Genomic DNA, 144,179 nt, shown 5'->3' with positions numbered 1-144,179 from the left:
ATGAACACATCTGCGCATGTCTCTAAGCTGTATTTTCGGACTTACTTACTTAATGATGAGTACTGCTCAACTCGGGACTAAGGGACTCGGGTGGTAGCATGTATTTCCGCTACAACCCATGAACAGGCTTAAGTAAATCGAGTCTGCTACATTTTTCATTTTGTCGTGTTGACGACCTGCGGGGTGCACTTTTGCTATTTTGTTATCAATTACAATTTAATAAGCTATATAAGGAACGGATGTTTGTAGAAGAAGACTTTCTCCTAGGTCCCGAAGCATTCCAGGCATGGCAATAAATATCTACGTTTAATTGCACTTGGTTCTGAAATTTGTTGAACTAGTCTGATACTAATATTTGAATTGATAAAAATTTACAAAGATAATATTGTGTGTAAGTCACTGAGCCGTGGCATACGCAAAAAGTAACCCTGAAATTAAAAATAACAAATAGATGCAACTTGGTGCTGGACTCTATGCTGCAAGTATTGCCAACTGCGGGAATAAATCATTTTGCGGCCATCATAACACGCTTCAAAGTATAGAAAATGCTTTGATGCTGACATCGGATACTATTCTGCAAGTTTGCATAATTAGGTTGTCAGATTTGTGTCGAAAGATATGTAAGAGTTCTATTGCAGATAAAAGCGGCATGAACGGTGCATCATTGATCCCCGAAAAACGAGGACATATTTCTTATTGATAAGCGCTTTAAATAGCGTAAAAGCAGCCACTTTGAGGACGCCAAATTCACCCTCTACTAGTACAGACACAGAGCGCTCTTACTAGAGGGACATAGTGAGACAAAACCCCTAGAACAGAACGAGAGAACTCCTTTTACATACAGGCCTACATGCGTTACTTTGTATCTGTACTTTGTGTTTATACTCTGTAAGTTGTCAAAATCCACTGTTTTCCTGAACAGACAACCATATTCGAGGAGTTGGACGCGCGGACAATCTTCTGCGCAATGATCTCCCTTACCTGAAAATAGATATTTCTGAAGTAAAAGGGAAGCAACTCTTGCAGTTTGACGTTTTTTTTTAAAAGACTGCCCCAGTCAAATGAAGAAAAGTCATGTTTGGAAACTTATTATTTCGTACTGGTAACAGGAAGAGTTTGGTATGTTGGGTTAAAAGCAATAATTTCCTCCACCCTTTCTACATACACATTTATTTAAGCTTGATTTTATCTTGAAAAATGCATATAATTCCACTTTAACATTGATAGTATGCTTTACCCCTGAGTTAATTTGTAATTGGTACCGAAACTAGAAATATTTAGATTTTAGCAAGTTAGAAAAATGTTGAATCCATATGTTCCATTTTAATCTATTTGTAGTAATATTTGCAAAACCAAGTTATCGTTGGGGCATAGTAGTTTTTTCATGAGGAAAATGTCGGACTGTTTATTGAGAAATGAAAATTATCTATTTGGGATACTGATAAACAAGTAATAAATTATTTAAAAAGATCCTTTTGAATCATCGGATGCGAAAAAAGCAAAATAAAACCGGTTTGATGGGAAAGGAATTGTACTACAACGGTCACGTCCTACTGTATCAGTTTGGGCAGAATTCTATTATAATACCGAAATTGAAAGAACTAGACGATCCGAAAGGAACAGAACATCTGTTTATACCCAGACCAGTACTAAGAGACATTTGGACCCGTCAAACATCATACTTTTTTTGTAATTGAACCTGTAGAAGATCCTTTGTAGCACTGAACAAACGCAAGCAAGATAAAAGTAGACTCGGTTTGAATGAATCCGTTAATGAGAGGTAATAAACTGTGCAAAACTCTTGACGTTCCTTCGGCTTAAACGGCATTCTTGGTTGCGTTCTAGGCTTCCAAAGGATCTTCATAAAGATTGTATTAATGACAACACGGACAGTAATTAACTAAAAATATTAAGTGGAACTATTTACCTTTATCAACGCAATTACAACATTTGATTTCTTACAGATTTTATTTAATGATTGTATTATTCAGCGAACGGTAACTTTGGAAATTGTTAAAATAACAAATGTTTTACTCCTTACCGGAAACAATTTTTACGCAGATATTTGCTACATGTCAGTTTGTAAGCAAATACCAAGATCAAATAGGAAAGAAATTGAAATGAATGACACACAATTTCCCAAAGGAGTAAGTGTAAACATGCTTTTTGAGATTTGAGATTTATTTTACTGGATGTTTCCGGCAAATATAAGCTTGTGTTGAAAAACAGTTTTGCTATTGAAAAGGAAAACAATTTAAAGGCCAAGATATATGAAAGGAAACAAAACTTTAACAGAAAACTAGGGTAATATACCTGTTTATAATTTGATTTCACCGAAAAAGAAACTTACATGATGCTGTTCATAAAAGAATTGAGATTTTTTTCAAAGACATTTACATTACCTTGTTTACAATAAACAAAAGATATAAGGGACAAAATGGAACATTTATAGAGACATTCACACTTCCCACAGTAATATCACGCGCTGCCGTTTGTATTTCTTCTCAAGTTTTGCACCGTCAATTGGACAATGCTGAAAGCACTCACTATTTAAATGTCACAGCATTATTGATAAAGCAATAAAGCGCTTTCAGATAGATAGCACATTAAATATCAATTACGGTATGTTGTTTGTGATTACTATGACGGAATATCTGTATTAATTTTGATATTCTCTGTTATCGGTAAAATTAAACTTAGTTTTAGTCATGGAACACCTATCATATTTCCTTTTACAGTACAGCCCAGAAACAACGGCAGTGGGTAATATTTGGGGAAGTCGTTCATCAAATTTGAACTAAGATGTTCCGTAATAAGTTTCTTTATCTAAACTGAAAAAGTAAGAATGCGAAAAACATTTTTTTTTTCTTTTCACAATATGCAAAAACAAAATCTTATTTATAAGAAATGTGAAAAACAATATGCTTCGTTAAAAAATCTTTTAGACTCGTAAGATATTTTCCTTATACTGCCCATGACAATAGATATATTTTTGACAAAAAGAAGAGTAACTGATATAATATGTTTCCGAACAGTACGGCATTTTAAGGCAGGCAGCTTTCTTTAAATATTACAAGTGAAAAATAGAGAACATTGTCAATAAATGCTAATTGTTACATGTACTTGACGATACCATTTGAAAGAAAAACAACTCGCCGACTTCTATAAGAGTGTGTGTGATAAAAAAGGATGTCTCAGCTACAGAATTGCTGACAAAACTATTCGGAGCCACCTCATAACTCTCTATAAATTGCTGATAAAACTATTCGGAGCCACCTCATAACTCTCTATAAATTTGAACATTACAGACGAAGGTGAAGTTACTGTACTCACCATTGTGATCACATTCAAAGAAAAGCTAAATATTTCTTATACGTTATGGCTTACGATTGATTCCTCGTGTTGCCTGAAGCTGGTATCGCTCCGATGTCAATAAATATTTATACTGGCAGAAACATAAAGACAACAAAGTTTCATTTTTAAATCTAACAACCAGAGGGCTACATTAAAAAGAGGAATTCATATATAAACATTTATAGCGTTTGGTAAGATTTTTCCAGTGTTTTGATTTTGAATATTGTACGATGAAGGGTACGTTACGCGTTTTCGTGAAATTACTAGGATTAATCATTTAAACAAAAATTCTAATTTTACTGTTTCAATAACTTATATTTTTTATTTATACAGAACTACACTTGATAATAAGAGAATAAGAATTATAAAACACTGGACAATGTTTGCGAAATGGGTACTTCAGTAAAGATACAGATGTATACAAATACCTACAAAATACCTACAAAAACATTAAGATGCACGTTCCACCGTAATGAAATACAAGTATGTAAAAGAAATCTTGAATGTAACAATTTTTCAATATATGTATATTTGACGTCACAACAGTGTGACCTCATGACAAAATGCAAGTGACGTCGAGAGGGTACAATGAGTACTATTTGGTCAAAACCAATTGAAAATAATTTAATAACAAGATAATGTGTTTCTTTTAGTGTACGATCGAAATATGATTAACTTGTGAACTCCAAAATGTACGTGATTACTGTGTTCACACGGGGAAATATATTTTGGATCTGACACCGAGACAAATAATTATCCTCTATTTCATTAATAATATAATCGTGTTTAGACCATTGGAATGGGGTATAAATAAAGAATTAATAATAATACTAATGAAATTAAGTGAACGTTCTGTAATCATCGATTCTTTAAAAACACGACTTCGTAGAAAGGTGTAACGCTGGTGAAGGAATCAATTTATGTAAACATGGATGCCTGAAGTCATCTGTATGCAAAACTCACCAACATTTTTCAATATCAATTAGACGTTATATGTCTCAATTACTATCATGATAGATTTGAACAAAGCAGTACATTCAGAAATAACTTTAACTAGCATAGACATATTTTGTTTGTGATAAAAGTATTTGTCAATATAAAAGGATATTAATATTTTAAGTGTTCTGTTTGCTTCTTTAAAAGATTTTAAACATTTAAACATTACAATAAAATATGACGTCGCTATAAGCTAAAATATTTAGCTTTGCAAGCAACCCTGTTTCCTTCTACCAACCAGGCAGTTTTCGAACTTTTGGGATGGAATCCACTGACAAAAGTGGGTCCTCGGTGGCCGAGTGGTTAAGGTCACTGACTTCAAATCATGTGATCTTAAGTATATAAACGTTTCAAAGATTTCCAAATATTTTACAGTACGAATGTCATGAATCTAAATTGCAATATTTTAGAAATTAAAAAATATGCATCTTTGTTAAAATATATCTTCCACAGGTTTTAAGTAGATTATGCTGGTAGTATTTATACGAAATGTTTGAAAACTGTCGACAGCGATATGTCTTATCGAAAAATCATATTTATATTGTTTAATGCTATAAATTCGGCTAGAATGTGAGGATGCATTAACTTAATTAAATTGTAATTGTATTATTATGGAACTTATTGCTAGTATTATACCTGCTGCTATATCAATGCATCATTATCGTTATGTTTAAGTACTGTGTAGGAACAATAGTGCTAAATAGGTAATCAAGCAGCACTTCCGGGCTTATCGGGTAATGGCGGAAAGAAAATAAATCATCCTCATTTTGTTCCAGTTAAAGTAGCATTTCATGTTTTATGTAAGCCACTTCCTATTTTTATTTCATTGTAAACCTATACTTGACAATTTAGTAACATTTTAAAGAGATTTCTTACATTTGTAGAAATGTAAACAAACATTATTACTCATGTGTTCATACCCACACTTTATCTGTCAGTTTGGAAGTTATTCCATAGTGCTGACATATCCCTTAGAAGATACATAATTCCTACTTTTCTTGGTGTTTATTTGGTGGTTTATAAGTCATTTAAGAACATTAAGCTAGTAATTCTTTATTAAAATGGGCCTGGTTATGAGTTACAGCTCTCAGAAGATTTTGAACTCTATGTAGTACACCTAGAATAGATATTTTGATTTGTCTCTTTCATAGAAACTTGAAAACTGTAATGAACAACAGTCTGTGATTTGATGAAAAAAAAAAAAGATAAACAATCAATATTTTGGCAAAACTTGCAATGAAATCTTGATATTTCTAGTTTATTATAATAGTTACGTTAGTAAGCACTATGCCCCAGTCTCTGTAAGCAAAAGTCGCGAATAGAGGAAATAAACGATGTATACAATACACTGAAACATTATCAAAAAGTATTAAAGATTCGCGCTTTTTGTTTGAGAAAGTTTCCAGATAAAGCTTAATATGATAATTATAGGCTTGTGTTGAAGAAATGTGCTTTTGATAGTTTTCAAACGATAAAGGTAGTTAAAAACAAAGTAGTCTGGAAGTAAATGAAGCTGTATTGCTTTTTTCTATCATACAAAGATAGGAGAGACTGTTATATATGCGTTATCTTTAATTTGAATCTCCCTTTCTAGAATATATCATTGCCATTTGCAAAGTTTGGTTTCTCGCGGATATGTGTGCAACACATAAAGATGATCAGTTAGATCTTAAGAAAGTTTTCTTCCGACAAATGTACAGTAAACATAATGAATGTAAACACGTACCAATAAACTCAGTCTTTAAATGTTTTTTAAATCTTTGGAGTCAAGTCATTTGCTGAATTTGTCTTATACGTATATATAACTAATTACTCCAACATAAATCTTGTCTTGTATTTTTATAAATATTTAACCATTGAAAAGCATCTGTCGTCTTAATTCTAATTACTACACTTGCCAGAAACGTGTCTGCTCTAATTGACATGATTACTGATTTACCATTTGCACACAATATTTAAACTTTTAGGCAACGGAAGTTTTTACGCAGTGTAATTAAAGATGTAGAATACACTGCCACCAGGGTAGATTCAAATTGATTCAGCCGTAGCAATTTATTGTATTTCATGTAATATAATATTATTTTTATAATCTCATGTTCGTTTATCTCTGTCTGTCATGTTAGCTTCTGCCATTAAAATGTTATGGTATACAACTTCCTTAAGGTAACGTAAAACAAGTCATTTAAAACAAAATGATGTCCAACATTTGAAAGAGTTATGTTACCCTGGAATTTTGTGGGAAAAGCTGAAGGCATTGAATGTCAATCATACTACAGCAGCTGTATAAAATATATGTCACATTGAAACTGAATTACTGTTATTATATTTGTCAAAGAGAACAATCAACGATAAAATTAAGTTTCTAGATATACGTCATACATGTACAATAGATCTTCATATTTCTGAGCAACCTATGGGATACTGACGCTGTATTTATCATTATTCTCATGTGAGAACGTCGTCAAAAACCTTAGTGACCTAATTATGCCATTAACGTTGGTAGATAACTTGTTACTTTTATATAAAGTTTTTGCCTTCGGAAATTTACCACTCACCAAACACGACAAAATATATGTGTCATTGCTCATTGCGAGTATTTATGTGGCTCCATTCGCGAGCGCTCAAGTGATATCGTAATTATCTGATTATATTGACAATTGGTCATTATTAATGTGTGATTACTGATTATTTAGTCAATTGAAGAGACTGATAATTACTAAATTACTGTCGTCTGAGTTATGAAAATTACTTAAGGTCATCATTGGTAGGCTTGAAACGGCAGTAAGATCTATTATAATGTTCAACGTCTAAAGGCATTATTTAGTGGGCTCTTGAACACAAGATATATCATGTCTAGATAACTTGATTTCTATTTTAAAATAAGCTTTGGTTGATGTATTGTTTTCATGAATGTGAACTCATTTATTTTTTCTTAAGGTTAATAATTGTGTTAATATGACTGTAAATACTATTCTTTTAGTGATTTTAATACATTTGCTGACGCCACCGCTGCTGGAGGGCATAAGCTAGAGTTGCATGTTGAAAATTTTTTCGAAGTCTACAGTTCTGCCAATTGCTGGTGCTAATTACGAACACATCCTTCCAGATTTGAAATAGAATATATCCACAGTAAATTATGACATGAATAAAACATTAAAACTTTTGTTTTTGAGAATATCTTTTTATGAAAATGTGTCATGGTCATTTGAGCTCTAAACAGTTATTTACAACAGCATTGAGCATCTTTAAACCCCCTTCTTTTTACTTATTTACTGAACGGAAATATAACTGTTGATAGTAAATATCAGTTCCTAAAGAAAATGGCTACAGTTGTTTATTTATAACGTTGTTGGAATCCGGATGCGCAGCTGGTCTGGATCCATACTGGTCGCAAACGCACTATGTTGGTTTTCTCATGGTGCGGCTCATTTTTCTTTATTAGCTTATACTCATATATTTATTAATACGGTACCTGGAGTCAATATTGTACAAACATGATGTCTGTGTTTGTAATATGTGAGTTGGCATTGCTGCAGGGATTGAAAATATGCGCTGTGTAAAATAGCTTTCCTCCTTCATGTGAATCCCAATGAGGTTATTAATGTGGAGTATTACTAAAATCTTTCCTTAAACCTTTCTATGTATTTTTTCTACTGAGAATGAATATATACCTCTATATATTTAGAACTGTATTTTAAATTTCTAAGTCGGTGAAACACAACTGATCAATGACATAGAGCTTACAACTACAAAATGATATCGGTAACCAAAGGGTAAACAGTGCCTAACTCGTCATCAGTTTTTGAACATAGCTTACAGATAGTGGAAATCCCTCTTCGTCCAATTGTTTTACTGCATTCTATGATGCTATTCCCTTCAGGAGGGAACTGTGCTGCTTAGTGTATAGGTGGTAATCCAAAACATATATAAATCTTGGTCAAAAATAAATTATTGATTGTTTTAAACTTATATTCTATTTAGTCGCCTACATGTATATCTTTCTGCAGTCATAAGTTTGGATTTACATATTGACAAATTGAAGGGTCCTCTTTAAAATGTATGGGTTGATATACTTTCTAAATATATAAAAACATACTGATCTTTGGAGATATTAGCGAATAAAAGTTCATAAAGCGTTATCGACACCTTAAGTTTGCTTTATGTAATCATGGTAAAGTATAAATCAATAAAATAATTTCTCAAAAGTCCTCATGAAAGTTTTGTCATCAAGTTAATATAAATAGCTGTCAATTTATTTGTGTTATAGTTCTGGAAATTTACGTCAAAGTCTGTCTCCTTTCGAAGACACTGTCCAATTTCTTGTATCTCTAACTAACGGTCACGGAATTTGAAAAACAAGTGCATTAATGGATCGTATGACTCATTTATTTGACATCCTCGATAGAACAATAATTGACTCTAAGAATACCAGCAGGCTTCCTTTTTTTTGAGAAATTCTGATATTTAAGATTTTTTGGTTTAATGCATTATTTACACTTTAAAGTATTACACTATATTTGAAAGGAGTGAAAAACTGAAGTATTAATACTCGTTTGTTTCAAATATTTTCAACATATTTTGTTTACATTGATTTTGAACTTTCCAAAACTTATGTCATTTATTCTCGATCACTGTTTTCTGTTTGTCTATTCAATATAATTAAGCGCCTGAGTCCAAATCCGCTCTAACCGGGATTAGAACTTTTGACATCAGGATTAAGCAGGCAACCCGCGATTTATTACTGAAATACTGATCTCTCAGTTGATTCACTTAGAGCAGTACATATGACAGCACAAAAGTGTCACTTTGTAGATGTCTCAAGAAAACCTTACTTAAATATTTTAAGGTAGTATACATAACGGTCTAACCAGTCTTAATTAAATATTAGAGCGACAAATGTCAGAACATTGTCTCTCTTACTTTACATAATTACAGAGGTACCGAATACATGTTTGACGTAAACCAATAATATTACAGCTTCAGAAAGAAAACTTTTCAGTTTGATATTCTTGCAAATCTTATCCAATCAATCATGTCAAAGTATATCAGAAAGAAAAATGAAATCTCCCTTGCAACAAATGTAATTGATTCCAGACAATATTTCTATACATTTCATGACAGTATTGCTTTTTTGTATATCAGCGTCTCTGTAATTTCTGAGTTTTAAAGCTTTCTACATTTTATACAAATTAAAAGTCTGAAACGTTTACTATTCTTATGGTCTTTTCTAGAAACCAAATTTAAAATATAAATTACTCATAAAATACCAGTTACTTTAATTTTGTTAGACAGTAAAAAGGTAAAAGATAACTTTTTCAAATGCAATAAAAGTATCATGTTTTCATAGAAACCACTGAAAATGTAAACCATTATTTCAATTCCATTTATTATGTTCTGTAAATTGCACAAACAAGACGGGATACAGTCTGGTCTTAAGTTTAGATCAGATGATCCTATTATTGTATCACTATGTACTAGTATAAATAAAAAAAGGTTAAGAATCAACAGCAGATGGAGAGACAAAAAGAAAAACACAACAACAATTAACAGTTTTACTTCAGTGTAGTAGAGCGAAATGTTCAGAAATGTTCACGAACATTAGCCATTTGACCAAAACCCGTGCTTCGATTTCTATATTCCTTTGTAATTTCTAACATCAGAGAGTAAAAGAAGAACTTAAAGCTGCAGACGAGAGAATGCCTTTGCCTCCTTGGGACATGTGTTTTCTGTATGAAATAAATTTAGTATTGACAAGCTCAGCATACTAACACAATTAACTTGTAAATAGATTTGAAATTCAAATTCTTGGTGGTAAATTATTTGTCAGTACTGAATTATTATATAGTTAAAGCCTTGAATGTGAAAATTCATTTACAGTTGTTCTTTTTTCTTCTGAATAGGGTATTTATCTAAAACAAATAATTTAGACTGGAAGAGCATAATCTGACAATATCTAATAGTTAAAATATTGTATTAATTATGTTCCCTTTTTACTCAGACTTTATGTGTTACTTTACTGAAAGGATATTATTTAAACTTAAAATTTTGTTCCACATCATTACCCACAGCATATGACACAAACTCCATAACTTCGAAATCAATATTTCATGAATTGCAGTTCTTTTATTTTTAGATTTCCAGGTTAAAGCACTTTGACTGTTTCTCTGTTGTTAGTAAATGAATTCTAATCTAAGTTGCATTCCCCTTTGATGTGCGATACATTCATAAATACAGCTTTTTCAGAAACCTATTTCACTTGCAACAACAACATTACAGCTACGGAGAAACGATTTCGTGCAATATTGTTGCAAACCTCATCCAATAAATTACATATCACATTCCCAACTCTCAAATTGCACAATAAAGAATGGAAATACAGAAAGCTTTAATGGCAAATGTATTGTTCATACGGTTATGTGCAATAATTGAATTTATGAATAACACTTAATATATCAATACCCACGCACCAGAAAAACGGACCTTAGTTCAATAATTATGTTGGCTTTTACAAATACAGTATAAAATGAAATTTCCATGAAAATTGCCGTTCCTTTTCTCTTGATTAGATCGCGCACTGAAATAGGAAATAAGATCAAGTTTCATAGGTCAACACGAAAAGCATGTCCCTAATGCAGTAACGTAATATCTATGAAGTAAAGTAAAAACGACTTAAAGCACTAAAAGCAAAAAAAAAAAAAAAAAAAAAAAAAAAAAAAATTAATGACAAGCCGTTTCAAATGATAATATCATAAATATTGTGAAGAATGTACATTTGTTATCGAACTGTTTTTAGAGATTAACAACATTGGATAAAGAGTATAGACCTAAAATATTAGCGCATTTGCAGGACTTTAAACCTTTATAGTTTTGTCGCATAAAATAGAGATAAAACTGACTATGTTGTAATCGATTTCCCAATTGATAAAGTACGGCCGATTTTACAGTTTGTCACCAAAATCACATGGAAATATTGTAATACATTTCATGATATGATTTTAACTTATTACACGCTGACTTCTTGTCAAGGATGATCAGAAAAAGAAAAATTCGATTTAGTGATATCAGAGAAGTACTTTTGTATCTCTGTGCAGATCTAGTGTAGATCTTTTCGAGGAAGCATTTTTCTGCCTTCAGAACTGTTCTGTTAAACATAGTAAGATTCATACCCCTCATTTGAATTGAGCCAGTTGGACAGGACATTACTTAAATGTTTAACATATTCTCAACAAATAACAATAGGCAATTACTAACAATGGCTGCAAGGAGTATGTTAATTTGCTTTGGATGCAGTAAAACAGAGTAATACAATGAGTGAAAACTGCCATTTTTAATTTCTTTAAAGGACGTGCATTAACATCAGACAACAAAAGAAGCTGTTTTTCAAATTTTCACAGTTAAATGATGTCTATCTAATACAAATCAGTTGAAAGCAAAGGTGGGAAAATAAAAACCGCCACCATTTTAATCCAAATTAGTTTCCAATCATTTTAATATCTTACACATTTGAAATGATACGTATTCAAAGGTAATTAGAAATTAAACGGTTAAATTTGTAAAATGTACATTTTATATGTAAACGGAAGTAGAAAAGATGCAAATATATGAATTAAGTGACAAGCAACCAGATTATTCTCGAAATAATACGTTTAATACAAAGTGATGTATATGTTTTCCCCTAATTTTATTTTGTATGCAGTAACGTATTTTATAGTACCGACATGCACGCGAATGTTTCAATTATTTGTTAATAAGCTGTTGCTGAAGTATAATATTGACTGAAGCAGTCACAAGCAATTCTAATTTAGGGTCGTAAATTCGTTATGGAATTGCATACATTATATTGAATTAACTTTCCTAGTACAAAATTTCAGTTCTTCATTAAACGAAATTGATACATAAGAAAATTGTAATAAAAATGAGGATTAAATGTGCTTTTGTTTACGGATAATAGGGACGTGTTAACATGGGGTAGAGAGTGTGAGCTCATTTGGTATAAATACTAAGAAGTAATATTGAGTAACATAAGAAAGGAAGTGATAAAAGTTGACTTTAGTGATATTAATTGCCCTTGGGTCCTAAGGAACAAAAAGCGAGTTTAAATAATTCCAACAGATTTAAATAGGAAGTAGCATGAGAAAAATATGGCAGTGTAATGGAGAACGAGTAGAGAACAGGGTTATAAATCGGGGACACTGATGAACATTTAAACAGTTTGCAGTAAAGACAAACTCGGTAGATAAAATGGAAATTACAGAAAAAAGTGTTTTGCATTTCGCGGTAAACTTGATTATGGAATGTGATGACGCATGAGGAGGGATTAGAAAGATAAACATTTACGGATTAATTTTTGAAGCTCCAAATCCGAATTAATATATAATACTCTCTCACTAAAACCACACCCTATGCAAGGGTTACTAAATTAGGGGGTTGTTAATTAGAAGATTCTATGGAAATATAACCATGGCATAGATTTTAAGATAAATTACACTTAATGATGACCTCAGTAAGATTAAGGTAGTTCTGCATGTTTTGATAGAATTCTTTTCTACAATGTAGAAATTGATTAAACTCTTATTTTTCTAAACTTCAGATTATACCTAGAAAATTCAACAAATAAAAAGGATAGGGTCGTGTGTTTGCTAGACTGATTTGAAACATTTGGGCCTCAGGCAATATTTCATAATGGGAGCATGGGAAAATCATAACTTTCATAAGATTTTCTCAAATAGAATTTTTTCTACAATGTAGATTTTGATAAAACTTCTCAGTTGTAAATAAACACAAGGCTTATAATTTGGTGAAATAAAATGTATAGATGCATGTGCTTATTTATGAGATATTTGACCATAATTAAAGGGAACCGGACATTTCACGTTAATTTTAACATTAATTTGAATTTTTTAACGTCCCATATGTTTTAATATCATGTTTTGAATTTAGAAATATAGAAACAGTGCCATTGTAATAAATTTACTCTCAGGTTTCGATTAATTCCTAAACTGATTTTCATTTCCGTACGCCGAATCCAGGCTTTATTGTACGTTTTCCGGATAAATAACGTTACGCCATCACTTCCGGTTTTTCAAACGTGCAGAACTACATGTACCTTAAGCCTTTGTATACCTGAACCTAACTAAAATATATCTTTCCCTTTACCAAGGATTTGGCTGCTTATCTTTCCGGGCTCAAACGGCCAATCTAATGTTTAAAGGTTTTCTTTGGTTAATAAAACTAACTAAAGGAAACATGAGTTTTCTCTGAATTTCAAAAATATGTTTGTAAATTGTGACGCTACCTTTACTTTTATATTAACGTTATAAATCTTGAAAAGTGCATCCTTTTAAAGCTTTTTGACCACTTTAAATGTCATTACTTTTCGGCTACCAAATTTAAATTTATGCAAAAGTAGTATTATTATGCAGTTCCACAAATCATTTAACGACGTTACACGTTTTACGACCGTCACGGTATCCTGGTGGTAGATCGTCCGCTTCGGGCGTGGGAGGTCGTTCGTTCGCTCCCTGGTTGAGTCGCACGAAAGACGGGAAAAATGGTACTAGAAACTTCCTCGTTTAGCACTCAGCATATTAAGAGGATAGTTCTTCGATTGATCAGCCAGGTGTCAGCATAATGTGACTGGTTAGGGTATCACATCAATATAGAATTTGTGCTCACTGCTACAATTACACACACTCGCACGCACGCACGCACGCACGCACGCACGAACGCACTCATTTTGTACAATATTCAAGACAAAAAATGCGTCTGCTTATCTCTGCAGATCATACCTTCCACAAAAGTCGTAAATAAGACCATTATTTACGAATATTGTCAGTAAATCATTGCAAAACACTTTCTATAATTTTCGTTTTATTTTAATACTCTTTGTTATTATATTAGACTTATCTATAGGCTGTTTGCTAGAGAAAAGACGTTTTATGAACTTTATGTAAATTAAGTTCAATGCTATTTTGAGTCCATATGACATATTCCATTACAGATAAGGAAAATATATATAGACCAATATCGTTAATAGGAAAAGTAATTGATAATAAATAAAAGCTGTCAGATCCTTTGGAAGCATGCATAGAACGCAGTCAAGCAGTATAACAGTAAACTCGGTTTAATCGAGTCATTCTTTAAAAGAGAAAATCTGTATTTTTTACATCATTTCAATTTGTGTCAGTCGCATATAAAAGGAGGAAATGCATACAGACACATAACCGGATACAAATGTGTCCTTACTTGTAACCCTAATTCAAACGTTTTGGATTTTGTAGATAACCCATTATACATGTTATACATATGGAATCATTTCTAAGTTTACGTATTGCTGCAGACATCATGAAACTTTTAAATGATTGTTTAACCCTCAATGATCATCATTCACTTTTTGTTTAAGCTTTGTCAGGTTGTACGAACATTACATAAAAATTAACGTTGCAAATGCAAACTATTTTTTGCATTCGTATCATATGTCTGTTTATTTTTGTTAATAATTTGTTGTTTAAATACTTTTAACGTTATATTACACAATTCTATTATGTACTGCACAAATTGTAACTAAACAGTCGTTTCTGTTATGACACCAAATGTACATGAAACATGTCAAGACAAGACCTTTGCCTTTTTTTTCAGTTTTTTACTAATTTCCGTCCCGACAGAAATCAAGCCTGGTAAACAACAGAGCTACCTCTTTCAGATGAATACGGTAAATTGCTCTGTCGCAACTTCCGAACTAGTACATGTCGCGATAAAAGATATGCGTTTATAGTCTTGGAGAACCAATCCGGACATATATATAACAAGAGCACCGCCTTGCGGGTGCTGACGCTCATCTGATTTTTTTTGTATAATAGAAATATTGTCCTACCCATGATTTTCTAAGTCTAAAAAGGGCCATCATTCTTGCAAAAAGCAGGATAGAGTTATGTTTCTTGATGTACAGTGTCCACTTATGATTGTGAAAAACTGTTGCAAGTTTTAAAGCAATAGCTTTGATAGTTTATGAGAAAAATTGCCTTAAACATAATACTCAACCAAGAAAATGATTTCTAAGTCCAAAAGGGGCAATAATTTTTGCAAAAAGCAGGATGGAGTTATGTTGCTTGCTGTACAGGGTCAGCTTATGATGGTGAACAAGTGTTGCAAGTTTCAAAGCAATAGCTTTGACAGTTTAAGAGAAAAAGTTGACCTAAACATAAAACTTAACCAAGAAATCTGATATTTTCTAAGTCCAAAAGGGGCCATAAATCTTGCAAAAAGCAGGATGGAGTTATGTTTCTTGCTGTACAGGGTCAGCTTATGATGGTGAACAAGTGTTGCAAGTTTTAAAGCAATAGCTTTGATAGTTTAGCATTAAAGCTGACCTAAACATAAAACTTAACCAAGAAAACTGATTTTCTAAGTCCAAAAGGGGCAATAATTCTTGCAAAAAGCAAGATGGAGTTATGTTTCTTGATGTACAGGGTCTGCTTATGATGGTGAACAAGTATTCCAAGTTTCAAAGCAATAGCTTTGATAGTTTAGGAGAAAAGTTGACCTAAACATAAAACTTAACCAAGAAATCTGATATTTTCTAAGTACAAAAGGGGCCATAAATCTTGATAAAAGCAAGATGGAGTTATGTTTCTTGCTATACAGGGTCAGCTTATGATGGTGAACAAGTCTTCCAAGTTTCAAAGCAATAGCTTTGATAGTTTAGGAGAAAAGCTGACCTAAACATAAAACTTAACCAGGCAACGCCGACGCAGACGCCGACGCCGACGCCGACGCCGACAACCGCTCAAGTGATGACAATAACTCATCATTTTTTTTCAAAAAATCAGATGAGCTAAAAATCAAAAATGTCCGTTCTTCTAGGAGGAGAGAAAAGACAACAAATAGATTATGTTAAATAGATTAACTCTCTGATAAATGTGGAATTCTTGTTATTTGATCTTTCAACATTCGTTTTATAGTAATGCAACCATTGGTCAATTTTCATTGTCTTTATTAAATATAGTAAATGACCTATGTCTGGAAAACATCTCTCTCCGTTCTCTTAATTACGAACGTATGGAATGCTTTATGATATTTACTTACGATATTTAGGCTTTTAGGATAGTTTTAGTGCTATAATATTGCAGATATTGTCTCTTTAACACAATTATGTCTACCATTTGAGAGGGGAAAATAGTCCTGGCAACAGAGATAATGGAAGTTAAGATTGATTCACACTACACACAGTGCTATCATATTTACTTTTACTCTATTATCACACGGCTGAATGGAGAAATCTAAACGTAACTATGGTGCATTAAATCTAAAGTTCATATATCATTTCTACAAATTTATCCAAGTTTTATTCTTATGATGGAAATTGCCCATTAGATATCAATTACTGTATTAACCGATATTAACTGATACTGTTTTGTTAACAAAATCTGGTATTTTATGCAGCTATCATGAAGCTCATTGTGTTAAAAACGCAAATCTCCTACTAATAAGTATCTTTAGAAAGTTCTAAACGTTCCGTTGTATTAAAAAATATCAGAGTCAGTCATGGCGATATTATTTCGGTTTCATTCTCCCGAACAACTGAAAGGTGTCTCATATCTCCTATGAAGTCACATTAATACGCATGAAATGTTATAATCTGTCAAGTTAATTACATAATTAAGATGTACCAAAGCACAAACTATATACCGGGTTCTACGGACCGAGTCTTTGGATATAATATAATTACAAATGAGTCCTATACATGATTATGCTCAACAGTAAAGTGCAGTTATATCATATTATTCATCTGTAAGTTTTGCACACGGAAAATGCAGGCTACTTTTTTGTACTATCCGTACAACTCTAGTTAATGGTTCTCTAATATGAATTACACATCAAATACTATTTATTTCCTTTAGGAAATCTTTTGAGACAAAATTTGCAGATTGGAATTTTTATTTTTATGAGCAATATATGTTCGTTATTAACTATATGTCACATTTGTTTCTAACAATATCTAGTTATTAAGTCAAACTTACCAAGTAATTTGACAAGGGTCATAATTATGGAAGGCCTCGGGCGTTGTAATCGGTAATGCTAACTGCTCTATTTGCTCCAGAACGTAGAGCTGTATCATATAGCGTGCACAGATATTATCTGAGATTTAGTTTACTGACAGATATTGATCATTGGCCGAAAATATTCTCTCGTGATGTCCTGTTTGTTGCGTAACTGATAAATTTTCAGATTTCCTATATGAAAAGTGACACAAACAATATGTTTTTACTTCGATAAGTGTAGTCAGAGACTAATGTATGTCTCAACATCAATAAGAAAATATTACAAGCATAAGTTTAATTGAGTCCTAGTTATAAACCTTTGAAAACCACTGAGAGTAACCAAGCAATTTCATCCACTTAGCTTCAGACAAGTACAGTTCACCTGTAATTAATATAAACCTTCCTTTTTTCTCATTGAGCTGCACTTCAAAATAACTTAAATTGCCGTATAGCTATAAGCCTTGAACTTGGAGCTTTCAAGGTTGCCACCATCCAGTACTTGAGCAGAAAACGTTGTTCCTTTTTCATATTTAAACTTGTTATTTTCTCTACGCCTGTAAACATGTTTACACGTTGCCCTTACATTTGTTTTATGTGATCACTTGTGCAGTTTGGACCAGTAAGCCTATAGGAGAGATCGTGTTTGTATACAAATTCGGTGTATTTTCTATTTTTAGAACTGATAAGACAGTGATCGGGTGGGCAGAAGCCGAATCGCCGATGTTTTGTTTGTAAACAGTGATGTTTTTCTAACGGTCTAAACCTGCTTAAAACACAAATTACATCAATATTGTTTTGATCAATGGAAAGGTTATAAAACATGCAATTTAATGATTACTTTTAATTGTTTTTTCGAAAGGAAATGGATTAATTATGAACTCTTAATAACTTACACTGTTTTTTTAAAGTTTTGAACATCACTTTGCCGCTTTTAAAATTATGTGTCATTTAAAACTGTTATTCATTGAAAAAAGATATTTGGACACAAAAATATGAAAACTGTTAGTATTTCAAATCTTTTTGAATTTTGAAAATCCATCAATGAGTAAAAAAGTTATTAAAAATTAAAAATTCTGATTCCATACGCAAACGGTGTAAAAAAACATTAATTTTGTTTTGCCAACCACCAGATAAACAGATGTTAACGCGTGACGTCACGGCGATCTCTCCTATTAGATTCTTTTCTTTACCTTACTTTATCTAACAAGTCGGCGTGCATCCTATGTCTATAACACTCAAAAGAGGCGCTTAGTTAGGATAGTGTGTCAGTAGGATAGTCGATAGGTATGTAAAAGGCAACAGTGAGTCCTTATTAGGTTTTTGCTACCTTAAGTGTATTTGTGAAGTGCACTTCAATTTATGTCAATTGTCGCCCCTAGCAGGAAAGCTGCATTACGTAAATACAGGTAAAACCAAGTCTACAAAAGTTTAAATGTTAGTCTTCCAAAAATGACAGTCTGACTGTAATGATTTTCTTAGTATTATTGAAGATTCCATGTCAACCGCCACATAAAAACATATGCGCAAGTCCCGAAGCTGTATTTTCGTACTTATGCAAATGATGAGTTCTGCTTAACTATGGTCTAAGGGACTCGGGTGGTATTATGTATTTCCGCTACAATCCATTAACAGGCTTAAGAAAATCGAGTCTGCAGCATTTTTCATTTTGTCGTGTTGACGACCTGTGGGTTGCAGTTATACAATTTTGTTAGCAGCTATATAAGGAACTGATGTATGTAGAAGAAGACTTTCTCCTAGGTCTCGAAGGATTTCCATGCATGGCAATAAATATCTACGTTTAATTGCACTTGGTTCTGAGGTGCATTTGTTGAACTAGTCAGATACTAATAATTGATGTGATAAAAATTTACAACGATAATATTGTGTTTAAGTCATTGAGCCTTGGCATTTGCAATAAAGTAACCCAGAAATTAAAAATAACAAATAGATGAACTTGGTGCTTGTCTCCTCTAAAGCTACAGTCACACATACGGATATGTCCGTGCGTTGAGGTACGGTGCGGATAGGATTAGTCTGTGGGTGTATAACTACGGAGCAGTACGTCTTTGTACGGGAAAAATGGTGAGAAACCAGAAACAAACAAAACAATACAGGACGCGAATAAGTACGGATAGGTACGAAGTACTACGTTGAATTACGTTTTACTGCGCCTTGCAACTGGCCCAGCGCACGGACGGGTCTGCGGTAAACTACGTTGAACTATGCTTAAGTACGAGCAGCCTCGGATAACTACGTTCGGCTACGGCGAGGTACGTAACAGCATGGATAACTACGTTTCAGTACGTTTAACTACGGACGAATAAGTTTAAGCCAAGTTGGACAAAAGTCACGCTCAAATGGCTACTGTTCGCTCAAACTTTTGTGCATGTTCGAAAGTTGGAGAATTTGCAAGTTTGGAATAAGTTTTGAATACGTTTTGACTACGTTTTGGTACTGATTAATACGAATGACTACTCTGAGGTACGGCTCAGGTACGGATCGATACGGATTACTACGTTTCTGTCCGTAGCTAGACGTAGCTATCCGCGCCGTATGTGTGACTGGGGTATTAGCAGCAAGTATTGCCAACTTCGGGAATAAACCATTTTGAGGCCATCATAACACGCCTCAAAGGATAGAATTTTCAAAATGCTTTTATGCTGACATCGGACACTGTTCTGCAAGTTTGCATAGTGAGGTTATCAGATTTGTATCGAAAGAAATGTAAGAGTTCTGTTGCAGATAAAAGCGACATTAACGGTGCATCATTGATCCCCGAAAAACGAGGGCATATTTCTTAATGCAAAGCTACTAATTTTTTGGTTGATTCTTCGTTTTTACTTATAAAATGATTTTATATATAAAATTGGCTGAGTAAGTTTGAAAATTGTTGACGTTATTGTACTTTTTAAACGCCACGACATCCATAAATGTGATACATGGAATATCTGATATAAAATCTATACTTTGATATTAAAAAATATTAACGTTGACGGATGCTCCATATCGAGTAAACGGCGTTGAAAAATCAGTAACATAAAATTTGAATGTAATCAAGTCAACACGTTTGAAGTGTTCTGCTCTCATTTGAGATTTAATGATTATGAGACCTTTTATTTAAGCGCTGTCTTCTTGTAAACACTATGGTTAAATGAGTATACGTCCGGTTGTATATCTGTTGTTTTTGTCATAAAATGAGCATTAAACATTGTTTCTAATTTTCATTCCAATCATTCACAATTTGGCAGAGCAGAGATAAAAACAAAATAAAAAACATGACTTTTTTGCGTTAACCTAAAAAGGTGTTGTGCAATTATAATTATTATTATATCATACCAGTTTTATATAGCGCCAAAGCAGTCACTCTGAGGGCGCCAAATTCATCCTCTATTAGTACAGACACAGAGCGAACTGACCAGACAGACATAGTTAGACAAAGGCCCCAGAACAGAGAGAGAGAGAGAGAACACCTTTTTTACATAAGGCCTTCATGCGTTACATTGTATCTGTACTTTATGTGTTTACACTTTTTCCTGTAATCCTTCATAAGAAACAGTAAGAGATACGTAGGAGTTAGTTCAATCTTATGTAGGCGTTACTATGTCATACTTAGGAGTTACACAATTCCATTTTGTTCAAGCCTAAAAGTTGAATAACGAAGAACAAAGACAGAATTTATCATAATTTAATGGTTGCATCTTATGCTTCTAAAAGCTTTCCTTTAGGTCAGTATGACGGCCGTAAAAGTCTCCCCGTACTCTGACTCATTTTTCTGAAATTTTCCATTCCTTTGATACCACATTGCCGTTTTAAACTCTGTACAAATGACGTGGGTCGTTGCTGGGGGTGGGGATGGGTAGGGCAGCTGTGCGTGAGCTGTGTCGACCATTTTATTACCTCTTAAGAATTGTCTGCTATGCCCCTTATGGATATTCTCTAAACATTTATTACTGATGTCAACTCGAAGACATACAAGCTAACGGAAACGTGTATAATCATCTCATCTGTTCAGTAATGTATTAGGGCGGCATTCGAACATTTGCAGATGTACCATGTCCCAGCAGTATTACAGCGTTTGGAAACGTTTTGTTTTGTGTTATATTGTAACTTGTCTAAGCAAATACGTCAATAAAATTCGCTTAAGCTTTAGTATCATTCCGCACTCTTGCATCTACTGTTACATGTATGCGAATTAAAGAAGCCGTTTTCCAAACATACATACCAAAAACACAAAATAAAAAACACGTAAAACCCAACTGAACTGAACCTCCTTCTGTAGAAATAGTTCGTGGCCTATGAAAAGAACTGGATATAAGATAAGATAAGGTGCAGGTGCATTTCTCCACCTTAGCGCAAAATCTTAATAACTGCATTGGCAGAAAGAAGCACGCCTACAATTATTTGTTTGCGCCAATGTGACGATTTGAATTATTTCATCATGAACAAATAAACCGTTCCAATATATTCCTATTCGCTTCCATTGAGGGACGACGGAGCGGTTTCCATAAAAATAAGAATAAATCAGACATAAGACACTTCTTAAATATTTTATGCCATTTGAAAATGTTAAACTGTCTACTATGTACCTAGCAATTATCTCAATTTTACTGTAAATACGATGTCAACTATAAACAAAATAAATATATAGTAGATAACAATATCATGCAATTAAAAAGCGATAAGTGATGGTACATTGCGATACATACTGATAAATAAAAGGTCATAAGCATTGTTTGATTTCCAACTACAGCTGTCAAATATGAGAATCGAGAAATGAGGGATGAGAAAATTATAGAAATGTTCCACTGGGGTTTAGATTGACAGTCTACAGAACAAAGAGAGCTGGAGGGACAGCGCGTCCAACTCCTCGAATATGGTTGTGAGTATAGGAAAACAGTGGATTTTGACAACTGGCAGATTTTGTTTATATTTCAGGAAGAAATTGTGTTTAATAACTGGGTCACTGAGAAACAATATTTAGAAAAACAAGTGTGTATGGGGTGAAATACTTATGAATTATCGATTAACATAAAGAATTGATACAAGGAAACCTGAGAAAATACTGTAGGTGTATTTAATGTCCCGGGGATAGTACGAGCCAAAAACAAGTTTAAACTTAATAGATCGAAATATTAATCCTCAATGATAACCTGATTCCCGCCGAAACGCGAGGACGAGTCCATTTTCTGATAACTGATAAAATAACAATTCATAATGCTTGTACATTACTTGACAAGTAAATATTCGTATTTGTTTCATTTTAAGTATACAGTTTGTATACTGCAACATAGCTCAGTCAGTAAAATGTAGATAACACTCGTCTGGATATAAATAAATCGTTTTTTTTAGTTCGAATCCTCATGAGGATTTTTTCAAACTTTTTGTTTGTTTTTCCTATTCGTTTTCATTTTTGTTCCAGTATTTTCGTTTCTTTCTTTGATGGTTTGTATTTGCATATATGTCTTTAAATAACATAATATTATGTTCATTATTCACTTAAGTGCATGCATTTAATTAATTTCATCTTTGATATGATGCTAAACCTTCCTCATCTGCCATATCGGCTTTAGATATGTCTCTGTCGTATTGTCACAGAGCACATAAAGGAATATAATACTTTTATGCACAAATGAAATAAAAATCAAAATCGACGCTGCGTTTCGAACCCACACGGCAAAAGATCTGTTCAACATTGATTGTATGCTTTACCCCTGAGCTAATTTGTAATTGGCACTAAAACTAGAAATATTTTAACAAGTTAGAAAAATGTTGAATTCCCTATGTTCCATTTTAATCTATTTATAGTCATGTTATAAACATCAACTTATCGTTGGGGCATAGTAGTTTTTTTTTTCATGATTGTTTACTGAGAAATGAAGGTTATCTATTTGGGATACTGATAAAGAAATAATAAATCTTTAAGAAGATCCTTTTGAATCATCGAACGCGAAAAAGCAAAATAAAACCGGTTTGATGGGAAAGGAATTGTACTATAACGGTCACGTCCAACTGCATCAGCTTGGGCAGAATTCTATTATACTAAACTTGAAAGAACTCGACGATCCGAAAGGAACAGAACATATGTTTATACCAAGTCCAGTACTAATAGACATTTGGACCGGTCAAACATCAATTTTTTTGTAATAGAATCTAAAGAAGATCCTTTTGTATCACTGAGCAAACGCAAGCAAAATAAAAGTAGAATCGGTTTGAATGAGTTTGTTCATGAGAGGTAATAAATTGTGCAAAACTCTTGACGCATCTACGGCTTAACAGGAATTCTTGGTTGCATTCTATGCTTCCAAATACTTGGGGAAGTCATTCATCAAGTTTGAATTAAGATGTTCCTTAACGTATGCCCGGCTAAATTTCTATAATGAACTTGTCCATTTTTCAATTTGGACAGTACCATTAACTGTTAAAAGACGCACTTACCAAAAAGATATTCTGGTAGCATTTTCAAAGAGCTTTTTTGCATTTATATAAATGTAAACAAACCTTATTACTCATGTGTTCATGTCCACATTTCATCTGTACGTTTGAAAAATATTCCACAGTGTTGACCTGTCAGACAAGAAATTTCATTTACATTTCTTGGTGTTTTCTTTTTGGCGGTTTATATGTCATTTAAGAAAACAAGATTAGTAATACTATCATCAAAATGGGCCTGGCTGTGAGTTACAGCTCTCTGAATATTTTACATTTTATATAGAACATATAGCAAATTTATTTTCTACTATACAGCCTTTAGTATGTATTTTACCTCAGTAAGACATATTATCATGAATTGAGAGAATTAACGAATTGAATCGAAATTCGATTACATATAAACTTTATTAAATACTCGTACAAATGTGGTAAGAATGCTGGCGATCTATTACATATGCTCAAGGTACCCTGAAACAAAGTCGGCATGTGTCGTTTGTATGTGCGATAGCAACGTAGCGCTATATGAGAATATTGAGCCAATATCTGCCTGCAGAGTCCCAGTAGAATAATTATTTTGATTTGTCTCTTTCATAGCAACTCGAAAAAGGCAATGAACAACAGTCTGTGATTTGATGAAATAAAATGATAAACAATCAATATTTCGGAAAAACTTACAATGAAATCTTTGTATCTTTAGTTTGTTATAATAGTTACTCTGCTATGCACTATGCCCCAGTATCTGCAAGCAACGGTCATGAATAGAAGGGAAAATGATGTATACAATACACTGAACATTATCAAAAGATTCGCGCTTTTTTGTTTTAGAAAGTTTTCAATAAATGTGTATGTCAGTTATAGGCTTGTATTGAAGAAATGTGTATTCGATAGTTTTCAAACGATAAAGGTAATTACAAACAAAGTACTGTTCTATCATAACAAAATACGAGAAACTCTTATATATGCGTCAGCTATAATTTGAACATCCCTTTATAGAACATTATCATTGCCTTTTGCAAAGTTTGGTTTATTGTGGATATGTGTGCAATACATAAAGGGGATCAGTTAGATTTTAAGAAAGTTTTCTTCCTACAATTGTACAACAAGCACAATGAATGTAAACACGTACCAATAAACTTATTTTAAATCTTTGCAGTCAAGTGATTTGTCTTATACGTATGTATATCTAATTAATCCGGCATACATCCTGTATTTTTTACAATTAAGCAACCATAGAGAAACCTCTGTCGATTCTATTTAATATCATTACTACACTTGGCAAGAACGCATCTCCTCTAATTGACATGATTACCAATTTACCATGTGCATACGATATTTAAGGTGTTAGGCAACGTAAATTTGTGGCGCAATTTAATTAAGGATGTAGAATACCTTGTTACCAGAGCAGATACAAGTTAATTGAGGAGTAGCAATTTATTGTATTTCGTGTAATCTAACATTTTTAGCTGCTATAATCTCATGAGATTCTGCCATTAAAATGTTATGCAATACTATCTTCTTACGGTAATTTATTGTAAAACAAAATAATGTCCAACATTTGAAAGAGTTATGTTATCCCGGAAACAGAAACTAAGGTAATTCACACTATACACAGCAATCCAATATCAAGTTTCTTAATTACTGTTATTATGTTTGTCAACGAGAACAATCAACGATAAAATTAAGTTTCTAGATATATGTCATTCATGTACAATAGATCTTCATGTTTCTGTACAAACTATGAGATACTAACGCTGTATGTAGATGATTTCATGATCCTTTTTTCTCATGTGAAAACTTCCTCCGAAACTTTAGTGACCTAATTTTGACACTAATGTTGGCAGATTACTTGTAATTTTCAAATCAAGTTTTGCCTACTGAAATGCGCCATGCACCAAACACGACAAAAAATATTGTGTCATTACTCATTGCCAGTATTTATGTGGCACAATTCGCGAGCGCTCAAGTGATCTCGTAATTATCTAATTACATGCATATTGACAATTGGTTATCATTAATGTGTGATTACTGATTATTTAGTCAATTGAAGAGACTGATAATTACTAAATTACTGTCGTCTGAGTTATGAAAATTACATTTAAAGCTTAATACGGCTGTAAGATGTGTTATGATGTTCAACGTCTAAAGGCATTATTTAGTGGGCTCTTGAGCACAAAATATATAAGAGCCGTGCCTATGTAAAATGGACTATTAATCTAGGGCTATTTGGGAACTGAAAGGATGACCAGTGGCTTTTACGTGCAGTGCCAGGTTGGGAGGGCTGCATGTGTTGCGAACTTTTTCCAAAGCCTAAGTTCTACAAACGCGGGAGCATACGAATAAAAGCCATGGATTTGCGCGGATGCGCAGGCTGGTCTGGATCCATGCTGGTCGCAAAGCCACTATGTTGATTTTCTTATGGCACGGCTCATATAATGTCTAGATAACTACTATACTTTTATCTTATGATAAGCTTTCGCTGATGTATTGTTTTCATAAATGTGATCTCATTTAATTTTTCTTAGGGCTAATAATTGTGTTAATATGATTGTAAAGATGATTCTTTCAGTGATATTATTGCATTTGCAGATGCCAGTGTTGTGGGAGGGCTTTAGCTTGATGTGCTTGCTGAACTTCTTTTCCCAAGTCTACAGTTCTACCAACTGCTGGTGCTATTTACGAATACAACCTTCCAGAGTTGAAATAAATAAAATATCTTAACTTGTTTCTTGAGAATAATTTTATAAAAATGTATCAAGGTCATTTGAGCTCTGTACAGTAGTTTACAACAACCTTGAGCATCCTTAGCCCCCTCTTTTAATAATTTACTAGAAAGCAATTAACTAAGTTAATAAGTAATCAGTGCTACAGTAATTCATTTATCACGTTGTTGGAATCTACATTTGTCTTTAATACTATATAATTATTAATACGGAACCATGAGTCAATATTGTACAAAAATTATGTCTGTGTTTGTCATAGGTGAGGTAGCATTGCAGCAATGACTGAAAAGATGCGCTGTGTAAAATAGCTGCTCTCCTACATGTGATTCCCAATGAGGTTATTAATGTGGCGTATAGCGCTTTATGAAACATCATTCATCACTAACTAACGATCTCGGAATTTGAAAAACATATAGCATTAATGGATCGTATGACACATTAATTTGACATCCTCGATAGAACAATAAGACTTTAAGAATACCAGCAGGCTTCATTTTTTTGAGAAATTCATATATTTAAGATGTTCTGGTTTGATGCGTTATATTACACTTTAAAGTATTTATACACTATATTTGAAAGGAGTGAAAAACTGAGGTATTAATACTTTGTTTTTTTTCAGATATTTTCAACATATTTTGTTTACATTGATTTTGAAGTTTTCAAAACTTATGTCATTTATGCTCGATTACTGTTTTCTGTTTGTCTATTCAATATAAGCGAGAAAGCGACAGAGTCCAAATCCGCTCTAAACGGGATTCGAACTTACGACCCCAGGATTATGCAGGCAACCCGCGATCTATAACTGAATTACTGACCTCTCAGTTGATTCACTGAGAGCAGTACAGTGAATCACTTTGTAGATGTCTCAAGAAAACCTTCCTTGAATATTTTAAGGTAGTATACTATTAGTTACACTGCTTGTTGGTGACAGGATACGGGATATACGCTGTCAAGGAAATCTATGTCGCTCGAGCCTGATATGGATTTTCGAGACAGCCTATATCCCGTATCCTGTCACCAACAAGCAGTGTAACGATTTTATCTTGCCGACTACCTTTTACATTCCTCGCTGTAATTGACATAATTTTATATTAATAAAGCTACTTAGTTACAGTGTAGACTGGAATCCTGCGATCTTCTGTGGTTATCATGCTTTGATTATAGTTGATTAACACCAGCCATAAAATGCAAAATTAACTGTATTTTGACTGAATCACGAAACACATGCTTTACGATGATTTAACTAAAACAACATTTCAACCTGGCAATCGCGGTCGTCCCTACAGAGTTACTGTTCTTCCATTTCCACTAACTTCACGAACCTAATTTAGATAGGAAAGAATTGAACGGCAAGAAAACACTGAATGTTTTATCTCGGAAACGATATCTCTTGCTTGAGCTTATAATATGACATGATTCAATCATGCTAGCGATGCGGCAGCCATTTTCTTTTTAATCAAAATTCATATCTAAAATGTACGTACAGGATATGAAATATATCATGTCTCCACGTGACGTCTATTGACCAATAGAAATGCAAGAATCTTGTAGGAGGCATGATAAATAATGGTCTAACCAGTCTTTATTAAATATCAGAGCGACAAATGTCAGGACATTGTCTCTCTTACTTTACATAATTACAGAGGTACCGAATACATGTTTGACGTAACCAATAATATTACAGCTTCAGGGAGAAACCTGTTCAGTTTGATACTCTTTCAGATCTTATCCAATCAATCATGTCAAAGTGTTTCAAAAAGAAAAATGAAATCGCTCCTGCAACAAATAATATTGATTCTAGACAATATTTCTATACATTGTTACATGACAGTATTGTTTTGTTTTTCTTTTGTATATCAAAGTCTCTGTAATTTCTCAGTTTCAAAGCTTTCTATAATTGATATAAATTAAATGTCTGAAACGTTTCATTATTCTTATGGTCTTTTCTAGAAAACAAATTTAAAATATAAATAACACATAAAATACCAATTTCTTTAATTCTGTTAGAACAGAAAACGGTAAAAAAAACTTTTTTAACAAATGCAATAAAATTATCATGTTTTCATACAAACTACCGAAAATGTAAACCGTTATTTCAATTTCATTCATTATGTTCTGTAAATTGCAAAAATGGAAATAAGACGGGGTGTGTTCTGGTCTTACGTTTAGATAAGATGATCCTATCATTGTATCATTATGTACTAGTATATAGCAAAAACATGTTAAAAATCAACAGCAGATAGAGAGACAAAAACAACAACAACAAAACTTAACAATTTTCCTTCAATTTAAAAGAGCGAAATGTTCAGACATTTTCACGAATACTTAGTCATTTGACCAAAATCCGTGCTTCCATTTCTATATTTCTTTGTAATTTCTAACTTCAGAGAGTAAAAGAAGAACTTAGAGCTGCAGACGAGCGAATGCCTTTGCCTCCTTGGGACATGTGTTTTCTGCATGAAATAAATTTAGTATTGACAAGCTCACTAATACAATTGACTCGTAAATAGGTTTAAAATGCAAATGCTTGGTGGTAAATTATCTGTCAGTACCGAATTATTATATAGTTAAAGCGTTTATTGTAAAAAGTCATTTAGTGTTTTTTTCTTCTGAATGAGGTATTTATCTAAAACATTCTAATTAATTTAGACTGGAAGAGCATAATCTGACAATAACTTATAGTTAATATATTCTATTAATTATGTCCCCTTTTTACTCAGACTTTCTGTGTTATTTTACTGAAAGGATATTATTTAAACTTTGTTCCACATTATCACCCACACCATATGACACAAAACTCCATAACTTCGGAATCAATATTTCATGAATTGTACTTCCTTTTTTTAGATTTTCAGGTTAAAGCACCTTGACTGTTTCATTGTTGTTACTAAATGAATTTTAATTTAAAATGCATTCCCTTTTGCATATTCATCCTTGTTCCACTTTCCCTTTCAACCCCAACCATACTTTCTATCACCTACCCCTTCCTCTCCCCTCTTTCTATATTTTGCATAAAATCAAAATGTACTTGTTGGATTTTTGAACCAACCGTATGTAATATTTTTCCGTTACAGCTTCTTTTTGTTGAGGGCCTACTTTGCAAAAGCGTGGCTCTAAGGCTGTGTTTGTGTTGCTCTGTGCTTCCGAGAAATCTACCATTACCTATCCTATTATCTTTTTTAAGATTGTTACAATTCATTACCAAAATCATATGATACAAGGTCCACAACTATAGCAGAAATTATTCATGAACTATGCTCCCATTTAACTAAGAATCTAAAGCTAAAATGTTGAAGCACTTTCACTCTATCTCTTTTATTACTAACAGATTTATTAATGATTGTTAATATAATAAGGTCAAACATATCAACTTTTTTCAAGGTACCAGAGACCATTATCTATCAAAATGACGACGAAAGTATTTGTCTTTTGAAAGTATTCAAGCAGCACTAATTGATGGCTATGTAACTCTACATGCCAATCATCAGCAAGATGATTAGTTCTATTTATCGTAACTGCGGCGCCTCTCCTTTGTCGGTTCACACAATAGGAACGTCATAATTTTCAATGGAGAGAATGTAAATATTAGAAAGTGTAACTCCTACATGTACATCGTTTCTAACATGTCTATATACATATTAATCAAAATCTTTCAAACAGCCTGTTAATATTTCCCCCGATATTTGTTAAAGTTGTTTTCAGTATTACAGTAACAATACCGAGTATACGAATTAATTGCGTTTTATGAAAGTCAAATTGATATTATAATCTTGGTGGAGAGGTTACTGACTTACCAAATCATTCCAATATTCTAGGGTTCTTTAGATTGATACATTATTCTTAATGTAAGATAGGTCATACTTTATAAGTATAACATGGTATTGAAAGGTGTTCATTAAAAACAAGCATAGTGTTAGTATGTCGCCATCAAAGAAATACGTACAATAGTAATACAATTCTCTCGGCAAAATGCTCAGACATGAAGAACGCAAGGAATGGCCTAAGTTGTCCTTATGAATTTTAAGTGCGATGCATTCCTCAATTTCTTCACATAAATACAGTTTTTTCAGAAACCTATTTCACTTGCAACAACAATATTACAGCTACGAAGAAACTATTTCGTGCAATATTGTTGCAAACCTCATCCAATAAACTATATATCACATTTTCATCTCTCAAATTTCCCATCAACGAAAGGAAAAGCAGGAAGCTTGCGTATTGTTCATACGGTTATGTGCAATAATTGAATTTATGAATAACACTTAATATATCAATATATCAGACAACAGAATAACGGACTTTAGTTCAATTATGTTGGCTTTTACAAATAAAATATTAAATGAAATTTCCATAAAAACTCTCGTTCCTTTTCTGTTGATTAGATCGCGCACTGAAATAGGAAACAAGATCAAGTTTCATACGTCAACACGAAAAGCATGTCCCTAATGCAGTAACATAATATATATGAAGTAATTTTTAACAATTAAAGCTAAGAGCAAAAAATGTATTAAAATTAATGACATGCCGTTTCAAATGATAACGTTTTAAATATTGTGAAGAATCTAATTAAGAATTAATTTTGTCATCGCACTGCTTTATGAGATTAAGAACACCATTAAGCAGCGATTGGGTAAGGAGTATAGACCTAAAATATTAAGACACTTGCAGGCTTTTTAGCCTTTTTATTTTTATCACATAAAAAGAGATAAAAAATGAATATTTTTCCCCATTTTTGGTACATTTCGCCCGATTTTACACTTTGTCGCCAAAATCTTATGGTTATATTGTAATATATTTCTTGGTATGATGTTAACTGAATTTTTGGCTGATTTCTTATCAAGGATGATCAGAAAAATAAACATTCGGTTTGGTCATATCAGAGATGTACTTTTGTATCTCAGTGCGTAATGTAGATCTCTCTGGGGAAGCATGTTTTTCGCCTTCAAAACTACTGTACTGTTAAACATTGTAATTTTAATAGTACTTTCTGCACTCTTACACATCTGGAATTAATCGTATTCAAAGGTAATAAGAAATTAAACGATTGAATTTGTAAACGGAATTAGAATAGAATGATGCAAATACATGAATTAGATGTCAAGCAACCTGATTATTCTCGACATAATATATATTTAAGGCAAAGTGATGTATATGTTTTCCCCTAATTGAATCTTGTATGCAGTAACGTATTTCGTAGTACCGACATGTACACAAATGTTTCAACTATTTGGTGATTAGCTGTAGCCAAAGTATAGTATTAACTGATGCAGTCACAATCAATTCTAATTTAGACTCGTAAATACGTTATGGCATTGCGTACATTATTATTAACTTTCCTGGTACAGAACTTCATCTCTTTATTAAACGAAATTGATAGATAAGAAAATTGTAACAGAATGAGGATTAAATTAATGTGCTATTATTGTTAATAGGGATGGGTTAAAATAGGACATAGTGTGTGAGATTATATGGTATGGAATACTAAGAAATAATATTAACATAACAAAGAAAGTGAAAAAGGAAACTTTAGTGATATTAATTGCCCTTGTGTCCTAAGAAACAAAACACGAGTTCAGATAGTAACAACAAACTGAAATAGGAAGAAGCATGAGAAAAATATGGATGTGTAATGGAGAATGAGTAGAAAAGAGGTTTATATATTCAGGATACCGATGAACATTTAAACAATTTGCAGTAACAAACAAACTCGGTAGATGGAAGTAGCCACAGCAAATGTGTTTTGAATTTCGCGTTGAACTTGGTTGATTAGAATGATAAACATATACGGATTAATTTTGGAGATTCCAAATTATACCTTCTCACTAAAACCACAGCTCATGCAAGGATTATTGAAATTAGGGATTGTTAATTAGAAAATTTAATGGAAATATTAACCATGGCATAGAATTTACGACGTCAAAAGACATATTACAATTTATGATAAATTCAGTAAGAGTAAGCCTTTATGTACCTGAACTTAACTGAAATATGTCTTTCCCTGTACCAAGACCAGGATTTGGCTGCTTATCGTTTCGGGATCATATGGCCAGTCTAATGTTTTACGGGTTTTCTTTGGTTAATAAAACTAACAAAAGGAAAAACGAGTTTTCATTGAATTTCAATATATGTTTGCAAATTATGACGCTACGTCCACAAGATAAAACCTCTGTGTACCTTTATACTTTATTTAATATTATAAGTCTTTTGGCCACTTTATAAGTCATTATGATTCAGCTACCAAATTTGATTTATGTGAAAATAATATTGTCATAGAGTTCCACAAATTACTTAACGACGTTTCACGTTTTTTGGCCGCCTCGGTAGCCTTGTGGTAGAGCGTCCACTTTGAGTGTGGGAGGTCGTTCGTTCGCTCCCTGGCCAAGTCATACCAAAGACGGAAAATCTGGTATTAGAAAATTCCTAGCTTGGCACCAAGCATAAAAGGATAGTTCTTTGACTGAAAGGCCCGGTGTCAGCATAACATGACTGGTTGGGTATTGCATCACGTGTCCTTGCTGTAATATTCCAGGGAAATTGAGACAGAATATAAAGTTGGACACTGTGCTCACTGCTACAAGTACACACACACTCACACGCATGCACACATTTTGTAGAATATTAAGTTGGACAAACACACAAATTGCGTCCGCTATTCTCTACAGATCATACCATCTACAAACGTTGTAAATAATACTATTATTCATCAATATTGTCAGTAAATCATTGCAAAATACTTTCTATAATTTTAGTTTTACTTTAACACCCTTTGTTGTTACATAAGACTTTTGTAAATGCTGTTTGCTTGAGAAAAGGCATTTTATGAACTTTAAGCAAAGTAAGTTCAATGCCATTTTGAGTCCAATTGGCATATTCCGTTACAAATTATAAATACATAAATAGATAGTTATCTTTTAATAAGAAATTAATTAATTGATTACTAATAAAATCTGTCAGATTCTTTGGAAGCATGCATAAAACGCAGTCAAGCAATATAACAGTAAACTCGGTTTAATCGACTCATCCTTTAAAGAGAAAATCTGTATTCTTTACATCATTTCAATTTGTGCCAGTTGCTTATAAAAGAAAAAAAAATGCATACACGCACATAATCGAATACAAAATTAATGTTTCCAAAAAAGTAACCCTAATTCAAACAGATAACCCATAACCCGTTATTTTTATACATATGAAATCATTTCTAAATTTACGTATTGCTGCAGATATCATGAAACTTTTAAATGATTGTTTAACTGTCGGTGATCATCATTCACTTTTGGTTTAAGCTTTGTCAGATTGTACGAACATTACACAAAAATTAACATTGCACATGTACACGTTTTTCGCATTCGTATCGAAAGTCTGTTTTTTCGCAAATAATTTGTTGTTTATTATATACGTATAACTTTATATTACACAATTCTATTACTTACTACACAAATTGCAACTAAACAGTCATTTCTGTTATGACACAAAATTACACGAGACATGAAAAAAAATATCTCTAATAATTATAAGTTCCATGTCAAGACCTTTTAGCTTTTTACCGATTTCCGTTCCAAATTACAAATTTATACAAGTTATATAGTTATGATAAAAATTGCCTATCAGATATCAATTACTGCATTCACTGATGATAATTGATACTGCTTTGTTAACAAAATCAAAGGTTTTTTTATGCCGCTATCCTGAAGCTCATTGTGTTTCAAACGCAAAATGGATAGTTCCCTACTAATACGTATCTTTAGAAAGTTCTAAACGTTCGGTTATATTAAAAAATATCAGAGTCCGTGATGGCGATATTCATTCGGTTTCCTTCTCCTAAACAACTGAAAAATCTCATATGTCTTTATGTAGTCACATTTATACGCATGAAATGTTAATCTGTCAATTTAATTACATCATTAAAATGTACCAGACACAAACTATATAACGGGTCCTAAGGACCGAGTGTTTGGATATGATATCATTATAAATGAGTCCTATACATAATTATGCTCAAAGGTAAAGGGCATTGACACCATATTACGTATCTATAAGTTTTGCACACGCACAATGCAGGCTACATTTGCAACAAACATTGCAGATGGAATTTTCATTTTTATGTGCCATATAGATTCGTTATTAACTATATGTCATATTCGTTTCTAACAATATCTAGTTATTAAGTCAAACTTACCAAGTAATTTGAAAAGGGACATAATTATGAAAGGCCTCGGGCGTTGTAATCGGAAATGCTAACCGCTCTATTTGCTCCAGAACGTAGAGCTGTATCATATAGAGTACACAGATATTATCTGAGATTTAGTTTAGTGACAGATATTGATCACTGGCCGAAAATATTCTCTGGTGATGTCCTGTTTGTTGCGTTTCCTATATGAAAAGTAATACAAACAATATGTTTTACTTCGATAATTGTAGTCAGAGATTTATATATCTCAACAGTAATTCGAACATAGAACAGAACAGAAGAGAACATATAGTTTATTAAGACTTAAGCCTAACAGCCCATCGTCATAAATAATACAATTTTACAAACATGCAAACACAAAGAAATGGTAATACATGTCAATACTGTCAAAACTTGTCAAAACGTGTGACAGTGTTCATTTACATCGCCCAATAAATGTATAACAATCGTGGCAAATGTACATCAACTTTAAACTACAGTCGGTACCTTGACATTATAGATAAAAATATCAACAACAAACTTTAATTTATGTTTACCTGGTTTCTAACCTCAAATGCTTGGATACAAGATTTAGCTAGTTTTATTAATACTGATTTCCTATACGAGTTTATAAGAGATATACATATTTCAAGTACAAGTTTAATTTAGTGCTAGTTATAAACCTAAGCCACTGAGATTAACCAAGCAAATTTATCTTCAGACAAGTACAGTTCACCGCTAATTAACATAAACTTTTATTCCTTCTTTAGTTCAAAATAACTTAAATGGCCGTATAGTTATAAGCCTTGATCTTGGAGCTTTTATAGAGAAATTATTGTGTTTTATATTTTAACATTTTATTTTCTCCTCGCCTGTAAACATGTTAATTTAATTGTCTTTAACTTTATTCATGTGATCATTTGAGCAGTTTGGACCAATAAGCCTATTAGATTCATTTTTACCTTATCTTGTCTAAGCAGTCGGCGTACACTCGAAAGAGCGTATAGTTAGTTTATACTGATTTGTTTTAGCTCGATTGTGATGAAAGCTTCAAGCTCACTCTCGAGTCCGCTTCCTGGAAAAACAGTACTGGTGTCATTCGAGAAATCATGGTCGTGACCCCTGTGGGGCTCGTATACCACGAGCCCTGGATTGAGCGGCCGACACCTTATCACTAGGCTACTGCTCCCCTTGAGCTTGTAGTTAGTTGAGTAAGTCAGAAGGATAGTTGTTAGGTATGTAAAATGACAAAACAATATGAGTCACAGTCAGGTTCTTGCTACATAAAGTGTATTTATGAAGCGTACTTCCATTTATGTCAAATGTTGACCCCAACAGGAAAACTGTATTACAGGTAAAACAAGTTTACAAAATTAGGTTTCAATGCTAGCTAAAAATGATGATTTTCTCAACATGAACAAAAGTGGTTAAGTATATTACAACGTTTGCGTGACTAGTGCTTATCTGGTATGTTTAATAACAATAAACTTGTCTGCGGGCGGGTCGATGGCTTCTTAATTAAATGGCTTGGGAGTCATTGGCCGCTTTTCATCGAATTATATTCCAAGTATTATAAAAGATTCTATGTTGCTGTATTTTTGTACTTCTTACTAATGAAAATGTTCAGTTCTGCTCAACAAGACACTAAAGGACTCGGGTGGTAGCATGTATTTCTGCTACCATCCATGAACAGGCTAAAGTAAATCGAGCCTGAATTATTTTCATCTTGTCGTGTTGACGGCTGTTGCACTTTTTTCTATTTTGTTATCGATTACAATAAAAGCAGTTATATGAGGAACTGATGTATAAAAGACCCTCTCTAAGGCCGAAAGATTTTCATGTATGCTATAAAAATCTACATTTGTTGAACTTGTCTGATAGAATTATACAATATTCACATCTGTTCTGTTTTGTTTTTGCTTGTTTTTACTTTCACCAATTTCTGACAGATTTAGATGAACATTGGACGCTTTTTAATGATTATTTAGTTCGATGAAAATTTGAAAAATGTAGACGTTAATGTACTTCTTAACGCCACGACATCCATTAATGTGATACGCCGAATATCTGATATAAAATTTACACTTTGATATCTAAACTATTGACGGTTGTTCCATTTCCAACGGTGTTGGAAAATAAGTATTATATAAAATTTGAATATTATCAAGTCAACACGTTAGAAGCTATACTGCTGTCATTTGAGATTTACTGATTATGCGATTTTTCGTTTAAGGGCTATTTTATTGTAAATAAAAATATGGCTAAATAGGTTGAACGTCCGACTGTTATCGCTGTTGTGTTTTCTTGTCGCAAAATGAGCATTAAGCATTTTTTCCAATTTTCATTCCAATCATTCATAATTTGGCAAAGATAATAAATTACATGTGTGGAGATAGAAAAGCTGTTGGGTAATTATGCGGTGCATTATATCTGTACTTTAATATGTGTTTATACTATTACCTGTAGTCCTTCAACAGTAAGAAATACCTAGGAGTTAGATAAATCTTATGTAGGCGTTACTAGCAGTTAAACAATTCCATTTTGTTCAACCCTAAATTTTGAAACACGAAGCATTGAAAATGAGTGTAAAATAATTAAATGCTTCTAAAAATTTCGCAATAGCTGTCTTTTAGGTCGGTATGGCGGCCGTACTCGGACTCATTTTTCTTAGTAATACATTTTGTATTACTTTGAGATCATACTGACTATTCAATCCCTGTACAAAGGTCGAAGGTCGTTGCTGGGGCGTGAGCTGTGTTGACCATTTCATTACCTATTATGAACAGTCTGCTACGCACCTTAAGGCATGTTATAAAATTTATTACATTACTGACGTCAATTCGAAGACGTATAAACTAACGGAAACGTGCATAAACGTCTCAGTAGTTTGATAATGTAACACGTGGGCAAATATCTTCTTTCATCCGAACAAGTAAAATGTATCAGATACTTTTCGACGTGTACCAACAGTGCTAAAGTGTTTGGAAAAGTTTTGGTGTGCGCAATATTATTGGTAACTTCGTTCAATAAATTACGTCAAATAAAAATTTATATTACTCCAACATACCATTTAAGAAACCGTTTTCCAACCATATATAAAAATAACCCGTATTAAATTAACTGAACTTCCTGTAGAAATAGCTGGTCACATTTGAAAGGAACTTGATATAAGATAAGATGAAGGAGCATTTCTTCACCTTAGCGCAAAAACTTGTTAAAAAAGTACGTTTTTTTCATGCTGATGTGACGAATAATTGAATTGTTTCATCATCAACGAATATACCGTTCCAGTACAGTCACATTCGCTTTCATTGAAGGACGAGGAAATGGTTGCCATAAAAGTATGAATAAAACAAGCATAAGGTATTTCTTAAATATTTTATGACATTTGAAGGTCTATGAGGCAAATCCCTCAATCTTAATGTAAATATGTCGTCAATTAAAAAAACAATATATACATGTAGCAGATAAAAATTTCATGCAACTAAAAAGCGATAAGTGATGATACATTGAGATCCGTACTGTTAAACAAAAGTAAATAAATATTGTTTGATTTCCAACTACAGCTGCCATATATGATGATCGAGAAATGAGGGATGAGAAAATTATAGAAATGTTCCGCCGGGATTTAGATTGACAGTCTACAGAACACAGAGTACTGGAGGGACCTCGGAAATAGTTGTCTGTACAGGAAACTAATAGATTTTGTTTATATTTCAGGAAGGAATTGTGTTTGAATATAGGGTCACTGAGAAACAATATTTAGAAATACAAGTGTGTATTGTGTGAAATACATATGAATTATCGATTAACATAAAGAGATGATACAAGAAAACCTGAGAAAATATTTCAGGGGTATTTAATGTCCCGGGGGTACTAGGAACAAAAACCAAGTTTAAACTATTTATTTTCATGAGGAAAATGTCGGATTTTCAATAGAGATGATGATGGTTATTTATTTGGAATACTATAAACAATTAATAAAATCTTTAAGAATAGCATTTGGAATCATCGGACGCGGCCAACCGAACTAGTGCAAGAATCGGTTTGATGGGACAGGAATTATACTACAACGTTCACGTCCAGCTGCACCAGCTTGGGCAGAATTCTGTTAATAATAGTAAAATTGAAAGAACTCAACGACCCGAAAGAAGCAGAATTAACACGCAATAATTTAGGACTGCTGTTGTGATGGCTAATAGAACTATGGAAGATCTTAGTAAGGAACAAAACCAAGCGAAATGAAAGTAGACTCGGTTTGAATGAGTAGGTTCATGAGAGGTAATGATTTGTGCAAAACTCTTGACGCTCCTACAGCTTAAAAAGAATTCTAGGTTGCGTTCTTTACTTCCAAAGGATCTTCATAGAGATCAGAGACAGTTATTAACTGATAATGTTCATTGGAAACATTTAACCTTTATAAACGCCATTACAACATTCGGTTTCAGCAGACGTTACATTTGCAGCTTTGAAATTTGTCAAAATAAAATAAATGTTTCTTGATATGAAAGCATACAATAATAAATTTTACTTTGTTATGATGAATAATAAATATTATCTAAGATAAGAATTACTACTTTGTTTCAGTGTGTGCACTGGGAGACAAATAAGTGATCACGGGTGTGTAGCACCCCAAGAACGAACCCGCATCTACCATTAAAATATAAGTTTTTGACAGAAGGGTCGAGCTAGCCCTCGGGCACGACAAAAACCACCCTTCGTCACCATCTCCTTCCATTCTTATATTATATAGTCTAATATAGTAGATATTGGCTCCTTTTTAAAGAAATACTAAATATATCTGCCCTATTAAATAATTTTGACTACGAAATTATGTTTCTATCAACAGCAATGAAGTATTTAACATTGATTGTTGAAGGCGATAAATGTGTTTTCTAATTCCTATAAAATTCCTATTCATGTGACAGGTGTCATGTTATCTTACACTCTAGCAACCTCAAGGGAGGCCCGTTCGTTTTCTTACAGTATTTCAGCGCTACATATGCTCATTGACTAAGACAAGTACAATGTATCAGCGAAGATTCTGACGCGCATTAAAAGTTAAAGGTTTAAGAAAGCAACACATAAGTTGCAACAGTGCCTATAAAACTAATAAACGTACGTCCATCATTTGCGGACGACAGAGATTATAATGGATTGATTTCAATGAGGGAAACATATTATAAAATTATACCACATAATTTCTGCTCATGCAATCAGTGAGGAACCTGAATTCATCCTACATGCAATGTTATAACAAGAAATATCTGATAAACGTAAATTGCGGACATAAAGTTGTTTTTAGCACGACTTAACCAATAATTGCACGAGAGCGTAGCACGATTGCAATTGTAGGTTATTGAGCGCTTATAACTACGTAATTAAAGAACAATCTTGCCGTTCAATGAGTTGGTTATTGTATAGTATTACCTAAACACATAAACGATTATCAGTTAATCATACAAAATAGTGTGTTGAACGAATATTACATCGTAACGACACTGATTTAAATGACGTCAAAAATCACGTGAGACATCCCTTGAGAGTCCTGCTTTCGGTTATTTGCCTGGGTAATAGGAGTCTGTCTTGTGTAATCATGTTACTGATTTAGTAAGATAAAAAGAATCAAATTTATAATATGAATGCGTTATTGTACATCTACGGTATTAGTGTTTGTTCTTTTTCATACAAAGTTACAGATGATAACATAGTTTGTCTTATTTAGTTAAAACCATCAATCAATGTTATTTTTTGTCAGTATTATAGCAGATTTGGAAGTTTTCAGTATATGTGTAATGGCGTATTTTCAAAGGAGGGGTCCCAGTTAGGCGTCTGCGCAAATTGTTTTTTTTTTTATTTTATTTATATTTTATGGCAATATACCTACATGCATTAAGTTTCATTAACAAGTATTACTGTTACCAGTTTTGACTTACTTTTATAGATATTCACACTTAAAGTGGGTGGGGTAATCTGACATGTGACCAGCCAGGAACACAATTTCTGTTGTTTTTTTTTTTTTTGTTTTTTTTTTTAATGGTTCTAACTTTTTACCTGAAACTTTCATGATAAAATAACTAAGCAATGTACATTCACACAACATGTTGCATTTTAAATTGTACTGAATACTTTTTCATCACAGAGACACAAATTGGTATTATCAAATTTACTGATTTCCAATGACGAACTTTACCTAAAAGCTAAAACATTTTTGATTAGTTGAGATATTCAGGTGTTATTTTCAGCAGATATTGTAAACTAAATAAACATAAAAAATGACAGTATATCAATATACTCTGATTAATATTGGAAGAGTGGTACACTCTCAAACTGGAGAAAAGTGGGTGGGGTAAATAAATATTCAACTGACAGCAGCTACTGACAAACTAGATAGAATATTAAAACTACCTGCACTACGGCTACCTGAAAGACTGTCAAAGCTACCAGGTAGAAGACCTATATTCATGTATATTCTAAACTACATTGAAATTTGGAATGCAGAAAAATTAATCTTAATTCAAACAATAGCTTTCCTCAAAATATACTGCCTCAGGCAAAACCTCTTTTTAAATACTTTGAGATTTTAGGGTAAAAATGCTTAATCTACATGTCATGTTCAAGGTCCATGATTTTTCCATGGCACACATGTATAAAGAGGAAACATTTTTGTTAAAATTTATCAACCAAGTCTGTATTTAATAAAATTAAGATAGTAATAGACAATCTGAGGCCATTTCTTAACAACTGCACATTTTTTGTAGTGTTGCTTCGAATATTTATTTACCCCACCCACTTTTACCCAGTTTGAGAGTGTACCACTCTTCCAATATTAATCAGAGTATACTGATATACTGTCATTTTTATGTTTATTTAGTTTACAATATCTGCTGAAAATAACACCTGAATATCTCAACTAATAAAAAATGTTTTAGCTTTTGGGTGAAGTACGTCCATTGAAAATCTTTAAATTTGATTATACCACTTTGTGGCTCTGTGATGAAAAAAAAAGTATTCAGTACAATTTAAACTGCAACATTGTGTGAATATCCATTGCATAGTTATTTTATCATGAAAGTTGGAGGTAAAAAGTTAGAACCATTTTTAAAACAATAATGGAAATTGTGTTCCTTGCTGGTCACATGTCAGATTACCCCACCCACTTTTAATGTGAATATCTATAAAAGTAAGTCAAAAGTGGTAACAGTAACACTTGTTAATGAAACTTAATACATGTAAGTATATTACCACAAAGTATAGATAAAATCAAAAAAACATTTTGCGCAGACACCTAACTGGACCCCATCCCCTCCCTTTAAAGGCTTACTGCAAGAATTTTGATCACATTTTGATTGTTTTGAGAAAAACGCAAAAGGACATAGACACACATATTTCTAATATTTTTCGTTTGTAATAGACATTACATTCTATGCTAGTAAGGAAATATATCTTAATCGTTATTACTTAATTTTCGTGTTCTGCCCTACTACATTCTAGATGCAAACTGATAATAATGATTTACTAGTATTTGAGTGATACATGTATATATTATCACTAATGTAGTCTTTAAACAAAATGTAAGCTGGTAAACTATACATTTTATTGAACTTTGAAGCTCCATTATTAAGAAATTATAATAATATTATAAATCTTGACATAGTTTGCAATCCTGAGCACGATCATCAACGTTAAATGCTAAATATCAAGGTACAGAGCAACAGTAGTACAGCCCAACTATTTATTTTGTTCGGAAAACATCTTATACATCATTTCAATTTTTGTTAATTGCTTAAAAAATAACAACCAGTTTTCTTACTAAGTAACTCTAATTTGAATACTAGTATTTTTTTGAATATTAAAAAGCCTGTCATTAATTTTATTGCAGATATCATGACCGTTAAAACAGTTCAAATATCAATGATCTTCATTTAATGTTTTGTTTAAGCTTTATCAGACTGTCCAAAAAATGCATCAAAATTAACCTTGCAAATGTACTATATATTGCGCATTCGTATTGCATGTCTGTCGTATTCCGCAAAAATCCGTTGATCAAATACGATGTACTTTATAATACACAATTCTATGATTTACTTCATTGACTGCAAATTCTGAGCCATTTCTGATTGGAGCATAATTTTTCTGTAATACGTTAAAATTCTATTTTTTTAATTTTGCCAACTTCAACCGAGAGAAATTAGTGTAGCTTTATCAGATTGTATGTGGTAATGATATATTCTCGGAGGTACACAAATTAATTGATAATTAGATTTAAATAAATATATCCGTTTATTCTAAAATAGATCAAATTTAGATGAAAACAGTATTGGTGAAGAAGAGTATGTGATACCCAACATTTATTAACACATATTTGCATAATTCTTGTAAAAGCAAAAAGTAATAACAGTTTATTACAAAGAAAGTAGACCAGGTAGTCAATGTTTTTAATTTGATATCTAGGAGAGGATTTACCATTGTTTTTTTTCCCGAAATTTCCAAGTTATCAAAAATACTTCACAAGCATTAAAGTTCCCTTAAATATGTGCTTGTTGTCTCGGAAAACCCAACATATATTTATAATGTTTTTACCTTATAAACGTTTTTATTATCAAAGTTGTTCTAGAAGGAGCGGAAATATAACAAATAGTTTATTCTGAATAACCTAACTCTCTATGAAATGTGTGATTGTTGTATTCTAATTTTTTAACGTTCGTTTTATAGTAATGCAAACACTGGACAAATTCCATTTTCTCTATGAAATATTTTAGTTACTGACCTATGTGTGGAAAAAATCTCTTCTAGTGCATTTAATTACGTATGTATCGAACGTTTTGTGATATTTACTAAAGTTATTCAGGCTTTAGGATAGTTTTAGTGCTATAATATTGCATATTTTGTCTCTGTTAACACAATTATGTCTACCATTTGAGAAGGCACAATAGTCCTGGCGACAGAGATAATGGAAGTTTACATTGATTCACTCTTCAGTGCTATCATATTTATTTTTTCCCTAGTGTTGCATAGCTAGAGGGAGAAATACGAACGTAACTTCGCTGCATTAAATACATCAGTACATGTATTATGTATAAAGAAAACATACTCAGGTTATATTTTTGTTATACAAAGTACCCTTTAGTATTTAATACTATTTTGCAAAACATAAAGAGTTTTCATTCAACTAACCTGAATCTCAGTGTGTCGCAAACAATTCATTACTGAAAAAATTAGGATATTTTCTAACTGATACAATATCTTTCAGATAGTACGCTCTAAAAGTTGCGTTATATTAAAAAGCTGTAAGAGTCAGTCAATTTTCCCGATGAGTATTTTCACATTTTTTATCAGGTCATATTACAACGCATGGCGTGTGAATGTGTCAATTTATATACATAATTAAATATTTATGGTTTACCATGGACTATCTTTGTGTGCACAAATGGTATAATTACATGCTACGAAAGGACAATCCTGTACATGGTTATGATCAAATTCTGAAAGCATAGTATTACTCTCTTAGTTTTAAAAATAAAAAAAGCAGGGTACGTTTAGTACTTTTCATGATATGTATCGGGTTAATGGCTTTATAATTAAACGGAATATCAAATACCAGTTATTTCTTTTCGATTGTAATTTTCGTTATGAGCATTTTAGATTCGTTATTAACTACTAGTATATGTCAGATCTTTTTTCTAACAATATCTTGTTATTAAGTCAATCTTACCAAGACACGGGACATAATTATGCAAGGCCTCGCGCCTAGTAATCGGTAACGCTAACTGCTCTATTTGCTCGAACAGATAGATATGTATCATATAGCGTGCTCAGATATTATCTGGGACTTAGTTTAGTGACAGATATTGATCATTGCCAGAACAGAAAATATTCTCCTGTGATGTCCTGTTTGTTGCGTAATTGATAAATTATCAGATTCTCTTACATGCAAGTTGACACAAACTATATGGTTTACTTCCATAATTGAAGTCAGAGATTTGTACTTCTTTACAAAGATTAGAAAACCGTACAAGTTAGTTCATTATTATTTTACTACATTTATCTTGATATTCACAGTAAATGATTGCGAAAACACGTCTATGCTTTTCTTTAAAGTTACATTATGTCCTGCTGTAAACCCGTTTCATGAGAAAAGACGTTATTAGAACGTTAATTCGTGTAATTTCGATAGCATTTCAAGTCCTCAATGTGAGATTGCTTAACTAATCAGTGAAACTATGACATGGATGGGAAGAATTAATTTAATCCAGAATGCGATAAGATATATTTATTTCTACATTAATATACGTATGTAGTCAGGAACGTGCTACACTAAACTTATTTCTTTCTCTTAAAGTATTGTCTCTACAAATTCATGTTGCTACAATTAAATATTAAGTATTTAAAATAAATAGTTGAAGATGATTAACATTTCCGATTTCCTTCTAGCGTTAGTTTAATTCTTATTCATGTGACAGGTGTCATGTAATTTTACACTTTAGCAACAACAACAGGGACTTGATTGTTTTGATAAAGTATTTAAGCTAAAGATTGCAGAGACTCTTTTGTTTTGATGAAGTATTTAAGCGACACATGTCAGATACGTGTGTTCCTTCATTTAAATCCTCAGTGTATCAGAGAACATTCTTTTGTCCATAAATACTTTACAAGACAAATTTAAGAAAACGATAGATATTGAGCAATTTTGATACAAAGATCGTCAGTCTATGTCCACTACATGGGAACATCTCTATCCTGACAGAGAGATAATGTTTTACAAAATACAAAGTAAGACTACCTTAATCCTTACACTGCTGAATTTCTTAAAATGACTGGTCCATCATTCAGTTTGGGCAGCACCACTTCTTATTCAAAGGGGTGTTCACTGAAAATTTACTGACTTAATAGCGAACAATGCAGACCATGATCAGCCTGCATGGATTTGCTGGCTGATCATGGTCTGCACTGGTTGCAAAGGCAATACCACTTGTCGCCAGCAGGCTAAAGGTAAATTCTGATCAGCTTTAAATTTTCCCAAACTCTGAAAAATCTGAGGTCGTTAAAATGAGTGCAACGTTGAATATTATCTTTCAGTGTATCGAAAAAAATTAGAAAAAAATCTTTAGAAGAGAATTTCAGTAAGTCTTGCAAAATAATGCTAATATTTCTATTATCATAGACTCATAACATCAGTGAAATCATTATCAGGCAAAATTATTCCTTTATCACTTCTTATTTCCACTCAAATATTGACCAAAGCATAAACATATATATTTTCATTTAAACTATATTTTAACGGATGAAACATATATATAAACATGTATGTGACGGAAATAAATATCTCAGAGAAATGAAAGAACGTGTTACAGTTACTGTATATGCTTTGTTATCATGTAGGAATGTGGTAGGGTTTAAAAGGTGAGGTTTGGTGCAAACTTGTGTTTACAAGGCGGTTGCCTGGTCTCCTTCCTTCGTTTCTCTTCGTGTCTATTTGTTTCTTGCCTGTTATGATAAGTATTACATTTATTAAAAAAGTTTTTACAATATTTGTTTCATAATTCACATGTTCTGATGGGTTTAGACAATTAATTTTTTCCATTTTGACAAATATGTTACTTTTATGCCATTTATCATGATAATATGTTTTTCACATTGTTTAGTCATTACGACAATTAAACACAGACATTTGATATTGGACATGAAATAGAAATCCTTCTAGCCTAAGGATAGTAATCGGAAACGCTAAGTGCTCTTGATGCTCATTTAACTTTATGTAAGACAGTTATTTTCTAGAACTTATTTCACCAATAGATACCTATTATTCCTAAGAAACTATTCACTAAAAACATAATATTATACTTCCTACAAATGGTGCTATATGTTTTGTTGTTGTTGTTTTTTGACTACATTGCAACTGGAAGACTCTGACATTTCGCTAAAAATCAGTAAACAGGCCTTTAATGACAAATATTTGGACATATTTAATGTAAGAACTATGAATATGCGCCACAATCTCTCAACCGTCTCCCCCGCCCCATCCCTTCCAAAACATGCCTTTTGTCATTTTGTGTAAGCCTACTTATATTGTCCCAGTAGTGATTCCTGTAGTCATTATATAAAAAAGGAAGGAGATCTACCGATTCGTTTCTTGGTTTTGTTGGCTTTAGAATTCAGGTCATATAAAGACTTTTCCAGCTTATGAGGTAGAGGAAGACACTTGTTTCAGGCATGGGCGGGCATCTGGGTAGAACAATCCACATTCAGTGAGCTAGCTACATGGCTTCCGCACATAACTCACATGAATTCTACACCCACAGAGGTTTCAAACGCACATAGGTGAGGGGCAAGTGACTTGAAGTCTGCGGCCTTAACGATTCCTCCGCGAAAGCCCCAAGACTACAGAATTATTATCATATGTGTAAATGATACTGAAACGCACTAGTAACTCTTAATGTGTGCTTAAAACATGACGGTAATCCATTAAGGTATGATTAATTGAAGTACATTTAGACCTCTAATAATCCAAACGTATTTTTGAGCGGGCAAACATTCGTTAACACAAATATACCGAGTCTATAGATAATCACATATTTAGAATTAGGTATCGTTGTAGTACTGAAGCCATAGCTGTTATCATATTTAACATTGCCAATTACTTTAAATTAATATACCAATTGATTCCTAATGGCTCTTATTGTCGATATCACACTCGCAGGGGTGCTTTAACTAACGCTGCATATAAAGTTTTTCAGGTCTGCAATTATGCCGAAAGGCTATATCTTAAATTTCAAATAATAATAATTTGCCATAAATAACGACATTACTTAAACATCTAAATGGTTTGGTTGTTTAGAATAAAGTTACAAGACGTCATGTTGAGAGACATTGAATTCAGCTCTATGAAACAACTAGCACGTACACATTTAATCTTCTTACCAGGAACATCCTAAAATTCCTCTTTTACTAATTAATGTCAACAAAATTAATGAAATTAACTGTCATTTGTAATTATCAATTCTTTGGGAACATGGCTATATTTAGCTAATTTCGTTCATGGAATTCACAAATGTTTTAACAAACTTAAACTTTACATTAACTTGTACGTAATTATTCCTGCGATATATGTTACTATTCAACCGATAGAATCATTCATCTCATACGTCCTAATGAAATTTATGTCAAAGACACGTGAAACAAGTCTAATTGTCTGTTTATACTTTCTCGAGTAGCATGTAGGTACTTCGAATACCTCTAACAAACGGTATCGAAAAATAAGACATTAATTGATCGTTCGGCACAAATGTTTTAATTACCCCAATGGAAAAATCATTGACCTTACGAATACCATCGGGCTTCCTTTCTCAATAAACTCATACACTGTTATTAAAAGAACCTCGTGAATGACAGAGTTATGTTATACTTCTTAAAGTATTCAATTTACATCGACTGTAAACGACGTCTCAAAACTTATGTCAGCTTTGCTAGATTAATGTTTTCTGACTGTCCCACAAGTAAGGATATCTGAGTATGGACTTTGCAGACTTTGGTCAAATCCGCTCTAATAGAGATTTGACCCTGCGACCCCCAGATCAGGGTTCCGCAAACCACTGCTGAACATCTTGTCTCTCTGTTGTTTCCGTTAAAATAGTATGTTTTTGTAGAAGTCTTAAAACAACTGACAAACATTTTATCTTACGGAAAAGTACATAATGGTATAGACAGTCTTTATTAAATATTAAAACGACACATGTCAGAACACTGTCTCCCTTACTTTCCATAATTAGAAATGTACCGAATACATTTGTAACGTAAACCAACAATATTATAGTTTTAGGGGGAAAGTATTGGGCGATATCATTGCAACTCTTATCTGATCAATTAATCATGTATTTCACTTGCAAGAAAGAAAAATTGTTGAGATGCCCTACTGTGTTCCCTTATTTGTTGATTTTGTCATTACTGTTTATATGTTTTACTTTGTCAAGTTTTTGTGTTAAATTAATCACGTTCAGATTAATACATACACTTCTGTAAGGAAATGGCTTGATTAGGGCTTGCTTAGCTTTTCCTGTTATGTTTGCTTTTGAAGATCAACTAGGACGTAACGTGAATGAAACCACAACTTAATTGCCAATAATTTTATCTTCTTTCAGTTATTAACATTTTTATTAGCGGTATTGCTGTACTTCCGGCATCAACGCCAGTGTAGGCGATGGCTGTAAATATTTTGTGAAAGATTTCCCCGCAAACAACCTTAATATTAATTGTTGAAGACGATAATTGTGTCCGAAAGTTTCCTTATCCCTACAAAATTTCTACTCATGCGACAGGTGTCATGTTATTTTACACTTTAGCAATCACAAGGGAGACCCGTTCGTTTTCTTACAGTATATCAGCACTACTTATGTAAGATATATGCCCTCATTGAGTAAGATAATTACATATATATCAGTGAAGATTCTGACGCGCATTAATACTGTTAAACGTTTAAGAAAATGCAGTATATGGTGCAATAGTGCATATAAGACTAACTAGCGTATGGCAATCTTTTGTGGACAACAGATATAATGCATTTTATGAGGGAAACATAATACAAAGTGATATCAAATAACTTCTGCTCATGCAATCGGTTGGGAACCTAAATTGATTCTACATTAATGTCATAGCAAAAAAAAAAAAACAAAAAAAAAAAAAACATGTCGGATAAACGTACATGGCGGATGTACAGTTGTTATTAGCACGACTTAACCAATATTACTTTATTTTGTGTGCTGTCCTACTAAGTTCTCTAGAGGCAAAATGTTACGGTAAGCTTTATATTCAGTTTGAGTAATATAAACTTAAATGTATATGTTATTGAAGGTTCATAATTAAGAGATTAGAATTTAAGTTTTATTAATATTTTATCAAGAGAAATCTTGAAATATTTTGCAATCCTGAGCACGATCATGTACATCATGTACCAAATATTAAGATGAAGAATCTCAATTTCAAAACAATAATAGTACATCCAAACAATTCATTTTGAACAGTAAGCATCCTGTACTTCTATTACATAATTTCAATATTTTGAATTGCTTTAAAACAGAAAATAGTTGACTTACTAGTAACCCTGATTTAAATATTTTGAATATCGAATGCAGATATTATGAACGTTTAAATAACTGTTTATGTGTCAATCATCTTTAGTGTTTGATTTAAGTTTGGTCAGACTGTCCAAAAATTACTTGCAAGTATACTATATTTTACGCTTACATATCACATGTCTGTCATATTTTTGCAAATCATTGGCTATTCAAATACAATGACTTTGTATTACACAATTCTATGATTGACTGCATTGACTACAAATACCCAACCATTTCCTATTTACATGGAGTAAATTTATCTTCAATATGTTAAAGGTTCATGTCACGGTATTTGCTTTTTTAATTTTGCCAACTTCTGTTCCGAGAGAAATCAGTGTAGCTTGAACAAATTCACGGTGTGTATGCATATCGGATCCCTCTCTGTAGAAAATGAGAAAACGGATCCCTCTCTGTTCGCGCACAGGACCTTCTTTGTGGTAAACAATGACATCCAACGTCGCCGCTTGGCAGGGAGGTCGGAAAATCTTCTTCATTTTTTTTGGTCCTGAACACAGGTTTGTGCATAAAATATATGGTTCATTTATTTTTATGCACAAACTTGTGTTCAGGACGAACATCTCGATTTTCCGAGCACCCAGACAAAGTGGTACATTGCTTACTACAAAGAATGTTCTGTGCGCGAACAGAGAGGGATCCCTTTTCTCATTTACCACAGAGAGGGATCCGATATGCATATATATCCTGATACTGTATGACGTAATGATATGTTCTAAATTTATAATTACATTTATTATAATAAATAGAATCTGGTATACCAGTTTATTCTAAAAAAGATTGAACTGAAATGGAAAAAATATTGGTAAAGAAGAGGATGTAATACCAAATAATTATTGAAACATATTTACATAAGAACAATAAGTAATACCAGATTATTACAAAGAAAGTAGAACAGGTAGTCAATGTGTTTAAATTTGATATCTAAGAAAGGATTTAATTACCATTATTTTTCTGAAATAATTATAAAAAGTTCAGTATATCCTTAAAAATGCTTCACAAGCATTGAAATTCCATTCAATATGATTCCGTTGTCTTGGAAAACCCATCTCATACCTTTGTAATGTTACAGTATTTACCATAATAATTATAGACATCTTCATTATCAAAGTTGTCCGTCTTCTAGGAGGAGTGGAAATATAACAAATAGATCATTCGGAATAACTTAACTCTCTATGAAATGTGCAATTCTTGTATTTTAATCTTTTAACGTTCGTTCTGTAAATTAATAATGTAAACACTGGACAAATTCCATTGTCTTTATAAAATATAATAGTTACTGACCTATGTGTAGAAAACATCTCTCCTGATGCATTTGATAATGTATCGGAAGCTTTATGATATTAACTTACGATATTCAGGCTTTTAGGATAGTTTTAGTGCGATATAATATCGCAGATATTGTCCCTTTTTACACAATTATGTCAACAATTTGAGAAGGCACAATAGTCCTGACGACAGAGATAATTGAAGTTTAGATTGATTCACTCTTCTTACAGTGCTGTCGTATTGTTTTCTCGTGTCGCTAGAGGGAGAAATATGAACGTAACTACTGTGCATTAAATACATCAGTGCGTGTATTATTTATAAAGAAAGCATACACAGGTTATATTTTTATTATACATAATACCCTTTAGTTATCAGTTACCTATCAACAGATAGTCTTTAATACTATTTTGCAAAACAAAATGAGTTTACATTCAACTAACCTGAATCTCAAACAATCGCAAACATTTCTTTACTGAAAAATAAGGATATTTTCTAACTGATACAATACATTTCATGAAGTACGCTCTAAACGTTGCGTTATATTAAAAAGATGTAAGAGTCAGTCACGACGAAATTTTCCCGATCTTATTTTCCTCAAGAATTTTTTAACATTTCTTTAACAGGTCATACTAGTATTACAACGCATGACACGTGAATGTGTCAATTCATTTACATAATTACATATTTGTCGATTTATTTACATAATTACATATCTACCATAGAATATTTTTGTGTGCACAAATGGTATAATTACATGCTCTACGAAACAACAGTCCTATACATGGTTATGATCTAATTATGAAAGCATATTATTACACTCTAAGCTTTAAAAATCAAAATGCGGGTTGCGTTTTGTACTTTCCAAGATATTTATCGGGTTAATAGGTTTAAAATAATTAAACGGCATATGAAATACCAGTTATTCTTTTCGATCTTCATTGTGATAAAAACCATTGCAAATATAAGTTTCATTTTTATGAGCCATTTAGGTTCGTTATTAACTATATGTCAGATGTTGTTTCTAAAAATATCTGGTTATCAAGTCGAACTTACCAAGTAATTTGACAAGGGACATAATTATGAAAGGCCTCGGGCGTTGTAATCGGTAACGCTAACTGCTCTATTTGCCCGAACAGATAGGAGCTGTGTCATATAGCGTGATCCGAGATTTAGTTAAGTGACAGATATTGATCACTGACCGAAAATATTCTCTCGTGATATCCTGTTTGTCGCGTAATTGATAAATTATCAGATTTCCTACACGCAAGTTGACACAAACAATATGTTTTACTTGCATAATTGAAGTCAGGGATTTGTACTTCTCAACAAAGATTAGAAAATTTTACAAGTTAGTCCTGGCTATAAACAATCTAAATCCACTGAGATTAATCAGACAAATTCATCCACTTCGCTTCAGACAAGTACAAGCTACCTCCAGTTACCATAAATTCTTCTTTCCTTAATCAGTTGCACTAAGGAATAAGCTGTCATGCGATATAGTTACCATCCCTGATCTTGACGCTTTCAAGATTGCCGCTTTCCGGTGTTTGACCAAAATGTGACTTGTAGATAACGGATAGAAATAAAAGCTATGTATTTGGAATACTTATGCACAATTAATAAAACATATAAGATCCGTTGGAAGCACATACAGCAATAATAATAATAATAATAATAATACCACTGCCGGTTTGATAAAGTCTGTTCAAGCGGATATTTAAACTTTTGCTAATGCCATCACAATGTCAGACCTTAGTACACGTCAGCCTCGGTGACGTTAAACCAACATACGTCTGCTCCCTACCAGAAACATTTTTACGCAAATGATAAGCAAACTGTCGTTTTGAGAATATGTAAGAATGTTTATGTTTGTTTGAATTTCACAATTGAATAAATATGTTGCGACGCTTCATCATAGCGCACTTAGATTTCAACATTTTGAAATCTTGTTAATTAATTAAAATTCGTGTCTCGTTTTCGATGATTGGTCCTTATCTTTCAGCTTCCGAGTAACATTGAGGCTAAAGATTTGTCGTATAATATCAATTAACAAAAAGTTCTGATGTATTCTTAAGTTGGACAAACACAAGTAAAGCGTCCACTATTTTTACAACTTTTAATATTCACAGTAAATAATTGCGAAAAAAGCGTCTATGCCTTTCTTTAAAGTTATATTATATCCTGCTGTAAATCGTTTGCATAAGAAAGACGTTATTACAAAGTTAATTCAGTTAATTTCAATACCATTTCGAGTCCTAATGCGACATAGCTTAACTTTTTAACAAACGTATGACATTGATAGGAAGACCTAATTTATTCATGGGTGCGATAAGATTTATGTTATTTTTACGTTTATATATATACAGTCAGGAACGAGCTCGCTAGTTTGAGGCAAGAGTAAACATATTTTTTTCTCTTTGTCACTACAATTTTATGTTGCTACAATCAAGCATAAAGTATTTAAAATCGATATTTGAAGATGATAAACGTTTCCGATTTCCTTCTCGCGTGAGTCTAATTCTTATTCATGTGACAGGTGCCATGTAATTTTACACTTTGGCAACAACAACAGGGACTTGATTGTTTTGATAAAGTATTTAAGCTAAAAATTGCAGAGACTCTTCTGTTTTGATGAAGTATTTTAGTGACACATGTCAGATGTATGTTTGCCCTCATTCAAGTCATCAACAGTGTATCAGAGAATATTCTGATGTCCATAAATATTATACAAGATAAGTTTAAGGAAACGATAGATATTGAGCAATTTTGATACAAAAGATCGTAAATCTGTTTCTACAATTCGGGGACATATCTATCCTGATAGAGAAATTATAGATGTTAAGGATGTACGAGCGTTTTTCCTTTCAGGATATCTGCCATTTTGAGAAATCTTTTATCGAATTGTTCTTTTTAACAAAATTTATGCCAAAAATAAATGCTAAATAATTAAAATGTGGCTAATAATGTACCATTTAACCAAACAGATTATATTCGTTGCGAAATTTTTTCCAGCCTTCCTTATTTTTGACCGGCATTTGCCTTATATTAATAAATTGATGTAAGATGGGGTAGGGTCGGTAATTTCTAATATCTATTTAAGGAGATCAGATTTGACTCTGATATTTTTCTGACAGATATATACTAGTAAATACTAGTATATTGATAAGCTATAACTGAAGTTAAAGGTTTCAACATAGCACTTTTTTGTCTAGGAAGTATAAATTAAATAAAACAAGAGCTGTCTCCATAGGATGACACATGCCCCCGATGGCACTTTAAATGAATAGTTATGGCAAATGTTAGAGTTTAGGACCTTTGACCTACTGAGCTGGGTCTTGCGCGCGACACGTCGTCTTACTGTGTCACACATTCATGCGTAGTTATTTTAAAATCCATGCATGAATGACAAAGATATGGACCGGACACGAAAAATGCGGACGGACACGCCCATCAATGCACTATCCTTTAATGTCTAAGTGTGACCATGACCTTTGAGCTACGGACCTGGGTCTTGCGCACGACACGTCGTCTTACTGTGGTACATATTCATGCCAAGTTATTTGAAAATCCATCCATCGATGACAAAGATATGGACGTTGTAGTACTGTAGCCATAGCTGTTATCATATTTAACACTGCAAATTACTTTAAAGCTAACTTATTGCTCTTATTGTCGATTCCACACTCGCAAGAGTACTTTAAAAAACGCTGCATTTTAAGAATTTTGCAGGTCTACAATTCTGCCAAAATGCTATATATTAAATTGCAAATAATAATAATTTGCAGTAAATAATGACATAACTAAAACATCTAAAAGGCTTGACTGTTTAGAATAAATTTACAAAACTTCAAGCTGAGAGACATTTAATTCAGCTCTATGAAACAACTAGAACGTAAAACTTTAATCTTGTTACCAGGAGCATCCAAAAACTCTCCTTTTACTAATTAATTTCAAATAAAAAAATGAAATTAACTGTTATCTCTAATTATCAATTCTTTGGGAACATGGCTATTTTGAGCCAATTTCATTCATGGAATTCACAAATGTCTTAAATAAGTTGTTCACGAACTTTACATTAACTAGTAAGTAAATATTCCTGCGATATATGTTACTATTCAACCGATCACATAATCATTATTATACGCCCGCACAGGTTGTTGATATATCACGCCTGGTAAACAACAGAGCTACCTCTTTCAGAGGTATACGGTAAATCGCTCTGTCGCAACTTCCGAGCTAGTACATGGCGCGATAAACGAACGTCATCAAAGGTGAGTGTCATCATACTTTTTGTATTTTTACAAGCATTGTATCGAATATCAAATTCGGGGAATGGTAGGCGATGTAGATTTGATTTAACTTGAGACTTTAACATTCACTAATTTATTCTTGATTTGTGGTCGTGGCAATGTTAACCAGCAAGCTGATTTACCGGTGATCTCGGCCGTTTCGTCATGAAAGCACTTTCAAAAGCGATTTACCGTATACCTCTATAAGAGGTAGCTCTGTTGTTTATAAGGCGTGTATACGGTTTATATAAATACATGTAGAATTATTAATCTCATATGTACTAATGAAATTTATGTCATGTGAATCAAGTCAAATTCTCGCGTAACATGAAAGTACTTCTACGACTTCGAATACCTCTAACCAACGTTATCGAAATAAATAAGCGCATTTAATAGATTGTTTCACACATTTATTTAATTACCCTGATGGAACAATCATTGACTTTAAGGATAGCATCGGGCTTCCTTTCTCAATAACCTCATACACTGTTATTAAAAGAATCTCGTGAATTACAGAGTTCTGTTATATTTCATAAAGTATACATCCACTGTAAACGGCTTCTCAAAATTTCTGTCAGCTTTGGTAGATGAAAGTTTTCTATTTTGAGCCTACGATCCCCGGATCAGGGTTCCGCAATCCACTGCTGAACATCTGGTCTCTCGGTTGTTTCCGTTCGTTAGAATAGTATGCAGTACAGTACAAAAGATTCACTTTGTAGAAGTCAAACATTTTATCTTATGGAAAAGCACATAGTGACATAGACAGTCTTAATCAAATATTAGAACGACACATGTCAGAAAATTGTCTCCCTTACTTAACATAATTACAAATGCACCGAATACATTTATACATTTGTGACGTAAACCAGCAATATTATAGTTTAAGGGGTGGGGGTGTATTGGGCGATATTGTTGCAACTCTTATCTAATCAATTAGTCATGTATTTCACTTGAGTTGAGATAAATTGTTCTATATACTGTTTAATTCACATCACGTCTCTAAATTCGTACTTTCAAAGATTTCTACTTTTAGGTAATGTCTGAAATGTACATTATTCATACGGCCTTATCCGAAAACCAAGTTTGAATATCAGTCACTATTAAATTTAATCTGTTTGTCAGAACAGACAACTATAAAATTAAGTTACGTTTCAAACATGCAATACATTATCATGTTTCTATACACGTTATTTTATTTATTATGTTCTGTTGATTGTCAGGCGAATTGATAAAAGGGAAATTAGTGTGATGCAATATGGTCTAAAATTATGAGTAGAATGTTTATATTGCTGTAAAAAATGTTTAAAGCAAAACTTATTTTGAAAAACCGACAACAAATACTATGAAACAGTCTAACAAAACCCCAGCAGTTTGCACAATTCATGCGTGGTAAACTGTTCTGTAAGTCAGCGGTGCTGCAAACAGATGGTGATACAAAGAATACAAAGAAGTAAAAACCTTTTAAACGAAATTGATCAGAGCAGGAAATTAAAACAAAGGTGGGTAATATTTTCACAGATTTTCATAGCTCTATAAAACAACCAAAATAAAGTATTATATAAAAACTACATTTTGTTGGCACTATCATTCTGTGTGCCACAGTTCACAATGTGAACTGCACGTATCACTTCCCAAACAACTGACTATATTTATTAAGTGTTTACGCTGTGGAAAATCCAATTCGACAGGTACAGTCACACGAAAAGGTACACCTTTAGTCAGCTGTATACAAATTTTACCAATATTCAGAAATAACAGTTTGACGTAGAAATTTTTGAAGAATGAATTATAGTTCAATCTTTCTTATAATTATTCTACTGGCATTAGCAGGACACAGTATTATACAGACACGATTGACGTTTGCCTCTACCATAATTATGTGTGTAAGCAATGCAGCATTAACTGAAAAGATGAGCTATATAAAAAAAGCTGTCAACCTACACGTTAACCCAGGCAGGCTCGTAAATATGATTGATGGTATTGATTGTAATTCTTTATCATTCATATGTCCAAAAGAAATTTATATAATATAGATTAAATCTGTCAAATTGCCTATTCGTATTTGTCGGGTTATTCATTATTTATTTATTATCTTTTACTGGAAGGTTGTGTATCTTCAAGAAACGACTGCAAAACCAAATAAGCAACATATTGAGTGATTGATTGACAACAAGTGTTAGCCCCATGATCATACGCCAGACATTCTTTCGTTTTTTATCTAATTCTTTTAATAGCGGTCAGGACAGACATACATGTAGCTTTAACTGGAAGTATGAAGCAAGTCTATATTCTCGAAAGTATAGTCAGTAATTTTAAGGATATCCTAAAGCTTACATGTAAATAGCTATACATGTTTATTCTAAAGTAGATTGAATGTAGATGAATACAGTATTAGTAAGTTAATGCTATTCTCAACAATTATTTAAAACCAGGAAAAATTGTTTTAAATCCTAAATGAAATACCAGTTTGTTACAACGAATTAGAGGACGGATAGTCGGTTTCCTTTACTTCGAAATCTTAAATAAGAACTTACCAACTTTTTTTTTTTCAGTCCTTCACAACCGCTAAATTTAAAAAGTCAGACACATGTGCGTAACGAACTTATAGTATGGTCAGTTTCCTTACGAAACATACTATCTTCCAGGAGGAAAGAAAACAAACAGATCGTTTTTTTAAGATATCTTCAGGTTGAGAATTAGGCCTTGAGAAACAAAAATGAAACAACATCAAAACATAGAAAGAAAGAGTTGTTTATCACGAAAATTGAACAGCATGTAAAACATGTATATTACTTTACGAAACAAGTGTCAGTATACTGATATAAACATTGAATTCCAGAAAAGGACTGCTTACAGGGGCCCCGCTTCCGGACAGTCAAACGCCTTTTAATACTCACCATTTTCAAAGAACTGTTACACATGTTCGTTTTGATGCATTTGCAATAACGTGCGAGTGGTGAAATTTCACATAACAAGATGGAACACAGTTTTCAGCAATTGTTTATCTTTATTTCTTGTCTTTACAAATGTCATTCATTTTCAAAGGGAGACAACTTTTTCTCGACGAATACTTAAAATATTCGGAAAGGTTGTCTCCCTTTGAAAATGAATGCCATTTGTACTTAAAATATTCGGAAAAAATTGTCTCCCTTTGAAAATGAATACCATTTGTAAAGAAATAAAGATAAACAATTGCTGAAAACTGTGTTCCACCTTGTTATGCGAATTTTCACCACTCGCACGCCATTGCAAATGCATCAAAACGAATATTTGAAAAATTTGAAAATGGTGAGTTTTTAAAGGCGTTTGACTGTCCGGAAGTGGGCCCCCTTTAGGCACTCCTTTTCCGGAATTCAATGTTTATATCAGTTTACTGACACTTGTTTCGTAAAGTAATATACAAGTTTTGCATGCTGTTCAATTTTCATGTCAAACAACTCTTTCTTTCTATGATTTGGTGTTGTTTGATTTTTGTTTCTCAAGGCCTAACTCTCTGCCTTAACCTCTGTAGGATGAGTAACTTGTGTTCCCTGATCTTTTAGCATTATTTTTACAGTAACGCTTCCATTTGACATTTTCAGTTATTTTTATAAAGTGATTCCGTTACACATGTTAGGAAAATGTCTCCAATAACACACTTAATCACAGATTTATTACGTCCACTAACGATATTAAAGCTTTTAATAAACGATATTTTTGTGGGATAATACTGCGGCCGTCTTTTTAACATTATTATATCCTACATTTGAGAAGGTAACACTATTCCTGGAAAAAGAGATAATGGAAGTTTATATTGATTCACTCTATACAGTGTGATATAATATTTACTTTTTCTCTAATATCACACAATCAAGTTGGAAACTTAAAAGCATGTTCCATTAAATGCAAAAGCACCTGACTAATTTTTGCGGCCACATCCAGATTATAGTTTTAGAACAATAATTGCACTTTAAATATCAATCACTGTATCAATCAATACTACTTTGTTTGACAGAAATTTCCAAATGACAAGGAATAGTTAGTAAATACAATCTCAGCCATATAACAAACTTTGGACTAGAAGTACATTGTACATGTTTAAGACAGAACATTTTTTATTATCTCTTTATTATATTGACTATTAGTAAAGGCCATTTATGGCCGAAATGCCAAATAAAAGAAAAAACTCGCAAAGAATTGATTTTTTGTGTAAGTATTTTACAGGATGTATGTAACAACATATTAAAAGTATAGGAAAGTAACATGATGCAAAATGTCTATTTTGGAGTAAAAATGTTAAAAAAATAAATGAAACTGTGGATTTCTGGAATCGACCAATAGCAACTGAACTATGCATCTTAAGAGATCCAAATTTGGCACAACATTAGATTACTATATTGTACAAAACGTAGATTAATTAGAATTTTTGAAAAAAGCAAGATGGCGTCCTAAATCCAATATGGCCGCCATAAAAACGACATTTGAACCAGAATTATCATTGATTTTATGTTAAATTGTCTCATATCCTTGCATTTACACACAAGAAGTTGATTATTGTTATATGCAGCTTAAGATGGAAAACATACTGCCAGAAGATTCAATATGGGGCAATAGTGCAGTATACAGACAACATTTTTGAGTCATTCAGCAGTAGAAATTATCGTTAAACAGCGATAACTTCCTTATTTACTAACAAAGCATATAAAAGTTCAAGTATTTGTTTTCTTAGTAGGAGCATTTCCCATCTTTTCTTAGTAGGATCATTTCCTACCTGATAATCATGTTTTTGGGAAAAATTACATTGAAATTGTTTACAGTTCTGTTTTCACTAAATAGAAAAATGGCGCGAAATAGATGATAGTTGCATAATGGTGGATTCAAATAGTCCTCAGGTTTTGTTTCATTATTTTCTTTTCAATTCTTGCTGAAATTACATGAGAGATCTATGCTTGATCTGTAGGTAGCTTTTCCTAATGAAATAATATCATTACAGAATTTGCCATGTATACTTAGATCATACATCACATCTACAATCTGGAGTCTCGATCATTGTTAGCTAATTTTGTAGTTTGAGTATTTGACTGAAAATATTTCCACGCATCAAACATGACCCCGACTTTTATATATCTTTATTCAGAACTGACAATATTCTGTAAGAAAATGTAAGTTACAGACATTTTACATTTTAAATCGGTCCTGGTGTGTGCTGCGGCCATTGCAAGTACGTGAATTTTATATAGAATAAAGAAGAACAGCTATTTAGTGTGTTGTATGAGGTATATTACAGTGATAACTTGATTTCATCATCACACATGATGTTATATACAATAGTAAAAGGGAACCAACTATTTATTAGAGCAAGTACTCATGTTCTTGTTGTAAAATATGTTAGAATTTGAACCTATCAGAAACAAGATATAGCTGCAATTAAAACACACCTCTGCTAGGTAAGTTAATAAGACAGTTTACAATGAAGTCATTTTCTATCCAGTGATTGATGTAAACACATTGAGGATTCAACTTATAATTTATCCAAGTACCTTAAATGAGCTATTACAGCTACACTGAAATTGCAGATAAATGGCAGATAAATTACATAAAAGAAGACTTGAGACTTTAAAAGTGTTGCAGTATTGTAACAAAAAAGTGTTGCAGTATTCTAACAAAAAAGTGTTGCAGTATTGTAACTAGGTTTCGAGCTTAAGAGCCAGCACATAGAAATTAAACCTTTACGGGATAGACAATAGCAAATACAGGCTGAGCATTGGAAAGTTGAGAGACGTTTGGTTTGGTAACCTTCTGAATTAGTAAGAGAGTTCCCGCTCACAGACGGGGTTCAACATTCATACCAATATGGTGGTTTAATGCTATATGTTATAGTATATAAACACTGAGCATCCAAGAGTCAGGGCAATCATACTGAGTTGCAACTTCAAATAAGAGAACATCGGCTGAACATCTATGTAAAAACACATCTATGGATGTCTCTGAATTACTTTTTGTACTTTTAGCATGTGCAAATGTTGAGTTCTGCTCAACCCGGGGCCAGAGGGCGTGGACGGTAGCATGCATTTCCATTACCGTCCATGAACAGGCTCAATCAAACCGAGCCTGCAACATTTTCGTGTTTGTTGTGTTGAGCAACCTGTGGAGTTTCCATTTTTCTATTTTTGTATGTTGACCATTCAAAAACATTGTCTGACGGGAACTTCAACAAAAATACCTGTCAATATAGCATCCCCAGCCTATAGAAGTTTGAGCTGATTATCATTATTTGAAGGTTGTTAGTTTGAAGAATTGAATGATTTTTGCCTGATCCCTGAAATTATCTAGCTCATAACCAGAGATACAAATTAGCAGGGGTCCAGTAGCTCATGGCTAAATAGATTTTGGGCTGGGCCCCTAAATTGTTGGAGAAAATGCCTATTTACCTAATGTTAAATATTTATTTTTGACCGTCTGGTCCCTAAATAAAAATAGCTAGTTTATATCCCTGATAACTGCAATTATTTATGAAATATTGGAATACAAATCAGTTAGGCGAGATAGTTAGAGAAAAAATATATATATGAGGTATATGGTTTCACTAGCTCTACATGTTTTAACAAAGGACATTCTACATAGTTTGTCAGTTAGTCTGAGACATTGTCACCTTAGTGATTGAACCCATTACAATGTTTAAGATACTAAAGGCATAGGCACCCTCTTGGGCCATATAACTCTAATTTGACATACATAAGATTGATATAAATATGCTACGTGGAAGTGTTGTTATGATATAGGTTTCTTTGCTTTTGCAAAGCATATTTTTGTAAAATGTTATCAATTTATATTCTTGGTAAAGGTTATAACATACTTCATAGCCGTTTTTCTTTATTCTTTACAAAATTCATATATTTCCAATGACTGTAGCACACATCAGGACCTATCTTAATTTTTTATAACTCACATTGTTTTGCAGAATATTGTCAAATACTAAATATAAAGAAAAAAGCATGAGTCATGTTTGATGCAGAAAAAAATATTTTCAGTCAAACACACATTTTTTAAACTGCAAATTTTTAAATTAGCTAAAGAATGAGACCCTTAAATTGTAGAGGGTGGTGTATGGTCTAAGTATACATGACAAGTACTGTAGTGTTATCATTTCATTATGAAAATGCTACCAACATGTCAAGCATAGATTTGTCACGTGACTTCAGCAAGAATTGAAAAGAAAATAAGGAAAATAGCTCTAAGAGCCAAAAATAAAATCGAGAACTATATGAATCCGCCATTATGCGACTACCATTTTTCGCGCCATTTGCCTATTTAGTGTCTTTATACCAATAAGATAATACTTGTTTCTCTAACATTGTGCAAGTTTCATTTGAAATGTACAAACAACCCAGATGCATGTAAAAACACAAGGTTTTAGTCTGATACCAACAGGGTCTAAGGTTTTATGGTAATTTCAGTAACGTATGACAACTCGTCAAATTTTGGCATAAATAGCTGTCACAACATAATTTTCAATCAGTTATCATAACTGTAGCCTACTTTTGCCCTGTTTTGTAATGTTCTACTCGAATCTGTATACAAATTACACATTTAAGCAGTAACTGTTAAATATGTTGGTTGTACCTCTAACTACTAGAAATCAGTAATATTTAGAATACCAATGTGCAGTTTTTGAGAAAAAAATACCGTACAACCAAAACATTTAAACTGTGATATTTTTGTATTGTATCAATATTTAACGCAAAATTGCATAAATTTCGTCATTTTCTATCAATTTTAGTCAAAGAAAACCTTTCCCATGTGGCCAGATTTCATTTTTTTACCAATATGCCCTTGTATGTTACAGCACACTGAATAGCTGTTCTTCTTTATTCTAGATAAAATTGTTATATTTCTAATGGCTGCAGAACACATCAGGACCTACTTTGAGTATCTTTAACTTACATTTTCTTGAAGAATATCCCCAGTCCTGAATAAAAATTAGAAGAAAAGCGGGGATCATGTTTGATGCAGGAAAAATATTTCAGTCAAACCATTTTAGAGGCATTTTCCTATTCAGTGTATGTATTCCTAAATAATTTTGTGGCGGCCATTTTGGAATCGGGAAGCCATCTTGAATTTGTTTAAGACTGAAGTTTGTGCGTTTTGATATAAAATGTATGTATGTACTATGATGTTGGTCATCTTTCACACTATTTGAAGTTTTTGAAATACTTAAACGGTTTTCCTGTATAATGAAAATTTAATGGCGGCCATCTTGGATTTTGGCGGCCATCTTGTTTTTTTTTTAAATAATCTTGAGCTTAATTTTTTTGTATTATAATTCTCTACTAACATGCAAAATTTCGCTTTCTTAATACAAATAATGAAGATAATATGGATCGATTCCAGAAATTCATAGTTTCAATTATGTTTTTTAATATTTTACCCCAAAAATGCATTTTGCACCATGATACTTTTCTATACTTTTAGTATGTTGTTACATACGTCTTTAAGAATGCTTACACCAAAAATCAATTCTTTGCGAGTTTTTTCCCCTATTTTCATAGAAGGCCTTTACTATATTGACGTGAAGTGTTGTATCAGACGGTCTTCCGTCGCCAGGTAGTTATGATTGCTGACTTCGAATTTCTTGCGCACAGCACTGTAACTTCGAAAACCTGGCCTTGGATGTCACTTTTTGAGGTTACATCTGTCTTACAGAAGGCAGCTGCTTCTACCCAGGTGCCAGCCCGTCATGAAGTAATGCCTGTTAGGACACGTGTAGTCCCCTACCACCATCAAATGCTAGGAATTCTCCATACGAGATAAAATTATAACGATGCAACGTTCAGACAATCAAAAAGGAGAATTTTGTATCTGCTATTTATAAAGTTGAATCACGGAAAACAAAGATAATAAAATATTATATTTAAGACGCCATGGAAAGCTGTAAACAAGAATGATATTAAAAATATCATGAAACTTTCATCCCGCTGTCTGGAAGTTTATTGTCGCACGCAGTTTTTTTTTTTTAAATTATTTCAAACTGGAAAACGGTATTTTCTCTTAATATTAAAAATAGTATGCTCCAGAAACATGCAGACGTTTTCGTTTTCATTATAATGCTCAAAGACGAAATGTAATTTTCAGAGATACCCCTTAATAAGTAATATTGATATACTTGATATACATGACACGTGAAATGTCTCCCTTAATTCACATAACTACATACAATGGAGAATATTATTGTATGCATAAGAACGTATGCACAAGAACGATATCTATAATGCGCAATGTTCGAGAAAGTGCCGGAATATCACATTATTTCTCTTAAAGTTTCACAGGAGATACACTGAACACTGTTATAATAAGAATTCTAATATGCTTGTCTCTGTTAAAACACATTTACGCTAGAATGACGTCACGTTAACGTGCGGTGACGTCAAAGATTTTGTTGCGGCAAAGAAAGAGCGCTTCTATATTTTATCCAGTGTTTGAGATTAAGGGCATATTAGAATCGAAATAATTTATGGCACAAACGTGCTTTAACATTATTTATACACTCGGGTGGTAATACGTCGTTCAAATATTTCACTCGGGCTGCGCCTTCGTGAAATTATTACGCACGACGTATAATCACCCATCGTGCATAAATAGTGTTAAAGCACTCTTTTGCTATAAATTATTTCTTAAGCACATTTATTGAAAAAAGTTTTTGCAATAAATCTTTCATGATTTACATGTTCTGTTGGGTTTAGATAATTAATTTGTTCCATTTTGACAAATATGTTACTTTTATGCAATTTATCATGATAATATGTGTTTCACTTTGTTTTATCATTTAGACAATTAAACAAAGACATTTGATATTGGACATGAAATAGAAATCCTTCTAGGATAATAATCGGAAACGCTAAGTGCTCTTGATGCTCAATGGCCTAGAGCCTCATCATTTATCTTTATGTATTCAGTTATTTTCTAGACATTATTTCATCAATAGATACAGATTATTCCCAAGAAACTATTCACTAACAACATAATGTTATAAAAAAGCTCGCATTTCTTTTTTCTAATTCGCCTTTTAGCCTTGTACAGTGTGAATGAGGCTATTGTGTTGTAGTGGAGTCGAAAGGGATAATAAGCGAAATGAAACAGTCTGAAATAAGTTGTCTAAGCAAATATTAAACACAATTATTTATTAAGCAATATGCAGGCCAATGATTACATAATACATTACAACCAAAACTGTTGTTGATCCCGATAATACTTTGGGGTACTTGGACATTTTTGCAAGTTCAGAGTGCCATGTACGTTTTTGTTTTGAACAAACATTTAGAGTAAATTTTTCTCGTAATATAATTGTCGATATCGTATATGTTCTATAGATTATATTTTTTATATCCATTTAAAAGTTATGAGCAATCTCATCAATTATATTGTTATTAGTAATACCATGAGCACCCTCTGAAGCTCTTGATCAAACCGCCAGCATTCCATACGCCACCTAGCGCTTTGACATGAAGAATACTACACCTCAGGCGAGGTTTTGAATCCACATCTGCGAGGGGCAAGAGATCGGAAGTCAGCGAACTTATTGTATTCGGACGACTATATAGACAGAACATTTAGTGTTATATTACATTCCATTCCTGGTAATCACTTCTGCATTCTTTCAAATGGTGCTATATAATATGTTTTATTGTTGATTCGTGACTACATCGCAACTGAAAGACAAAAATTTCGCGATAAATGTCAGTAAATAGGCCTTTAATGATACAAGTTTGGACATATTTATTGTAACAAATATGAATATGCGCAACAACCTCCCAAATCTCTCCCCGGCCCCTCCTTTCCAAACATGTCTTATGTCTTTATGTGTCTTGGCACCAGTCACGATCTCACGAGTATCCGATTATATTAGAAAGCTGTGTATACTATCCCAGTAGCGATTACTATAGTCAATATATAAAGAACAGGAAGGCAAGGGAAACGAATTTTGTTTTGTTTTAGTTGGCTTTAGAATTAAGGTCATATAAAAGATCCAGCTTATGATGGTAGAGCAAGTCCCAAAGTGCCCCTCCACTCCTCCAGGCACGGACGGGCATCTGGGTAGAGTAATCGACATTTAGTTAGCTAGCTAGATGGCTTCCTGACATGACTCACATGAATTTTACACTCACAAAGGTTTCGAAACCACATCGGTGAGGGGAAAGTTGTTTTAAGTCTGCAATCTTAACTAAGACTACCGAATAACTGCCATATGTGTAAATAATGCTGAAAATCACTATCCCTAATGTGTGCTTAAATCATGACAGTAATCCATCAAGGTATGATTTATTGATATACATTAAGACCTCTTAAAGTCGAAATTTTAAAGTAGTTTCGAGCGGGAAAACACAAATATACTGAGTATATAGATAATCCCATATTTAAAATAATTAGGTACCGTTGTAGTACTGTAGCCATATCTGTTATCTCATTTAACACTGCAAATTGCTTTAAAGCTAACAAATGATTCTTAATTGCTCCTATTGTCGATGCCACACTCACGGGGTGCTTTAACTAACGCTGCATATCATGAGGTTTGCATGTCTACAATTTCTCAGAAATACTACATGAATATCTTAAATTTCAAATAATAATAATTTGCAGTAAATAAAGACATACCTGAAACATTCAAACTGTTTGACTGCTGAGAAAAAAAAACAACCTCAAGCTGAGAAACATTTAATTCAGCCAGCTCTATGAAACAACTAGCACGTAAAACTTTAACCTTGTTACAAGGAGCATCATAAAACTCTTCTTTTACTAATTAATTTCAACGAAATTAATGAAATTAACTGCTGTCTGTTATTATCGATTCTTTTAGGAACATAGCTATATTTAGACTATATCGTTCATGGAATTCACAAATGTCTTAAATGAGTTGTTAACAAACTTTACATAAATTAATTCGTAAATATTCCTGTGATATACTAATATGTTATTTTCAATTGATCTCAAAATTATTATAATGGAACCAGGGAGCAATATTGTACTTTTGTGTTTGTCATACGTGAGTAAGCATTACCGCATTAACTGAAAAGATGAATGATATGAAATAATTGCACCCCTACACGTACTCCCGCACAGGTTGTTGATATACGGTTTATATAAATACATGTAGAATCATTATTCTCATATGTCCTAATGAAATTTATGTCATGACTTCGAACACCTCTAACCACCGTTATCGAAATAAATAAGCGCATTTAATAGATTGTTTCGCACATTTATTTGATAACCTCGATGGAACAATCATAGACTTTAAGAATACTATTGTGCTTCCTTTCTCAATAACCTCATACACTGTTATTTAAAGAACCTCGTGAATTAAAGAGTTCTGTTATATTTCATAAAGTATTCAATTTACATCGGCTATAAACGACTTCTTAAACTTTCTGTCAGCTTTGCTAACTGAAAGTTTTCTGTTTGTCCCACAGGTAAGGGCGAACTGTGTATGGACTTTTGGTCAAATCCGCTCTAATCGAGATTTGAACCTGCGACCCCCGTATCAGGGTTCCGCAATCCACTGATGAACATCTGGCCTCTCGGTTGCTTCCGTTAGAATAGTATGCAGTGCAGTACAAAATATTCACTTTGTAGAAGCCAAACATTTTATCTTATGGAAAAGTACATAGTCCCATAGACAGTCTTAATTAAATATTAAAACGACAAATGTCAGATAACTGTCTGCCTTACTTAACATAATTACAAATGCACAGAATACAATTGTGACGTAAACCAAAAATATTAAAGTTTAAGGGGCGTGGTGTGGGGAGGGGGGGGGTGTATTGGCTCTTATCTAATCAATTAATCATGTATATCACTTGATTTGAGATAAATTGTTCTATACACTGTTAATTCACATCACGTCTCTAAATTCGTACTTTCAAAGATTTCTACTTTTAGATAATGTCTGAAATGTACATTATTCATGCGGCCGTTTCCGAAAACCAAGTTTGAATATCAGTTACTATAAATCTGTTTATCAGAACAGACAACAATAAAATTAAGTTACGTTTTAGACACGCAATACATTATCATGTTTCTATACACGTTATTTTATTTATTATGTTCTGTGAATTGTCAAGCGAATTAATAAAAGGGAAATTAGTGGTGATGCAATATGGTCTAAAATTGTGAATAGGATGTTTATATTGCTATAAAATGATATGTGTAAAGCAAATCATATTACAAATATTATTAAACACTCAGATTTGTGAAGTAATTGTTTCACCATTCATGCATCGTAAACGGTTTTGGATGTCAGCAGTGCTGCAAACATATGGTGATACACAGAAAAAAACATTTTAAACGAAATCTATCAACAAGAAATTAACACAAACGTGAATAATATTTTCGCAAATGTCTATAGCTCTATAAAACAAACAAAATAATATTACATACAACCACAATTATTCTGTGTACTGCTGTTCACCAACTATCTTATGTAGAAGATAAATGTGCTATTGTCAGTTTTTTGACTATATTTGTTTAGTGTATACGTTGTGTAAAATCCAATTTATCAGGATATGAACATGTACGCCTTTAGTCAACTGTATACGGATTTTACCAAAATACAGAAATACTAGTTTGACGTAATATTTTTGGAGAGCATATTTTGGTTCAACCTACCTTATAATTATTCTAATGGCATTAGCAGGACGCAGTATTGTGCAATAATGATCGACGTTTGCTTCTATCGTGAGTAAGCAATGCAGCATTAATTGAAAAGTTGAGCTATATAAAAGAGCTGTAAACCTACACGTTAATCCGAGGAGGGGATCTTGTTTGTTAGCGGCTCATATTATTTGTGCTTATTCTAAAACAAATTAAATGTAGAGTATTGGTAAGTTAAGTATGCTTTACTCAACAATTGTATAATTGTTTTAAATCCTAAATGGAATACCAGTTTGTTACAAACAATAAGAGATCGGTAGTCGGTTTTCTTTACTTCTATATCTAAAATAAGAACATACCACTTTTTTATTTTTGCAGTCATTGCTTTACAATCAATGAGTTTCATTTAATAGTCAGATACATATGCGTTACGTATTTATCGTATGGTCATTTTCCTAACGAAACTGACTATCTTCCAGGAGGAAAGAGAACAAAAATATCGTTTTTAATATTTTAACCCTCTGTGGGATGAGTAACTTGTGTTCATTGATCTTTTAGCATTATGTTTGCATTAACGTATTCATTTCACATTTTCAGTTGTCTTTATAAAGTGATGCAGTTACAAATGTACACATGTTCGGAAAATGTCTCCATTAACAGACTTAATCACAGATTTATTACATCCACTAACGATATTAAAGCTTTTAATAAAAGATAATTTTTGTGAAATGATATTGTGACCGTCTTTTTTAACATTATTATGTCCTACATTTGAGAAGGTAACACTATTCCTGGCGAAAGAGATAATGGAATTTTATATTGATTCACGCTATACAGTGTGATATGATATTTACTTTTTCTCTATTATCACACAATCAAGTCGGAAACCTAAAAGCATGTTGCATTAAATGCTAAAGTTCCTGACTAATTTATACGGTCATATCCAGTTTATAGTTTTAGAACATCAGTTGCACTTTAGATATCAATTACTGTATTAATTAGAACTACTTTATTTGACAGAAATTTCTGAATGAGAAGGAACAGTTAATAGCAATATATCAAACTTGGGGCTAGAAGTACATGTTAAAGACAAAATATTTTTATTGACTCTTTATTGTTTTGACTATTGACATGAAGTTTTGTATCAGAGGGTCTTCCGTCGCCGGGTGGTTATGGTTGCTGATTTCGCATTTCTTGCGCGCATCAACTTCGAAACCTGGCCTTGGGTGTAATTTTTAAAGGTAACATCTGCCTTATGGAAGGCAAATGGTTCTACCCACGCACAAGTTCATGAAGTAATGCCCGTTAGGACACATGTGGTCCCCATACCACCATCAAAAATAGCGAAGTCTCCATACGAGTCATAATTATTATGTCGATGCAACGTTCGGACAATCAAAAAGGAGAATTAGTATCTGCTATATATAAAATTGAATCATGTTGAGTTTCTGTCATATATTAATCCTTAAATGAATGGAGAAATATACAGATTTTTATCAGCTTTTATGTAAAACTACTGCAGCAACAATCTTTTATGCAAATGCAATTTGTTTGATGCCATTTACTGCGCGAGGGACATCTTTTTTTCCAGAACCGGTGAAAACAACTGAATACCTGAAAACTCTATATATAGATATCATCATTGGAATTATTTACAATTTCTAGTTACTAAACAACAGTCAGGAATAACGGAAACCAAAGATAATAAAATATTATATTTAAGACGCCGCGGAAAGCTGTAAACAAGATCGATATCAAAAATACTTATGCTCTAAAGTATTATGAAACTTTCATCCCCCTGTGTGGAAGTTTACTGTCGCACGCAATTGTTTTAACTTATTTCAAACTGGGGAAAGGGTATTTTCTCTTATTAAAATAGTATGCTTCAGAAAAATTTAAACGTTTTCGTTTTCATTATCATGCTCAGAGACGATTGAAATGAAACATATTTGATGGAGAATATTCTTGTAGGCACAAGAACGATATCTATAAAGCGTATTTATGCTCAACGTTCGAAAAAGTGCCGAATATCACATTATTTCTCTTAAAGTTTCACACAAGAAACACTGAACATGGGTTATATTTTATTGCAATGTCACAGCATTCATTTCTATATGACTTTATCGGATAACTGTCAACTAGCATATTCTGCTATACTGTAGAAAAACATTGATCGTATCTATATTTATATTTTATTAATCATATTGATTCCTCATTAACTATATGCAATATGCTGTTTTAACATTATTTGTTTATTACGTTAAACGAATTTGAGTGATTTGACATTCGTCATAATTATAGAATGCCTTTGGTGTATGAATCCATAATGGTAAATGCACAAGTTGCATGAGAACATAGAACTACATCATTGATCGGGCGTGATCGCCTGTTATCCAGAATTTAGTTTAGTGACATTTATGGATTATTGCCCGAAAATATTCTCCCAGGATGTCCTGTTTGTCGCGTAATTCATAATATGTTCAAACTTCTTTTTATAAAAAGTAACATGTACAATGTGTTTCCTCATATAATGGAAATCTGGACGTCCAAAACAGAGATTATAGTATATTCTCTACATTTGAGAAAATAGAAAAGCAGCTTGAGTCATTATGGCTCATGACACTATTGAAGGATCCTGTGATCCACAGAATCACTTTTCTTAGTCTAAGGTCATCCAACAAAGTGTGTTATAAATAAAAATAAATTATTTCCAGTTCTCAATGCCGATTTTAAGCAGCAACTTTTGTAGACAAAGTATATTAAGTTTAGCAATTTAATCACTTATTCAAACGATGACTTGATTAAGTCTTGTATTTCGTATTGTGACCGCTTTAACACTTAGCCTTACGTTTAGTGAAAAAAAAATCAAACAAAACCAATTCACAGAAGGAAAGAGTTGTTTCACGTGAAAATCGAACAGCATGTAAAGCATGTATATTATTCTACGAAACAAGCGTCAGTATACTGTATAAACATTGAATTCCGGAAAAGGACTGCCTAAAGGGGCCACACTTCTGGACAGTTAAACGCCTTTAAAAACTCACCATTTTCAAAGAACTGTTACATATGTTCGTTTTGATGCATTTGCAATAGCGTACGAGTGTTGACATTTCCCATATCTATGTGGAACACAGTTTTTAGCAATTGTTTATTTTTTATTTCTTTACAAATGGCATTCATTTTCAAAGGGGGACAACTTTTTCAGAATAGTTTAAGTATCCGTCGTTCGGGACAGTACGACAGAACACGTAATTGTCAGGTAAAATATTGGTAAAAATGTTGTTCGTTTATCAAATATTTCTGTGTTTTGATGATGTACTCCTAAACCTTAATCGCCCAGAGCTCAGACTATTTATCTATGATTATGAATTATATGCGTGTTGGGAATTCGGAGATAGTTTTCTTTTTCCCAGACCGTTGAAAACAGCACGATCAGATAGATCAATAACTTTGTGTTGAATCTGAAACACTTTAATGACGAGAAATGATGTGTTATGCATACTTTACGTCATTACATACGTGTTCCTGAGAACTTGAGAAAAGCTAAGCAGCTTCTGATTTCGTATGTGACATATAAATCAGTGACGACTTGTACCATTGCAAGATGGTTGAAGACTGTTCTCGATCTATTGGACATTAATACTGATATTTATAAGGCTCATTCTTACAGGTCAGCCAGTGTTTCTAAAGCTCATGGAAGGTGTAGATCTACTTTAAAAACAATTTTAGGTACAGCAGACTGGAAAAATTATAAAAAAAACCTTTACAAGTTTGATTATAGATCAACTGGAACTGAAAAAAACTTGTCTATTGCTGATACAGTTTTCCTCAGTATTAAAATGAGTAGCTCACTAGTTGAACAGTTTTGGACAGTTGGTTGTCCTCTATAGACTCTAGTATTTTGCTGAACTGTTTGGTTTTTTGTTTGCAAGTGCCTCGTCTTCCTTTGCGGGATGTCATATTATTAAGTCTATAAAAAACATTATTTTTCTTTTGTTGACAAACTTTAAAGATGCTGTCTAAACATGTCAAAGCCGAAGGCTTTATGAAAATAATGCCCCTCATCCGAGCATTTTGTGATGGGTGAGGGACATTATTTTGGAATATAGCCGGAGGCTGACTATACATAGACCCTCACCTTGTTTTGTTTAATATTAGCCGTTTTTACATTTTGAGATATTACTGTGCTTTTAAGATTCCCCCCCCCCCCCCCCCCCCCCCCACACACTTTTGCTTTACGTTTCTGTCAACAATGTGAAACTTTGAATAATGAGATCAGCTGGGATTTACTTCCTGTTCACGGTGCATGACGACGGACGTTTTTATTTAAAGCGCGCTTCACTACGTTAGTGCAGATACTGTCATGCTATCTATACATGCGAAAACCGAAGGCTCTATGAAAATAATGTCTGTAGAAATACATCTCCAGTTACACAATAAACATTCGTATCAACTATGTGACACTATCTCGAAACAAATAAAGGAAAAAGTTAGTTGTAATCTCGAAATTCAATGACGTATTATTCATTTTGAAGATCCCATGTGACTTCTTCTTTTTCATTATAATTGAAACTGCAACCCTCTCAGGACAGATAATTTGTTTCATTTAAAAGTAGACCATCCTTATTAAGTATTATACTTAAAAGGCCTTTATTAATAAACAGGATGATTTAGCATTATTATGTTTCCGTTAGAGAAGAATGTGGGACAGTACACAAAATTCCCTTTGGAACATGTTTTACAAAGAACATTCCCAGTCCAGACTGAAACCGACCAGTCTTAAGGAAATGTATAAATGGTCCAGTAGGATTAGGAAGATACTAGAGCGATACATTTTAGATTAGACTTTATCTATTTCAAATAATTACAAATGTACAGTATTATATATATTTACAGCAGCTGGAAGACGATATATAGATAAGTTTAAACTTCGTTTGATAAATCATCCTTTACTTAAAGGAAAAGATTTTCACTATATGTTACCTCAGATCAGCAGTGTTGTGGCCAATTATATTCGTTTGATATCCTCTATTTACATACTGCATGACAAAATCTGAAATTTTGTAACAATATCTCTATTCTGTAACAAAGAAATTTAGGACAACCTTATCGAAATGTTTTCGTTCAAGTTTAAAAATTGGAACATATGTGTGAAAACTATTATTTCGGGGACAACTTATGCAGGGATTGCATTAAGTTCTAGTACATGTACTAAAATATTAAGTTATGACGTCACTACTGAATCAGTTTCTAGCACGTTCACTCGTGAAGTTTAGGCAGGGCTATATGTGATTTTGGGCCAGCCTTTCGCTAAATATGATTTTTAATCACTTAGCAAGCGATTGTATCTATAGATCAATGAAATCTACTACAAATGTAGAGTTAGTAATTAAATTCTTACTGAAAGGGTAGTAGAAGAACATGTATGCTTTTCAAAATTCTTAGGATGATATTTCAACAATTATCAATAGTAGAAAACTATTTCATTGATAAAATGATGATACTCTGAGAAAAAATCTTGCTGTATTTATACAAAGTCATACTGGCGAGAGCATAAATGAGCCGTGCCATGAGAAAACCAACATAGTGGGTTTGCGACCAGCATGGAACCAGACCAGCCTGCGCATCCGCGCAGTCTGGTCAGGATCCATGCTGTTCGCTAACAATTTCTCCAATTCCAATAGGCTTTCGCGCAGGCTGGTCTGGATCCATGCTGGTCGCAAACCCACTATGTTGGTTTTCTCATGGCACGGCTCAAATATTGTTTGATTTCCCAAAGCTGTCTAAAACGTAAACACAGAATGAGCTGGAATTCGTAAGAAGTTTCTAGGCGCTTTCTAAGACATTTCAGTTCCGTGAACTTTGCAGAAAGAAATGTTCCATTGGGATTAAGGTTGACAATTTAGAGAACAAAAGTTGTTCAAAAACATCTGTCATTAGCAGAAAGTAACGGATACACTAGGACAGTTATAGACAGATATTTTTAAAGTTTTTGTCGACAGATTGTTTGTGAAACAGGGCGAGGGTATTATTAAAACACAATATGGAGAAACATAAGAAATTGAATTAGAAAGGAGCATGACAAATATATAGAGAAATTGTGAAAGAAATGCTTTTTTGCCTTCGAAGGTGGGGGCTTTAGGGGTATGTAATAGCAGGGCAGAGAATGATGCTAAGAAAATATATAAGTTAAATTAAGGGAGTTAATAGGTGCAAATAAGTAAAAACTTATGAAATAGGGGTATTTGTGACTATGGCTATCGGGAGGGGTACTGAGAAATAAAACACGTAAAAATAAAACATGAAGCAGAATGTTAAGAATAGAGTTGTACTGTGACGTGGGTAGGTAGAGGTGATAGTTATTTTATTGGGGATACGATGAAACGAGTAACATAAAAAAGTAATAAGTGAATAAAACACTTTTGAAAGAGCCTTGGTTGAATGGGCCCTGGGAGAGTAATGCATGAGGTTTAACAGTGCGAGTTAAGGCAAACTAGAAAAAAGCGAAGTTATATAAGAAAGTAATATCGGGTAGAATTGCAACAAAACAGTTAAAGGGTTCCATGCGGAAAATATCCATACTTACGTCAACTTCTTGGGATCCAGAACAAGTTAAGACCCACATGGAAAAAACTACACATATCAATAAAAAGGAACAACCGTTTATTCAAGAAAAGCACAGCGCTTGTTTCCGTTAAGGTTTTCAAATAATCATAAGTTATGTAGAGACTAAGGTTTATGATCGCTTTTGAGATAACACAATACTCTTCTTTAAAAGCATGACGTCTACCATAGGACCATAGGAATATTTCTACCGTCAAGAAGGATTATTTTTAATCTGTCGTTTTAACCGATATATTTCCTATGTCACTTTCTTTGACTTATCCAGTCCCTGTCTAATTTCTTTTTGTATGGTATGTGTCATGTTTTAGTTACTTTTGTTACAACAAAAGAGTCTCGTTTTTTTATGGAATACTGCGACTTTAAACAGCAGATGATTTTCCCTCAGATTCACATTGTTACGTACCTATAAGAGATTATCTGAAATGAACCAATATTACGGCCTTTAGAAAACGCCAAGTTTTTTGGTGCATTGGTTTTGCAAAGTACGTCCTGTAAAACATTATTATGCTCAACATTTGAGAATTCTCATCTCATGACAACAGAGATAATGGATGTTAAGTAGAATTCACTACACAAAATGCACTTTTTATCCAATTTCACGCCACCAGTGGGAAAAGCAGAAAGCATGTTATATCTAAAGTCACAGCACATATATTATTTATGCAGTCCTATTAGCTAACCAAGTTTACAAAATAAATGCACTGTCGAATAATACAGCTATCGAAAGAAATTTCTTATTTAAGTCGTGCGATATGTTTCCACAGACACTTGGGGCCTCCTCTGACAACTGTTAGCCAGTATTTTTAGCATAATAACACGTACTAAACGTAGGTGATGATCATTAAACGGGAATCCGAATGTCAGTTTTCAGGACCGGTGTCATTTGACAAAATGGTTACAGAATCGTTGATTGATACCAGGGATTCATAAGAAGGTGCTAATTTAAAGGCTGAATCGACTATGGCTTTCTAGTGTCAACTTTACAGATGCCAATATTTACTTTTAAAGAGATTTATGCCATAAGTGCATTTTTAAAACATGCTGAAGTTGTAAGAAAACCCGTTTTATGATCGTTACCTACGCTCAGTTCGTGTTATGATGTTAGAAAATACTGGCTGTGTATTTTTCCGACATTTTTACGACGCTGTAGACGGATCGTCAGGCGAGGTAACTAAAGTCACGGACTGGGACTAGAGAAAACTCTGCTTGCACCTTTGTTACACTCCGTCTTTCTTAGCATAAAGGATCTCAGCTCTCTATTTATCAATGATTTATAAACATATCCCAGATCTATTACGACGTGTTCAGCAAATTCAAATCTGCCCCTTTTCTTTCAACAATAAGATTGTTTGCGGGTCAGTCAATGACATTTTATAAATAACAATAAATTTCAGTTATTCAAGCCTACAGATGCATGGGGAATATGCCCTGTCCGCACAATCTCATCAATCAGAGGTTCGTGAAAATCCCGAGACGAACATCCGGGGAACCATAGTAGACCTCTAGTATGCGGGAATGTGTCCGCAGAGCACGGACAATTAACATGCAGTTAACGCTTTGACTCAGCACTGCATTAACTGAATACGACAGTTATTTTTGTACAAGTTATTTGTAATTGTATCTGTACCTTTAAGTGTATACTTCTTTCTTTTCTTTCATAGCTGCTCTTACGTTAGTCTCAGTGTCATAATATCTTCTGGTCCTTTTATAATATGGAGTCCATTTAGTTTTTACGCCAGTGTTAGCGGGAACGAGGCGAGTTGCACTTTTTATTACTTGTCATGAACAAACGCAATTAAACTGAGTCTTTTGTTATTTTGCTTGCTTGCACTCACTTTAACTTACTGTTAAAGAAGCCACCATGACAATAGGTTGTTGGTACCTTATTTGTTTTAATAGGTTTTCTTTATGTTAGCTACAGCTTTTAGTTTATCAAATAATGTTCTGTCGGATGGTTTTCCATAGTTTTGTTATTGCCTGAAATATAACAAGACATTTAATATAAGGCACAAACGTGGATAGGTCTTGAGTATTATAATCGGAAACGCCCGTGATGCACGAGGATCTAAAGCAACACAACAAGCTTATTCAGCCATTTATTCAGAAATTATATGATTGACTGTTATTGGTTATTTCAAAGATTATTAACTAAAAATATAATATTCTGTATCGGAGTACTGCTTGTTTCCTGACTGATAAGTGACGGAATTACAGTAAGAAAAATGACTGCTACAATAATGAACAGGTTTCCCTTATCCACACATTTTGTATGATCTTTGTGAGCAAAACAGGTTCCACTGTAAGATAGTCATAACTACACCCTTGATTCCGCGGTTGTGTAGCGCAATGTAGTCAACGAAGGCCGTTTGATTACAGCTGTTTTGACAGTTGGATGGGTAACTATGTAAAACCGAAGGTAGGAAAGCGGGACTAGACGTAAGACAGACTCAGCTGTTTTGCTGAATACCAAAACCAAAGAAACATTTGTTGCGAATGGAGTGGGGTTTATATGAGCAATTCTTCTATGTTGTACATACTTAATGTCATTGATGTACCGACAAAAATGGATTATTTTATAAGTAAGTCACTGCATACAATATCAAATATTAAAGTGGGGTGTTATTTGCTTAATATATTCGTGCAGTAAACACCACAACATAAAAGACCCAGTAATATACGGTCCGAAATAAACGTTACATAGTCGCTGAATCTAGTTATAAAATAGCCCACCGGTGTTTTACGACATGGTGGAGTGCAGTATGTGTAATTAGTTTTATTTAATTAGTCATTCTAAAGAGGAGAAAGAAACGATGTCTTTAAATTTAACTTTATTTCTTTTTTTTCCAGATAATTACATCTTTGTAGCAAATGTTCTTTATCAAAGAGACTGATATTGAAAGGTCAACAGAGATATATTAAGTGCAAACACAGCGTCTTATATTTTTATTAATTGTAAATGTTCTTTATATATTCAGATAAGTTTGTTCATTTCAACAGCTGGCTCTATATTCTTGCGAAGTTTACATTTGGTATTTCTATTTTGGCGAACACCATGATAACAAGTTTGGCGTCTTCCTCGGGAATAGAGATCATCAATTCCGGGATCTTGAAATATTTCTCTATTGAGAGATGTTATCATTTAAACCTAAGGGAAAGAGTGTTATTAGAAATCCAATTCATTTAAGTTCAGAGACATGTTATGTTTAGACTTAAAACCAGAAGTCATGTTGACAACTTAAATATCAAATACTGTTACTGCTTTTTTCGTAGAACAATCATGATTAAAACACAATTGAAAAACAAAAAATTACTGATTAATTCAACTTGTTCTTAGAAATTCCTCCTGTGTTTGGCAATATAATATAAAATATTCATCATTTTACAGGTCTCTGAAGGTAATGGTAGCTATTATTCTTAATCATTTCCATTTCATTAATAAAAATCAGTTTTTCCCTATGAAAATTTTAGCAGGAACTGTTTGTGGTTTTGTTTCTTTTTGTTTTTGTTAGTTTATTTACATGTTGCGTTTTCGTGTAGTGTGCATCACATTGCGAGAGAGTTAAAATTGAATATTGCGAATAGTATATCCAATACTGTGTAAAACATAAATTAATAGCTCTTAGACTATTAGTATGTTACAAAATCGTTTCTAAAGAAAATATCAAAATTATCGAGACATTTAGAATTGATTAACGCTTGCTCTGCTGAAAGATAACCATGTGAATGAATTAATTTTGCTGATGACTTAAAATTACGTTAAATAAGGTTACATGTTCGAGTTGTAGAGAGTAAACAGTTCTATCAAGAAAGATTTGCTTCAGCTTACAAGACCATACTTAAGATTTTACATAAAAAAATGATTTAAACAGATGAGATCACATTCACTCCTAATTTTGGTTCATTATTACAGAATCGCGAAGTATCCTTTATTAAACTAATTTTTCTTGTTTCGTTTTTAGTAAGCGCTGCATGTTGATTTTGAGAGTTATTGGCACATGTACACTTCATAGTGTAAGAATAAACTGATCTGTGGAAAAATTTAACAGCAACCTTTAGTCTGTTGCAAATAACGTAAATTTTACTGATCGTACTCGTATAAATTTAGGTGTAATTTCTACTAGACGGTCTTTGTATCTAGCAGATGTGTATTTTATTAGAATTGTTTTCTTTGACATAGCGACAATTTGAAGTCTACTTTTCCGAAAATATTATCAATAGATGTTATAATAATCATTAGTATGATTTTACTTACTATTGTTCATGTTATTTGAAAAGTTTACAGATAGTCTGACAACAATTGTAAACAGCAGAAATAAGTGTCTTGTTTCGTCTTGTTTCGCAAACAATAACACATTTAAGACTGGGTGTATTCATACAAAGTCATAGAGACAAAGACATTGATAAAGTCTGATTTCCACAATTTCTTGATTTCTTGAAACCACAAGACAGGCTGTTCACAGGGGAATTAAACGTACTGAATAATTCAAAGTAGCTGAAGTCTTGTAATCACATAACCTCTAATTAACGTTACAACTTACAGAATATCTGAAAATACATTTATTTGAGTTTATTTTCTCATACAATTCAATTACCTTGCCAAAGAAACAGTTTTTTTTTCACCAGTCAAATTTCTTGCAGAATGTTCTCATCACGACCAGCGGAATAAACGAAACTGATTTGCTTCCTCTCCGTAGGATCATACTAAACCTCTTGTCTTACCATTTACCCTGCTTAATTTCTAAAATGATCTGGTCCATCATTCAATTTGGGCAATACTATTTATAATTCGAACGGGTGTTCACTGAAAATTTACTGACTAAATAGTGAACAGTGCAGACCATGTGCAGGCTGATCTTGGTCTGCACTGTTCGCAAAGGCAGAATCACTTGCCGCCAGCAGGCTAAAGGTTAAATTCAATTCAGAAAGTGATCGATTTGAATAAGAGAAATAACAGTTTGCATACCTCTTAAAAATAAAGAGCCACATGATAGCTGTTACAGTAACTAGAAAGAATATGCAGCAAATTATGTTATTGCCTTCTGGTGCCAATATTATTACCAAATGTCTTTGCGTGAACTAAATGACCTGCAAGGACTTGCTAATAATAATAAAACTTAGTGGAAGTGTCTGTGCCTTTTACGGCCGCCACTTGCTTATCGTAGAAAAAGAAAATATGTGAAATGTTATATTACTATTAGCACCAGCCCGAATATTTGAAAGTTGCAAAAATATCCCATTTCAGAGTTGTGATTACTTTTTTTCATATGTACATGTTGCAACATATCTCTGAAGGTTTCTGATCTAATTGGCAAAGTGCCAAAGAGGGTCTTGGTTGTGATTTTTTTTTATTTATATGACAGTTTAAAGGATTATATCAAAATACTCATAAACAAGTATTTGTTTGGCAAGTTACCCTTAAAATATTGTACAATTGAAAAATAAGGATACATACAGGATTCATCGATGAATCTTATTTGTTGTATCTATTCTGCATAATATTAAGCATTTTCAACTGAAAGCATTAAATTTTGACTTCAGAGCAAAGTTTCACCAACAGTCATTTAACATGCGTTAGTTATAATATTATCTCACCCACTGCCATCTTTACAGTACTATTTAACATCGTATTCTGACTGATATGCACGAAAGGAAACAGTCAAATGAATTCATCAACATCTTCCGATTCTACGCGATCATATTTTGTCTAATCTTATATTGAGCCTTACATTGTTGGCATACGACTTCCACTTAGGAAGTTATGCAACTAGAGAATGACCCTTAATGTTAATATTAAATATTACTGTTACACATTTCAGGAAAAATATCTTCAATGTTATTACAGCTGCTAAGAAACACTTGTTTTATTGCGTTATTTTTGCCAAGATGGCTCAAGAAAATATAATTATGTCCAATATTGGGAACGCACAATAGTTCTGGTGACAGAGGTTATGGTTTAGATTGATTCACACTGCACACAGCGGCATTACATATTAACAGAAGAAGACCAAAAGTAACGGAAAATCCGTAATGACACTCGGCAATCTCCGTGTTAGTACGTATCATTGTGTACTATTTCGGTATCCTTCGGCTATAACCGTTAATGGCTTTTCCATTACAACCGGAAAATGCCGAAACCGAATACGGGGAATACGCATTCGCAAACTCCAACCAGTGTTACTTCCCCTTGTCGGTACAGTAGACACTTCCACCACGTATAAATTGGGCTGAATTTCAGCCGAGTTATATTTTTCTTTATTTTAATTTTGTTGTACAAAGTTTTTTTTATCTCAATAGTTAAATATTATACATTTTGTTTATAAAACGAGCTGAAAACTAAAAAATAATGCAGTAATACTAAAATTACTTCATTTTCTGGTGTTTTGACGCGCACCTAAAAATGTAAACAATGAAATTACTTGACGGTATTTTGAGTACAGTAAGAACATTTGACGAGTGGCATATAGGATATGTCAAATACGTTCATTATTTTCTTAAAGGTTGTTACATAAATGTCAGTTTGACTGTAGATTAAGGCAAGCATTTGATTTACCCGGCGTTGCCAAGCGCGCCGCCATTTTAGGATCACATGGTTGTACCATCGTCACGTGATTTGCTTGAAGGCAAGGATGATTGTTTGACAATATTCCTGCGCGGAGGTTGACGCATTCGAACTAAAAATATCGATAATCGCTAGACGCCCACTACCAGTGTTCCTTTAATGTAAGCTCTTTAGTCTCACTGCTTTCATAAAACTATCATATTTCCTGGTTAGTAGAATATCTGAACTCTTGTAGTATTAGGTAATTTTTCAGGTGAAACAGAATAGAACTGCCTCAAAGGTTTGCAAATTTAGAAATATTTCATCTAAAATATTAAGATCCTCTGTACTCTGCTACGGCGATGTTTAAAGAATTTTAGAATTTGTAAAACGAAATGTCTGACTCAGAAATATATGATAATGTTAAATCTTTATGTAAAAAGGCATTACAGATATGTCGAATTCTGCTGAGTTCCTACTTTACCCTGTTAAACGCTTTTCATATTATTTGGTGATTTTCTCAAACTTTCCAAGCAATTTGATACTGAAATATTCAGGAAAAGCCTCAGACGTCAGAATCGGAAATGTTAAGTGCACATTTGCTCGGGGACATTGCGCTTCATCATACAGCGTACTCAGCTTTTATCTAGAATTTAGTTTAGTGACAGTTATGGATTATTGTCCCGAACTATTCTCCCTGGATGTCCTTTTTCTCATGTAAGTGATAAACTACCAAATCTTAAGTGACTCATAAAGTGTGTTTCCTTTTCATAAATTGTAGTTCTGATCTGTAGAGTAGCGATGTTTCATTCGTAGAAATTCTAAAAAGCTAGAAAATACGTCAAACGTAAGTTTAATTATATTTATCACATGCTTGACGTCGTGGGAGTGAAATAAGTACCCTACTTAATTTTCGTATCTCCAGATTTGACGTTGACATCGTTTTAAGTATTGAAGATATTGGTCGAATTGACTATAATAGGCGAAGAAAAAAGAAATTTCGATGTTTTTCAGGTTAGAAAGCTGGCATGATGGAGATGAAAGGAAGCTTTATACATTGAACTCGTTGAATAAAAATTATGCTTTATTCAACTTAAATATGAAAAGACACATATGTCATATCCTCTATATAATTATAGACTTTTAAATGGAAACACTTCTTTCTCTGTTAGTTGAAAATTACCATTTCTATATCATGCTAAAACGTTGATATGTGGTTACGTTCTGTAACTAAAATATTGTGGTATGTTAACGTCAATTTTAACAAAAACTGACCCTAATAGTGTTTCATTACCATCGTGTTGCCAACGGGGCTACACTAAACGTGTCTATAAATATGCCGCGCCATGAGAAAATCAACATAATGGCTTTGTGACCAGCATGGCTCCAGACCAGCTGCGCATCCGCGCAGTCTGAGTCAGGATCCTGCTGTTCGCTACGGTTTCTCTAATGCAGTAGGCTTTAAAGCGAACACATGGATCCTGACAGGCTGCGCGGATGCGCAGGCTGGTCTGGATCCCTGTTGTCGCAAAGCCATATGTTGATTTTTCATGCACGGTCTCAAATATGTTTGTTGTTATTTCTTTTTCATGCATTTTCCATTATTTATTTTGTATTTAATTTTGTCGTTTGAAGCGCCATGAATATGTATAGGATATCGACCGAGTACGAGGTCTTTTTCTGTAGGAAAGACCTCGTACTTGTATTTATGTAGGTGTAGGAAATGGTAATAGTGTACATGTAAGGCCGGGAATGTATGTTACCCTATGAAATATTACCTTGATTTTGATCTTGATTGATTACGGTGAAACATTATAAACATTTACTCACCGCGCCTGAAAGGTTTATGCAGGATAATAATCGCCTGCCTACCAGAAACAGTACTTCGATATCAGTAGACAACATGAAACATCGGTAAAGTAAAAAATACTTTCATTTTTGCAGAGAAACACCAAATGACATTGTCAAAACTGTTGTAAAACCTTTTACTAAAAGCGTCAATGAAGAAACTTGATATAATTTGACAAAGGTCACACAAATCCGTCCTTCCGGAGCCATATCTAGGAAGTGGTTTGGAATATTTAAATAAAACTTCGTATACATGTTTTTTAGTTAATTAATTACCACTATTACCGTCAAGTTTCAGTCAGACTGCCCAAGTAACACCAGAATTATGGCCATTAGTAGGTTCTAGTGTTAACTATAAAGGGGGCAATAAATATGGCAATTTATGCTTCATAACCTGTGACATATTTTTAGAAACTTCAGAGTAATTGCCCTTTTACTGTTTAAAAATTCACATATTTGTACATAATAAACTAAACAATCGGTAGAATTTCATTAAACTTCTTTCAATTTTTCAATAAACATTTATTATCAACAGGTGTTGTTGTGTACCCACACCCAGTCATCCTAACTCCCTGGTCACACCTCTTCCCCCTCCCCATCCCCCATTAAAAAAAAATCTAAATTTTTAACCTTAGACGTTCCATGAATATTTATCAACATGCAAAGTTGTACCCTCTCCCCACCTTGCTCCTCCACCCAGGCACCCCCACCATACCGATCATGCACCCAACCCCAACACTTGTTTTTCTTTCTTTTTTCACACCAGTATTTGTTATCAACATGTGAAGTTTTGTACCCCCACCCGGCATCTTCCCCCTCTCCCTCCATCTAAAAAAATAAAACAAATTTAAACTTTCCATGAATCGTTATCAACATATGAAATTATTCTAAAAGCTTAGCCAGGATCAATTTAGCATACATTTATTATGTACACTTAAAACATTCGTTCTCTGTTAAATTGATCCTGACTAAAGAAATTATATGCTTCTTAGTAACATCCTTAACTATTTGCTGAATATATTTCTTTGCCATTCCTCACCACAAACCCATTTTGCGGGGGATACCAGTTTGCTCGCTAAAATCTGTGTTGCTTAATATTCAATTATTCAAATTTATTCAACTGAAAATAATGTTTTGATAAAATCACCATAAAAAGCATGTTATTGAAACATACTCATGTGTTTGATAGATGCTATTTCATCATTTTTTCACGTGCTCAGGCCTGGGTCAGAACAACTAGACCTCTGCACGAGAATTCTATTGTTCAAGGTCTTTCAGAAAAATATAGACCTCTGTCTAACAAAAGAAGAGGTATGTAATTACGTGTTTAACTAAAGCTATCTGCACACATACATACATTGGTGATTAATTTCCAGGATATTCAACATGGTGTTTTTTTTATCAACTGCCATGAAGGCCAGCAAAAGATTTCTGTTCACCTTAAATGTAATAAACATGCAAGGCTACAGTACATCCTGTTGAAGTGAACCAAGTTGTAAATGTGTTATAAATATGTATTCACACATTTCTGCACCTATAACAATCGAATCATTATTTGATTATTTTGTCAATAAATACACAAAGCGCTGATCAATGTATTTCGTCGTCAATTTCAAACAGGTATTTTCTACTGTGACAGTCGGTGTTTTGTTCTATTGTATATTCTGACGGTGTTTGCATAATATGGGTACCACTGATACATATTAGCACATTTATAATGAGTAGTCGTTCTTGAGAAGAAGTTGATTAAAGATATTTTCTTTTTAAACTCTACTTTAAAATTTGAACAAACTTGGGAGAGAACCTTATAATGATGCCAAGCGGTTCATGAGAAGAAGTCATTTTCCCTCTGGTCTGGTGCCAGTGGATTCGTTCCGGTGTAACAGCCCAGTTTTTCCCCCAGTCAGCTCTTTTCCCGGGGAAAAATCTCTCTTCATATTAGTTTTCTGATAGGGGAGTTTTCGCTTCAAGTACTGGTTTCTTTCGGTATTGTTATTAGTTGTCTGTTTATTTTCCATTTAAATTTCAGATGAAATAGGTATTGTTTTTCATTTGAATAAACCTAATATATGTTTCTTTTTTTTGTAACTTTAACAAATGTTTTTTTTTTGTTTTTTTTTTTGTTTTTTTTTTTTTTTTTGTCAAATCAAATTTCTTAACTTCTGTTTGATTGCTATCACTATTTAATATCTGTCAGGTGCGGGGGAGGAAATGACCGTTCTGGTCTTTCCCCCCAGGCATGAACTTGACCTTTTTTCTGACCTGTTAAGTGAATGAAGAAATTGACTGGTCAGTCCCCCCCCCCAGCCAGTACTTGACCTGTCAGGTGGGGAGAAGAAATTAAATGATCAGTTCTCCCCCATCCCCACCTCCACCCACTAGCATATACTTGACCTGTCAGGTTGGGGAAGATATTGACTTGTCAGTTCTTTCCCCGCCTAGCCATAATTGCTCTGTTAGGTGGAGGAAGAAATTGACTGGTCAGTTCTGCCCCCCCCCCCTCCTAGCATATACTTGACCTGTCAGGTTGTGGAAGGAATTGACGAGTCAGTTCTTCCCCCCCCCCCCACCCCAGCATATACTTGACCTGACAGGTGGGGAAAGAAATTGACCGGTCAGTTCTTTCCCCCTAGCCAGTACTTGCTCTGTTAGATGGGGGAAGAAATTGACTTGTCAGTTCTTTCGCCCTTAGCCTGTCAGGTGGGGGAACAAACCCTAGCCAGTACTTGACCTATCAGGTGGGGGAAGAAACTGGCCGGTCAGTCCTCCCCCCCCCCCCCCCCCCCTCCTCTTAACAAGTACTTGATCTGTCAGGTGGGGAAGAAGTTGTTAAGTCAGTTCTTTCCCCCCTAACCAGTACTTTACCTATCAGGTGGGGGAAGAAATTGACTAGTCAGTTCTTTCCCCCTAGCACACACTTCACTTCACTATCAGATGTGGGAAGAAATTGACCAGTCAGTTCTTTCCCCCGTAGCCAGTACTTTACCTGTCAGGTGGGGGAGGAAATTGACCAGTCAGTTCTTTCCCCCCTAGCCAGTACTTGACATATTAGGTGGGGGAAGAAATTTGCCGGTTAATTCTTTCCCCCTAACCAGTACTTGACCTGTCAGTTGGGAGAAGAAATTGACCGGTCAGTTCTTTCCCCCAGCCAGTACTTGACCTGTCGGTTTGGGAAATGAAGTTGACCAGTCAGTTCTCCACCCCCCCCCCCCCCCCTCCCAGCCAGTACTTGCTCTGTTAGGTTGGGGAAGAAATTGACCGGTCAGTTCTTTCCCCCAGCCAGTTCTTGACCTGTCGGTTTGGGAAATGAAGTTGACCAGTCAGTTCTTTACCCCCCGCCCCCACCCCCAGCCAGTACTGCCTCTATTAGGTGGGGGGGGGGAATTGACTGGTCAGTTCTTTCCCCCCTAGCCAGTACTTGCTCTGTTAGTAGAGGGGCGGGGAGAGAAATTGACCGGTCAGTTCTTTTCCCTCTGGCCAGTACTAGACCTATCAGGTGGGGGAAGAAATTGGCCGGTCAGTTCTTTCCCCCTAACCGGTACTAGACCTGTCAGGTGGGGGAAGAAATTGACCAGTCAGTTCTTTCCCCCAGCCAGTACTTGACCTGTCAGGTGGGGAAATGAAGTTGACCAGTCAGTTCTTTCCCGCCTAGCCAGTACTTGCTCTGTTAGATGGGGAAAGAAATTGACTGGTCAGTTCTTTCCCCCCTAGCCTGTACTTGACCTGTCAGTTGGGGAACTAACCCTAGCCAGTCCTTGACCTATCAGGAGGGGGAAGAAATTGACCAGTCAGTTCTTTCCCCCCAGCCAGTACTTAACCTGTCGGGTGGGGAAATGAAATTGACGAGTCAGTTCTTTCCCTAAAGCCAGTACTTGCTCTGTAAGGTTGGGGAAAAATTGACCGGTCAGTTCTTTCCCTCCCCCAAGCCAGTACTTGCTCTGTTAGTAGGGGGAAGACATTGACCGGTCAGTTCTTCCCCCCCCCCCCTAGCCAGTACTTGACCTGTCAGGTGGGGGAAGAAATTGACCAGTCAGTTCTTTCCCCCCTAGCCAGTACTTGACCTATTAGGTGGGGGAGAAAATTTGCCTGTCAATTCTTTCCCCCTAACCAGTACTTGGCCTGTCAGGTGGGGGAAGAAATTGACCGGTCAGTTCTTTCCCCCAGCCAGTACTTGACCTGTCGGGTTGGAAATGAAGTTGACCAATCAGTTCTTCCCCCCCCCCCCGCCATCCCAGCAAGTACTTGCTCTGTTAGGTGGGGGAAGAAATTGACCGGTCAGTTCTTTCCCCCAGCCAGTTCTTGACCTGTCGGTTTGGGAAATGAAGTTGACCAGTCAGTTTCCCCGCCTAGCCATTACTTGCTCTGTTAGCTTGGGGGAAAAATTGAACAGTCAATTCCCCCCCCCCCCCAGCATATACTTGACCTGTCAGGGTGGGGGGAGGGGAGGGGGTGGAGAAAATTGACCGGTCAGTTCTTTCCCCCCAGCCAGTACTTAACCTGTCGGGTGGGGAAATGAAATTGACGAGTCAGTTCTTCCCCTCATAGCCAGTACTTGCTCTGTTAGTTGGGGGAAGAAATTAACCGGTCTGTTCTTTCCCCCCCTAGCCAGTACTTACCAATTAATTTACACACAATAATTCACTATCAGGTGAGGGATTGACCAGTAAGTTCTTTTCTCCGTAGCACATATTTCTCATTTTATATGAAATTTAAATCATGAAAACCGACTATCAGAAATAAAAAGCAGGTAAGTTAAGAATAACCAAGAATACCCAGTTCCAATTCACTAACGGGAAATAATTGACTAGTCAGAAAAATTGACGAGGGGGAAAGGAATTGACTAGTTAGTATCCCCCATAAGAATGATCAAGAGTATCCAGTTGCAGTCGGGAGGAAAATTGACTAGGGGGTGGAGGGGGGGGGGGGGGGGGGGGGGGCGAAAAAACTGACCAGTCAATTTCTTCCCCGAGGAAAAAACTGACCGTTACACCATGGTATCGGCGAAGGAAATGTTGATACATAATATTTTCGTATATACTGTATAATAATAAATTTAATTTTCTTGTTTTATTTTTCCAGGCAGATACAAGGAACTGTGTTTGTTTTACATACATTTATTATTATGGGTTTTATTATATAATGGCTCGTTTGAGTAGCTTGATAATCGTGACAGAATTGTTTTTAGAACGGATTGCTGAATACTGCCGCGTTAAAGCCGTTGTTACACATTGCATCAACCTGCAGGGTACTGCTTGTACATAATTATACAAGAAGTTTGCCAAATAAATGGAAAGGTTTTCGTATATGCTGCCGAGTGACAAATCTCATTCTTGATTTTGTCTTTTGTTTCTTTATATAAGAATAAGTGTTATAAAGACATGTACTTTGGTTATAAAAATAAAACAAAAGAAACCTATTGCTTCGGAATTTATAGAATACTATTGAAGTGTATAACATACATTCTTACATTATCAGGGCATACTACAAACATAAATATCACAAAGTATAAAAATGGCTTAATGAAAAATTAATTTGCTTTGCTATTGGCAGATGAAGCTATTCGAAGGAAAGCATAAGGTCAAGGCACGCCGCTTCTTTTCCTGTATAAGTTACGTTACCACGGATGTGATAATCTCCCGCAGGGATCACGCTTGCATCTATTTCAAATTCAGTCTTTGGCAGCAGATAGGCGTTCTGTAAGAAAGCAAAATCATATAAACAGCAGCTAATATGTAAACTTGCCTAGTGTGACTAGAATGTATGCAGATTAACGTGCATTCACAGCTTACATAATTAAACATCAAATCTAGCGTGAGTTCTATTTATTACCGCTTTGTATACGACTTTTTTACTTACACAATTTAAAAACATCAAATTTAGCGCGAGTTCTACATATTACCGCTTTTGTATCTGACTTCATCATTTTTGATATAATATCTCAGTCTATACATTACAATGGTGTACTTGCGGTTCTGGCTCGGAATCGGGTGTATTCTATTTGTATATTGCAGTAACATTATGTTATGTAAAACTCACCTTTTTCAAAGGACAGGTGCAATCAATTCCTATTCTGACTATAGGGTCCGGGCACTGTACTTGTTCCAAAAGTTCACAAAGGTCGGGATAATGGCAGGAACCAAAGTTGTCGATACAAGGAACCTTCACAAATTTTCCTAGAATCTTCTTTTCGATCAGCAAATCACCCTGAAATATAATAAATGAAATCGTAGATAAGCAAGATTTATTTATTTATTTGGGTTTTACGGCGCACCAACACAGTATAGGTTATATGGCGCCAAACAGGACTACAAATTTTGGTTCCATATCTCATTTACATCGAAATAAAAACATGAGGTATGGAAATTAAAATTTGCATACCTGCTGGAATCACAGAGTTACTGCAAAACCAAGTGTTAAGACCCTATTAGTCGCCTCTTACGAACATGCAAGGGTAAAGCAGTGGTTCCAATTCTTTTCATACACAGATCGTCCCAGAACCACATGGGGCTAGATAAGCAAGAGTCAGCTAAGCAAGAGTCAGATGAGCAAGAGTCAGATAAGCAAGAGTCAGATTGTGATGATAAGACCAATCAGATAAAACAAGACCGTAAATATGAAGATTCAGTGAAACATTACAAGATACTGCAACCCAAAAAGAGTTATTAGATTTAATGATAGAATTAAACTGTTCACAACTCTTTGTTTGTTTTGTTGGGTCTAACATCACACCGATACAAGTTTAGGTCATGTGGGGGCTTTTCAGCATAGAAGGTAGAGGAAGACCCCAGATGCCCCACTGTTCAAAACTATCCTCAAGTCAAACAAGATTAAAAAGGATTAATATGTTTTTGAGGGTTTTTGATCATGAATATATACAGTCAGATCAAGTAGCTGGACTGGTTATTTAGAGGCAGAGTATCGCATATTATATATGTTTTGATGAAGAAAGTTAAAAAAAAAAAATCAGCTTAAGATGTACCATGTACACGCTTGAAACATATATGAAAATACATTATAATAAGTACTAAATTTATGCAACAAAGCAAGAGTTATGTATATAAAATGTACATCCTTACCGGCAATGGACTACCGACGTCGCTGTTAATCGTGAAGTTAGCCATTACGTTCAAAGGTCCAGGGAAGGCAAGTGGGTCTGGAGTGACAGTGACTTGATTGATGTTGATCATTGCGTTTGCTCCTCCACAGTCTTGGAAGGAGAATGACTTGAGCTTGACGGGCTGTTTATTAGCTTTGTGCTGAAAATACCAAAGTTCACATACATATTATAACAAAATATATGACACTCTGTGACATTTTTTACAAGCCTGTATAAGTTGGCAAAGTGACCGTTTGTCCATTTCGTGTAGCTAATTGATACGGGTTCTTGTATGTTTCAGAAGTATGATATTGCTGTGATTGTGCTTTCATGTAGGATGAGGAGGAGAATAAACTCGATAATTACATGTGATTCCAAAATTTTATACTAAAACAAAATTAGATGAAATCTCTTAACAAAAAATGAATGTCGCAAATAGCAACTTACATTCTTATATGTACTACTGACTTTTAAATACAATTTGTGTTTGTCGAATAAAATGGTCAAACTCGATCGATCGAACTCAAGATTAATTTAATAAGGTTATAATTTATATATGGCAGGCACTCTAGCTTAAAAATGTAAATTCTAAATTAGAAGTTTTAATGTAGTTCTACATATTTGATTAACAGAAGTAATGGTGTAGCGTTATTTATCCGGAAAACGTAGAATAAAGCGTGGACTGAAAATCACTTTTTTATTAATGGCAACCCGTGAGTAAAGTTTTTTTTTAAAACGGCAACGTTATTATAAAGACAAAATATGATATTGAAACGACTGACAAAAAAAATCCGGGATGATTCCTTAACCACGGGCAAATAGCTCAAACACAAGCACGCGGACCTATATATTTTATTTCATCATAATATAGACCATATGTTTATTTACGACTTTGAGAAGTTTCATTGAGATCAACATTGTAGAAAAATTATATTAACGAAAGTGTTACCAAAATTGTCATTTTCCCATAAACGCTCGTTATGAAAACTTGTGCGAGATCCAATTTTTTGGCCTAGCAAAAAATCAAGCACACAACCCTATTTTTTTATTTGCCGATTTTCTATAGTAAGTATATTGTGAAGTTCAAAACAATCAAACGTTAGATAGTATATGTTTTACTGTTTTGTGTAGTTTTTAGACAGATCAGTCTTATTGCTATGCTTTATATCACTGACAAATGCTTTTCACTTTATTTTGTCTATACAATCCCGGGCATCTGAAATGTCCCGTATTTTAATAGGATCATGACGGCGGTTCATATCAGAAGCATATTGTATTCTAACTGCTCGGAGGCCGAAGAACTGAGTTATTTTATCAAATTTAGCCATTATTCAAAAGCTAGGCCTATGATTGTCATTGACAAATTGCCTGAAACTATTCGCTAACTAAATAATCGTCTCCCATGCTTTTATGTACGTTGTTCATGTATATGATGATAGCAAATGAAGCGGTGTGTAAATCAGGGTTCTTGGTATTAAACAACGTTTTCCCCATTTATATGACAAAGGGCTAGTATTTTATTTACAGTGGTTACATGGACGAGTACAAAGCAGTAGCAATCCATATTCAAACGAGGTGAATGTCGAGTCCAAATCTGGGTTATTACTGCCGTGTACGGGTCAAATGAATTCAATATTGTAATTAACACTATTAAAATACCTCTTTATTACACGCCACAATAAAAATATATTCACACATTTTCAATTCAAGATTGCAAACTTGATCAAGTACTTGAAGTCCATACTTTTCTCTCATCAATTAGATTTGCGCGTTATCACGTGTTACATTAAACGCTTAAAAATCGAAAACTTAATTTGCGTCAAACTTTGAACCAAAACTATGATCACCTGATAGAAAATGCTCTTACTAAGAAATTCAGTGCTCTTTAGAAATAAGAAATGTATCATTTTACTGCTGTCTATATATATAATATGCAACTTCGCTGTCTATATGCAAGAGAAGTAATTCCGAATGACTTTTTATTAAAGAATCGGAAGAGTTGTCACGTGCATATGCCAAAAAATATGGATATTTCGACACTAGGCCAATACGAAAAATACAGCGTATTTTAGACTGTATATTTCGGATCTTGCTATGAATACTTCAGACCCTTAATACAACTAAAAACATTAAGAATAGTACTAGTTTCTATTGTATCATCACGTGATAGATTAAATAAAAAGGGCGAACAGCTGAAAAGTCACGGCGAGTATCTGTTTGCGTACAGTCTCCCAATAATTGAACTCAGTTTTGTTATACAATGTCTAATCTGATCACCTGGCATCTTGACGTCCATTCCGCAGTTCATGCTTAAGTTGGTGCTATATGGTCTACTAAGGTTTCGTATTTAACTGTTTCAATGAAACGGAGTCTGCTATTATGGTGCTTGGTTGCATTGTAACATCCAGAAGAAATTGAATTTTTTTATTTAATTGACTGTTCTGTTTACACCTTAATTTTGCTTGCTCCTCCCACACCAGCGCGTTCCAAGACTTTGAAAACCATGTACAATTCGTATCGGATCGAAACATGCTTTTATAACTAAGCTGCAATAATCATTAAAGTACAAAAATAGCTAAGAAATGCGAGGGAAAAGCTTAAAATATATACTTACTCCTTCTGTAAGAAAATCAATCAGATCTTCTTTCGTTTGTATGAAATTTTCCACTTTATCCAACTCCTTCATCTCAAACTCCAAAACGTTTGGCATGGCAGCCGCATAGGCAATCACCATGGCAACAGTAAACAATAGAACGCGCATCTTTTCTTTTGGATTTAAATCAATGAGACATAAAAAAAGAGTGAATCAATATAAAACTGAGATGCAGAGAATGGTGTTTTTACTTAAATATGGGACTTAATATGCTATGCTATTGGATAGGATGCCTTTATCATAAATTCGTAAGATAACTTACTGATAACTGACATAGATCTCCAGTCAAAGTTCAGACTTTGTCTTAAGATAGTTGATAAAATTTAACTACGTCTGTACTTGCAACCTGCTGTAAAATAATCAGGTTACTAGTAATATAAATATCAAATTCATATTCAATTTAATAAATTTTATAAATCTTTATAGGCCATGTTATCAATTAATGATGATATTAATGCACGAAAAGTTGAATAGTCACGGCCAATATATGTTTGGAGTTTGAGATTAAGGAGATAGTCAGATAATACAACAAGACGTACAAGGGGCGATTTTAATGTGAATAATAATATCATCACAGGGAATATGAAGACAGCATAGACCCTGAAAACAATTATAGTTTCAATATGGCCTTCAGTTTAATGTTGTCTATGATCATCACTTTTAAACTGCTATATCGACGTTGTTTACAAGAAAACAGGAAATAAACCCTCTTTTTGGAAAAACTGGCAACATAAAATGTTGTCATTATTCAATTAATTCAAGGGTCCATCACCCTGCAAATGCCGAATCCAAGGGACGATTTTAAAGTAAAGCCTCATCGAGAGGTAAACAAGAGGGCCATGATGGTCCTAATTCGCGCATTAGAGTACACGTATACGAAAGGTTTTATGCAGATTCAGACCAAAGTGTGTTTTCTAAAGTGCTAATAATCTTTTTTTCTCTGCTTTGATATAACGACATAACTTTTAAACCTCGGTAACCAAGCTTCATAAGTACAACAGATGTTTAATACAACATTCGAACCAAATTTGATGAAGCTCGGTAAGAAAATGAGAGCTCTATTGTTAATAAGATTCGTGTTTTCAAGTCCAACTGGAGTCGCGATTACCCATTCTCATATGCCACTACAACTGTTTTTCTTTCAGGAAGCGGACTGAGGAGAGGATTATATAATTGAGCTTGATTTTTTTTTAATTGAGCGAAAATAATTAAATTAGTGCAACTACATCGGGACGGGGACAAACGGGTGTGTGCAGTTGCTCTTCTGCTCTTCATATTGAGCTAATGAGCACCTTGAAAAACAAATATTCAAATATATTTGGTAAAAAATTGACAATCTAAAATAGTTCCTGGGACCATTTGTTTCTCTCTGCACGTTACTGTTACTCTCAATGTGTACGTTACTGTTACTCTCAATGTGTACGTTACTGTTATTCTTAATGTGCACGTTACTGTTATTCTCAATGTGTACGTTACTGTTATTCTCAATATGCACGTTACTGTTATTCTCAACGTGTACGTTACTGTTATTCTTAATGTGTACGTTACTGTTATTCTCAATGTGTACATTACTGTTACTCTCAATGTGTATGTTACTGTTATTCTGAATGTGTACTTTACTGTTATTCTCAATATATGTGTTACTGTTATTCTAAATATGTACGTTACTGTTATCCTCAATATGTACGTTACTGTTATTCTCAATGTGTACGTTACTGTTACTCTCAATCAGTACGTTACTGTTACTCTCAATGTGTATGTTACTGTTATTCTTAATGTGTACGTTACTGTTATTCTCAATATGTACGTTACTGTTATTCTCAATGTGTATGTTACTGTAACTCTCAATGTCTACATTACTGTTATTGTCAATAGGTATGTTACTGTTTTTCTTAATGTGTACATTACTGTTACTCTCAGTGTTAACGTTACTGTTATTTTCAATACGTTACTGTTATTCTAAATATGTACGTTACCGTTAATCTCAATGTGTACGTTACTGTTATCCTTAATGTGTACGTTACTGTTATCCTTAATGTGTACGTTACTGTTATTCTCAATGTGTACGTTACTGTTATTCTCAATGTGTACGTTACTGTTATCCTTAATGTGCACGTTACTGTTATTCTTAATGTGTACGTTACTGTTATCCTTAATGTGTACATAACTGTTATTCTTAATGTGTATGTAACTGTTATTCTCAATATGTATGTTACTGTTATTCTTAATGTATACGTTACTGTAATTTTCAATATGTACGTTACTGTTATTCTTATTGTGTACTTTACTGTTATTCTTAATGTGTACGTTACTGTATTACCCTTAATGTGTACCTAACTGTTATTCTTAATGTGTACGCAACTGTTATTCTCAATATGTACGTTACTGTTATTCTTAATGTGTACGTTATTGTTATTCTTAATGTGTATGTTACTGTTATTCATAATATCTACGTTACTATTATCCTTAATGTGTACGTTACTGTAATCCTTAATGTGTACGTTACTATTACTCTTAATGTGTACGTAACTGTTTTTCTCAATATGTACGTTACTGTTATTCTTAATGTATATGTTACTGTTATTTGCAATATGTACATTTCTGTTTTTCTTAATGTGTATGTTACTGTTACTCTCAATGTGTACATTACTGTTATTTTCAATACTGTTTTTCTTAATGTGTATGTTACTGTTACTCTCAAGGTGTACATTACTGTTACTCTTAATATGTACGTTACTGTTACTCTCAATATGTACGTAACTGTTGCTCTCAATATGTACATTACTGTTATTCTTAATATGTGCGTTACTGTTACTCTCAATATGTACGTTACTGTTACTCTCAATATGTATGGTACTGTTATTCTCAATTTGTATGTTACTGTTATTCTTAATATGTACGTTACTGCTATCCTTAATGTGTACGTTACCGTTGTTCTCAATATGACATTACTGTTATCCTTAATGTGTACGTTACTGTTACTCTTAATGTGCGCGTTACTGTTACGTTCTGATATAATGTTTACGTTAAAAACAGGGGTTTCACAATGCACGAACACCAAAGAAATTGTTGTAATTCTTGTTATCCCAAATAAACCTGTTTCAGCCATGAATTCCCAATGTAAATATTTATAAAGAGGTCAATGAATACTAAAAACTGGCGACAAACAAAAAATAAGCATGATAAAGAAAATGCTCTGGACAGTCATTATTGAATTTGACCCATGACCTCTGTGACCTTGACCTTTGACCTAAGGAGGTGGTATGCAAACTTTAACATTACAATAAGCATATTCTAAGTAGAAAAGGGGCCATAATCCAGTCAAAATGCTTGATAGAGTTGCCTTTTTCTTTTTACAGACTTGGGTCATGATGGTAAACAAGTATGCAAAATATGAAAGCAATTATCTTAATGGACTTTGAAAATATTTGGGGTGGTACGCAAACTTTAACATTTGTGTGACGCTAACGCTAATGCTCATGCCGGGGCGAGTAGTCAAGCTAAAAATATTCCGAGTCCACACTGAAATCCTTACCAGGAACAGATAGGTCAAAATACACCTCACAATCGGATGCAACATGCATGTTGTACTACAGAAAAGTGGTCTCATTTTTTCCCTATGACCAGTAATAAAAAAGTTACAATATAAGCTATTTAAAGTAACAACAAAGGGAGGTAATTCTAAACAGGGGACCTGGTTCTTGAACATGACACTTTGTCTAATGATGGTAAACAATTGTGCCAAGTTACATCAAATCCCTTCAAGCATGATAAAGAAATGCTCTGGACAGTCATTACTGAATTTGACCCATGACCTCTGTGACCTTGACCTTAGACCTAAGGACCTGGTTCTTGTGCATGACACTCTGTCTTATGGTTGTGAAGACTTGAACCAAGTTACATTAAAATCCCACCATGCAAGAAGAAGATATGCTCCGGACAGTTTGTGGATGCCGCCCATGTGCCTGCCCGCCAGCAGCGTTCCAAGAATACATCCCATTTTATAAAAATGGTTTAGATTCTGACTTCTTTTGGTAAAACAATTAAAATTATTTTACGTAAATACTATAAATTATGTTTTGCGCCTAAAAGTATGTCAAACCGAAATTAGAGCTTGCATGAGTTTTCAGATGCAATTTTCTGATGCAAGCATTACATAAAATGTAAGTAACTAAATTAAATTATATCTGCAAGACTGTTCACTTGTTTACATGATCTGTCATTTGATATATCTATATATTACAAACTACACATTGTTTACTAACTTAAAATTTTTATCAGCCATTGCACCATTCAATTGCAAATGATCTATATCGTACAAGCAATGTACTAAATTAACCCCTCTTGTTGATAAGTCCAAAAGTAGGATGCACTGAGGTCATAAGGGTAGTGTAATAATCACATATGAGCCATGCCATGAGAAAACCAACATGGTGCATTTGTGACCAGCATGGATCCAGACCAGCATGCGCATCCACGCAGTCTGGTCAGGATCCATGCTGTTGGCTAACAGTTTCTCTAATTGCAATAGGCTTTGAAAGCAAACAGCATGGATCCTGACCAGACTGCGTGGATGCGCAGACTGGTCTTGATCCATGCTGGTCACAAATGCACTATGTTGCTTTTCTCATATGAGTTCATATGACAGCTGTTTTCCTTTTTGCAGCTTAACTTGAAAATTAAACAGAATTTCCATCTTAAACTCTTATAGACATGCCATCTCTAAGAAAAAGATTTCAACCTGATATAAAATACCACAAACCAAAATATGATAAAAAAAAAGAGAGTTTATTTCTGTGCAGGAAAGTACAAATAACAATAAGTAGCTTTTGAAAAACAGTACCAAAATATTTTACAATACATATCAAAATATTCTTTTATTTTTTTTATATAAAAATAGTCTTGCACTTGCAATATCAAACCAGTTATTTCACTTTAATATACTTATATTTGTACAGGTCTGATGAAAGTCAGCACCTGTCACTTCCAAATAAAAGCAGAAATGAAACTAAAACTATGTTTATACACTGCTTTTTTTATATATATATATATATTGGGCATTACATTGCAAAGAAAAGCTAATCATGACAGTTAACAATGTTGACCTATGAATATCTATAAAGCTGTAAAATATAACAAAAAGTAAAAGCATACATCAGCTCTTAAACAAAATGACATATCACATGACTTGTACAAACATGCAAAATGCAGATTTTTCCAAATGGCTTGATTGTTCTAATAGTTTTCAGCAGTGAGCTTTTTCAAAATACATATAAAACCAGGATACAAGTACCATATATTCCATTATTAATGCCTCCCCACCCCCACCCCCCACCCCGGGAGAATCATATTTTTTGTTATGGCAATAAAAGTGGGGTATTTTTACATTTTTTTAAACATAAGGCTATAAATACAAATAGAAATGAAGAAACATAATCAACTGTAGCTCTACCATACTGCTGGTATTCATTTTTTTTAACTTAAATAAATCTTTTTTTTTTTTTTTGAGGAAATGAAGGCAGTTGCATTCTTTTCCAGGGAGGGCATTAAATGGAGAAAATATAGTACATATACAATATGAAAGTGATAAAGAGATATACGAGTGAAATGAAACAATATATAATACAGGTCTAAAGAGGGCCTGAACATGTAATTGTTAAATTTTCCTGCAAAAGTACATGAAAGAATTACTGACAAATGTAGCAGTTTGCAGTCAACGTTACTTTTAGGCAGCTTAACAAAACTAACTAGAAAATGCTTTTGTAAAAAAGCGCATGTCTCCCCCAATGCAAAGTCCTATAGGCAAGAAGTCAATAGGTGTCAGGAGCAAAAATCAAAGAGACACTGATGGTTGGCTGCAATAGGGATCATCTACTTGGCATGTCCAGTCATCCCGCTAAATTTCAACACTCTTGGCCTAGTGGTTCTCAAGTCACTGTTCAGGCTCCTGTGACCTTGACCTTTGATCAAGTGACCTCAAAATAAATAGGGGTCATCTACTCTGCATGTCCAATCATCCTATTAAGTTTCAACATTGTAGGTCAAGTGATTCTCAAGTTATTTCCAAAAAATGATTTTACATGAACAGGCCACTGTGACCTTGACCTTTAACAGACTGACCCCAAAATCAATAGGGGTCATCTACTCTGCATGTTCAATCATCCTATGAAGTTTTAACATTCTGGGTCGAGAGGTTCTCAAGTTATTGATTGGAAATGGTTTTCCATGTTCAGGCCCCTGTGGCCTTGACCTTTAACAGAGTGACCCTAAAATCGTTAGGGGTCATCTACTCTGCATGACCAATCATCCTATGAAGTTTCATCATTCTGGGTCAAGTGGTTCTCAAGTTATTGACCGGAAATGGTTTTCAATGTTCAGGCCCCTGTGACCTTGACCTTTAATGGAGTGACCCCAAAATCGATAGGGGTCATTTACTTTGCATGTACAATCATCCTATGAAGTTTCAACATTCTGGGTCAAGTGGTTCTCTAGTTATTGATCGGAAATGGTTTTCCATGTTCAGGCCCCTGTGACCTTGACCTTTGATGGAGTGACCCCAAAATCAATAGGGGTCAATTACTCTTTATGATCAATCATCCTATGAAGTTTCAACATTCTGGGTCAAGTGGTTCTCTAGTTATTGATTGGAAATGGTTTTCAATGTTCAGGCTCCTGTGACCTTGACCTTTGACGGAGTGACCCCAAAATCAATAGGGGTCATCTACTCTTCATGACCAATCATCCTATGAAGTTTCAACATTCGGGGTCAAGTGGTTCTCTAGTTATTGATCGGAAATGGTTTTCAATGTTCAGGCCCCTGTGACCTTGACCTTTGACGGAGTGACCCCAAAATCAATAGGGGTCATCTACTCTTCATGATCAATCATCCTATGAAGTTTCAACATTCTGGGTCAAGTGGTTCTCTAGTTATTGATCGGAAATGGTTTTCAATGTTCAGGCCCCTGTGACCTTGACCTTTGACGGAGTGACCCCAAAAACAATAGGGGTCGTCTACTCCAGCAGCCCTACAACCCTATGAAGTTTGAAGGTTCTAGGTCAAATGGTTCTCCAGTTATTGCTCGGAAATGAAGTGTGACGTACGGACGGACGGACGGACGGACGGACAGGGCAAAAACAATATGTCTCCTGGGGGAGACATAATTATTGACGTCATGTAATAAAACAGTTACTGAATAACTTACTTTAAGAATTATTTGCTATGGGTCTAAAATGAACCATCAAGCCATTCAATAAGTGTATATTAAGGACCAGTGCATGAAGCACTCCTTATCAATCAACTTTGCCTGTTTCAGCAGGGTATACTGTGAAATCATTTAAATTCACTGGCATGAAATTTGCGCAAACGTGAAGAACGACTGTTTCGCACAGGCTTTAATTCGTGCATTTTCAATTTTAGAAAGGAAACAATATAATCAAAAAATAATAATATCGCAATCTTAAATATGCGCATCGGTCCTAGCGCGAAATACGCGAAAATTCATCCTACGCAAATAAAAATGATTTCACAGTATTACATCTAATCATAAAACTAAAAGTAAAGTTTTAAACCACAACTTTAAACCCACTTGTTAACCGTTTGGTAAGCAATGTGGTTAAATACATGTATAATCTATCTATCTTTTCATACTGCTTAAGCCCCTTTCAGATAAACTAGCAGGTGCGAGTCAAGTGCAAGAATAAAAATAGTTTAAAAGCATTGAAAGAAGACTTCAAAGTGAAAATAGTGAGAACGAATAAATACATGTATTAAATCTGTGTGAAGAAATAAAATAACACACTAGATATCTCATACTGACAAATAAGGATAATGTCAAAACTGTATCATACCCCCTGAAAATGCTTGCAAGTATGAAATAAGAAGTGTTGCACCAATCTCAAGTTCCAAAACTATTATGATTGTTTCATACTGAAAATGTAAGCCAAGTTTCAACTGAATTGGATGGAAACTGTACCAGTGGCTGAATACAATGTCAATTAAGTATGATGGATAGATGGACTGGTGGACAGATGGTTCAAACACTATATGAATCCCTGGTTTCCAAAGCCAGGGTATAATAACCAGGATATAATAACAAAAAATGATTAGTTAACTCCTGTATAAAGCAAAGACTAGCCTCTGATTAGGTTATGCTTCTTTACAAAATTTTATGTACAGAACAATCATAATATCAGCTCAACTAACAGACTATATAAATGCAATATTCAAGTAATAAACCTCTTGTTCAGATCTAATTCACAGCTGTGTAAAAACATAAAACTTGGGATACTGTTTAGCATTAATAACATATGTAACATCCTAACTGTTCATTTACATTCATTTTTTAAGTAATAAAGTGTTATTTTATTTCCAGGTTCTAATGACTAAATCTTAATTTATAGTCCTTTCCACTGGTCTAAAAACCAGTCATATGATTTGTGATAAGAAGTCATATTGACTTGCATGAACACTGCTGGGCTAACCACTGCTTACACACTGCTGGGCGAACACAGTGCTGGGCGAACACAGTGCTGGGTGAACACACTGCTGTGCGAACACAGTGCTGGGAATAATGACAGAAAATACTACCCTGCTAGGAGTCGTAAACCGTCGCTATGTTTTCGTTATTTTTAGTATAATATTTTTTATATAATGTTACAAGTTGTCATAATTGTGAGTATCAGTAGAAGTGTATCTAGTACCAAGATTCTTTAGTGTTCTTCTAAATACTGTATGCCTTCTTGGAGTGTGTATACAGACACAGAAAAATGTTACTCACACAGGTACTATTTTCCACCATTATTTTCAGCAGTGAAAAACACATATTGACATGTATGACAATCTTCACATGCAAAACAGCTACAATACAATCCAGTAATGACATCATAACAATGTAATATTATACAATATTTAAGACTTCCAATTCCAAGGAATAAATATCAACCAACCTTTGCAATTTTAAGGACATGATAACAGTGTTCATAAAAATGTCTACTAGTTGTTGGTTTAGTCAATGAAGATAAAGACTGAATTTAAATATGACTGAAGTTAAATAAGACTGAATTTGTATAAAGACTGAATATTGACAAAGCTGAATTAAGAGAAGACTGAAGATATGACTGAATTTAAACAAGACTTAAGTTAGTCTAAGACTGAATTTTGACAAGGCCTGAATTTAGACAAGATTGAGAAGAACATACGCCCCACCCAGGGATCAGACTTACAAGCCGGCGGTACGTAAATTAGTGCTTTCCCTATTGAACAGGCAGGCTTTTTTCTGACAGAGATAACAGAATGAAACTGCTTCATTCAATCAATTTTAGTAAAGAAAATCTGTTATTCAAGTTTTTTCAGTGAAGTACCGGAATATTGTGTAAGAGCAAGATCTATGTTGTTTATTCAAATTAAAAATATCAAAGATATAAATACATTACATATCAAACTATAATACATGTGTATATGTAAAATTTGGTTAAAACGTGAACTAAAAAGAAAATTTGTTAGTTTTACGTGATCAATATATCAATGACCTGTGATCACCAATGCTTACACTCTCTCCAATTTATTTTTCTGATCTGTTTCGTGCAAGCCACACAAAAAAATAATTTTGAATAATCTGAATAATTTTCATGAATTTGTAGCAATTGGCTCAGACGGTATCTGGTGTTCTGGTGGAAGACAGCCTGATGTTACACTAAAACAAACCAACGTCCTCTTTAAATCTTTTTCATACAACTTAATATATGCATAAAATATACATAATCGCTTAAAAATATATTAACATCCCTGCTTGCATATGGAATGTTGTCTTCTAAAATTGTAGATCTTCTAAAACTTCAGCACCTTGTCTCTTCCTGATATCTGAAATTTAAAATATAGGCAGACATTTTCAATTTTGTTCAATATATTTCAGGGAAACTTGCATCCAACAAATGTTGTAATGTTATACATACAATGTATGTTGTTTTTTTTTTTAATTCAATCTCTAAGTCTTTATATAATCAAGATACATTAAAGCAAATTCATTCCTATAAATAATTTCATATGAAAGGTCAATTTGTTCACAGCACACTTAAAACAACTTTTGTTACCACTTCATATTTACAAAAAAATCTGAAAAAAAAAGAAGTCATTTTAATTGAAGCGGCCATGTAATTATGTATGGACTTTGATAACAGAACATCTGATCTCACTTAAAGACAATCTAAAGGCTAAATGATTCACTGAAACAAAACTATATGAGCCTCACCATGAGAAAACCAACATAGTGCATTTGCAACCAGGTTAGATCCAGACCAGCCTGCACATCTGTGCAGTTTGGTCAGGATACATGCTGTTTGCTAATGGTTTGTCTTATTGCAATAGGCTTTGAAAGTGAACAGCATGGATCCTGACCAGACTGCGTGGATGCGCAGGCTAGTCTGGATCCATGCTGGTGGCAAACGCACTATGTTGGTTTTCTCATTGCATGGCTCTATTACATGTATACTCCAACTAAGTGGTTTAATCACATCATTGTTTTTAATTAATACATTAAGTAGGTTCAAAGAGCAATAACATTCATATTCTATGGTTTAATATGAGAAAAAAAAGATTCTTCATTTACAGCACTCATTTTTGAGACATTGTAGTACTGGTGAATTCTAATCTAACAAGAGCTCGTAGAACACGAAATGCCCTCCCCCCCCCCCACCCCGATGCATTCAGTAATAACTGCACAAGGAACAGAAATTATTTGGTCACTGTGCACAAGAGTGCTACTGTTCTTGGGCAAAGTGACCTTGACCTTTGACTGATTGACCTCATAATCGTTAGAGGTCATCTGATGGTTATGATAAACCTCCTAATAAAGTTTCATGATCCTAGGCCCAAGCGTTCTCAAGTTATCGTCTGGAAACGGTTTAACTCTTCCAAGTCCCTGTGTCCTTAACCTTTGGCCCACTGATCTCAAAATCAATAGGGGTCATCTGCTGGTCATGATCAACCTCCCTATTAAGTTTCATGATCATAAGCCTAACCGTTCTAAAGTTATCGTCTGGAAACCGGTTTACTGTTCCAGGTCCCTGTGTACTTGACCTTTGGCATACTGACCTCAAAATCAATAGGGGTCATCTGTTGGTCATGACCAACCTCTCTATCAACTTTCGTGATCCTAGGCCCTAGCGTTCTTGAGTTTCCATCTGGAAACCGTTAAAATGTTCCTGGTCACTGTGACCTTGACTTTTGACCTACTGGCCTAAAAATCAATAGGGGTCATCTGCTGTTCATGAGCAACCTCCATATCAACTTTCATGATCCTAGCCCCAAGTGTTATTGAGTTATCGTCCGGAAACCGCTGAACTGTTCTAGGTCACTGTGTCCTTGATCTTTGACATTCTGATCTCAAATTCAATAAGGTCATCTGCTGGGGATGAACAACCTCCCTATCAACTTTCATGATCCTAGGCCCAAGGGTTCTTGAATTATCATCCCGAAATGGATTAGTCTAAATACCGACCGACCGACAGACATCTGCAAAACAATATACCCCAACTTCTTTGAAGGGGGGGCATAATAAGGGTTAAACTATAGTCTGACTGACAGAATATGTAATATTACTTACGACAGATAGTATTTTATTCAACAATAAGAAACAACTTCAGGCATACAACCTCGGCTCCTTGCATTGTTACATTAGCCTGAATCTCGTATTCCCCAGATGGTATAACGTCAGCTGTAAGGTCAAACTCTGTCTTCGGCAGATTGTACGTTCCCTGTATAGAAATATAAGGTATAATGTTGATACTATCAATATATAGTAGATACTAGTGTATAATGTGCAGTTTTTACCCACAGAACCACACCTGAATTGTGGGTGTGTATTATACATCTGTGCGCATTATATATAGGTAACTACGGTAAGTTTAACTTGCTTTTGAGTGAGAATATACAATAACTACTAGAAGATGCTTTTGTAGCAAAGCGCATTTCTTGCCCAATGCATAGTCACTTATGGTTGGCTCATCTATTTGGCATGTCCGGTCATCCCACTAAGTTTCAACATTCTGGGCCTAGTGGTTCTCAAGTTATGAACCGGAAATGGTTTTCCATGTTCAGGCCCCTGTGACCTTGACCTTTGATCAAGGGACCCCATGATCAGTACGGGTCACCTACTCTGCATGTCAAATCATCCTATGAAGACTCAACATTCTGGGTCAAATGGTTCTTAAGTTACTGACCGGAAATGGTTTTCAGTGTTCAGGCCCCTGTGACCTTGACCTTTAATTTAGTGACCCCAAAATCAGGCGTCATCTATTCTGCATGTATAATCATCCTAGTATGATGTTTCAACATTCTTGGTCAAGTGGTTCTCAAGCTATTGATTGGAAATGGTTTTCCATGTTCAGGCCCCCGTGACCTTGACTTTTACAGAGTGACCCCAAAATTGACAGAAGTCATCTACTCTGCAGACCAACCATTCTATGAAGTTTCAACATTCTGAGTCAAGTGGTTCTCAAGCTATTTATCGAAAATGGTTTTCCATGTTCAGGCCCCTGTGACCTTGACCTTTAACCCCCAAAATCGATATGGGTCATCTACTCTGCATGATCAATCATCCTATGAATTTTCAACATTCTGGGTCAAGTGGTTCTTAAGTTACTGACCAAATGTGGTTCTACATCTTCTGTTTGCTGCGACCTTGACCTTTACTAGAGTGACCCCAAAAATATTAGGGGTCATCTAATCTGCATGAACAATCATCCTTTGAAGTTTCAACATTCTTGGCCAAGTGGTTCTCAAGTTTCTGACCAGAAGTGGTTTCCATGTTCTGTTGGCTGCGACCTTGACCTTTAACAGAGTGACCCAAAATCAATATGGGTCACCTACTCTGCATGTCCAATCATCCTATGAAGTTTTGACATTCTGGGTCAAGTGGTTCTCGAGTTATTGATCGAAAATGGTTTTCCATGTTTAGACCCTTGTGACCTTAACCTTTAACAGAGTGATATCAAAAGCAATAGTGGTCATAGATATCTACTCTGCATGATCAATCATCCTATAAAGTTTCAAAATTCTGGGTCTAGTGGTTCTCAAGTTATTGATCGGAAATGGTTTTCAATGTTCAGGACCCTGTGACCTTGACGTGGGAAGGTGTTGGAAGGACAATACGCCTGACCATTCGAAAATGTTTTTCAAGATACTATCATTATATAAGTAAGCAGAGCAACAGTTAACCTGCATATCTGCAAAAATAAATACTTAAATTTGCATTTTTTTTTTTTTGATGCCTATCAAAACTCATGAGTAGACATGTCTTCCCCTTATTTAATCAATTCAAAGTTTGATGATAATAGGGGCAACAATTAAGTACATAAAGTGACACTGAGACGCTTGGTTTAAGACTTTAAGAATATGAAATGGAGGGATGTGGGGTGGGGTGGGTGGCAGTAGCAAAACCAAGGTGAGAGCAATAGCCTTCCTTGTGCATTTATTAGACAATTAATTATATTACCTGTATTCAATTTTTAACCTAACCTAAATCTACTTGTTTTTTCCCAAATAAATGGTCAGGGGAGGGCATAAATTAATCAATATATGGTATTTGATCATAGTAGTTTATATCAGAGACTACTGTAGAACTAGTAATTCCACATTACATCCTCATGAAAGGATGAATAAATGTAATCTCTAACCATAACACAAAGACATGACCTTGAACTTATACAGCTAACAGTTGTGCTCTGCATGTGTCACATAACAATTATTATTACTGTAATGTATATACAAAAGTGCCCACTGAAAAAGAGTTTAAATGATAAACAGTGGATGCAGAGAACTGCAAATTTGGTCAAATGTTACATTCTTTGTGTTGTCTCACTATCAGTTATATTTGGTTCAAGTCATTTGAAAATATAGTTAGAGACTGGAGACTTTGAACCATTTAAGAATAAGTTTATCCAAATTTCAGACTATCATTGTTTGCATATCTTATGGTTTCCAATGCTCTCAGAAGAATCTCAAATGCAACAGCTCATAGGGTCTGATTCATATATGAGCCGTGCCATGGGAAAACCAACATAGTGGCTTTGCGACCAGCATGGATCCAGACCAGCCTGCGCATCCGCGCAGTCTGGTCAGGATACATGCTGTTCGCTAACGGTTTCTCTAATTGTAATAGGCTTTGAAAGCGAACAGCATGGATCCTGACCAGACTGCGCGGATGCGCAGGCTGGTCTGGATCCATGCTGGTCGCAAACCCACTATGTTGGTTTTCTCATGGCACGGCTCATATAAAGATTATTTTTACTGACAAAGACTTGGAAAAGTTTCTTGTTGAAGAAATCTTCAAATTTAAAAACCAAATAATTAAGAAGTGAGCCTTACCTTTCCAAATGGACAGCTACATTTAATACCAATTTTTTTTAGAGGATCAGGACACTGGTCTCCAACCTGTGACAGTACTTGACAAATATCGTCATATTTACATGACCCGAAGTTATCAATGCATGGTATCTCAATATATGTACCAAGTATCTTCTTCTTTATCAATAAGTCTACCTGAAATAATAAAATTAGCCCCTTTTTAATGACAGTCTCTAAGTAATACTATGTAACTGTAAACGTTAATAAACATTATAAGAGGTCCAAGTACAACTTGGTAAATGCCATTTTCTACTAAATTATTCTAAATACAAGTAAATTCCTTAAGTCAGTTAAGTAAGAGCTGTCTGTAAGATAGAATGTTAAACATTTCTTAGTGCTTGACTCTGACTTAGAACTTAGCCAGTAAAACTTTACAAAACTTTAACAAAAAAATTCTAAGTTATAAAAGTGCATAATCAGAGTTATGTGGATTGTTTCTCCTGGTGTAGGCTTTGATAGTAAATAACTATTTTAAGTTTCATGTCAAAAGCTTTGATAGTACCAGTAACAGAGATATTTGACTTATCTAAAACTTTAACAAAAAAAATGTAAGTTAAAAAGGGGCGTAACTCTGTGTGACCTTGACATTGGGCTTAGTGATCTAGGTTGTCTGTTATGCACATCATATTGATCATCAACTGTTCATTGATGGTGTTTTTATCAAACTCTTCCCCAGTAGTTAAAGATATGGAACAGACAGACAGGATGGACAGAAAATTGAGAAATATGTGAATCAAATAAGTCCTCCCATATACTCTGTGTCTGGGGGTACGATTAAGTATGCAAACTGTTAATAATGTTTTTTCTATGATCTGATTTACTGACCTAGCTTTTGAACACAGATGACTTGATATCATTATGACCAAAATCTCATTATGGGATCCTTACCTTAGATACAGCTTGACATGCAAGGAAGCTACTCATTTAAGCCAATGGCACAGTTTACCACACCTAGCAGGTTGAAAAACATGCAAAACACTGCACTATGATTTCTGGTTATGACTCATTTCCTGACCAAGTGCCCTGGGCTGGATGGTTACTTAAACTGGTACTGTTTCTTGCATTATCAACCTAGACTGGATGCTATGGAAGTTCATATACAACAACTATAGAGGACTTGGCTGAAATTAATTGTTCCTTTCATTCAAGGGTGAGGGATCCTTGTCGATACACACATAAAATAAGTGACCTTTGGCTCAATCTTTTACCAACCTGGCAAAGTTAGCGGTATCAGTAACATCAGTAACATGCAAAAACAAGAGGGCCAAGATGGCCCTACGTTGCTCAACTGAGTAACACACTGTAACAGTGTAAACATGTTTGACCTTGTGACCTAGTTTTTAACATCACATGATCCAGTTCCAAACTTGTCCGAGTTTTCAAGGATATAAACATTCTGACCAAGTTGCATGAAGATTGGAGCAAAAATGTGGCCTCTCGATTAATCACAAGCTTTTCTTTTGATTTGACCTAGTGACCTAGTTTTTGACTCCATGTGACCCAGATTGGAAATCATCCAAGACTTCATAATAACAAACATTCTGACCATGTTTTATGAACATTGAATAAAAAATGTGGTCCCTAGAGTGAAAACAAACTTTTTCTTTGATTTGACCTAGTGTCCTAGTTTTTGACCCCATGTCAACTGGCTAAAAACTCATCTGAGATTTTATGGAGACAAACATTCTGATGAAGCTGCATGCACATCAATTGAAAAATGCAACCCCTATTGCACACACAAGGTTTTTCTTTGATTTGACCAAGTGACCTAGTTTTTGACCCCAGATGACCCGTATTCGACCTTGACCTAGATTTCACCAAGAAGATCATTCTGATCAAATTCAATGAATATCCAGTCATAAATGAAGCCCCTTTTGCACACACACAGTTTTTCCTTATTTGACTAGGTGACCTAGTTTTTGACCCAAGATGACCCATATTCAAATATGATCTAGATTTCATCCAGACAAACACTCTCACTATTTCTCATCAGTTTCAAACTTAAAATGTGATCTCTAAAGTGTTAATAATATTTTCCTTTGATCTGGCCTACTGACCTAGTTTTTGAAACAACATGACCCATATTCGAACTTAGCCTAAAGATCATCAAGATAAACATTCTGACCAAGTTTCATGAAGAGAGGATCATAAATGTAGCCTCTAGGGTGTTAACAAGCTTTTCCTTTAGTATGAGTGGGTGACCTAGTTTTTGACCCCACAAGACCCAGTTTCAAACATGTCTAGAAATCATCAAGATAAACCTTCTGACCAAGTTTCACCAAGATAGCCTCATAAATGTGGCCTCAAGAGTGTTAACAAGGTTTTCCTTTGGCATGAGCAGGTGACCTAGTTTTTGAACCCACATGACCCAGTATCGAACTTGGTCTAGAAATCATCAAGATAAACATTCTGACCAAGTTTCACAAAGATAGGCTCATAAATGTGGCCTCTAGAGTGTTAACTCTCTTTTCCTTTGATTTGACCGGGTGACCTAGTTTTTGAAACCACATGACCCAGATTCGAACTTGACCTAGAGGTCATCAAGACAAACATCCTGACCAATTCCCTAGAGTTTCAAACTTAAATTGTGGACTCTAGAGTGTTAACAAGATTTTCCTTTGATCTGGCCTACTGACCTAGTTTTTGACTCCAGATGACCTAGTTTCATACTTGGCCTAGAGATCATCAAGACAAACATTCTGACCAACTTTCATAAAGATTTGGATATAACTGTGGCCTCTAGAGTGGTAACAAGGCAAGTGCTGACGCGGACAATGACAAGTCACAATACCTCACCTTGAGCACTTCTTGCTCAGGTGAGCTAAAATTAAACTTTACAGGTTGAAATCAAGAGTCAGCAATACTGCAACAGTGGACAATCTTTACTGATCAATTATTATTAATTAAACCCCACATACAAAACTTTTTATTTGATACTACGTTTAAAACAACACATCATTATCAATCTGTCCTGGGTTTAAAGCTGCACCAATATAATTATAGATCATTTAAGGCAACTTTCAAGCTTTGATGGTGGAGGATGAGCCCTGAGGTGCAGCCCCATGCATTATTTCATCATGGGCAGGTAACTGGGTAGAACAACCGACCTTCCAAAGGCCAGCTGGATGGCTTCCTCGCATGAAGAATTCAAGGCCCAAAGTGAGGCTCTAACCCACATTGGTGAATGGCAAATTATTTGAAGTCAGCGACATTAACTACTCGGTCCTGGAGACCTCAACAGTTTACCTTTAAATGTATTATAGATAACAAAATTAATCTGCATTTTTATTTCTTATTATATTCTCTGCATGTAATTCAGCATATCAAAATCTTATGTATTTTACCTTTAGGGGTGCTAAAAGGTTTTCTTTAATAGTGAACTCTGTTGCCACATCAAGCGGTCCAGGAAAGTGAAGAGGATCAGGAGTAATAGATAAACTTTTGATATTCACTAACGGTGCTGTTGAACTGCAGTCCTCCCATTTTGCTGGCCCTAACTTTCTTTGTCCTTCAGATGGATAATTCTGAAAAACAAATTCTCGAAACTATTAAATTTTGTAACTTATATGTACAATCTAAGAGCAAACAAGATTTTTTTAGACCTTTTGACATAATTTGCCGAAATGATACTGAAATGTTTTCTATTTTTCAATTCAATATCATTATTTTATTTTAACATGCTGATTTTCTATTCAGTTTACCATCAAATATATTAATGTGAGTGCTTACCTTTACCTTCTTTCTTGCAAGTGTCAAACAAATGAACATATCTTTTACAATACCGGATAAAATATCATACAGTATACTTTTTAAAATAAAATATCTTGTGATGAAACAAATAAACTGTTTCTTTTTTCAGTTTTAGTCCTTCATATATTACCTGTCATTGTTACTTTATAAAGGCAAATATTTGTAATAAGTTTGCATTCCATGCTTTCTTATGAACTTTTAATAATTATTAAATAAAGATTTCATTATCATTAGTTACTGTAGTTGTAGTAATATGAGCCGTGCCATGAGAAAATCAACATAGTGGCTTTGCGACCAGCATGGATCCAGACCAGCCTGCGCGGATATATAATAATTATTTTGGTGATAATCACTATTACATTCTTTTATAACAAATTATCAGCATAAATTCCTCGCCATAGGCAAAGAGACATTGTTTTCTCACCTGTGCGTCTGTCCATTTGGTGCATTTTAGACATGTTTTTTTCAGATAATTTAAATAAAACATGGTAGAAATGTTAACCGCTACAGTGTAATGCCAACCTGAAAGTTTCAGCTGGATTGTCTGAGGAAGACAAGAATTGCAGCCCTTGTTGTATTAACAACCACTTACCGGTAGTTTTTGTATTCAGTTTTACTGTGATTATGAAAGGAGGTGTCTAGGAGTAAGAATCCATACATAATTGGGTTTTCCCATTGGATAAGGCAGTGCCTACTTTCATATTACAATATTTTCATTGAAATATAATTTATTATACCATGTAACTATGTCAGTCAGATTTAAAGAGTTTACAGAATGCCTAGAAAAGCCCTAGTGGACAAGCTAGGCATAATGGGTTATCGGATGGCTGGAATGCATGCTAAGTGTCTTGTTACCGTATGGCAAACTTGTCCAATTGAAAATTCCAAAAGATTGAGAATTGAGTTCTCTTTCAATGGAAACAATTAATAAATTAACCCTTGCCAATAACAAAGGATCAAAACTAGTCAAATTATCATTTTTCCTCAAACGGCAGCCCATACTTTCACAGCAAGCTCAATGAGCAAGCACAATTGGGTCTGGTCAAGAATCAAGCTTTATCAAAACACGAGTATACTTGTCTAATGGATTTTTAACCCTTATCATACTGGACAGGATTGATTCTGCCTTTGCGACCAGTGCAAATCATAATCAGACTGCATAGGTATCTATTCAGTCTGATCTTGATCTGCTCTGTTCGCCATTAAGTCAGTATCTTTTTGGTATGTACCCCTTTTAACAATTAATGGTTGGACAAGTTCATCATACTAGATGCTCACGGGCAACATGACGAGCCCGCCAGCTGTCAAAAGGACTAGGAGTTGCACATGACACCCTAGCTGTCTCATTGAAGCAAACATTTATGCCAAATAAAAAATGATTGCAAAAAGTTACAATATAAGTTATTTATAGTAACAACAAAGGGAAGTAAATTTTAAAAAAAGTCCACACAACAATCCTTACCAGTAGAGATAGGTCAAAATACACTTCAAAATTGGATGTAACATGCATATTGTACTACAGAAAAGTGGTCTTGATTTTTCCCTACGACCAGTAATAAAAAAGTTACAATATAAGCTATTTATAGAAACAACAAAGGGAAGTAATCTTAGGTTCTTAAACATGACACTCCGTCTCATGATGGTGAACAATTGTGCCAAGTTACATCAAAATCCCTCCATGCATAAAAAAGAAATGCTCCGGACATTTAAGTCATTATTGAATTTAACCTTTGACCTCCAAGTGTGACATTGACCTTTGAGATAGGAACCTGCAGTTTGCGCATGACACTCCGTCTCACTGAGGTTAACATTCATGCCAAATATAAACGAGATTGCTCCATGCATGTCAAAATTATGGTCCGGACAAAAAAACCCGGACGCACGCACGCACATACACCGAACAGCCATTTGGACAACTATGTCTTCGCTTCCACAAGCGGGCTCGACAATAAATCTAGCTGGGTAAGGGTCAACCTATTGCCTGAAGCTAATACAAGTGGCACCAGGTAGTGAGGAAGTACATGTATTTTCCCCGCAGTCATTTGATAGCTCAAAATCATTTTTCACTTGAAAATCCTATAAATTTATACCGGTATAAGAGTCTCCATTTAGTTGCAAAAATGATTACAATCCTTTTTAAAGATAAATTTTGGAAAGAAACTGGAAAACAGTGTCATTTATATTCATTAAGTAAATTGTGTGATAAGCAAGTGGCACAATGCTGCCTGTCCACTTACTTTGCAAATCAGAAATATAGATAAACATTCAGCAGTTATTAGCCAGCAGAACTCCTAACTTCAAAAGTTTAGGGGCCCAGCCTGAAGCTCATCCTAATACATACTTTATTTTTGAATGATGCATGAACGTACTGTAATAAATAAAATCATTTTCAGGGCCCGCTCTGCCATTAGCCATTGTAGCCAGTGGCTAATAAAATGCCACTTTGGCTACAAATTTTTGAATTTGGCTACAAATTTGATGGTCCGTTTTGCAATTTTAAACATATTTTTGTATGATTTTAAAAGCAGCTGCTTTTTCTTTATTTGGCTACAGCCAATTATTGGCCAGTGTGGGCCCTGATTTTATTCAATCATAACCCTTTTATATCCTCAAGCAAATCATTTATTATTAGGCGTAAAAAAAAAATTGTTTGTTTCCGGTATCCCGACCTACCCTAAATTTTTGGCCAGACCCTAAATGTTTTTATGGCCTTGGAGAATTTTTTTTTCGACTTCTAACAAAAAGATGCAAAACTGCCCTTTTTATGCTTTAAACATGGCCAGTGATGTTAGAAATCAACTTACAGATGCCCTAATGGCATAACCCCCTTATTTGTAATCACTTTTTGACATAAAAATAATTTCCGAAAAGTCTCCCGTAATAAAAAAAATTTCCAAAAAAAAAAAAAATTTCCAACCTACCTACCCTAATTTTTTTTAGCATGTTACCGGAAACAAAGAATTTTTTTTTAGGCCTATTATATTTGCCATTCTGTTTAATTAATGGCAGTGGCTAGGTAGCCAGTAAAATCCGGCTACCTAGACCTTTAGTCTACTAAAGGTCTAGGTAGCCGGCTCTATATATATATATATACATATCGTATACGAACATGTAAGTCAAGGTAGCCGGCTTTGATAGACTGTATTATAAAGGATCATTATATTAGTTAAATAAATTACATTTCTTGTGAATTATTATTTGCTATTTGTGATTTACCTGTTTAATTCGCAGTATTTACGCACTCATACCATATCGGCCGATATTTCATTATGTTATTAACAAATGATCAGAGTGTCGTTATCATCATCGGCGTGTTTATAAATTCTTTTGGTTTTTTGTAGTTTGTTATATATTGAAAAACATTTTTGATAGATGATGTCATTTGTTGGCAATCCTTTAGAATAAGGTTTTTCGATATGTTATTATCTTTCACATTTAGTGTATGCTGCCTTAGAATAAAGAGGTTGTATGTTCAAACAAACAATTAGAACCAATTAATATTATCAATTGACTAATATACAAATTGGCAGAGAGAAATTATGTAGTAATTAATTAATTAAAGACTCACACAGAGGTGCAAAAGTGATCTTGTTATCTCAAATATATATCGAGTATGTTTTAACATAATAAAATACTGGCCGATATGATATGAGTGCGTTAATACGGCGAAACAAAGAGCTATAAAAATAAATACTTTATACTTCTTTGGGCGAAATAAACAGGTTAAACACAGATAATAAAAACAAATTACAAGAAAACAGAGGCTGCATTACCAGGATGCCTGTTACAGTGCATGCAGACATAAACACAGACCACATATTAACAAAATGGAAAGACCAGTTTTTGCACTTTGATTTTACATGTGAATTATTGTTATTATAATAATTTTTTATAACCTTCAATTAGCCTGCTTGCGGCAAATGATTCTGCCTTTACAACCAGCACAGACCAAAATCAGACTGCACATATGTACCAGCAAGTCTACTGTCTTGGATGATTGCATGACTCGTGCAGCTTAAAACACGTACTGTTGTCATGGGTGACTTAGCGAGTTAAAACTTTACATTTTCAAGTGAATAGTTTCTATTGAATTTTCACTTTCTGTTGTGTCATGAATAGTTTCGTTGTTACAAACTTAAAAGATAAATCTGATTACCTTGAGCACGATTTAAGATTTTGATTTATTCCATTAGGATTTTTATTACATAACAATATAAATTTGAATCAAATATCATACCTCTTTCCTAGGCATTTCAAACGTGTGCACAAACGATTGTGCCTTTGCAATTTCATACTGAAACACATTTGGCAGTGCTTCCACTTGAAGTGAAAGAAGTGCAGATATAACAAAGAAAAGCATATTTAACAAGTGACGCAGTAACTCAAGTGTTCCAAATAACCAACGAAAGTTACGACCCGGAAATCAGTGATCACAACACAAATTATCAAGACGCTTGCCTACTTTTATCAGTCATTTGTCGATCTAAAATATGATCAAATATAGCTTAACTACTTTTTTCAAATAACACTAACATATGCTCTTAAGTCATATAAATGCATTAAGCAAAAGCGTCATAATCTTAGTAAAATGTCTAACTGAAGTTATAAAAACAAGCGCCTACTGAAAATACTTGATGAGCGGTGTATATGTAAACAATGCACGGTGTTGATAGAAAATAAATCCCGTTCTAAAGCTCCACTTACTTCCTTGTTGCATCGCGCTGGTCAGACAGAGAAAACTATGAAACCATTCGTTGTTTTATTTACAATTTTCGCAGATGTAGTGTTTGCTGACGTTGGAGTTCATGAAATGGAGGTTTGTAAATAAAAGACGCCTTTAAATTGGTACTTCTAATTTTTTAGGAGCAGTGGCTACGATTACGGTACCGTAATCCTAGCCTCCGATTCTAGGATTACGGAAGTTCCGTATTCCTAGACAACCCTTTGAGGACAGGCTAGGATTACGGAGGTATTTAAAAGACATCAAATGTGTGTTATGACATGCATAAATGATGTTGAAAACATTAACATACTTATTTCAATTAAAATAACGTTTTTTTCATGCATGCCCTATTATTTCATGTTATCGATCAACAATTTTGGGTTAGTATAATCTTAAATGATATATTTATGGCGGCGCGCAGAAATACTATAGAAATATGAGGGTAAAAGTCTGTTTTTGAAAACATCTATCATTTGTCTATACTTTAAATTTTATGAGTTGTTTATACTAAATATGATTATTTTTCTTTTTTTGAAAATTGGCAGACAAACGAAGAATTATATTCTCAAAAATAGCTCAAAAGGATTTTAAATAATGTAGATCTACTTTCAATTTTATGATTTGATTTTGCCTGTCACTTTAGATTTCCGAGCGTATAGAATAGGGAGAAATCAACATCCATATACGTTTCTTTATTTCGTTTTCGCTATTTTAAGTGAAATAAGTAAGTTTCTCAACATACATTTGATGCCTCTTATATACTTCCGTAATCCTAGCCTGTCCTCAAAGGGTTGTCTAGGAATACGGAACGTCCGTAATCCTAGAATCGTAAGCTAGGATTACCGGTACCACTGCCTTTTTTAGGTGCCAAAGTACACATGTATGTACTAGCTTCAAGCTAAAAATAATTTCAGAGATGTTTATATGCTGTTATGGGGTGTGACCATCAGAAAATAATTTAATATAAAAAGCGTTGGCTATGGTAGCTAGAAATGATCTCCAAGGAGCAGGGCTAGTTTTCTCGGATATGAAACCCTAGACACTTTCTTACAAAAATAGATCAAGACAACTGGGAAATTCAGAGAGCCCTTACCAGCTTACGGAAATATTATAATTTGCATTATTTGGTGCATTTTGAATTTTAATGATAAAATATGTTTGAATTTTAACTGTTAATCATGTTAATTATAAATTCAATAACAGTATCTGAGTGCATGTCATTTCATCCCAATGTTTTTTCTTCACACTGCTTATATATATGACTATAAATCTGTCATAGTTTTACATGTTAATGATCAAACTTACGAAGCTTAGAAATTGTCATGAGTTTTATATTTCTTTTTAGATAATCGGATTATGCTCTGCAAGAGTTTAAAAAAGATTTCATTTTCAAAGTTCCTCGTGTTTATTCAGATATATGAGTAGAGTAATTCTATAGATATTAAACATAAATTTTCTGACTTACCACAAATAAGAATATATTCCTATCTACATGTACCTCTAAGAATCACCATTCACTTTAACTTAATATGAAAAATATCTGTAATGCATACAGATTTCCCTCTAAACATGTCTAAAATATCTGGTTGTAATTAACTTATCAGACTCATATACTGTGACTTTACAAATAATGTTACAAATTGATTGATCTACAGTTACCTGCTCGTATCAAAGCTCTTCATTAACAGTTTACCAAAAGATTGTAATCTTAGTTCTTCTCGCAATCATGCCGCGAGCATTGGTCTTCCTGCGAATATTCCACGAACTAGTATCAAATCAACGTGAAATCAATAGAGGCATGATCGCGGGTAGCAGCGAATATCCCATGAATACTTCCTGCGAATAGGTATGTTCGCGGCATGTTCACACCATGCATATTTGCAGCTTTTTGACCATTTCGTAAGGTAGGCCCGTAGCTACACTGAGACACAGGGAGGCGTGCCTCCCTGTTTTTTCTGCTAAGATTATGAGAAAAAAAGGATATATGTTTTGAGTCACTATCTTAAAAGGCATAACCGAACTGAGACACTATTATTTCATTTTAATTTGTTAAGCTATTTTCCGCCATTTTCTTAATATCACGAATAATTACACTATACATGACCGTAGCGAGAGACTAAATTTTACCGAGGCAAACGAGTACGTGCGTTTGTTCGTGGGTGTTAGGTAACTTTGAATGGTAAAGGCAAAGCCCTGACAGGCATTAATTTGGAAGGTTGTGTCCCACCCTCCTCCATAGGAGGGTTTGTGGGGGCTCCCCAAAATATAGGATATATGATATGAAAAACACACTTTGTGGCGCTGTTTTTATATTAAAGAGAAAAATTACCCTTTCACTATGCGATCTACCCCGGGTACTAATACCGATTTATGGTTCGTTTGTAGTGTCTCTCTTGCGATGGAGGTCTCTGATGCAACACAGGACTTACTTTTTGGGAGGTGTATGTCTATTCTTCTTGATGGAGCTGCTGATTTATCTCATACGAGTAAAATTAAATGTAAAGATGTTCAAACAATTTTCCCTAAAATCAAAGTTCCGGCTAATGTTGCTCTCATGCTGAAAAGGACATTTGTTTTCTATATAAAAAATCTTCTTTCATACAATGACAAGGATGTTGCTACAAAGATATCAGTATAACTTGCCACAGAGGTAAGAGCAAAATGCGTTTTAACAAATTGTTTGCGGCGTGAAATTAAAATAAAACTTCATTAGGTTGAAAAGAAAATTCAAATCCATATTAATTAATGATTACAGCATAAATGGAGTTTCATCAATTGCTCACGATACCACATGTTCTACCTATCGTCTGCTTCAACAAGAATTTCGCGCTTAATATTCTTCAAAATAAATGAAAATAAACTGCGCTGTTCTCCATCAATGATATTTTGATAAAATGAAATACATATAAACTAGTCTATAATGATAAATCATTAAGTTTCAAATGATTTTGCTTTTGGCACCAACAATTTCATCGATTTATTTTGAATCTTAACCATACTTTGAAATGAATTAGGTTTGAAAAAAAAAAGATTTATATTGTAGGAAATTAGACATAAAGTAGCTAGAAAACGTAGGTATGTAAACTTTTCTAGTGCCCATACCTCCCGATCCCCAGGTTCCGTAAATCATTGCTCCGGATATAAGTGTCCAAGTACGAAATGACGATGGGAGGGATGCGACTATTAATTCGGGATCCGAATGTTTCACAAATGAAAAATGCAGTCCTTTATGGCATGTCAAACGTTGCTAAATTATATATGTATGTTATTATTATTGTATGTTTGTTATTGTTATTCAGTGTCTTGTCATTCATGTTCTAAAAGTCATTATTGTTATTCTATATTTCGTTATTCTTATAATTGTGTCTTTGATATTGTTATTCAATGTCATGTCATTCATATTCTAAGTCTTACCATCATTATTCTATATGTCGTTATTCTTATGGTATGTTCGATATTCTTATGGTAAACGTCATTATTGTTATTCTATATTTCGTTATTCTTATTGTATCTTTGATATTGTTATTCAATGTCGTGTCATTCTTATTCTAAGTATTACCATTGTTATTGTATATATCGTTATTCTTATTGTATGTTCGATATTCTTATGGTAAAAGTCATCATTGTTGTTCAATATCTGACGATTCTATTTACAAAACGTGTCATTCTTATTCTATGTTATGTGATTGTATTGGTATAGCGTCGCTGTGCTATTTATATCGCGGGAAATCGCACATACAATAAGAATATCAAGCTTACAAAAACAATAATGAATATACAACAACAATAACGTCTTTTACAATAAGAATATCGAACATACAATAAGAATAATGACATATAGAATAACAATGGTAACACTTAGAATATGAATGACACGACATTGAATAACAATATCAAAGATACAATAAGAATAACGAAATATAGAATAACAATAATGACTTTTACCATAAGAATATCGAACATGCAATAAGAATAACGACATATACAATAACAATGGTAATACTTAGAATATGAATGACACGACATTGAATAACAATATCAAAGATACAATAACAATAACGAAACATTGAATAACAATAAAGACTTTTACCGTAAGAATATCGAACATACCATAAGAATAACGACATATACAATAACAATAGCAAATTTTAAAACATGAATGACACAACATTGAATAACAATAACAAACATACAATAATAATATATTACATATATAATTTAGCAACGTTTGACATGCCATAGTCCTTGTTAATGTTTAGAAATAGTATTTGGTTGGTTTAACAGGCCTATTTTATCACATATAAAGGACATTTATGTTGAACTGTGATAGACGTATACAGTGCATTTTGCCTTAGCGGTCACTTACAGGTATTAGTCATTAAGTAGCCAATCAAGAAACTTCGCAAACTGACTATTCTATTGTGCCGAATAAAAAATACTAAGACATTGTTTTGATATACTTATGGGCAACACTTCGGCTGATACTACAATACTGGAGCTTATTTGAAACTGAATAGGGAAGATCAAAGTTTAAACTAGTATCTACAATGTTTTAGACAGGCACTATGGATATATTTAAAGCTGTAAGACTTAAAGTGTAATTTTTCTAGTATGATAAATATATAAATTTTTATTCGTATAAAATACTCACGCGTACTACAATTTTGAAGCAATGGTAAGGGTAAACGTGTAACAAGAAGTTATCATTAGGTTCAACACATCTGACCGAAAGAGTTTTGCTATTGATCATTTAAATTCTAAATTTGACCGGAAACTTATTCTGTCACGCTCTTTGGAACAACGGTAGCTAAATGCGTCTCTCATTGGTATAAGACTTTTATTTCCTGCTATTTTTGAATTAACTTACATTTACAATATGGTTTTCTTTCTGTTTATATTATTCGAACGCAGTTATTAGGAGTTTTTTTCTCTCATTTTGTTTTACAAATGCAATGACACTGCAACTTATGCCCATATTACCAAGTAATGAGATCCAATCAACTAAAAGGCAAAAAAAAACCTTACCTTGTGGGTATGCATTTCGCTATTTACATTTGAAAGCACTTTCACCATTTTTTTTCATAGTATTTTAGATAATTTTTTGCATTTAGTGGCGTTTAGATTATGACGCAAATGTATCTGATAACATCGATATACTGTTATTTTGATACAGACAGTAGACATTTTTTGACCGGTAACTTGAGTCAGTATTATATCTTACAAATCTTTTGAAGATTACTAAAATTTCTTTACTGGCGTGTCTGAATCATGAAACGACCATGAAAGGATATCAGATTATGTTACCCTGACATCCATTTCTTGTAATAGTGGTAAAACTTTTGTTGGTATTAACCAGTATGGTATCATCTACATTTAAGCAAGATGAACATTTACAGTGAAATAAAGGTCTACAGTAGAAATTATTAAATGAATTACAGTTGTGAAATATTTACTAAGCTGTAGGACTAGGAGTACCAAAATCTGCATTAAGCAAATATAAAACATTTATTTTGACCGTATCCTAGAGTTTCAGATATGCATATGCAACAGAAGTGTTTTATCACTCACTGCACTTGCTAATAATTTCATTAAAAAGTGGAACGTCTTAACTGAACGACTGAAACATTGAGGTCTGATAATTCTTCAAACATGACCTCGTAAGCAGGAGACCGAAAAAGATGCAATCTAAATAATTTGCGCAAATGATTTGTAACAGTTTTTATGGAGGGGAGGAGGAGGAGGTATGTGGTGTTTAAGACCAAAAAAATCAACCTTGCTACGGTCCTATATTTTCTTCTGAAATACAAATCTACAAAAATACAGTTTACTCATATATGCGCAAACATTGGCACCAGCCTTAAACCCTGGCCTGATCTGTTTTATTGCTTCTTTCGATATTTGATAGAATTAAGCCCAGCTCTAGCTGAGAAAAGTCGAGATTGAGCTTTAATGTAATTTTAGGTCGTAAGTTATATATCAGTTTTTAACTAACGATTGGCAACTTTTACAATATCTTGGTAATTACATGTCCACGTGAGAGGTAGACATAGTGTAGTATCGTACAATCTTGAACAAAACATTGCATGTAATGTAGCAATGGTAAATGTATAAGCGTGTAATTAGACTCCAATCTGACTAAAGTACATCTCGGATCTCCTATTACGCTACGCATAGGATCTGACAACGAGCTATTGATAGCCTCGTTTTGACGACCCTTCCGCTAGCCAATCACGAGCTAACTTACAACATTCTGCAAGCTTTAAAAAGCTTTGGTTTTTGATATCTACAATTTTTATGTCGAAAGATGTCAGATAGCCTGTTAGCTCAGTCGGTAGGGCACTTGCTTTGTAGGCGATAGGTCCCGGATTCGAGCCATGGATTGACTGCAAATTTTTCTTACTCTGACATTCGAACAAGTTGTCTGATTGGTTCAAATAAAAATACATCTGTGAAAATATAAATAGCAATACTGGAAATCCAAAATATGCAGAAGACGTATGTGAATGGGTCGTTTTCAGATCTTCGTTTAGAAGATCAAGTACTTAAGTCAGATTGATTAGACTCCACACTGCTGACCGAAAGAGGTTTGAATTTTAAATCGGAAAATTGTTTCGCTACTCTTCGTGGTATAAAAGTAGCTAAATGCGTTTCCCATTTCTACAAGACGCTGTCTTCAGGCAATCATTTGAATTTCACAACTTCCATTTAATCATTTCATTTACAGTATGATGTCTGTTTCTATTATTCAAACGGAGTTATCAGGTGCTTTTTATTCCTATTTTATTTCACAAATTCAATGACACTGCAACTTATGCCCGTATTACCAAGTAATGAGATCCAGACAACTAAAAAGGCATAAAAACTTACTTTGCGGCATTCACTACGCTTCATACATTTTAAGATCTTTTTTTATCACAGTATTGTATATATTGTTTCATTTAGCGTGTTTAGATTACGATGCAAGTGTAACTTAATGAGTAACTTTTTTGACTGCAAAACTTGATTTACTATTATATTTGGTAAATCGTTTGAAGATTATTAAAATTTCCTTTCTATACTTGACATGTGTGTCTGAATCATGAAATGATATCTTAATATGTCAGCCTGGCATAGCCTTCAGTGCTATACTTAGATTTTTAATTTTAACTACAGTCAAACTTGCTTGAGAGACCACAACACTCAATGCTCCAGATAATAATCCTACCTTGCATTCATCCATACATCTGTATGTCACAACTTAGTGAAAAGTCATTTCAATGTAATGTTAATTTTCATGGTAAAGAATGAATAGTTTTTCTTATTTTTATATATGATATATGATATGATTCGAATAACATTATATCTAAATTTCAGATTAAATAGTCGATCTGAATTTATTTTATTAGACATACAACATTTTCTGATATCATACAATATGCATGTATCTTACAATTTTCCGCCATTGAGAGAAATTATTCTCGCAATAATTATCAAAAGCTTGATAGGTAGGACTATCTGCAGGAGCGGCTACATGGAAATTAAAAAACATTAAAACAACATGCTCAAAATGATCAATTTTTTGGTCTTGCATATTATATATAAGCAACAATCATGAATTTTTCAATTGCTTTTCATAATTTAAAATTTGGGTACTATCTCTATAATATGAGACCACTTGCATTAAGATATCTGAAATGCGCGCACCAACTGAAGTATGATATAGAGAATAATAGGTTAGTGCCGTAGAGGAGAAAGTTTATCTGGCGAGGTGGAGGAGGTTATCGGGTGACCAAGCGAAACCTGATAACGTCGAGCCGAGCCAGATAAACTTTCTCCATCTTAGCACTAACCTATTATTCTATTTTCTGTCATTACTTTCATTTTCCGATATTGCAATTTATTTTACAAAAATAATGTGTGCGAACAACCGCTTTAATGACGTCATATTCGTAATGCGTCACTTATATAATGACGTGAATTACCCGGCAAAATCGCAATAACTTCTGTTTTGAATAAAACTCATTATTTTCCACTCATTTTCATAGTTCGGACATTTCAACACAATGAAGATGGTTTCGTTGCAAAATTTTTTATGACAACAATATCGATCATAAGGTCACATAATCAACTGACCGTAATATACTGGTCACATGATCAACTGACGGTATATCAAGAAAGATATACGGCACCCTGATATCGGGTCGAAAATACTGCAAGTGACAGGATAAACTGAAATATCTCACAAATACCGGCACATAATTATAACGTCGTGTCGTGTTTTTACGCTGTTGTCATATAACAAACCTACTCGAAAATTAAAATTGAAGACATATTTGTCACACCCCATATAGCTCCCTTTGGATAAAGCTTCCCGGGGTGCTGTATTCGGCACACGTTTTCATATATAGCTCCTTGGGACAGAGGAGCTGTATACGACAAACCCGAATATGACTCCTTATACATGGAAAAATTAAAATACTATAACAGTACTGTTGGAGCTAGAGAGCGAGAGTGCGTAAGTACACAGTCCCGGAAACGGATATAGTTAGACCAAGAATCGCCATCCTGTACAAGAAAATAATAACTGGCAATTTAGTTAGAAACATGGGTTTAAAATTTTGTATCTGGTCTAGCAAATATGACTTCGAGTCCAAATACATACTTGATCATACTGTGGCAGGCACTAACCTTCTGTACTATATGACAGAATTATCAAATTTGGAACAAATGTTAATTAGGTGTACCTGAAGATTTTAGTTTTTTTTTGTCGGACTTGACGAAATAAGGTAATTGCCCCAAAGTTCAAAGACTGTCCAGAAATGTTGACAGGCAAATAGTGGTTTAGTACTAGTTATGACCCTTGCATCAGAATTAAGGCATCATGTTTGAAATATTTGACACTATCTGGTCTTTAGAAATGCAACATAACGAAATGTCCTAATAAATAAGCCACGTGGTCCATGTTGCATAAAAGCTCGAGGAGCTATAATTATACGGAACAAAGCTACAGGTTTTCCGTTTATAGCTCCAGTTTAAGCAAGGGAGCTATATACGGAGAATATAGTTCCGCGGGAGCTATATACGAAAAGGTGCCCCGAATATAGCTCCCCGAGGAGCTTTATCCGAAGGGAGCTATATCTGATGTGACACATATTACTAAACCTAGATTAGACACTACCGGAAAGCCTGTTAATTCATACAGGTGAGGCAAACTAAAAGACGGAGACTAAGTATAATAATAGAAAAAACACTACCGAGGCAAATGAGGCAGAAAAATGACCGAGGCAAATGCCTCGGTTGCCTCAATAGTCGCTACGGCCATGCTATATAGCACAGTCTTCGCACAACCTATGCGCCCGTTAGTTTATATTTCAGCTTAGACTGTCGCTGTCAGTTGGTTCATGTTCTTGCGAAAGAAGTTTTATGTTATGCATACCTAAATAAAACGTGGCGCTTATCTGACTGAATGTTGATATATTTTCTAAATTGATTCATTTTGACATTACAACAGAATGAAGTCTTGCAATCATAAGGTTTTGTTCTTAACACGCCTTTGAACATATCATTTCTAAAAAGTCACGATTATAGATCTACGTACAGCATTTCAAAACTTCGTTATAAGATTTCTCTCAAAAATATATAGTCACTTAAAAGTTAAGAACTTATATCAAATACACTTATTAATTGTTCGTAAGTGTGGAATCTTCCCTTTTATACTTTTTTATATAAATGTGTGACATTTTAGATTTTGATTAACTTATAAGTATAACTTGATGACAACATTCGATCTTTTAGATCTGACATGTGATACGCACTATTTATCCAAGTGCTGAATTTCAAAAATGTAATATTATTTTTAGAAGATTGACAAAATATATTATGTACTAAGTACATTAATTTTGTATTACATTTCTGTATTGTATTTGTATATGCATAAACTGTGTTGCTTCTTTCAAATTTTCGTTTCACGTCAGCCATGCTAAAAAGTTTATACATGAACATATCTACATTTACTCAACTGAAGATGTAAGAACCAAGCAAACATGACCATATGCCTTTAAATTAGCGTTTTAGAGTGACAATAATCGCGCAAATACGTTGGCTATTTCAAAACTCTTATTTTTCTGTAACTATATTAAAGAAAATTTACGCGAATCTTTTTAACGTCATTTATTTTTTTCCGAAATCGGTATCTTAAAAGTAACAAAAACATGTTTGAAATGCAGAAAAACGCACGAAATGACACCCTCGAAAAATAAATCCAGGGGAGCATGCACCCGGCCCCCTACCAAATGCCTCCCTATTTTGTTACCTCTGGCTACGAGCCTGTAAGGGAGCGGTCTAGCGCCACAATTGCCTTCTTTAAATGTTTCCAATAAGAAAATTTTGTTAAATTTTTAAGTTTTACATGCATCTAATAGACAAGCTGACTATTTCAGTAACAATGCCATGGTGTATTGAATTAAAACTTTAGGCAATGCTTTTTACGTAGTCATTAGACATACGGCAAAGCTAGATACACATGGTTGAGTTCAATTCAAACTTACTGTGACCGTTATTTGGCTTAGAAAATTTTGTGCAACTAACTAAAATGCAACATATAATTCAGGCTGTATTAAAGTAACAACAGTTTACTATACTTCACACAGTGCTTCCAAGTCATCAGACCTACTGAAATAATCAAGTTAGGTAACTTTTATTTGAACTTAATTCAAATTATGTCCCCCCCCACCCCGCCACACACACACACACACACACACACACACACTTTTAAACCTATAACATCATGTTAAAGTTTTGTGACCAACTAATTAATAAGCTATATCTCAGTAACAGTTAATGTATTGGAACAAAACTTCGCATGATACTTCCCAATCATTAGACCTTCTGTTCAAAATAACAAAGGGAGATAACTTCTAGATTGGATTTAGTGTAACTTATGGCCCTTTGTCTACCAATCAAGTTGTATCTCAAAAACAAAAAACAGTTGCATAATTTGGATTCACACAAAACATCCTTCTCATCATTATTATAAATTTACTTAGTTAAATACCCAAGTTACAGAACTCTTGTTTAGAATTATTACATATTACTGCCCTTGTTGACTTAGAAAATTTGGTTGAATTTTGCATGCAAGTTTGGACCTGGTGGCCATAATTAAATTTCAATTTGTAACAGATGTAATCAAAGAACTCATATACAAGCCTTGCAAAGATATGGCCCTTGTTTGACTTTGAAGCTGCCGAATAGTCCAGAATGCTGTCTTATGGACAGCTCTTGTTTGTCATTTCAGATTGGAAAAGGACTCCAGAAATTTTCTTGGGGAAATTGTAACAAAACGATCGTACCACTAGCTTTCAAAACTCTGTCACTTTCTCCTGACCCGATACAGTACGGACAGAAGCTAGTTGTAACAGCAGAACTAGATGTTACACAACCTGTTGGAACAACAAATACACTAAAGGTAAGCATGTTGCTAATGACTGTAAATCCGAAATTTTCAGAGTGGTTTATTTTCTCTCTATCTGTTCCTATTCATATGATTGTGCAAAAATGAATACTTGATCCCTAAAAGTGATATTATTGTTTTAAAGGGACTTTTCACACATTTTAAGTGACAGTAAATGTTTTCTGTCAAATTGGAATCCATAAAATTTGGGTACTCACTGTGAAAGTGACCGATGGTACAAATTGACTAGCATATAGTATATATTATTTTATCCTTAGGCTTATATAATATGTAACAGAAAGATTGTCTTGAAGGGATGATTTAGAAATAATGGAGAAAATCAACATTCCTGAATACCTTTCACTTATTTTTATTCACTTCATTATTTTGTAGTGTATAACATTCTATACCATACTTAGTTGAAATGAAAATGTTGAAAAATTCCGTTAAATTACCTTAGTAAACTGCGGGCGAGTATTTCGAAAAAAGACCCATATGGTTCATGATTTTACCATATACGGCAAAAATTATACCACATATTCCAGTTTCAGTATTAAACAGCAAAATGTTAGCCTGTCAGTTTTGAGTATCACCCTACAGCAGATTGTCACAGTTCTGCAAGTGTTTTCTTATTAAATTTGTAAGGCAGTATTTAGCATTCATATTAACCTTTTTACTGCAGTGTAGTATCATTGAAATACTTGGAAAATGTAACCAGTAAAAGTTTTAGCTCACTTAGCATGAAGTTCTCTGTGTGAGCAATTGTGATCACTCAGTTTGGTGCCTGATTTTTAGCTCACCTGAGCAAGAAGTGCTCTTTGTAAGCTATTGTGATCGCTCACAGTCCCTCGTTCTCCATTGACCTTCCATCCACACTTCTGACAACCTCTCCTCTAATACAGTTAGCAGGAAATTGATGGACTTTAGCCTTAATGTTCCTTGGAAGATCGATCCTCTTCATTTTTTTGTGACCGCTTAATGTCCGTCGTGTGTCGGGTGTCGTCCGTCCGTCAACATTTTCGAAACAAATCTTCTTCTTGAAAACCACTGGGCAGAATTACACCAAACTTCACAGGAATGATCCTTGTATGGTCCCCGTTCAAAATTGTTCAAAGAATTTAATTCCATGCAGAACTCTGGTTGCCATGGCAACCGAAAGGAAAAACTTCATAGCATAGAGCCTTGATATTTGGCATGTGACATCATCTTTTGGTCAAATTTGCCCCTGGGGTGAAAAGAGGCCCCGCCCCGGGGGTCACAAGTTTTACATAGACCTATATAGGAAAAAACTTTAAAAATCTTCTTGTCTTAAAAACCACATGACCTAGGCCTTTGATATTTTGTATTTAGCATTGCCTTGTGGTCCTCTACCAAAATTGTTAAAATTATGCCCCTTGGGTGAAAAGAGGCCCTGCTCCGGGGGGTCTCAAGTTTTACATAGACTTAAATAGGAAAAACACTTTAAAAATCTTCTTGCCTGAAACTGCAAGGCCTAGGCAGCAGTTTTGATATTTGGTGTGTTGCCTTTCCTAGTGTTTCTCTACCAAAATTATTCAAATTATGTCTCTGGGGTGAAAGAGGCCCTGCCCTGGGGGTACCAAGTTTAACATAGACTTATATAGGAAAAAAAATTAAAAGGTCTTCTTGTCTGAAAGCTCAAGGCATAGGCCTTTGATATTTGGTATGTTAAGCATTGCCTTAAGTGGATCTCTAACAAGTTTGTTCAAAGTATGCCCCTCGGGTGAAAAGAGGCCCTGCCCTGGGGGTTACTTGTTATAATTATGAGTTATATAGGAAATGTTGTTTTTTTCTCCAAAATTATCAGATCATATTTCCTAGACTGTTTAATTATAATTACCTGATGACCCCAAGTGATTAGGGATCACTTGACTGACTTGACCTACTGACCTACTTTCTTGTGTTTTAAGATAGAGCCTTGAAATTTGGATGACATGTACAGTTTTGCAATAATCACCGATCTTAAAACTGACTTTCGGTTACCATGAATGTGACCTACTGACCTACAAATGTACCTTCTTAATATTTTAGAATCAGTTTGCCATTTGAAACATGTGGCTCAATATATTACTCAGGTGATCCAGGGTCATCATGACCATTGACCCTCTTGTTCAAATACTTTTGCTTAATTGCACATACCAAAAACTTGAAAAATGGTACTAGTAGCTTCTGCGCTTGGCGCCCAGCGTTAAGAGGATAGTACTAGGAGTTGTTAGTCTGGTGTCAGTATTTAGACAGGGTAGGGTACCATGTCACATGTCCAGTTAGGCAGCACTATAAAGTTGGGCATTGTGCTCTGACTGCTAAAAGTAGACACCGTTTATTTGTCTGAAAAGTTGTTGGGAAAGATGCTAATCAAACCCAAATATGCACACACCAGCACACACATGAGTACACAGTGTAATGTGAAACCATCAGATTTTATAGTTTACAGGTACTTAGCCAGCTGTCATTGAATGTGCAGACACAAATAAAGGGGATCAGGGTGTACGCTGCCCAATAAAAGTTTTGCATTGTAAGACTACAGTAAATGCAATTTAGTATTTAATTGTATTCTATCTAACCCATTTTAAATAAAGTATTAAGCCATGCTGATGTAAGTCATGTGCTTGTCAGGGAAAGTTATCATAATAGGTAACTATGCTACTTCTGAAGGTATAATAGCTATGTTACTTGTTTAGGTATAGCTACGCCACTTACAAGTTGGTTGGTAATGTAATGCAGATTGTTTAGGTATATAGTTATGCTGCTAAACGTGTAGGTAATGCAATGCTATTTCTAGGTATAGCTTTTCTATGATTCTGATAGGGTGAATTAAATGTGAATGTTTGATTATAGGGAGATTACTTGAGGACTATAAAATTCTTTTTTTTCAGGCAGACATAATTGCAAATTTAATAGAAGGCCAGGAGAAGTTTGATATGTGTCAGTACAAGCCAGATCTGTGCCATATTGCAGATCTGTGTTATAACATCTCAAAGATTAAGATACCTTGCCCTAAAGTGGTACAAAAACAAGGCAGTGATTGTAAATGTCCATTGAAACCTGTAAGTATAGGAAACCAACTCTTCAATGATTGAAAACATCTCAGAATTTGAGCCAAGCTTCCAATTTTTGTCTAACAACGTGCTAATGCATAGTTTATGTTATATAATAGCTTTGTAAGATTACTAGAGTATTATGCCCTCCTTCGAAGAAGCTTCGTGGGGTATTGTTTGCAATGCGGTTGGTCGTCGTGAGTCTAGTCGTGGTCAATCGTTCCGATGAAACTCAAGAATGCTGTGGCCTAGGATTAATTGATAGAGTTGTCATAACAGCTGACGTCCTTATTGATTTGAGTCAAAACAAGGGTCAAGGTCACATGACCCAACAGTTAACGATTCGGTGTACTAATGCTGACTAGTATGAATTAAAGGAAGTGATCAACAGCAGATAACCCTACTGATTTTGAGAGTAGTGCAAGCAGTCAAGTTAAACCGTTTACAGACTATAACTTGAGAACGCTTAGGCCAAGGATCATAAAGTTGATAGGAAGGTTGGTCATGACAAGCAGATGACCCCTACTGATTTTGAGATTAGTAGTTCAAAGGTCAAGGTTACAATTACCTGGAAAAATAAAACCGTTTCTGGACGATAATTTAAGAACACTTGTGCCTAAAGATCATGAAAGTTGATAGGGAGGTCGGTCATGACCTGCAGATGACCCTATTGATTTTGAGGTCAGTAGGTGAAAGGTCAAGGTCATAGTGACTAGGAACAATTAAATCGTTTCCGGACGATAACTTAAGAACCGTAGGGTCTAGGATCACAAAAATTTATATGGATTTTGATCATGACCAGCAGATGATCCCTGTTGATTTTTAAGTCAAAGTCAATGTTACAGTGACCCTGAACAGTTAAACTGTTTCCGGATGATAACCTGAGAACGATTGGGGCCAAGATCACGAAACTTGATAGGCAGTTTGATCATGACCAGCAGATGATCCCTATAGATTTTGAGGTCAGTAGGTCAAAGGCTTTACTGACCCAGAAAAGTAGAACTTTTTTTGCCAAATAACTAGAGATCTAGACTATTGATGAACGATGGACATCTAGCGATCCTAAAAGCTCATCGTGAGTTGTAGAACATGCTCTTGGCAGCTAAAAATTTGTAATTAACTTAATTTTATGTGGAAATTACCTAAATTAATGAGTATTTCTTTTTTATTTCAATACAATTTCTAGTTTTACATTTCCATTTGAAATAAACAGTACTAGATGTTGTCTGTCATATTGCGAAATGGAAGTGATGCAAAAAATAACCAATCTGTGGTGTATTGCATTGCTTACTATGGATGATGCATTTTCTATTGATCGCTTTCTATATTGCAGAACACCTACACTGCTACAAAGATCCCTATCCCAATTCCAAGTTCTTCATTTCAAATTCAAGGCACGTTCGAGGTCACAGTTAATCTGTCGGAGCAAAATAAGCCAGTAGGCTGTTTCACCATGGGATTTTGTCTAGGGTAAGTATATACTTTATAAATTGAGAAAACATTTATATTCATGATAACAAAGCAGAAATAAAGCATAAAATATAAAAAAGGGCATACCCTGGAGCTGATGCATTTTAAGGTAGTGGACAAGTAATGACAAGCGGCAGATTACGTATTTTCCGTATGCGGCTTTGGCATGTTTGCGTTGAGCTACATTTGTGTCAAAGAATGCCGAATCGCCTATCCAGAGTATGTAATTGCACAGAAACTACAAAGTGTCATTATGGGTCTGTTGCCCGAAGAAGGGCCTTTCCTTAACTTCATAAAAATAAAATGAAATATATTTAAACAAAGAGAGTGTGTGCCATTTTGTGCCCCTCCCACCACTCATACAAATAAATCCCCACAATATTTGTGGGGATGGGGGGAAATGGGGGCGGGTGAGATGGGGGACACTATTCGTGTCATGTGCAAAAATGATCAAAAGTATGGGAAAATATGGCGTCAATTTCTTCGATTCAAACCTTTCTTTCTGTTCATGCATATATATTTAATCAGTACCATCGTTGGTTAATGATGCCCTGAATGCAAATGAGCAGATTGCATTTTAAGGTTGGATAGGAGTTATGGGAAATTTCATTTTCCATCTTTTTCTCAATAATCAGCTAATCTATCTACTAGAAATCTTCATGTTCGCTCCATATCTTCTAAACAGCTAGGAGATTTTCATTAAACTAACATCAACTATTTACATCATCAAGGTAACGTGCAGGTCCCACAATCCAGTTCAGTAAATCCAAGATCAAGGTCACTCTTGCAGGTCATTTCATAAAACTAGCATCAATTGTTACAATTCATAGCATATATATAGTGTATATTACATGAGTGTCTTTTTATATTGAATTTATTAAACGAGTTGAATAAAATAATCAAATGCGAGGCTCTGCCGAGCATTTTATCAATTTTATTCAACTCGTTTAATAAATTCAATGTGGAAAGTCACAGATGTAATATTCTTTTTATCACATGTTAGCTTTTCCTGTCGAAATATCAAAAATTCTACTTTCTTTTACTATATAAACAAGTCAATTTGACCAACGTCTCCTATACTATAAACGATGTCGACGTCAAAGCTTTATTACACAGTGTATTATCATTTTTATGTAATGGCTTTATTCTTACCTTCATTTCATGGACATAATTTCCTGTAACCATTGCCACTGCAGCTAGTAAATAGCCAAATCCTAGAGCAGACGACATCATGTTATTTCTCCAACGTCCCGTTCACATATGACAACCGAAACCAATCAACACGGAAGTTTTATTTCAAACAAAATTACCTCCTTCAGCCTATTAGTCACAGCTGTAGAGAGAAGATTAAAGTGTATTATCAAACAATAAAACATGGATAAATATCAACAATTCTAACGTATCGCATTGATCACTATCTGATTGATCAGCGATATAAAAAATGATATCAAAAAAAGTTATAATGCTTTAACCTTTACCCTGCTGAATTTTTAAAATGGACTGGTCCATCATTCAATATGGGCAATACCATTTATTATTCAAAGGGGTGTTCACAAAACATTTACTGACTGAATCGCAAAGGCAAAACAAACTGCCGCCAGCAGGCTAAAGGTTAATATTGTCCGTAAGTATTGACCTGGCACTCATGAATATTCCGTATGTTTCCGTAAATTAATTTTCGGTGTACGAACCCAAACAATGATATAGCTATTGAAAAGCTAATTATATACCATCACGTAACATGTGCGGATATAGCTGTGCGGACAAAGCGTTTTGCCACTAATCTCAGGGTTGAGTGTTCGAGTCCTCTGTCTGACCACTGGCACCAGATCAGAAAGAAAATGCCTCCGTACGTGTTAAACCCTACCCCTAGGTATTCTATAAGAACCATGGTCATGAACGGGAAAGTGCACTAACCCGTTTCAATCGTACATTTCTCAACTTAAGGCCTATGCTATTTTGAAATTCTGAATTAGGTGGGTGGGGTACATGATATTATACCTGAGGAATTTCGAAGTTACTGTAAAACAAATTTTATTCCAATGTGACAATACATTAAAACCATGAAGTGCTGAACTCTTACTTTAATTAAAACACTAAAGTGGGAAAAGTTGTCAGTATGTTAGGGTCACAATTTTCGGGGTAAGTATTCTATATCATCAAGCATAAATGCGAAAAAGTATAACATACATGATAAACCTGAACTATCCGTGTAAATGAGCTGAGAGCTATTTTTCTATTTCCATTAATTACTTTTCTAAAAAACACATTACAATTAACCAGGTGTCGATAAAATTTGTCATTTTTGTGCACATGCCTTTACACATTAAAGAAGTCCGAGCTATAGGTATGGTGTGCGAGAAGGGCCTGAGCGCTTACGTAGTGCGCATTTACAGGGAGTGTACTGCTCAGATTAAAAGGACACCAAAAGAAATAGCATTATAAATTTTGTAATACTATTATTTATTTACAAGCGTATGTCTGACAAAAGACATCGAGAATTCTAACTGGCCTTTTAGAAAGCTGTATTTTCAAGTTGAATTTTCCACTTTGGTTAAAACAGCATTTTACAATACATTTGTGTAAATAATTACTGACAACAGACGGAATATCACGGTAATAAAAATACGCTTGACCTAGAGAATGCTACAACCTACTAAACTTCAAAGTTTAAGTTTAAAATTATATTAAAGACTTTTGCTTTAAAGGGAAAGGCAACGTTGTTCTAATGTTAATTTTGTCAGCTGGGATTTCTTAGAAAATCATTTAAAGAATTGAAAGAAAATTCGAAATCGGAGTAAAAATGATAAAGTTATGAGCATTTAAATGTATGGTCAAATTGGCACCCATTGTGTTTCCACGGCAACAAAAAACAAAATGGCGGATTTATTAGATACACATTTGAACAGCATTTACTTATAACTGTAAAATCACTGTAAAATCATTTCTCTACTTTTTCCAGCTATAACGAAGGAAAATACCATGTTTTACACCTTAGACTCAAGAGACATAAGAAAATTAGTCTTTTTTAAAGGTTATTTGCTAAATAAATTATTCAGCAGTGTGTAAATGACTTCATATCTGCCTCCGTTATCAGTCATTTTCCTAAATTTCAAATTGCCATATCTTTTTCAATAGTTGTCCGATTTTAAAAATTCTTTCAGCGTTATGAAAAGCTAAATGTAACTTTCAAATTCGTATAAAAATATTTTTTTCAAGCTTTCTTTACATTTTAATTAAAGGTGAAAAATAAACTAGAACTCTACGATAAAAACGAATAGATCGTTTCGGAAATGTTAGAGAGTGAGAAAGCAAACCTATCGTTCGTATTATTTAGCATGGATGAATTTGCACTGGGATCATGGGAATCGTTCCGAAAAGGCCGGTTCGTCAGCCGCGAGCTAGCTGACTTCTATCCGGATGGCGCCTGGCATAGTGGTAGAAGTTGGGAGGTAATTGTCAAGCACAATAAAGGTGTCTCATAAGCCAAATTGGCTGACCATTTCAATAGTGGTGACACTATAATAAACAAGACCTTTACCTTTATACGGAAGGGATATGTTTCTTTTACCTGTAACATCAAAGCATTAACCCCTCGTGAAAATATTATATGTATGTGGCGTTCACTATTGATATATAATTGTAATATTATATTTTGACGTTACACTGAAACAAACAAATACCCTTTTGCATATTCATTTATATAAAAATATAAACAAACAAACAAACAAACAAACAAACAAAAACGGGAATAATGTTTATCTATTTTATTTTGTTGGATATAGAGTAACATCGAAACGAAACAATTTGCTTTTCCCAGGTTTTATTGGTAGGGAAAGACTCTAGGTACCCCTCCATAAATTTTTTTCGGGCTCAGGCGAGTACCTAAATAGAGACACCAACCTTCGATAAGTCAGCTGGTGGCTTCCTTACGTGAAGAATTTTACACCTCAAGTAGGGTTTCGATCCCACGTCGGTTGCAAGGAATTCGAACTAAGCCACCTTGGCCATCCGGTCATGGAGGCATGTATAGAAGTAACGTTTAATTATTTACCATTATGAAATATTCACGCTGATTTTCATATCCTGTGAATTGAACAATTATGTCCACGTTTTTCTTTTGCAAGTATCAAACTTATATATTCATTTAAATTCCGTTAACATAATGATACTCAATGGTATTTACCGTCAGAAATTACAAATGGTTTGTCGAATACACCATACTTTCAATTACAAAAGTTTACACACCATGAGGGTCGGAAAGCACGAAATTTACGTTCTTGAACGTATATATGAATCGCCATGCTTGAAATGTAAATAAAGGAGTAAAAGTAAATGTTTACATGATCGTGGAAAAGATCGATCTGTGATTGTCAATGCTCCCGATATGGAATATATATGAATGTATGAACACGAGCCGTTTCATCTTATGGGACTAACAGAAACACAGTAAGCGATTGTTTATTTATTGTATTTATGTTCTAGTAACCTTTGACACTGATTTCGAGGACAAGCCGGATTTGTGACACAAACATGTATGTTGTTGGGATGGAAAAAGATAGGTCCAAATTTTAAACTAAAAGCTGTATTGCATAAGTTCTTCGTTATTTCTGTTCATACAATTCGGTTGCTTAAACATTAGAATATCAGAAAATTACTGGAAATAAAACATATCTTTGAAAAAGTCCCGGTCTTTCATCATTTGTTTGGTTGGCGCATGTTTACAAATTTAAAGTTAAAAGCCGTGTAAAGTGATAATTTTGATGACACACTGGTTTTATTTTGTAATCGTGAGTGAGCGTTAAGTGATCAGAAAGATCGGACAGTGGGATGTTATAAAAAAGAGATGCTTTATTTAGATTAGAGAGTGAATCGCAATATACAATAAGGAATTCTAAGGTAAAATACTCCTTTTATTTCGTTCACTGAAGTAAACATGGCGGACATATTTTTGTAAAAAAATCGGTGCACGTGTGATTTGTGTAACACAGTTTAACGACGTTTTATTAGAAAACTTACGCTCAGCTCATTTACACTGACATATCCTTGATTGATGAATATATATATTGTATACATATGAGAGACTTACGGTACCAAATACCTACCCCGAAAATTTCTATGCATTTTCTTCCAGTACACTGTTGGGACATGCTTTTGAGTGTCATTGATATTTTATAATTTACTCGGAGATGCATTTTTTCATTATTATTAGCTTCTCTTTGATCCCCGCACATTTCTCGTGTTGTTACCACAATCTCAGTTTTACATAGGAATTTTACATTGTCAAAATAACATAGTCCTTAAACGCGCAGTTCGGTGAATGGGTACCTAGTATATTGAACAAGCGATAATTTATCTTCCATCGTGTACCAGTCACATTGTCTCAATATTCCATATTGCTGAGATTATCAACATATTTTATGCTTTCGTCAACGTTACAGAAAAAACTTGCTTGAACTTCCCTAATGAACATCCGGTCTAGAGGTCACGGCAGTACGCACATGTTTGGCGAAACGTAAACAAACAAAAACAGATTTTAAAAAAATCACAATTTTACACTAAAAATCGAAATGATGAATGAAATTCATCTTGTATATGATCTTTAATTTGAAATCGTACATTGGTCTGCATTTGTTCTGTATATTTTATTCATTTTGCACATTTTGCTGCATTTTCACATTTTAGCGAACACGTGTAGTAAAATGATGATTGACATACATTTTCACAACAGCCAATCAGAATGGTTTTGTAATCTAGAACGGAACTTCACCAGGGAAGTTCAAGCAAGTTTTTTGTGTAATGTTGAAATTACTATAAACTACGCGTTGTTTTTCTAAGATAAGATGTATTGAAAAAATGTGACCGGTACACAATGGAAGATAAATTACTACTTGTTTGATATCCATAGTACACATTTACCACACTGCGTGTTTTAGGTATGAACTGTGCGATTGAAACGGCTTAGTATATTTTCCCGTTCACGACCATGGTTCTTAAAGAATACCTAGGTGTAGGGTATAACACGTAGGGAGGCATTTTCTTACTGATCTGGTGCCAGTGTGTCTGACCAAATTATTTTTTTTATGATTTTATCTGTAAAAGACGGAAACTTGTCACACTTATCATGTTTTATCAACGAAATACTCTACTATCGATTACCATTCTTCTACGTACAAAAAACCGTTCTACAAAATGTCGTTTAAAATCTTCAGGACCGGACAAGCATTCATTCATTCATTCATTCATTCAACGGACAATTCAAAGAACTGTTGTTAGCGATACAAAATGCAATGTTTCATAAAAATATATAATCATAGATACAAATACAAACACAAGGAATTATATTTTAAAAAATGGTTAGAAAAGAATTCGAACCCATGGTAATGTGTTTTCAAGTCAGAGAGCTTACCACTACACCATGGTGTCGTTGGTTCTCTAAGTTGATTATTTTGATAAATCTAGATATTTTCAGGACACGAATATCACGTGAAATAACGAAAACGCCCGAAAATATTGGCGAAGATTAATGAGTGCCAGGTCAATACTTACGGACAATAACAGAGCACACACATACGAAATGTAAACAAATAAGTATCGCATAGGGCTAGTCATTTGTCTGCTTGGTATTTCTTTTTGTTAATTTAGAAGATAGATATTTTTGATTTAATTGATTGTTTTCTATAGGTTAGTTTAAGTATTGTTTCATTGCTAAAGTGTTCTTAAAAGATTAAAAGATATAAAATAAAGCCGGCGATTGGGTATTTTACGTAATAATGTAAAGACTTTGTAACAATTTAGCCTTGCAACAGTGTGAAGGCCGTTTAAATGAATTAAATAAACATTTAAGACCAGGTAGTTAAATCTTTATGAAAAGATACGGGGGTTTTATAGGAAAGTTTAATATCTGCAAATACAATGAGCCATTACTCGCCGATTTGCAAATGCAACGTAAAACAGGTGCACGGTATAGTTCATCTTAAACTAACATTATTTTTTTTTTCATGTAATGTAGACTTAAACAGGTAATATTTATTTTTATCTCGATCGAAGACAAATCTTGCTTCTTTTTTAGACCAAGTCCTTAACAAGAGTTCCCAGTACCTGAATGCTTACCCCAGAAAACTAGTAAATGAGTTGAAATGAAGTTTTGATACCGGGTCAAATTAAATTATACTACTTCTTAGTAGACATTTGCGAATTAAGACGAAGTGGAGTGTGAACACCTATGGCGATAGATTTTTTTACGGGGACTATCTCAACATTACTTTATTATATTATGTGCTGAGCATAATCAATGTATATATAGTAAATGGGTGCTGGATTCTTTTTGGGTCCTGGACTCTCTATAAATGTTTTTATCCTATATATCACCATTACTGACCAAACAAATACGCCGAATGCCTATGGTGTTGAGCGGTGATATGTCTGGCTTATTATGCCACCCTTATGCGATGTGAATGTAGATTTGGCTTCATCTGTTCTTCCGTCCATCTGTCTGTCAGAGAAAATCTGTAATACACGTATCGCTAAAAGTATTTAACGACCTTCAAGAATTTGTGCGGGGATGTTATTCAACATTGAGAGTTGCACACCCAAGACTTTAGCACATCTGAGCACAAAGTGATCTATTGTTTTAGTGCTGTGTTTGTTGTCCATCTTCGTTCGTCGTTCATAATTTAATTTTAACTGTCTGACTCTAGTGGCTGCAATTCTAGTCCAATCGTAATGAAACTTAGTCAGAATGCTGTGTAGAGTTCGACACTAGGTTATTATCTGACGAGGTCAGATCATAGAAAAACCTTGTTAACATTCTATATTCCATTTTTTTCTACTGGATCTATATACGACCTGGTCAGAATATGTCTTAATAAAATCTACATAACGTTGAAACTAGATTATCTACATGATCTAGGTCATAAGATGAAGTTAGGCGAAAATATAAAAAAAAATCGTTAACCCATGATTTATTTTCGATCTTTATAAAACCTGGTTAGAATATTTGACATTACAAAGTCTAGACACCGTTTGGAATTGGATTTTCTGTGTTTAAAAACGGGGTACTGAGGCTGCATCATAGAAAATAAAACATTGTTAATACTGTTTAGGCAATATTTTCTACTGGACCTGAAACCGGGTCAGAATGTATGCTGACTTTGAAACGGGGTGAAAATCTAGGTCATCAAGACAAATAGCAAAAAGCCTTGTAAACACCATACAGACTAAGTTTTTGACCTGAATTATATGAAACTTTGCCACAATTAGTCAAGTATGAAACTTGGTTCTCTAACGTTAAAAGGTAGGACAGTAAAATGAAAATAGAAAAAAAACATACTTTAACACTCTAATGTCATATCTTATACATGAATATTAGTCAGAACATTTCTCTTTATAAATGTAGAAATAGTGTTATCTGGGAGAAATCTGTGGTGTCCGATATTTTGTTAAGACAATCACTCTGACCAAGTCGCCAACGATCGGGCAATACTTGTTATCTCTGGAGTGTTCAAAGCGAAAACTGTTTACGTATGACAACGACCACGGAGATACACCGGGCGAAACTAGCACACCATGATACCTCGTATCAGATGCATGACTTGTAATGCTGAAGAAAATTATTAACAAGATAATGTAACATTTACAAAAAGTGTACATATAGTAGTAAGTAATCTAATTGTTTATATGCGTTTATTCATGCAATAAACTAGGCTTTTTGAACGTAAAAACATGTTGACCTTTTCTTTCGAGCGAAAACATATTAGGATAACGTCGTAAACCATAGTTAACGCTCGTAAACATGGTTTCACATTCGTAAACCCAAGTTTAATGTCGTAAACATAGGTTCACATTTGAAAACTATGGTTCACACTCGTGAACACAGGTTCATGCAAATAACAACCTAAAATAACAACCTAACTTCATAGTTCAATCGAAAGACCTAGTTTATCGAACATAAACCATGGTTTACGATTGATATACTAAAATTATCAAATCAACTATCAATTTCGGGCGTGAACATGGGTTCACGACCGTGAACCTATGTTTATGGCCGTGAACCTATGTTAACGATTTACGAGAGTTATGTTTCCGACCGTGAACCATAGTTTACGGACGTGAACCTATGTTTACGCCCGTGAATTTGGGTATACGAGCGTGAACCTAGGTTGGTTTACGTTCGATAAACTAGGTTTCTCAAACAAAACTATGATCTTCGGTCGAACACATAGGTTCACGTACGTAGACTATGGTTCACGCTCGTGAACTCAGGTTCACGCCCGTCATCACAGGTTCACGCTCGTAAACTTAGGATAACTACAACTGGCGTGCCATAACCGTGTCAGTTAAAGACTTAAAATGCACAGATGTAGAGGATTTTGTATGTTTTAGTGTAAGATTGAAATATCTTTTACATGTGAACATCAGATGCAATATTTTTACGAGTGGTATAGCCACGAGTGAAAAAGTAAGAAATGATTCTCATGAGTGAAAGATATTTTGATCTTACATGTGAAACAAACCATTTTTTTTTTAAATATCATGTTTAACTATATTTACCAGTTTCTATAGTTTCTTACCAAAGAAAACTAGAAGATTTTTTGTATGCCTAGTCGTACAGGCAAGACGTCAACACGGGACAGGAGCGAAAGTCAAAGAGACACTGATGGTTGGCTGCAATAGGGATCATCTATTTAGCATGTCCAATCATCCCACTGAGTTTAACATTCGGGGCTAGTAGTTCTCAAGTTATGAACTGGAAACGGTTTTCCATATTCAGGCCCCTGTGACCTTGAACTTTGATCGAGTGACCCCAAAATCAGTAGAATAATCTGCTCAGCATGTCCAATAATCCTTTTAAGTTTCAACATTCTGGTTCAAGTGGTTCTCAAGTTATTGATTGGAAAGTGTTTTCTATGTTCAGCCCCTTGTGACCTTGACCTTTGATGGAGTGACCTCAAAAACAATAAGGGTCATCTACTCTGTAAGTCCTATCACCCTAAGTTTTAAGGTTCTATGTCAAATGGTTCTCAAGTTATTGACCAGAAATAGATTTCCATTTTCTGTCGGCTGCGATCTTGACCTTTAACAGAGTGACCCCAAAACCAATGGGGGTCATTTACTCTGCATGTCCAATCATCCTATGAAGTTTCAACGTTCTGGGTCAAGTGGTCCTCAAGTTACTGATTGGAAATGGTTTTCCATGTTCAGGCCCCTGTGACCTTGACCTTTAATCAAGTTACCCCCAAAATCAATAAGGGTCATTTACTCTGCATGTCCAATAACCCTATGAAGGTTCAATATTCTTGGTCAAGCGGTTCTAAAGTTATTGATCGGAAATGATTTTCCATGTCCATGTCCCTGTGACCTTGGCCTTTAACATAGTGATCCCAAAATTAAAAGGGATCATTTTCTCTGCATGACTAATTATCCTTCGAAGTTTCAACATTCTGGATCAAGTGGTTTTCAAGTTATTGACCAGAAAGTGTTTTCCATGTTCAGGCCCCTGTGACCTTGATCTTTGATGGAATGACTCAAAAAACAATAGGGTTTGTCTACTAGTTTGAAGGTTCTAGATCAAATGGTTCTTCAGTTATTGATCGGAAATGAAGTGTGACAGACGGACGGAAGGACGGACAGGGCAAAAACAATATGTTTAGCCCAGTGTGTGTGTGTGGGGGGGGGGGGGGGGGGGGGGGGGAGACATAAACATATATTTTTCACTGTGAAAATACTAGTACCAGATATATTTCACTCTTATATTTATATTTGATATTCACTGAAAAACATGTTGCAGTGTCATATTGTCGAGTTGTGCCAAAACTTTTCCAAGTTGGCATTAAATTCGTTTTATCATGTAAATTTTGGATAATGTTTCCTTAACATACAACCTTTAATATTCATTTATCACATTCAAGTGAAATGTGTATCAAGTGGATTTTCACATATAATACTTGTATTTGTACATGCACAATAACGTGAGTTGTGGATGTATTCAATGATCACAAGACTATACACACTGTACTTAGCCGTCTGTCGTTTTTGTTTTTTTTGTTTTTTGTTTGTTTTTTTTTTTCCCTAGAGAAGTTTGAAAGTAAAGCAATATATTGGTAGTACATCGTCTTTCGTTTAACGACATCTTGTATACACCAAATGAAATATAAACTTTCGGAAAAGAGGTAGTAGTTTCAAGTATAGATATCAAAATTTCGCCCATTAGGCCTAAATTGTTTGTTTCCAATATCCCGACCTACCCTAAATTTTTGGCCCGATCCTAAATGATTTTATGGTCTTGGAGATTTTTTTTCAACTTTTTGTTAAAACTGCAATTTTTATACTTTAAACGTAGTCAGTGATGTTAGAAAACAGCTTACTGATGCTCTAAATGCTTAGCCCCCTTATTTGTTTTCATTTTTGAGACAAAAATAATTTTCGAAAAGTCCCACTTAATAAAAAGATTTAAAAAAAAGATACCGACCTACCTACATTAAATATTTTGAGCATGTTACCGGAAACTTTTTAGGCCTTAGGGATAACTGTAAGCTAAAGAAACTTCGCTTAGACCTACACCTAAAATCGATACAA

At 34.1% G+C, this 144,179-nt stretch overlaps 3 protein-coding genes across 3 annotated transcripts; 1 reads left to right on the top strand and 2 right to left on the bottom strand.

Moving 5' to 3' along the window:
- Positions 1-89,439: 89,439 nt before the first annotated feature.
- On the bottom strand, positions 89,440-93,993 carry LOC123557113 (ganglioside GM2 activator-like). Its single transcript, XM_045348377.2, has 4 exons — positions 93,736-93,993; positions 91,102-91,281; positions 90,062-90,229; positions 89,440-89,719 (listed from the first exon to the last, which is right to left on the bottom strand). The coding sequence occupies exons 1-4, from the start codon at positions 93,880-93,882 to the stop codon at positions 89,582-89,584; spliced, it is 633 nt and encodes a 210-aa protein (XP_045204312.2). The 5' UTR covers positions 93,883-93,993; the 3' UTR covers positions 89,440-89,581.
- Positions 93,994-98,541: 4,548 nt separating this feature from the next.
- On the bottom strand, positions 98,542-116,505 carry LOC123557115 (ganglioside GM2 activator-like). The gene is made up of 6 exons (XM_053543452.1): positions 116,163-116,505; positions 111,520-111,699; positions 108,137-108,310; positions 105,375-105,525; positions 100,932-103,633; positions 98,542-99,517 (listed from the first exon to the last, which is right to left on the bottom strand). Exons 1-4 carry the CDS (start codon positions 116,283-116,285, stop codon positions 105,388-105,390), a joined length of 615 nt encoding a protein of 204 aa, XP_053399427.1. The 5' UTR covers positions 116,286-116,505; the 3' UTR covers positions 98,542-99,517; positions 100,932-103,633; positions 105,375-105,387.
- Positions 116,506-116,580: 75 nt separating this feature from the next.
- Positions 116,581-132,622, top strand: LOC123557116 (ganglioside GM2 activator-like). Its single transcript, XM_053543453.1, has 4 exons — positions 116,581-116,741; positions 127,921-128,091; positions 130,971-131,141; positions 132,466-132,622. The coding sequence occupies exons 1-4, from the start codon at positions 116,667-116,669 to the stop codon at positions 132,604-132,606; spliced, it is 558 nt and encodes a 185-aa protein (XP_053399428.1). The 5' UTR covers positions 116,581-116,666; the 3' UTR covers positions 132,607-132,622.
- Positions 132,623-144,179: the final 11,557 nt, after the last annotated feature.

The sequence above is a fragment of the Mercenaria mercenaria genome, chromosome 5 (genome assembly GCF_021730395.1).
Source record: "Mercenaria mercenaria strain notata chromosome 5, MADL_Memer_1, whole genome shotgun sequence".
Classification (NCBI taxonomy): Eukaryota; Metazoa; Mollusca; class Bivalvia; order Venerida; family Veneridae; genus Mercenaria; species Mercenaria mercenaria.
Note: the sequence above shows the minus strand (reverse complement) of the source record. Positions and strands in the feature narration are given on the sequence as shown.

What these genes read in the sequence shown, in the direction of transcription:
- LOC123557113 (XM_045348377.2), bottom strand. Translation starts at nt 93,882, where the DNA reads ATGCGCGTTCTATTGTTTACTGTTGCCATGGTGATTGCCTATGCGGCT. An exon ending in TTGATTTTCTTACAGAAGGA is followed by an intron (nt 91,282 to 93,735) that starts GTAAGTATATAT and finishes TGGTATTTTCAG; the next exon opens with CACAAAGCTAATAAACAGCC. An exon ending in GCACCTGTCCTTTGAAAAAG is followed by an intron (nt 89,720 to 90,061) that starts GTGAGTTTTACA and finishes GCTTTCTTACAG; the next exon opens with AACGCCTATCTGCTGCCAAA.
- LOC123557115 (XM_053543452.1), bottom strand. Translation starts at nt 116,285, where the DNA reads ATGCTTTTCTTTGTTATATCTGCACTTCTTTCACTTCAAGTGGAAGCA. An exon ending in TTGAAATGCCTAGGAAAGAG is followed by an intron (nt 111,700 to 116,162) that starts GTATGATATTTG and finishes TTTGTTTTTCAG; the next exon opens with AATTATCCATCTGAAGGACA. An exon ending in GTAGCTGTCCATTTGGAAAG is followed by an intron (nt 105,526 to 108,136) that starts GTAAGGCTCACT and finishes ATTTCTATACAG; the next exon opens with GGAACGTACAATCTGCCGAA.
- LOC123557116 (XM_053543453.1), top strand. Translation starts at nt 116,667, where the DNA reads ATGAAACCATTCGTTGTTTTATTTACAATTTTCGCAGATGTAGTGTTT. An exon ending in GAACAACAAATACACTAAAG is followed by an intron (nt 128,092 to 130,970) that starts GTAAGCATGTTG and finishes CTTTTTTTTCAG; the next exon opens with GCAGACATAATTGCAAATTT. An exon ending in GTAAATGTCCATTGAAACCT is followed by an intron (nt 131,142 to 132,465) that starts GTAAGTATAGGA and finishes TCTATATTGCAG; the next exon opens with AACACCTACACTGCTACAAA.